Source organism: Oryza brachyantha, chromosome 4 (assembly GCF_000231095.2).
Source record: "Oryza brachyantha chromosome 4, ObraRS2, whole genome shotgun sequence".
NCBI lineage: Eukaryota > Viridiplantae > Streptophyta > Magnoliopsida > Poales > Poaceae > Oryza > Oryza brachyantha.
Window position 1 is genome coordinate 12,544,353 of NC_023166.2, and position 121,896 is coordinate 12,666,248.

The 121,896-nt window shown below is 42.7% G+C and overlaps 14 protein-coding genes, 1 long non-coding RNA gene and 2 pseudogenes across 18 annotated transcripts; 6 read left to right on the forward strand and 11 right to left on the reverse strand.

The window, feature by feature from the left end:
• Nucleotides 1-13,095: 13,095 nt before the first annotated feature.
• On the reverse strand, nucleotides 13,096-18,284 carry LOC102704143 (probable WRKY transcription factor 2). Its single transcript, XM_040523373.1, has 6 exons — nucleotides 17,963-18,284; nucleotides 16,255-16,767; nucleotides 15,744-15,905; nucleotides 14,646-15,520; nucleotides 14,388-14,546; nucleotides 13,096-14,307 (listed from the first exon to the last, which is right to left on the reverse strand). Exons 2-6 carry the CDS (start codon nucleotides 16,744-16,746, stop codon nucleotides 13,704-13,706), a joined length of 2,292 nt encoding a protein of 763 aa, XP_040379307.1. The 5' UTR covers nucleotides 16,747-16,767; nucleotides 17,963-18,284; the 3' UTR covers nucleotides 13,096-13,703.
• Nucleotides 18,285-29,385: 11,101 nt separating this feature from the next.
• Nucleotides 29,386-30,809, reverse strand: LOC102704419 (fasciclin-like arabinogalactan protein 7). Its single transcript, XM_006653451.2, has 2 exons — nucleotides 30,436-30,809; nucleotides 29,386-30,353 (listed from the first exon to the last, which is right to left on the reverse strand). Exons 1-2 carry the CDS (start codon nucleotides 30,739-30,741, stop codon nucleotides 29,835-29,837), a joined length of 825 nt encoding a protein of 274 aa, XP_006653514.1. The 5' UTR covers nucleotides 30,742-30,809; the 3' UTR covers nucleotides 29,386-29,834.
• Nucleotides 30,810-31,877: 1,068 nt separating this feature from the next.
• LOC102704701 lies at nucleotides 31,878-32,802 on the reverse strand (annotated as a pseudogene).
• A 5,880-nt stretch (nucleotides 32,803-38,682) lies between these two features.
• LOC102719199 (glycerophosphodiester phosphodiesterase GDPDL4-like) lies at nucleotides 38,683-43,055 on the forward strand. Its single transcript, XM_006652338.3, has 9 exons — nucleotides 38,683-39,143; nucleotides 39,713-40,006; nucleotides 40,159-40,274; nucleotides 40,360-40,858; nucleotides 40,950-40,988; nucleotides 41,075-41,362; nucleotides 41,471-41,610; nucleotides 41,862-42,345; nucleotides 42,466-43,055. Exons 1-9 carry the CDS (start codon nucleotides 39,041-39,043, stop codon nucleotides 42,738-42,740), a joined length of 2,238 nt encoding a protein of 745 aa, XP_006652401.1. The 5' UTR covers nucleotides 38,683-39,040; the 3' UTR covers nucleotides 42,741-43,055.
• A 1,475-nt stretch (nucleotides 43,056-44,530) lies between these two features.
• LOC107304023 lies at nucleotides 44,531-45,557 on the reverse strand. The gene has a single exon (XM_040523570.1). It carries the CDS (start codon nucleotides 45,264-45,266, stop codon nucleotides 44,988-44,990), a length of 279 nt encoding a protein of 92 aa, XP_040379504.1. The 5' UTR covers nucleotides 45,267-45,557; the 3' UTR covers nucleotides 44,531-44,987.
• A 3,707-nt stretch (nucleotides 45,558-49,264) lies between these two features.
• Nucleotides 49,265-55,519, forward strand: LOC102719483. Its single transcript, XM_006652339.3, has 9 exons — nucleotides 49,265-49,661; nucleotides 50,395-50,495; nucleotides 50,583-50,958; nucleotides 52,270-53,079; nucleotides 53,629-53,680; nucleotides 53,897-53,964; nucleotides 54,049-54,152; nucleotides 54,248-54,335; nucleotides 54,896-55,519. Exons 1-9 carry the CDS (start codon nucleotides 49,539-49,541, stop codon nucleotides 55,223-55,225), a joined length of 2,052 nt encoding a protein of 683 aa, XP_006652402.1. The 5' UTR covers nucleotides 49,265-49,538; the 3' UTR covers nucleotides 55,226-55,519.
• A 2,417-nt stretch (nucleotides 55,520-57,936) lies between these two features.
• Nucleotides 57,937-61,322, forward strand: LOC102704977 (probably inactive leucine-rich repeat receptor-like protein kinase At5g06940). The gene is made up of 2 exons (XM_006653452.3): nucleotides 57,937-60,357; nucleotides 60,762-61,322. Exons 1-2 carry the CDS (start codon nucleotides 58,116-58,118, stop codon nucleotides 61,124-61,126), a joined length of 2,607 nt encoding a protein of 868 aa, XP_006653515.2. The 5' UTR covers nucleotides 57,937-58,115; the 3' UTR covers nucleotides 61,127-61,322.
• An 85-nt stretch (nucleotides 61,323-61,407) lies between these two features.
• LOC107304024 lies at nucleotides 61,408-63,332 on the reverse strand (the record flags this gene model as incomplete). Its single annotated transcript, XM_015836012.2, has 1 exon — nucleotides 61,408-63,332. A coding segment is annotated over one exon (1,596 nt), but the record flags the coding sequence as incomplete, so codon positions are not given.
• A 375-nt stretch (nucleotides 63,333-63,707) lies between these two features.
• Nucleotides 63,708-66,363, forward strand: LOC102719762 (protein POLYCHOME-like). 3 transcript variants are annotated; one of them, XM_015836415.1, is made up of 5 exons: nucleotides 63,708-63,862; nucleotides 63,947-64,023; nucleotides 64,126-64,191; nucleotides 64,276-64,550; nucleotides 65,517-66,363. In XM_015836415.1, exons 4-5 carry the CDS (start codon nucleotides 64,287-64,289, stop codon nucleotides 65,895-65,897), a joined length of 645 nt encoding a protein of 214 aa, XP_015691901.1. In that variant the 5' UTR covers nucleotides 63,708-63,862; nucleotides 63,947-64,023; nucleotides 64,126-64,191; nucleotides 64,276-64,286; the 3' UTR covers nucleotides 65,898-66,363. The 3 variants fall into 3 exon arrangements, with proteins under 3 accessions (XP_015691901.1, XP_015691900.1, XP_015691902.1); XM_015836414.1 differs by having other exon boundaries at nucleotides 63,708-63,837; XM_015836416.1 differs by having other exon boundaries at nucleotides 63,708-63,837; nucleotides 63,947-63,951.
• Nucleotides 66,364-68,904: 2,541 nt separating this feature from the next.
• Nucleotides 68,905-71,635, forward strand: LOC102719946 (FT-interacting protein 1). The gene has a single exon (XM_015836417.2). It carries the CDS (start codon nucleotides 69,034-69,036, stop codon nucleotides 71,488-71,490), a length of 2,457 nt encoding a protein of 818 aa, XP_015691903.2. The 5' UTR covers nucleotides 68,905-69,033; the 3' UTR covers nucleotides 71,491-71,635.
• A 2,254-nt stretch (nucleotides 71,636-73,889) lies between these two features.
• On the reverse strand, nucleotides 73,890-76,057 carry LOC102720227 (60S ribosomal protein L6-3-like). The gene is made up of 4 exons (XM_040523504.1): nucleotides 75,743-76,057; nucleotides 75,545-75,651; nucleotides 74,320-74,501; nucleotides 73,890-74,219 (listed from the first exon to the last, which is right to left on the reverse strand). Exons 1-4 carry the CDS (start codon nucleotides 75,961-75,963, stop codon nucleotides 74,064-74,066), a joined length of 666 nt encoding a protein of 221 aa, XP_040379438.1. The 5' UTR covers nucleotides 75,964-76,057; the 3' UTR covers nucleotides 73,890-74,063.
• Nucleotides 76,058-78,305: 2,248 nt separating this feature from the next.
• LOC107304078 lies at nucleotides 78,306-79,287 on the reverse strand. 2 transcript variants are annotated; one of them, XM_015836427.1, is made up of 3 exons: nucleotides 79,058-79,287; nucleotides 78,887-78,969; nucleotides 78,306-78,777 (listed from the first exon to the last, which is right to left on the reverse strand). In XM_015836427.1, the coding sequence occupies exons 1-3, from the start codon at nucleotides 79,179-79,181 to the stop codon at nucleotides 78,661-78,663; spliced, it is 324 nt and encodes a 107-aa protein (XP_015691913.1). In that variant the 5' UTR covers nucleotides 79,182-79,287; the 3' UTR covers nucleotides 78,306-78,660. The 2 variants fall into 2 exon arrangements, with proteins under 2 accessions (XP_015691913.1, XP_015691912.1); XM_015836426.1 differs by having other exon boundaries at nucleotides 78,887-78,972.
• A 476-nt stretch (nucleotides 79,288-79,763) lies between these two features.
• LOC102705529 lies at nucleotides 79,764-88,328 on the reverse strand. Its single transcript, XM_015836234.2, has 7 exons — nucleotides 88,127-88,328; nucleotides 87,845-88,047; nucleotides 87,295-87,736; nucleotides 86,852-87,211; nucleotides 86,596-86,774; nucleotides 83,241-86,498; nucleotides 79,764-82,741 (listed from the first exon to the last, which is right to left on the reverse strand). The coding sequence occupies exons 1-7, from the start codon at nucleotides 88,326-88,328 to the stop codon at nucleotides 80,147-80,149; spliced, it is 7,239 nt and encodes a 2,412-aa protein (XP_015691720.2). The 3' UTR covers nucleotides 79,764-80,146.
• Nucleotides 88,329-93,976: 5,648 nt separating this feature from the next.
• On the reverse strand, nucleotides 93,977-100,648 carry LOC102720512 (beta-glucosidase 10-like). Its single transcript, XM_006652341.3, has 13 exons — nucleotides 100,461-100,648; nucleotides 98,285-98,354; nucleotides 98,115-98,173; nucleotides 97,804-97,879; nucleotides 97,527-97,604; nucleotides 97,002-97,089; nucleotides 96,204-96,528; nucleotides 95,749-95,864; nucleotides 95,462-95,679; nucleotides 95,006-95,037; nucleotides 94,804-94,906; nucleotides 94,465-94,573; nucleotides 93,977-94,378 (listed from the first exon to the last, which is right to left on the reverse strand). Exons 1-13 carry the CDS (start codon nucleotides 100,602-100,604, stop codon nucleotides 94,210-94,212), a joined length of 1,587 nt encoding a protein of 528 aa, XP_006652404.2. The 5' UTR covers nucleotides 100,605-100,648; the 3' UTR covers nucleotides 93,977-94,209.
• Nucleotides 100,649-103,998: 3,350 nt separating this feature from the next.
• On the forward strand, nucleotides 103,999-110,158 carry LOC121054252. Its single transcript, XR_005811676.1, has 3 exons — nucleotides 103,999-104,150; nucleotides 109,199-109,314; nucleotides 109,807-110,158. It is a non-coding gene; the product is annotated as an uncharacterized LOC121054252 (long non-coding RNA).
• Nucleotides 104,675-110,069, reverse strand: LOC102705814 (annotated as a pseudogene).
• A 2,528-nt stretch (nucleotides 110,159-112,686) lies between the features above and the next one.
• Nucleotides 112,687-119,033, reverse strand: LOC102720788 (beta-glucosidase 12-like). The gene is made up of 13 exons (XM_006652342.3): nucleotides 118,827-119,033; nucleotides 118,331-118,400; nucleotides 117,196-117,254; nucleotides 116,781-116,856; nucleotides 116,474-116,551; nucleotides 116,278-116,365; nucleotides 115,440-115,695; nucleotides 114,463-114,578; nucleotides 114,153-114,370; nucleotides 113,960-113,991; nucleotides 113,583-113,685; nucleotides 113,291-113,399; nucleotides 112,687-113,106 (listed from the first exon to the last, which is right to left on the reverse strand). The coding sequence occupies exons 1-13, from the start codon at nucleotides 118,989-118,991 to the stop codon at nucleotides 112,938-112,940; spliced, it is 1,539 nt and encodes a 512-aa protein (XP_006652405.1). The 5' UTR covers nucleotides 118,992-119,033; the 3' UTR covers nucleotides 112,687-112,937.
• Nucleotides 119,034-121,896: the final 2,863 nt, after the last annotated feature.

Sequence of the window (121,896 nt, forward strand, 5' to 3'; positions counted from 1 at the left end):
TTTATATTATAAGACTTTCTAGATTTATCTAGATTTATATGTGTGTTAAAAATCTAGACACATATACAAAACATATATATTATACATGAATGAATTTAAACAAATCCAGAAATGTAGTAGTTGAGAGTGGAAATGCGGTTGACTTTAGGTAGGATTTTGAAGCGAGTGGTGGTTAGTGAAAGAAATACTCTCTCCATATAACATCGATCTAGGTCTAATAAAAATCAAGACATCTGTATTTTCTCTATATAACCGTGTGGGCATGGATATCGTCGAAGTTGAATTGATGCATCATATATGGGAGAACATGTGTATGCCTAGGAAGTTGTTATGCAAGCATGCACCTCATCTTTTCACTTCTATTTATGTTTCTATGCCAAAATTTAAATTTTAAATTTTAAATTTAGAGTTAATTTTATGATTTTTTTATCAAAGTTTAATTTTCATCTTTGGCTTTTAGATCGCTGAGAATATATATAAAAGTTCTATTAACAAATTATTTTTTATTTATAAATACGTCATTTGTTTTTTCTATAAAAATATCAAACAATCACCCCCACTGTGTCTTTATCAATGCATGCATATAGTGAAAAAACATGTGTGCGGTGCCTTTATATACACAATTTTTATATATTATTGTTATTCATTATTTAAACCTTATACAGATATTAATTCTAGACAGATGAACATACACATATTTATATGCATTCGTAGTATATTAGGGCAATTCTCATATCTGTTGTATTATCACATGATTCTTCTGTAGCAACGCACGGGTATATGATTTTGTTGAACGGATGATCGAGAAAGCACGTAGAAGTAACGCACACCGGAAATGATCAAAGCCGAAGCAAACTAAAGTAGTAGGATCGTACGATATGGCGAGATTAGATTACATTAATTAGAGTAAGACTCGTGACTTGCATCGGCGACTAATATAATTAATCAATCAACTTTATTTTTTCTTTTCCTCCACACGGCCGGTCCGCATAATCATAATGTATTGTTGTCAATAATACATTTAGTCATGTCAAGGGCAAGGGGGGTGAGAGTGTAGGGCCATAGATAAATGGATGCAAGCATATTCTAGTCACGCAGAAGCACCACGCCAACCCACTAACTCTGATCGTTTAATTTAGTTTAAATCCAGGCTTAGCTAGGGGAGCTCGGCGAAAGGGAAAGATGGATGGATGGGGCCCGATATATTGAAAAACTTGATGGATATTGCACCTTCCCTAGAGAAACTAGCTAGACATGCAGCTCCTGCTACTTCCGTCTCGAAATAAGATTATTTTTTAGTTTTTTATATAATATTTTAACTCTTCGTCTTATTTAAATTTTTTTTGCGGTTAATATTTTTATTCTTATTAGATGATAAAACATGAATAGTATTTTATGTGTGACTAATTTTTCTATGTATTTTTACAATTTTTTCAAATAAGACAAGTGGTTAAACGTTGGACATAAAAAAACGAAAAATAAAGTTATTATGGGATAGAGGTTGTAATTAATGGAATTAACTAGCAATTAATTGCTCGTTATTTGTGTCTATTAGGGTGCAGAAGTACTGTTAAGAGCAAGTTTAATAGTAAAGCCAACTTACTAGCTATAAGCTATAAGCCAACTTACAGTCAACACATATAATAGATTGGCTACAAGGTTGGTTATAATTTTTATCTCTTATCTCTTTCTCTTACCATTGCATTTAATTTATTTTTCTTGGAGTTGGTGTATAGCTGGCTCTTGCATGAGAGCTGACTCCACTTTTTTTCTATTACCTCTTTCTTCCACATCAGCTTATAGCCAACTTATAGTCTACTATTATACTTGCTCTAAACTAATTATTAATTAGCCTGCTTTTTTAAATATATATATATATAAACTAATTAGCCATGGTTTTAGAAGAGGTCTTCTTTGGCTGCGTTCGGCGGGTTGGTATTTAACCGGCGCGGAAAACAGAGTAATAGATTAGTACATAATTGATTAATTATTAACTATAAAAAATTAGAAAAATAGGTTAATCTGAATTTTTTTAGAAATTTTTTGTAAAGAAAACACACCGTTTAGCCGTTCGGGATACGTGCGCGCGAAAAATGAGAAAATTTGGGATTAGGAATAGGGTTGTAAACGGCACAGGGCAGGGGCGGGGATGGCTGCAATGCCCGGCCTCGATTTTAATCCCCGCCCCCAGTGCTGAATTGAAATTCAGGAGAAATTCGGTCCCCGCCCCGAACGGGCCCCGAACTCCCTGAAATGGCATCGGGACTCGAGACGAGTGCGGCATGTCAGGCAGAGGTTGAGGCCGACAACTTCGAGTAGATGCGACGGGCGACAGGCGTACGGAGGAGCTGCGGAGGCGTCGGGATGATGACATCGGACGGAGGCAGGCTGCCAGTGGCGTTAGTCGGCGAGCTGAGGTGGCGGTGTCGAGACTCAAGTGTCGGGTGGAGGCGGGCTGGCAATGGCATGGGGTGATGATCTGAGCGGCGAAGGCGGGCTGAGGCTCGGCACAGAGCCACAGAGAGAGTGCATCAGCGGTGGCCGGTGTTAAGGGCAGGGGACGGTGGCGGGAAGCGGGCGACAGAGGGCGGCGGGGTTCAATGAGTGGACCGGATGTGAAGAAGGTGACGGTGTGGTGCAGTGAGCTCAGTGAAGTGGCAGTGGAGACCCGTGAGGCTGAGGCAGTGATGCAAATATGTGGGCCTAGGGTTTTCTCATTATCAATTTTGGGTTTGGCCCAACTATTCCTATTTTTTAAAAAAATCGAGGACCCATGGGGAACCCTGGGGAGATTTTTTTTGCCACCATCCCCGGCCCCCGACCCCGATTCCCCATGGGGCCAAAATGGTCCCCAGACCTGGCCAGCCTCGATGGAGCGGGTCCCCGCCCCCGATGGGGGAATTTGCCAAGCCTAGTTAGGAAGAGGGGACCGAACAAGGCCTTTATTTGTATACTTCATTATTTTAGAAATACACCTTCACATATTAGAGCATGCCCAACAAGTCATCCATCTCATATTACATCTATAAAATAGAAGATGAAGGGTAAAAATATGTTCTATAGTTCATCCAACACCTTCTCTATTTTGGGTCATCATTCATATTAGGAGTTTCTTTTTCCTTACTCTAAATGTGAATGCAAAACTATTTTTTATTGCTATATGCTTAAGGAAAAAATAATATTAGTTAATTTATGGTGGACCAAATAACATTAGTTAATATTGTGGTATTCTAAACTCTAGAACCATAGTACATATGGTTATGTGCACCATATCAAAAACTATATGGTTTTATAAAACAATCTATATTACCTATGGATTATCAAAAACTATATCCTTATATTTATATGACAAAATTTGAATTTTTAACCTTAAATCTGGAGTTGATTTTGAAGGGGTTTTTATCATAGTTCGTTTTTCAATTTTTTATATCGCTAAGAATACAAGTATAATTTTTTATTCATAAATTATTTTTCATTTGCAAATATGTTATTTGTATTTTTCCCTAAAAAGTGTACCTACAGTATTCCTGCCTGTAGGGAGAAATGAAGGCGGCCTAGATCACAATCTCAACAAATAGGCAGTACAGTGCATTTCTTTGGGGAGAAGAAAAAAAGCTCTCATGTTTGTAGCGAGAGGAACAATGCATTACGCAAAAGCATAATAGTAGTATTTGTCCTGAACAAGCCATTTTCCTTGTGCTGAAAATTATTGATCCGTGGAATTAACCACTCGACTGTTCGATCGTTGTCATATCCTGAACACATCACATGTCTTTCCATAATGCTGGAAAAAAAAAATCATGTCCTCGTTTACTGTACAGCAGACCTGACAAAAGTTGCTCTGAAGAAACGCACGGCAAATGATACACGATGGATTGTCTCCAAGCTGTGCTGCTGTGCTAGCAACACACTAGCGTAAGCGTTTCACATCTCCGGTATTGACGTATGGTCAGTACACCAGCGCCATTCCATGCTACTGCTCCCCTCGTTAGGAAAATGCAGTATATTGTTGACTAATACAAGAGGGGCATACAGCACTCAGAGGTGACATCCTAGGCAAACTTTCTTATTTTTTTCGCATGTTTACCGAACTATTAAACGTATTTTTATTAAAAAAATTATATAAAAGTTATTTTAAAAAACAGATTAATTTGTTTTCAAGTTTATAAAAAACTAATACTTAATTAATTATATGTTAATGACTTTTTTCGTTTTTACGTACACTAGATTCGTTAGCACAAGCGGCCGTGAACTACTCCACAAACCGCTTCTCCTTTCTATTTTAGCCACACATATTCTCTCACCCCATACATTTTCTATTTATCGAGGGACATTAGAGTCCTTTTCTTTTAACCGTAGTCCTTACTAAATAATAAAAAAATACTTATATTTTAGAACTAAGTTATTAATTAATTATTTCCCCATACTATATCCCTATTATTTTATATCACTTGTATGCATTTGCTTCATAGCATCAGACAATAAATAATCACGTCACAAAAAATAAGAATTGTATTTTGACTAGGAGAATGATCTAACTTGGTTGAGTTAGAGTTGATAAGCCACTAAAAAAATGAAAAATGAAGCAACAGAAATAATGTATTTTAAAAATATATTTATTATTAAGTAATTTAGTAAAGTGCAAGGTTCCTAAATCTGTTTGTCAGTCTCATCTGGATCCATGTATTATGTAGATTTAGGTTTCGGAAGTGATCAAAGTGTGTCATTCTAGCCTTGAGTTACCATCCCCTAGAATCTCACGTGACGCTGACGTGGAATGTCACCTCACAAAATTTCTTTTGTCGTTATTATTTATATTTCCTTTTGTTTTCATTCTCACTTTTCTTCTTTTTATTTTCTTTTTTCCCTTCCTTTTTTCCTTGTCCTGCTTCTCATCGCTACTTTCCACAAGAAGATCAAGGCAACCCCACTAGCGATGCAACATCCTCCTCCCAAACCCTCCTCTGGCAGTGATGATGCTTGAGAGGAAGAGGAGCACGAGTCCTTTGCAAGCACTACGATGTCGTCGTAGCCTCCCTGATCAGAATAGACCCTGAAGGTAGGGTGAGCCTCGCGGTGAGCTTTATGATCAAGGGAGAGCTCAAGTTTGTCATTATCCCAGCGAGACCTTCAGATAGTACTTCGATAGAGATTTGACATCTATCAACTTGATTTTTGCTGAGCTCATTGCCACCTCCATTCTCTGTGGCTCGGGATCTAGAGACACACTGACTCATAACTATCGTGGTGGCATGGGCCCCTCTTCTCTGCTCCCGGCCTTGACCTTTCTTCTCTATTGTCGAGGTTGATGGAAACCAGGCATGTCGCCTCTTGATCTACCGGACAAGGGGTCATCGAGCTTTCCAAGTTTGGCGCTATTGAGCTCGCCCTACCGTCACCACCGAGCTATCCCCAGCCATCATCGTGTTCACCCTGCTCTTGCCCTCGAGCTCTCGCAGTTCGTTGTTGTCGAGTTCGCATGATCACTACCACCGAGTTCGCTTGATTGTGCAATCCAGCTCTCCTAGTTCATTGTTATCGAGCTCACTTGATCACCGCCACCAAGCTCTCTCAGTCACCGCTGAGCTCACCATGCCTTTCCCTTTAACATCCAACTTGCCCTCCGTTTGCGATCATGACCAAGGAGCGTGTGAAGGAAGAATAAAAGAGAAGGACTCATTAGCATCATATAGGTTCCTAGAGGGGTTTTGGCCAATTGGGTTTGGAATGACATTGTAAAAAAGTTCTATAAACTAAAATTGTATTTTGAGAGCATTAAAGGGATCTTTGAGTTGTCTAGAGGAGGTGAATAGATGTTCCTGGAAAACGCAAGAACGAAATTAAATTACGAGAAATTCCAACCAGGAAGACCGGGACTTCCAATGAGTCTTCTCTATATCCATAGAAGGTTACTCCATGTATCAACCTCGAGATTGAGCTTAGTTTCCACGAAAGTTGCCTCTTTTCGTAGTGAAGTTGAGGGAAAATCTTACAAACTCTCTCGAGCTTTCCACAATGACCAAATGGTCACGAGTGACATAGCCAGCTAGGAAGACAACCTTCAAGAGTAGTAAGCTCTAAGACGTTAGCCTCGAAATCAATCTCCAAGTGCTCAATCAACCATAATCTCATGAGGTCTGCAAATCCACAAATCTCCTACTCATCTACACAAATAAGACCTAGATCCAAGAGGAAGATGTATGGAAATCCAAGAAATCGACCTATGGGAGTAGGTCTAAAAGTTGTGGCAGCCAACCTCTCAAAATGGGGGAGCGGGAGTTAAAAATTTACACCCCTCGAAAACTAGTAATTACTCACATATTCAAACACCGAAACTTCCGTTGGTGCCAATCGAAACTTCCAATAAGGCTTAGGAAACTCTTAGAAGATTGGTTCGAAACTTCCGATCAGAATTATCAATCAACCCTCTCTACCTAGAGGAGAGCTTTGATCAGATCATATAAAGTTCCGATCAAGCCTCTCGGTCAAAAGAGGAGGTTGATCAAAACTTCCGATCACCTCGACCAGAACTTTCTATCGCCACTTGACAACAGTGACCATTTTCCCTTATGAGTATGGTGTTTTGTGTTTGCCATTCTAAAGATCAAGGAATTAGATAACACAAACAAATAAGCTTAGAGATCAGTTATGCCCTTTACTCAAAAAATTTATGTTAAACTTTTACATTTATTATTAATGATTTAAAAGCCTAGATTGAAATTTTAACTATGATGAAAAAACTCTAAAATTAACTTTAAAGCTAAGCTTAGAAATTCCAAGTTTAGCTGCCGCTGATAAGCCACAAGTAGACGATAAAAATGTATTGAAACCATAGTTCAACCGAAATATTCCACAACAATACTCAGGAGTACGTGGTACTATTTGTTGAAGACTGCAACAATTGATTGGGGCCAATGCGGCCAAACGTTCCATTAGCACCCCACATGTTAGGAGGCTCTTTTTCTCCTAAGCTGTAGCACCCCACATCTTTTCTTTTTTTTCATAGAAGAGAAAAGATGTGTAAATGTGAAGGGAAATGGTCCAGCTGCAATGAATTGGAACTCTGAAAGGTCGTCCTCACCCAACCCAAATCTTGCCTCCTCTTTCATGGCTTGGATAGCAATGGAGGAGGCCACTTTTTTTCCTCTCTCTCTCTCCTCTTTTTTCTTCCATTTTCTCTTCTATGAAAAAAAAAGAGAATTCATGGCTTCTTCTTGCTGCCCATTCATGGCGATTCTGGCCTAGGAATAAACCCCCACCCATTCGGGCATTAAATCCATCCCCATTGCGGCCATGGATGGCGGATGTGGATGCGTAACCGCATCCACCTTCTCTCGATTTTTATTTCTCTTCTTCTTCTTCGACTATAGGAATCATGGGCTCAAATGTCATCAGCAGACGGCTCCAAAGCTTGTGCCTTGTCTCGTCAACTGTACACCGCTGGTCCATGGCCAACTCGATCGAGATGTTTGCCTGTAGGCTGTAGCAATGCCTGATTAATTATGATTTTTAGTAGAGCAGTTATCATTCGAAATTGTTGGTGAACTGTTGTGCGTAGCCATTCAACATGAGCAGCGTTCTTTCCTAGGTAAAGAGACTAAAGGTGAAAAATTATCTTTTTTTATAGTTATTTAATGGTGTAAATAATAAAATTAGTCAATACAAAAGTTAAATCTATTTTTAAAAGCTGTATAGAATTTTTTAGAAAAATATATATCATTTTATTTCAGAAAACATACACATAAAAGTCAAGAAAAAAATATGAATAATAAGGAGAAAAAAACGCAGCTATGGTCCTGTATATATGTGTGTAACATCCTACTGTAGCTGTCAATACTTTATCTTTATTGGTGATGAGGGCAATTATCAAGCACATTCCTCATGATTCAGAATTGAACTGCCACTTTAATTTGACACGCCCCGAGGATTAGCTTAGCACCCTAATTGAATGGTGGTGAGCTCCATTAATTATTAGTGACAATCACTGCTAGGGTATGCTGAGATGTTCGTGTATAACGTGTATATATATATATTTTTTTCCCATGGAAGTCCAGTCTGGCCTCTACAGGGAACCAAAACCGGCAGGTTCAGAGAATTCAGACTTGAGAGGTGAAGCATGGCGCTGTTCACAGTACATGCACCGTTGGCTGATCAGAGTATCAGACCATGCATGCACCAACGTATTGGGGACTTTGCCGACTAATCGTACAGAGAAACCCTACTACGGAAATGTCTCGAGAGGTTAGCTGATCAAACGGCTCAAATACTTTTAACCATAAACAAACAAGAGACCCTTTCCGGTGCTCTAGTATTATATTACCAGTAAAATTAATCTGAACCATTGATTAAAATAGTATTTTAATACTTTATTAATTAATTAATTAGTAGTAGTATTTTGTAATTTAATGTTTTTGGCAAACAAAAAGATAATAGGTAAGTGAGTTTTGGTAGCCTAAAGAAGAGAAGATCGTGTTCTTCATGTGCGCATCCGCGACGGTTAGGTTGCGATTTATGTAGCCCGGCAGAAGAGAAGATAATATGTACATGATTTTCAGGCTCACAATTAAAAAGATAATAATAGCCTCCAATTTTTTACAGCACAAGCACAATTTAATCACGGACATTTTTATAATGGTATAGATTAAATTCTACTACTAGTAAAGTACACCAGAAAGGGGATCAACAAATAAACCAAACAACTAAAAACAATTTATCAACAAAATTGTTATATCTGAATTATTTGTTGATTGAAAGACAAAAAAATAGACTAAAATAAAAACCTTGAAACCTAACATTAAATCTTAAAATTTAAATTTAACTGTAGCTCATAATCTAACAAGCGCTCTCTCTGTTCAAAAATACTATAGTATTAGTATTCTGCTCGGTCTCCATTCTTATTGTTTGATTATTTATATTTGAACAATATATTACCGACAACTACAAAAAATATATGAAAATATTTTTAAATATTGATCAAATGGTATTAGCAATTATTTTTAAACGCTGACTTGGAGTAAAACAAGCACACCTTGTATCCTATAATGGACAAAATACTAACTCCATTAAAAAAAACCTATTTTTACCACACGTACATACTAATACAAAGTTATTTTTAATAATATAGATAGAGCGTAGGACAAAGTTATTTTCGTATTATAAAGGGCGCAACGAAAGCTACTGTTTGGTGGCGAACATAATCGTCGCCCTCCCTACGTCATAGAGGTTTGAAAAGAGAGGCCCCTGGCCTGTCTGTCATTTCTTTTTCTTTTTCTCTCAACAAGGCGAGGCGTGTTACGTGTAGGAGTATATGCGTATGTATACAAATAACTTTTTCCTCCCTTTTCTGAAAGGCGAGGAACGAAACGGACACGCAGAGGACAGGGACACACACACAGCCACAGCCACACCCGGCCCAGCTAAGCTAAGCTACAGCAGAGTTGCGGCACTGTTAGTAATTTAGATCTATCTATACTTATTTTTATAAGTATATTAGATATTTTATTTACAACTTCATAAGATGTATTTATCAATTTATCTATTTTAGCGTGATACATAATACATAAATTTATCGTAAAGTTATATACTTTTATTCTGGTAGAATTTACTCTACGCATACCGCTGATTTAGTATAATAAAAATATATTTATCAGATTCAAAATAATATACGACTCATAATCATTCGATGGTACTGGGTTCCCTCCTCCCAAAGTCCAAGCTATTCCCATTTTCCTCCGAATGGCAACGCCTTCTCCGGCGTAGCGTTAGCCTTAGATCAGATTAGATTAGGCGGATAGCTGCTCTGCTCGTACGTGTTATGGATAGCTAAACGATATATTTGTAAACCAAAAATAATTTATAAATAATTTTTTTATATACATATTTTTATTGATATAAAAGCCAAAATAAACTTTGGAAAATCAAAAATCAGCCTTAAATTTAGGGCTAAAAAATTTAAATTTAGCTTATACACGAAAATAACCATAGATGGGGGTGTAGTGTGGTTTCGCGTCGAATCGAATCATGGATTCGTGGTACGATACGCGACCAGATTGGTCCACTGCTGTCGCTTCCTCACTGTTGGTACGCAGGAGATGAGAGGAGGGGAGAGGAGACCCAGCAATCAATCACCCACCCAGCCATTAGATCTTCTGTATGACGGCCCTACCCGCTGATCAACTGAAGCCACATGAATATTACAAACAATTTGCACATCAATCATTTTACTGTATCCATAGTATTAGTGTTTTAAAACTAACGGGTGAAAAGAAAAAAGGCTCCCTCTGTCCGTCCAAAATATAAGTGTTCGTATGAATCAAAATTTGTGACATGGTATAATCATATGCTTTCAGGCATTAGATCTTCGAAAGTAGTAGAAAGTGAACAATTTAGAATTTAACTATTGAAATGACTAAAAGAGAATGTTATCCGCGTACCTAAGTTGTCTATTTAAATAATATAAAAATTGAAGTATTCTATAATAGAAGTAAGACGTTACGATTGACGAGCCAACAGGGGCATACAAAGACAATAATAAACATAATGACAATAAGAAACATAATGCCGTGGTGTGTGCCCATGTGTGTCACGGGATTAGTGTGAGCACCTGAAAGATTTTTTTCCCTTTTCTTTTGTTAAGAGAGGGTGAATTATTTCAACGTCTTGAATATCTGGACGACCTGGAGAGACGTTTAGTAAAAGAGTACTGGACTTTTAAACTTTTAGGCGTCATCGTTTTTACTTTTAAAAAGCATTAGCTAAATACACGTGTGTAGCAAAAATAAGTATTGTTAAAAAATATTTTTTTAATCGGTCGAAACAAGATCACATATGTATATATAAAGTAAAAAAAATGACTAAAAAACAAAAGGAAAATATCGTGCTTAAAAATTAGGAGTGTTAGAGCTCCACGAACATAAGTAAAAGATAATTAGAGTATTCCATATACTTTCTTGATTAATGAATCGTATAACAGTGATAGTGGTGGTGGTGCCGTTGACAGACTTAAAAAATAATTAGTGAGTAAAACTTTCATATATGCCTAGTTAAATATCCAGTCCCTCCATCAAAAAAACAACTTTTCAGTTTTGGGTTGAGCGTTTGACCATCCGTTTTATTTAAAAAATTTTCAAGAAATTTTTTAAAAAGTAGTCACACATAGAGTACTATTTATGTTTTATCATCTAATAAAAATAAAATCATTAATCATAATTCTTTTAAATAAGATAAAGAATCAAACGTTATATCTAAAATCTAAAAAGTTATTTGTTTTGGGACGAAGGGAGTAAAGGCGAGTACGGAAAAAAAATGCCATGATAAAAGAAAACCTCATAAACAATGTATAAGGTGGTGTTTAGTTGCCAAATTTTTTTGCAAAAACATCACATCGAACATTTGACCGGATGTTGGAAGGGGTTTTCGGACATGAATGAAAAAAAACGAATTTCACGGCTAGCATAGAAACCGCGAGACGAATCTTTTGAGCCTAATTAATCCGTCATTAGTACATGTTGGTTACTGTAGCACTTATGGCTAATCATGGCATAATTAGGCTCAAAAGATTCGTCTCAAGATTTCTTTCATAACTATGCAATTAGTTTTTTGGTTCATCTATGTTTAATGCTTTATTTAGGTGTCTAAAAATTCAATGTGATGTTTTTAGAAATTTTTTTAGAACTAAACAAGGCCTAATTTTAATTTTAGTTTGTCTTAAATTTTTTTATAAAAATACACCTAAATTTCTGTTTATACCTAAAAGCCAAATATGTATCTTTTAAACTTTAAATTTAAATTTAATTTGGACATTTTTCATCGCAGTTTATTTTCTAACTTATATTTTTTAAAAAAATATACATAAAAAAGTTTTATTTATAAATTATTTTTTATTTATAAATATAAACGTTTGTTTTTTTTCACCAACAACCAAAGAGGTGATCCTGGTAAGTATAAATATAACCATAACCACAAATAGCCGTCGTCTTTGTCTGCCTGTGAAAGAATTTACTGCCCGTCAGCGATCCGGTGCGGCTTGCACGCGGCCGGCCGGCCGCAGTTGCCGTCGCGCGACGTGTGGCATGCGCTCGCCACGAGAGGCAGGGAGACCGGACAGGGGCGCACGAGATTTTTTGCCGTGCAGCCTGTCTCTGCTTTGACTAGTCAAACCTCAGCTTGGAGCCGACGAGATTTTTGTTTCTCTCTCTCTCTCTCTGTCTTCCCTTCCTTTTCCTTGTGAGGTGAACAGCCCAGCCCAGCCCAAGTTTGCAGCTGGCCCAACGTGTAGTTCAGTTTTGCAAGCCCGTCAAGCTGATTGGGCCTAGACGACGGCCTGGACCTACCGTGGACACTCTTTTGGGCCATTTTCGGTTTGAAGGCAAAATTGGCCTTGCTAAAGCTTAGCCACTACTATGGTAGTGTTTTTCGAATATGGTTTGATGACATTTTTTTGGTGAGGCCTTCTTCTAGAAGACAAATATGACCCTATCAAACCATAGTTTGACACATTTTGGACTCAAAAAAATAACTTTATCTTACCTAATATTGACAATAACGAAATTTTATCTTGACACGTTATGGTAAGTTCAATTTTGGCCTCAAAACAAACCAACCCTTTATTACAGAATTCATGTTACTTGACTTTGACACAATGGTTTTAGATGGTGCATCAAGGTACTATATTTTCTACCATAAATTTATTGTACATTCCGATACAGGTATCTCAATGAGTTGATACACTAAAAGTTCGATCCATACAGGGGATCATCTTTTTGCTTCTTGGAAAACCAAATGACATATTTGCAAATAGAAAATAATTTTTTATATAAGTGTTCTTAGTGACCTAAGAGTAAATGGTGAAAAATAAACTATAATAAAACTCTAAAATCGACCTCAAATTCATGATTAATTATTTAAATTTTGTCTATAATTATAAAAAAACAAAAAGATAAGGGTACTGGTTACTTGCACAAGTGTCGTAAAATTTCTCTTCGAACAAAGGTACATATGGGTAAGATGTTTTTGGAGTTAATATTTTACAGAACGTTTGGATTTTTTTTTAACCAATTTACATAGGCAACAAACCAAATGCATCCCTCATTTATCTGATCGTCGGAAAGATTGACCACGAGATATATTACATGGTTTACTACCACTTCCAACTTTATTTAGCTTTGCCAACATTTGGTACAATAACAACCTAAACAAACTCTTACAATTGCTATCATACAAAAAAAATCAGTAGTTCCAAACATTCTCTCACAAAAACACTACCAAAATTTGGTAAGGCTACACACCACACAAAAAAAAGATGATGATGCTAATGAACTTACTTCTGGTGACAAAGCCGAAAAGGAAACTGGGTGGATAGTACCAGTTGCCATCAATGGGCATGAAACAATGATCATCAGTCTATCCTGAAGCAAAATGGTGAAGAAACCATCCGACGCTAGCTGATTAGCATTGCATAAACTCAACTACTCACCTGATGCACAGATGTCCAGATGTGAAAGTAAGAGAGAAAACCGGAGGGCTGAAGCTAACTTAAGCATAAACTAAGAGCAGCACTAATTGCAAAAAAGACTTACAAGAGCAAGAACTGAAGTGAAGACATTGGTTATACTTATCATGATGATGCTAAACATTGATGAATTAACCCTAAGCATATTAATATGTGAGTAGCTCCTAAATTGCTCTCCTTTTTATTACTATATCTACAGCTGATTCCTCAGCGACACCCTGCTCATCGCCTGCTGATACACAGCCGGCGCCGCCGCCGTCGCCGGCATCGTCTTCTGCTTGATCTCCCCCTTGGGGATCACCGTCTCCATGCCGCCCTGGCGGTGCCTCAGCAGCGGGTGGTGCGCCGACGGCGGCGCCAGCATCGGGTACTTGAGCCCCTCCACTACCACGCCGCCGAGCCCCGGCGGCGGCGGTGGCAGGCTCGGCAGCGCCGGCGACGGCGCGTGGCCGAGCGCGTACGGGAAGTTGCTCATCGTCGCGAGCGGGTCACGGGGAGGAGGCAGGTGCAGGCCGAAGTGGGGCGCGAACGGCGACGCGCCGCAGCCGCCGAGCCTCATCAGGCTGTCCTGCATCGACGGCACCTCCGGCCTGCGCGCGCCGGCGTGGGGCTGCGATGACCCCGCGCCGCCGCCTGGTGGCGCCGAGCCGCCCGCGGGGTGGCCGCTGTTCCTCGCCGCCGGGACCTCGTGGTTGTGCTTCCCCTCGTAGGTGGTGATCACCGATTTGAGGTCGTGCGACGCGCGCTCCACGTGCTTCCGCACCAAGCACCCCTGGTGCGTGCACTTGTAGTAGCTCCTGATCACGACGACGACGACACGTCAGCATCAACGGAGGAGCTCTTGAGAAACGGAGAAGCCTGAGACGACGAAACGAACCTTGGGTTCGGGTTGCCCTTGACGACCTTCTGCCCGTACTTGCGCCAGCGGTAGCCGTCGTCGAGGATGTCGACCTCGCTCGTCGTCTGGATCACGACTCGCGGCTCCCGAACCGCCCGCGACGCGGTGTTCATCTCAATGGCGCAAGACTCTAGCTTCCTGGAGGATTCAGATGATTCAGAGCTGCGTGTGTGTGCATTTCCATGGAAGGAACAGAGGATGTAGAGATGCGCGAGACAGTGATGGGTGTGGTGTGACCTTCTCTTTCGCTCCAGCTCGTCGCTCTCGCCGTCGGCGGCGGCGGGAAGTACGTGTGTCACCTTCTCGTCCCTCTCCACCTCGTCGGACACCGCAGACGTGACGTCGACGCCGTCCGGGGACTCGAACTGCGTTGCCGCGCCCGCGCCGTCCTGCACCTGCATCGACGCCGTCGAGTCGCAGAGCTCGCCGGGGACAGAGGGGGACGACGTCACCTCCAGTCCCTCGCCGCCCACGCCGCTGTGCCACAGCTGCCTCGCCTCCGCGCTCGCCTGTCCGCCAGCGTTGGCGGCGGCGCCGGCGACTGCCGCCGGGGCGTTACCGCCGCCGTCGGGCGCGTGGTCCACCTGCGCGTCGCCGGGCGAAGGATGCGCCGGCGGCCGCCGGCTCGCCGCGGGCTTCGCGTGGTTGTGCGTGCCCTTGTAGATGATCTCCGTGACGTGGCCCTCGTGCGAGCGCTCCACCTTCTTCTTCACCACGCAGTCGGCGTGCGTGCACTTGTAGTAGCTCCTCGGGTACTCGCTGTGCTTCACCTGCTTCTGCCCGTACTTCCTCCAGCTGTACCCGTCCTCGGTCAGCGCCGCGGCGGCGGCCGACGCGACCGCCGCGGAGTCCCCCTTCCCGTCGCCTTCCGCCGCCTGGCCGTGATCCGGAGGCGACGCGCCGCCGCCGGCAGCGTTGTCAGGTGCAGCGCGGCTGATCTTGCAGCCGCTCTTCACAACAGCAACCTGGCCGTTGAACTGCTGCTGCTGCTGCATCAGCTGGCTCTGGCTCGTCTGGTTCGCTGCCTCTTGTGCCGTTTGAGTGTTAGCTTCAGTCTTGACAGAAACCTGCGTTCTTGGCAGCGACTGATACTGATTGTTGGGTAGAGATTCCTGCAGCCAGACAACATGACATTCTGGTTACAAAATCTCTGCATAAAGTATGTTATTACTACCAGAAAACTTCAGGAAATAAGTTGCTGGTTCAGTTAATAATATTTGTCCGTTCAAGTCCTTTCGATAGAGATGTACAGTGACAAGAAGCTCCCAGAATCAGTGAAGCAGCAGTAATAAGAACAGGTGCAAAGACTATGAACAATTTTCAGTTACTGCTCACCGACTTTTCTGCAGCTGTGTAGTGTGAGGATGTTAGATTCAGAGGCTTGAAAGAAAATGCGCCAGATACTTCTTCAGTTGGAGGGGCTCCAAATCTGATAGGATCATTGTCGTTGACACCACCAAGCATATGCAACTTCCCCGTGGTCGGCGAGGCCTGACCCTTCAAGACATTGCATATTCATGAGCTTAAAAATGAAGCTCATCCATATATGAACATGAACAGAAGAAGTAACGACACTAATAACAGCTCCTTTATGATTAACCATTTGCATTCACAGCGCAACAGTAGCAGTTCATTTGTGAAAATTAAAAAACAATGCAGTACGTTTGATGGAGAAGTCTGAACTTTCACGAACCCCCGGAGAAGTCAAAAGTTCAGTAAAGCGACCATTCCTGGCCAGCTTGCTAAGCATTTCATACGCACGGAAGCAATCGTAGCTACATGTGTTTATCAAGCTAGAAATCGTAATCACGAGCCAAAGAACAAAAGATTATGGATAGTTGGATACCATGGCATTGGAGAGGAAGATCGGCGATTCGAGCAGGGTCGTCGGGCTGAGGCCAGGCGGGATCGTCACGTAAGGCGACGGAGCCCCAGCAGACGACACATCCGCCGGCGCGGCGGCCGCAGCCGGCGGCGGGTTGCACGGCACGCTGATCCTGGCGATGTGGCTGAACCCGCCTCTCGCCCTCCTGTCGGCGAGGCGTCTGCCTCCGCCGCCGCCGCCGGAGCCGGAACCGGAGCCGAACCTCTGGCCAAACTGCGGCGTCGGGGGCAGCGACGAGCGCCTTTCCTCCGGGGGCGGCGGCGAGCCGACGGCCACCGACAGGCCATGCCTCTCGAACCCGCCGGCGGCGACAACATTGGAGCCACCGCCTTCTCTCCCCAGCGCTTCCGCCGGCGGGAACGCGTCGGCGAGGAAATTCGTCGGCGGCATAAGGTAATCCGCGCCTCGATGGTTCGGATCCTTCCACTCCTCCATCGCGATGTCTCCGTCCATCCCAGCCTAAACTCGCTCAACCTGAAGCGTCTCAAAAATGATCACACACCATCAGTAAATGCAGGCTTAACAACACTGAGATCATGACAAAACACATAAAAAGAATTCAGTTTCAGAATTGATCCTTGTTCTTCACAAGAATCACACACGCACAAAAAAAATGTTCTTGAACAAAAACAGAGCCACCTTTTTCCAAACAGAAGGAGGCCAGGTTCCAAAACTCCAAAAAAAAAATTCTGTTCACCTCTCAACTCGATTCCAAACCGAAACCGTGTCGACGAAGGTAAACGACAGCTCGCAACATTCGAAAGGTTAGGCCGGCCGGCAGGCAGGCACGGTCCTCCACAAAAGGGAACATGAAACCGAAAAAGAGGGCCCAAGAACAAAAACGAGATCGTTCGATCCTTCTGCTTGCTCGCTCCAAGAACAGGAAAAGCGAAGGCCAATGGACCCCCAGCGGTGTGCTCGAGCTCGGAGACGACCCCTACCGGCTCGGACCTCAAGGTGCACAACATGAACAGCAGGTAACAACTTTTCTTAGAACCGGTTTAAATTTCTCGTGTAAATCGGTGAGATTCCGTGTCCCGGATATGGGGATGGAGGAGCCTCACTGAAGCAACATTACGATTTAGAAATTTCAAAAAAAAGATGAAAACTTGAGTTGGAAGAGATGCATGAACGGAAGAAAATCGGAAGGCGAGGATACCGAATCAGGGATGACAGAGGAGGAACTGCCGGCACCTGAGGCCGTTCAAATCATGTTCGTTTTGACAGGACGATCAGCTCAAAATCTATTTCCCTTCTCGGCAATTTCTTTTTTTTTCCTTTTAAGGGTATATGAACAGGCAGTCTGGTTCAGGAACAATGCATGCCAATGCCTGGATCGAAGATTCAAGAACAAACTCGCATCGCGGAGAGAAACAAAAAAAATGCAACGAAACCGCATTCTGATACAGTCCAGAGACCATCTCCACAACCGCAAATTGGCATTTTGCCCCTATGAAACGAATCAAACCATAGCCCAAGAACAACCTCCAGATAAACGGATCAAGAATGCCATAGAACAGAAACCCAATCTCCCCCACAAAGGGGAGAGGCCTTGCATCCATGCATTGCCCCATGGAAATGGCAGTGCATCCATAGAAAAACATCCGAGAGAAACGACAGCGCTGACCTACCGACGCATCGATCGATCCAAGAAGAACGCAGCACTGACCTCCCCCAAGAAAATGGCAATGGCGGCGACGGGAAGGCGAGATCGCGAGAGGAGCCCCAATGGCGGCGGGGGGCCAGTCTCTCTCCCACCTCCACGATGGCGACTCAGTCAACCGTCCACCACCACCCCAAATCCAAATGGCCCAAGAGAGACCAACCGCAGCCGGAACGGAGCACAAGGATCAGGGACAAATGATGAGCTGCAGCCGCAGGGGAGTCAGGAAAAGAAGGTTCCCTTCCCTCCTGCCATTATTACTCGGCTCTCCTCCACCATTTCTCTCTCCTCCCTTCGGTGCAATTCTTTTATGTAGAGAGAGAGAGGAACAAGAAACAGAAAGAGATGAGAGAGAGGGGGAGAGGAGGGGGGGGGGGGGGGGCGGTTTGACCGAGAGGATGGGGGAATGTGCAGGGAGAGGATTCGTTGGAACTCGAGTGGGTTACGGGAGAGCACATCCATGGCATGCATGCAAGGCAATGCTGCGCGTCGCGTTCCCCCTCCCTCTGGCCAACCCATCAACTTGAGCATTTTTCCCATCTACATGAGATATACGAAGTATCACTATTTTTTAATATAAAATTTAATATCTTTTATTATCTAAGATATTAATAGATATTTTTATATTAGAAACAGTGGTATCTACCTTCTAAAATTGCTCTATCAACTTTATCTTTTGAACTCTGTTTTAGAACTGTTTTCAGCAGCACAACAATCATATTCTCCATTCTAAAAATAAAGAATAAAAGGTAAAATTTGAGTTTCAGCACAACACCCATCTAATTCTCTATTTTGAATGCCATTCGTATTAGAAGAAGAAAATCTATATTTAGATGTTTTCTCTCCATCCTTAAAAAAATATAGAGGATATCATATATGATAAAATTGTTTTAGATGATCATCCAAATGAAGATATGGATGACTAAATTTAGATAAGCTGTTAGATTTAAAATTTAAATGTTTTTGTGAAGTTTATTTTTTACTTTGACTGATCGTCAAGAACACATATAAAAAGTTACATTTATTAATTTATTTTTGTTTATAAATTTTCCAGTCACCCTCTGCACATGCCCATTGTTGCGGCATTGCCTTCTGTCTCTGCCGTTTCGTTTTTGTTTTCTTGGTTTTGGTTTCTTTCGTTCTGGAATGTTTTGCCTTTTCGGAGTTCTGGTTTGTCATGGAGCTGTTGGTGCTTTCGAATTTATTTACGGTGTTTTAATTGAGGTACGGGGCTGTACTCTGGGTCTTACGGCAGAGGACGGAGAAAAGGTTTTCTAGGCTGGGTTAATGACTGGATTCTCCTGTGAATGTCGGTGTTAATGACTGGGTTTATCCAATTTATGTGGTATGTTTATTTTCCGCGGTGTGTGAATATATACATATGTGCGTGGAAGTGTTGTTTTTTATTATGTTTATGTGGATAACCTAGACCGATAGACGTTCTATAGATTCTGCATTAAACGGGTAAGACTTTAATATGGTGTTTTTTAATTGTCACAATGGTATAAACAGAAGTGTTATGTTTTAAGTGTTTATATGAGGGCTTCACTTTATCGTCTTATATATTGAAACCGCGCGCCAGCGATACGATGATTATCCGTGATAATTACGATAATCACAGGAAAACCGAACGAATTTGAATTTAATTTTTTTTAAATAAAATCGCCGAGGTCTTAGGGTCGAAACGCGTGCTAGTTACTGATTTCCCTGCGGTTTTAGTGTAAACAATAATCATGGTATCAGGGACGGTGATTACAACGGTTTTTGCAATATTGATGATTTGTTTTTTGAAACCGTGGGATATGTTGTGATTATCACAATATATCATCATATTTTTTTAATTTTTCTTCTATTTTTAAAATCTTTGAATTCTCATGATGTTTATCACCATGATTTTTTTTATTTTTCTTCTATTTTTAAAATCTTTGAATTCTCATGATGTTTATCAAACCAAACCGTCGTTTAGCGACTTAGTGTTATGACTTATCGTGGCCTGGAATTATGACCAATTATCATGACGATAATAGTAATATTGCCAACCCTGGCTTATGTTGAGAACGGCTGATGTAGTACAAAGTTATTCTAGAAACAGTATTATGTTCCCTTACTAACTTTGTACTACGTCCAAAAAAAAACTTTGTATCTGTCCGATCAATTGATCAGGCAGACCGTATTATTATTCCCCTATACTATACTATATTGGGTTTTGTGTTAAACAAAAAAAATGTGATTAGAAATATCCTGAACTCATTAATTTTAGTATTTATAAATTTAATAATTCTAAAATTAAAAATTAATATGTAGTTTAGTTGTAACAAATATAAATTCTCGTTTTATCTTAAACCGTTGTAATTTTAAAAAACATAGTCAACATATTCATGGTATGATTATTTTAACATGTTGGTAATAACTAGTCCTTGAAATGCACACATTATATTTTTTAAGTTGGATCTTAAAGTGTATATATGCACTTAATAATAATCAACGATGAGTGGGGAAACACCAAAGCATACTCTTTAGATGTTTATGAGACGCCCCCCCCCCCCCCCCCCCAACTTTCTTTTACAAACAGAAATAAACTACTTCTGCGTTACTAAAAGAGGCCGAAAATGAAAAGAATCACTGTGTGCACTATTTTTACATTATATAGCGTCTCCTCTTATAGTCTGTTATAGTCTGTGTGGTTTGGCTGTTAAAAAATATACTCCCTCCTGGCGCCGTTGAACACATATTTAACCATTCGTTTTATTTAAATTTGGTATAAAAATAATTAATAATTATGTAATTTTTTTGAATAAGGTGAATAGTTACACGTGTATAAAAAAATCAATGGCGTCAAACATTTAAGGATGTTGGGAGTATATAATATCTAAAGAAGTGAAAAGATTAAACTTTCTGGCCATCTGGATACGCCATGTCATAGAAAAACATGGACATTTGATTTCTCCCTCAAGACTAACAACCCATTGAATCCAAACATCTTTGTGCAACAATGTCTATCTCTCCACGTCCCTAGAGTACGTGCATTCGTATAAGTGAACTGTTATGCTTATGAGCAGTTTTCTTAGCAGGTACCAATTTTATATAGAAAATTGTGATACCTCGTGTATTTCCTCAAGAATAAGAAAATTGCGCTATGCTTATACTATGTTTTACAAAGGAAAAATGCATGAAAAACTCCATAGTCAAGTGAGACCGTTTTGCTAAGTTTATGTGAAATTCATCACCATAGATCCCAACATGGCCAAATCCACGAATTAACAAGAACATGTGCTGGGACGGCTCCTGTTTCGTTGAGACTAGCCGTTTTATCCACCAATAAATTCTGCTTTGATTCGTAAAGGATGTACCCGCTGCTACAAGCTGGCATGTGTGAAGAAATCAGATATGTACTCCTGCGTTGCAGGCTGCAAAACCCTTCTGACTCAAGCACCAGCAGCAGCATCGATCCCAGGCTTTCAAACCAACGATTCAGAGCGGCCGTACGTCGTACTCAGCACTAGTAGTACTAGCTAGGAGTATACTAGCACGATTAGGATTCAAATTTTGTAACGCAATAATCATTCCTGCATTCTCATATTTTCAATTATTCTAATGACCTCGGAGCCAATCAGATATTTACAAAGAAAATCTAATCTAATTAATATAAAATTCAAAAGTTGGTTACTAGATGAGAATCTTTTCAAATCTCCTTAATTCATGTTAAATAATCTATAAATACTTATATTTTGAAACGGTGGTAAACCTCGTCTCATTTTCACTCATTCTAGATTATCTCGAAATAAGTTTGTTTCTAAGTAATCTTTGAATTGGATTTTGTGAAATCAACAAATAAATGTATTGAGAATAGATAAATAGAGAATAATTGGACTAATAATAAAGGATATATTAGTCTTTTTTTTCTTCTATATTGATATGTATGATGAGCGAAAAATATAATCATTTTGAGACTAATGGAGTATGTGTGAGACGACACCGGGTTAATTTGGGTGTCGGTCGCAGCATTAAAAAAAATCAAGACGTATTTGGCGTTTGAAACCCTGAACTCCGTACACGGTACACTTGTATTGTATCAGGACCTTTACACGGTAAAAGATGGGAGAGGGTAAAAGAGGCTGGGTATTTTGACGATTTGACCCCAGGGACATGGATTGATAGAGCTGTCGCCGACGAGTAAATTGAAGCAAACACAATCTAGTAATGCATTGTACTGCAACGTGGCCATCACGAACATCTCATAAATATTCAAGCCTCGCGTACGTGCTTGCTTCCATTTATGTGCAAACGTGCAGTCGTCACAGGGCGAAGGTTTGGGTCGGTCCGTTGGATTAAATTTTGTGTGCACATAAATAAACCAACAAACATTTGCGATCCTGCATTATTATATTTTTATTATGATGTATATACAGGATACTTAAAAGTATATATAGGACCTTATGAAAATATTTCTTGTAACAACCTTCAATAGGTCTACCCACCACAATTTAAATCCTAACGTGTAACTACTCTGTTCGGATGCTACCTATGTTTGTGGTACAACATGTGAGGTTTGCAATTTTGCATAATATTCATGCATTTCATATCCAGTATGTGTTCGCAGTATTTTAAAATATAATAACTTTTAGCATATAAATTTTAAAAATGAATTTAAGAACAGAAAACATCCCCACTGTATGTCAATCTGACAATCTTGCAGTCCTACAATCACCAGGCTATCTTCCATAAAAGAATCGCTGCGTACTTCGCTGCTAAACAGCGACACCACACGCTCGAGGGCAGCAATAACGGCCGGGATTTAATGGCGCCATTGGATGCGAGATTCCACGCTCCCGACGTGATGTACGGTTTCACGTATTTAAAACCACGCCTAAGTCACTGTTCAGAGGTATTTGAAATGATGGCAAATGTTAAAAGTTTTGGTGGTAAAAGTTTTAGCATTATATTTTTTAAGTTGGCTTAGAGACATACAAAGTTGTCATTTTTTTTTACAAAAGTGAGAGGTGGTCGACGTGACCACGTCCCTATGCACTTTTTAACGAAATTTACTAGTCTAGACTACCAAAATGTCAAATACAAAATTATCATTTTTTTACCCTAGTGTTTAGATCCATTCTGCCAAAAAGTGCTTTAAAATTAAAAGACTTTTACCATTTTGAAGGATAAACATGGCTCAAGTACACCATCAATCTTCCCGGCTACTGCTACTCTCCTACTCTACGGCTACTGCTACTCTCCTACTCTACTCATCCGTAGATACCGGAGTAATAAGTAGTATTCCATATAAACGTAGATTACAATAAAAGGTACAATGGTTTAAGCAATTATTATATATATATATGGGACATGTTGCATGGGCACGTGACCAAGTAGTAGATGAATGAAAAGAAAGCGACCAAGTTTTTTTATTTAATGATGTCACTAGAATGATTTTCATATTGTACATGTTTTAAGTTAACTATAAAATGACGTGGAGAAGGAAGAGAATGAAAAAGAAGTTCCCAACAGCTCGTCCAAACTAAATCATTCATATTTAATCTAAAATAGATTTTTTTCTTCACCTCAGTTATAACTCTCACAGAACATTCAGATTATATCCTACATGTATATTTTAATCATATTTTATAACCATCTACCATCGCATTATTCTTAATCTCTCCTCTTGAGATTGGATGTTGATGTATGGAATGAGGAGAAAGATTGGAGTTTCTCATTATAGTATGAAGGATGCTCTATTATTTTAAGGATGAGATGAAGTATCCGCCGAAGCAATTTTTGTCATCCAAATATTCTATTTTTAAGATGAAGAGCATTCCTAGCAGCTTATCTAAATTTGATCATCTATATTATCATTTAGATGGTCATCTAAAATAGATTATCTCTTAATGTCGGCAATGACTTCGACAAAACATCCATATATATTACATACTCTATATATTTTAATTTTCCAATCATCTACTCTTGTGTTATTCTTGCTCTCTCCTCTTGAGTTTGGATGTTGAGATATATAGTGAGTGATGAGAGTGAAATTCTAATATAAATGATGCTTTATTTCTTGGGGATGAGATAACTATTTGCTGGAGCAATTTTTTCCTTCATATACTCTATTTTTAGGATGACGATGGATGTGGTATCTACTGGGATTGTTCATATGCAAGAGCTAGCTATACTTATATTTAAAAATGCATTGAATACATAAGTGAGAAAAAATGTAAAGAGATAAAAATTAGAGTCAATCTATCATATATATTGACTCCAATATAAGTTTATACCTAGTAAGTTAGCTCTACTATTAAACTTGCTTAATACTAGAAAGACTTTATTTCTATGGTATCATCTTTTAGCTTATGATTATGCTTATAAGCTAAAATTTAAATTTTCAAACTTAAGTTTGAAGTTGATTTTGTTTTTTATTGTGGTTTATTTTTCAACCTTATTTTTATATTGCTGATAATACATATATAAAAATTTTATTCATAAATATTTTTTATTTGCAAATATGTCATTTGACTTTTTTATGAAAAAACAAAGCAATCATCCCCTTAGAGTAACCGTTGTATTGGAGTTTGAGAAAGTATGAAACAAATTTGTTCGGGTTGGAGAAAGTGAAGGACAAATGCATTATGAACTTATGAACTGAAAACGTGAATAATATTTTAGTTTTTTTGGTTGTACAGACGAAGAGACTTATCATTCTGTTCTGCTTATGCTATTAACCTAAATTTAAATTTTAAAATTTAAATTTGTAGCTGATTTTAGGGTTCATCATAGCTTATTTGTAGCTTTTACTTTTATATCACTAAAGCACAGATATAAAATTTTTATTTACAAATTATATTTTATTTACAAATATATTGTTTGGGTGTCTCAAAGAGCCGAAGGCCCAGAAGGTAAGGCTAGAAGTCCTTTTGGACGGAACTACTATATAAATATCAGCAAACCTTGGTTCAAAAAATTAATCCATATATACTCATGGTGCAGTGGGAACGTGCAACAAGCCCATCAAGTATGAGCAGTAAGTTCGGTACAATTCCAGGTAGTAATAATGCAGTAGTAATATGCGCAGGAAATATACTCCATTCCAGTAGCTAGCCTGTACCTTCTACGTACCTGCCGCGTGGTAGTAGTACGTACTACTACGTACACAGTACATATTGCAACGCAAGTAGGAGTATGCAACCACGCAGCGTAACTCTGCCATGCCCAGCCCACAGTCCCTGGCTCCCTGCCAGTAAAGGGAAAAAAAGGTGACCGAGCTTGCTGTCTTGTGGTGTTGTACACTTGTACTCCGTAGTTGGACTATTTGGTGTAGATGGAGCGAAGGAGGCCGAGTTCTTTTCTATTAGACCTGTGATACCTCCTTTCGTACCATAAGATTTTCTAGTCTTATCTAAATTTATTAATTAATAAATGTATATAATTTATATATATATGTCTAGATTTATTAAAATCGATATAAATTTAGATAATGCTAAAAAGTCTTGCACTGTGAATAGCTATTTAGGGTAGATGATAGAATTAAATACTGCAAATTAAAAAAAATCTATTTTAGATAAAAGAAATAAAGTATTCTTTTTAAATCATATTATTTAACAGTTCCGCAATGTGCATTAAAAATTTAAGAAAAAACTGAAAGTGATACACCGAGGCTTGCTCTGCATTCTAACTACTACTGATGTACTGTACGGATGTACACCGTCATGTGTACGGCTCTATGCCTATCTGGCCCTCTCTCTCGCTCTCGCGGCAGCAGCAGCCGAGTACGGTGTACGCGTCCAGTCGTCTCAGAATCTCACATGCCGAGGCAGGCGAGGGAGGGAGAGGAACCAAACCAATGCTGCTGGCCTGCTGCTGCTCTCTGATGAAAGTCTGAATTTTGAACGAGGCTGGACTGGACCATCTCCTCGCTCCTGTCGGACGGCCGGTTTCGCTGCAATCCTGGGCACACCACGCGATCTCCTGCTGGTCCCGCGGCGAATCGCGAGCGCGCCGCACCACTAGCTAGCCGGCCGTGCCGAAACGGCCACAAAAGGAGATGCTCCTGTCCTCCTTCACGCATGCCACACACACTGCGGTTTCGCAAATATCACACCAAACTGCGTGCAGCCTATCTATCGACCGGCCGGCACCTCTGAGTTTAATCACAAGATTCCTCAGCAAGGAAGGATTGCTTTTTCGTTATGTCTAGTGTTCAACTCAGATTAATTTTGCAAAACCGCAATAGCTACCGCTACAAAAGAAAAACTCATAATTATCACGGTAATTGTGATTATCATTGTGAAAAACCGTTTGTGCGACGATTTTAAACATGTCCACAAAAACATAAACCCTGCTACTACCAGGGTTTCATTAATTTATCGTGAAAGAGGCTGAAACCGGTCCTAGGTGAAGCGATAATAATCGCGGTTGTCGTTAAAAAACCATGCAAATTTAGAACACAAATATTTTTTTAAAAAAATCATCATGGTTTGGATGTCAAACCGTACGGTTTAACGTGATTATCGCGCAGTTTGGTGTGATATTTGAGAAACCGTATCCCTAAAAAGCTACCGTACCTCGACGATACTTACAATTATCACGATAATCACGGTTTTGTGAACCGAATGTACTACTACCACAACTACGTACTTGATCTGAAGTCTGCCCTGGCTGGCTCCAGCTTTTGCTTCAAGGGCTTGCATGGAGGTGGTGCTCCCGCTGTGGTAGATTAAACAATGACGCAGTGTCGGGTAAAGGAGAACCAGGGGGCTTGCTTTGTGAACCGGGAAAGACAGCGTTTGGACATCTTTTTCTCTTGCCCTAGCCTCTTGGTTGTTGTTTGGGAAGATTTTGCTCCTTCTTGTGTTGCAATGATTAAAGGTGATCAAAGTTCATGCTTCGAAATGTGGTCACCAGATCGATGCCGTCGGATTAATAATCCATGTGATTCATCTACTGCTACAGATTATTCTTCCGGCCGGCACCATATCCCGGTCGATGATTGTATGCGTTGTGACTTGTGCGAAGACCCATGATTAGATGCTCACCCAACTAAAACTACTAAAGCAGTCTTTATCAAATTATCGGCGAGCTGGTTTTGCGGAAACCCATCTCAACATGCCGGCAACGTCGTGATTTTTTTTATTAGATTGATGAAACGGCAAGGGATTTGCTAAATTACATTTGAATGAAAAATGAAACTAAAAACCTGCAAATTTCTGGCCTCAGTGATCTCTTTCATGATTCAAGCTAGCCTTTCTTCTTCTTGTTCGATCGGCTTCAATGAACCCTTACAAGCTCTAGCGGTCCTGACGAACTCGAATAAACGATAATATAGTTAGGGTTTAGATTTTCGGGTTGGGGTGGAAAGAGGAGGGGACGGGGAAGAGGGGAGTTTGTGGGCTTTAAGCGATGGAGATGAAAGATCGTGGCTTGGTTGTGGGCTATGAGGCAGCCAAATCGATAGGGTCATGAGGTGATAATGATGACAAGTTAGGAGATAGGGTGTCTCTGGAGATGACAAAGCCACCTGAGATAGTGAAGATGACAGGGTGGGCACACACTGTTGCTGATTTGGGAGAGGAGGGGTGCAGGAGGCGACTAGGATGGGAAAGTTTCGCGCTAGGTGAGATCTAGAGAACCCTCATCGGGGGAAAACGTGGAAAGATGATAAGGTGTAAAACCATAGCAAACATGAATCTTGAACCAACCTGAACCGTCTAAAAGTGATTGAAATGATGAAGGCTTTTCTTGCAAATGTGCAATAGGTACTCTCAATTCTCAATCTCCACTGATAAAACGCGTGTTATAGTACATGGTAACATGTGGAAGTTGCGGTAGCCGCCAACCAATTTTGCATCTGTATCCATTGTTTGCAGCTTATGCGTGAACAAGTAAAGCATCCTACATGAGGTTGTAAATGAAAATGTATCTATCCTAGCTACCGCGCGTGTCTCAAAACATAGGATTACAAGAAGCCACGGTGGTTTGCATTAGACAGCCATGAAGGAGATTATCGGATGATGTGCAGCGATGAAGCCCTTTATATCATGCTTGCGGTACGCAAAAAAACAACCTTAATCTATTTGTCGTTTAACCGAGGGGGTGTACTAACACTATGGCACGATGATGACGAGCAGCAAATAAGCGAACTCACACCACATGATTGCATAAGACGTGCTCACACAGAGCGATGGGTCAAACAACCCATCCCACCATTTATATATTTTTAGAAAAAAAATTGCTACAGAACAGTTGAAATGACTGAAATTTGCTGGTGGAAATTGTAAAGTTTTGGATTTGATGGAAGATAGAAAAAAATTGTGGTATGTCGTTCATGGACAATTAGACCAATAAAATATTATTTTATGGTGAGCAGAGGAAAGAAAGGCCTATTTTGCCCTCCGTCCATATATGGTTGAGTCTGATTTGCTTTCTCATGTCTCTTGTAGGTCGTTCTCATCGACAAAAAATCCTTGATTCATAGTCTTTACTAGGCGCATAACAAATCTCTAGCAATCCAATGCCAAGCCCCTAAGGCCTCCAAATACGTCGCGAAAAACTTCCTGGTCATAAGGAACAGACAAGGCAATGTGGAGCCATGGATGAAGTCCTTGCTTGTTCTTATATTTAGGAGCTCACTGTGTTTGCAGGGGATACTGACAATGCACTATCATGAAAGGACACATCGAGGACTAAAGCATGCATATGATGATGCAACGACCATCCTATTTAGGTCCAACAAGATGCTCATATGGACATCGGGGCATTCATGTTGCTTCTAGGTGACAAGTGGTCTTGCCTCCCCTTATGTAGGGGCGAATGAGCCTATGGCATCTCCATATAGAGACCTAGCTCCTGTAGTAATTTTATGAGGCTTGACTGTATTCGATGTAAGGCATCAAGAAGAGACATGTTGTAGTGTCTTGTGGGTTACTTGGGCTTAGGTGGCATGCCGGGGCACTCAAGATTGTGCCTTGCACTGTAAATGTGCTCGTAGACATAGACGAGGACTTCACCAGCCATTTCCCTAGCATCGATGATGGAAGAAGATTCATAGGAAGACAGTGGCATGGTCATGGACCGTTGGACAGGAACAACAACGAGAAGACTATTTTCTCCATAAGATCTGGTGGTGCTCAGAGCTACCAATTCAAATTTTAGTAATTTCGAAGTGAAATTGTGAAAATCCCTGGTTATGTCTACCTAGCTACTACGGATCGAGAGGGGAAACTAATGGTGGCTCCCAGTTGCATCCGATCAAAGGAGGCCAGACGACAACTAAGGTTGCATTCAGCAGAGAGGGGAGGTAAGTTAATTTATCTGGTATGAAAAACGTAGTAATAGATTAGTACATGATTAATTAATTACTAAGAAATATAAAATAGATTAATATGATTTTTTTAAAACAACTTTTCTATAATTTTTTTCAAAAAATATACTATTTAGCAGTTCGGAAAACATGTGTGTAAAAAAGAAAAAGAGAGAGGCTTAGTTAACTTATTCCATGGCCGAACACGGCCAAAGGACACTTCATCCTTTTAGAAAACTTCTCTCTCCAAAATAGCTAAAAATAATAAAATAACATAGCCAAAGTTGCCAACGCCCAATGGGCTTTCCGCTGCAGCTCGTGGGCCACAAGGAGAGGCCTGTGCCATGATTGCCGTAATGCATGGCTGCTCACCGATTCGTCCGAGTGCGTCTCAAGTTCACCGCAGCAGCAACCGTACGCACGGCATCCACGCTGATCTCGTGAGTTTTACACGTAGATACATAGTTACATACTACTACGAGCACTAAGTACCAAAAAAAAACACTGACTACTAAAGCGATCTACGTATCGCGACGTGCGGCTGCATGTACGGTGCATGCAACCGCAGTAGTGCCATCAGCAGCCACAGCTTCAGTGCAACACCGTTAGGGCGGCGACGGCGATCGCGCCGAGAGCCGCGGCGGCTGCGTAGCTCGACGGCGCCGACGACTTGTCGGCATCGGTCGTCCCCGCCGGCTCCGGTGGCGGCGGCGGCGCGACGTGGTCGTACGACGGGACGTAGTCGTCGTCGGGCGGCGGGTCGCCGCCCACGGCCGCAGGGGGAGACGGCAGCGCCGGCACGGGCGGGGTCTCCGCGACGGGCGGGTGGGCGCGGAACAGCACGTCGGGGAGCAGCACCCGGTCCAGCTCGTACACCACCATGGCCGCCGTCTCGTACACGGCCCCGACCACCTTGGCGTTCGCCCACCTCGACCTCACGTGGACCACCCCGCCGTCGTACGTCACGTTCACCGCGTACCGCGCGCCGGCGAGCGTCGTCACCGGGTTGCTCTGGCTCAGCCCCTCGAACTCCGCCGGCGTGTAGTGCTTCGCCAGCGAGTGGTACATCAGCAGGTGCTTCAGCTGGTTCTTCGTCAGCCCCGTCAGCACCTGTGTGCATTCCATGATTTCCATCACACCATCCCACGTAATAATACACCAAACCAAACAATTCCTACGTTCTTGGCGTTACCGATGGCTCGACGGCGGCGAAGGCCATGTCGACGGGGACGAAGATGGTGATGCCCTGATCGGTCCGGTACGCCTGGTGCGCGAACACCTCCACGAGGTTGGTCTGCCGGAGGTACATGAGGAAGGTGCTGAAGGGGCCGACGAGGGTGAGCACGTCGGTGAGGTTGCCGCCCTTGTCCCGGGGAGCCGGCGCGGCACCGCCCCCGGCATCTGGCTTCACCGGCGCCGGGGGCGGCCTGGCGAGCGCGCCGGCGAGCAGGATGGAGAGAGTCAGCGCGGTGGTGAGGAACGCGACGGTGAGCTTCATTGCGACAAACTGACAGTGCACCTGCCTGCAGTGTAGGCTGCTAGATCAAGAGGGTGAAGTTGTCTTGAGCGTCTTGTGCGCTATTTTTAACTTCGTGGAGAAAGAAATGGAGATGCGATTTTTATGCGAAGCAAAGATCTCTGGCTCCCTATTTTTTCCAGTGGTTCAGAGGATGCAGGAAGGTGTCAAACGATGATTGTTTTTTGAGCCGTGGCACATGAAACTCAGGCTCCGCCTAGTAATCAAACGTTTGAAAATTTTAATTTCATCAATCAAATTTGATAACTGATGTTTGATGATAATATGAAAGCATACACATAAGTCAAAATTTCCATATACGCTCTTCCTCTATAGTCTCCCATGCATTATGCACATGTTTGACAGAAGAACAAAAAATCAAACGTTTGATCAATAGCAAAAGTGAAACTTCTAGTTCTCTCAAGAGGAAAAACAGAAAGATTCGACTAAGTCATTCGCATAATTTAACTTCATTTTAGTTAGAGCAATTTTATACTCCTTGAAGCAGTACCAAGTATCAAGAGATATCAAATCATAGCCATTAATTATGTTTACTCGGAGGTCTATGATTAATGGATACCTCTTGTTGCCTTGAGAAATATGGTAATTTCGATTGGGAGGGCAGAAAAGGAATTTCGTGTATTTTGGATTGGAATGCAGTGACCACCTAGCGCCAGAGCTCCTCCATGCCGTCGGCGGCCTCGGGGAGCTCGCGGGCTGCGGCGTCGGCGACGTCGGGGTCGGCGGCGGCCATCGGTGGGAGCTCGCGGGCTGCGGCGGCGGTGGCGTCGGGGTCGGTGGTCCGCGGCAGCGCGCAGGGAGCTCGTGGGCTGCGACGGCTGCGGCGTCGGAGTTGGGGTCCACGGTGCCGAGCTCGTGGGCGGCGCGCTGTCGTCGTCGTCGTCGTCGCGAGGTCGCCATCGCGCCGCATCAGTCGTCGGCCGTCGGCGGCGCCGGCAAGAAAGAGATGAGTTTTTCTTATTCCATTCGTTATTCCTTCCAATCCTACCCCTAACGAATTAACGGTTAGATTTATTTAAGTACCTCCTAGTACTTATACCTCATAATATCTCTTAAGTAATATCAAATTACTCTTTTAGTTAATCTCGCGGAAAATGTTATCGTAAATACGTTCATGCAAAAAAATGTATATTACAGTACATACACAGAAGTGTGCACCATTTAGGTGACAAACGAATTGACGAACTCTTCACACCAACATAAACATTGCTGTACGTGCCCACGCGATCCGAAAAAATCGACAACTATATCATCAGAACACTGGTTGCCATCATCGTAGCCAAGATGGCGAGAAGACGGCCAGCGCCAACCCGGCACGACACACTCTTGGCGTCCGTGGAGCCATGCGCGGCTGCGCCGTCATTCGCCTTGTCCGGGTGCACCGGCTCCGGCGCCGGCGCCGGTGCGGGCACTGGTGCCACTTTCGGAGCGGTCGGGAAGATCTGCTCCGGCAGCAGCACCCTGTTCAGCGCGTACACCGCCACCGGCGGCGTCGAGTACACGCTGCTGACGAGCTTCGCGGTGGCCCAGCCGGACTCGACGCGGATCGTCCCGGCGGCGTCGGTGACGTTGACGCCGTACTGCTGCGGCCCGCCGGCGAACGTGGCCACCGGGCTCGACGCGGCCAGCGCCGAGAACGACGAGAGCGGGTAGTACCGGGGCATCCCGTGGCACAGCATCAGCGTGCGGAGCTGGTCGGCGGTGAGGTTGGACAGCGCGGCCCCGTCGATGGCCGCGAACGCCGAGTCCTCGGGCGCGAACACGGTGACGCCCTGCCCGTCGGTGCTGTTGGCCTGGCTCTGCAGCGTCGCGATCACGCCGGTCTTGGTGAGGTAGCCCAGGAACGCGCCGTAGGGTCCGGCGAGGGACAGCAGCTCGGCGAGGTCGACGTGCCGGGGCGCCGGCGCCGGCGCCGGGGCAGGGCCACCGGCCAGGGCCTTCTTCTGGGACAACGCGACGCGCGGGAGCGCGAGGCACAGCACAGCGACGGCGAGCACGGCGGGTTTCAGCTCCATCGCTGCAGTGCTACGTAGCCGAGGCCTTGACGACGCCATGAGCAGCGAGGAGAGCTTTATATAGTGGATTTTGCAGCTGATCGATCGATCAGCGATCGCACAGGAAAATGGTGGAAGTACAAGGGGGTGGCGATTGGCTGGCGTTGGGTAGGCTGGCTGTCACCGTCGAGTGGTCAACCTTCAGACCCTGAACACGATCGTACGATTCGGGAATGTTTTGCTGCCGACAGTTTTAGATAATTAGGGCTTGTTCAGTTTACAATTTTTTATTTTTTTTACAAAAACATCGTATCAGATATAGACGTTTAAAGTATTAAACATAGTCTAATTACAAAATAAATTATAGATTTCGCCAAAAAACTACGAGACGAATCTTTTGAGCCTAATTAATTCGTTATTAGCACATGTAGTTACTATAGTACTTATGGCTAATCATATATTAATTAGGCTCAAAAGATTCGTCTCACGATTTGCTTCATTTCTGTGTAATTAGTTTTAATATTTATATATATTTAATACTCTATTTAAGTGTCAAAAATTCGATGGGATGCTTTTGAAAAAGCATTTTGGAAACTAATTAGGACCTTAGTAGTAGATTTGTAGCAGAGACGCAGAATAATGTCCTAAAGAAATACGACTTTCATGCACCGACAGGGCGACAAGAAGCGCCGAACAGACGTGGGGGCTGAATGGCTGGTGTCAATCGATTAAGGCCTTGTTTAGTTTTTAAATTTTTTTTTTCAAAAATATCACATCGAATTTTTAGACATCTAAATAAAGTATTAAACATAGATGAATAAAAATTGCACAATTATGTAAGAAATCTTGAGACGAATCTTTTTTAAGCCTAATTAGTCCATAATTAACCATAAGGGCTACCGTAACCAATATGTGCTAATAACGGATTAATTAGGCTCAAAAGATACGTCTCGCAGTTTCTAGGCTAGCCATGAAATTCGTTTTTTCATTCGTGTCCGAAAACCCCTTCCAACATCCGGTCAAACATTTAACGTGATATTTCTCTAAAAAATTTTCTCAATTTAAACACCACCCAAGCAAAGCGCAAGATGAATGGCAGAAATTTAGAGAGGCTATAACAGATCGATTAACAGTCCGGTTAAAGTATCCGACTCCACATGAATGATTACCAACTTGTTAAGCTGCCACTACTGCACGTGGGCAACGGGGCAACGTGCAGCCAACAACAAGAAATAATCTCTGTTGCCGCTGATGACGAGAAAAACACAGGGACAGAAGCAGCACCTCGCCATAGCCGACTCGTGCAGGAGGAGAATGTCGCGAGGGGCAGGGGAGGCCCGACGGGCCTCACCTCAACGGCACCGTCATGGACGACCTCCGACGACAACAAGGCTGAGGGAGGTGAGGGGCGCTTGGAATCAGACGAGGGGCAGTGGAATCGGGAGGTGGCGAGGCACCACGGTGAGGACGGAGGAAGGATGGATAGCTAGACTCGAACAGGCTATTCAGCCAACGTTCGCGTGAAAGATTTCCCCGTGAACACTCGTTATTTTCGTTTTTTTTCTCCATATAACTCATTTCCTTTTTGAAAAGTTTTAATATAAAGTTTACATATTTGACTCTATTTCAAACTAGGATTTGATTTTTTTTATTTTAAATCCATATATAAAATATATCTATATTAAATAGTATATATATACGAAGTTTATATATTTAAAATTTATACATGTAAAATGTATATGCTTAAAAATTATACGGTAAAGTTTATAAATGTTATTTAAATAAAGTGTTCGCTAAGAAATTGTCCACACAAAAGTTAGCCGGATAGACTTTACTAGCCCTTGGATAGTGTATGAATCCAACGCTCTAAATTTCTACACCTCCATCCTTTTGTTCCTGCTTATGTTTATAAGCCAAATTTTAAATTTTTAACATAAAATTTAAAATCAGTTTTTGAGGTCTTTTTACCGTAGTTTTATTTTTTAGTATTGATTTTTAGATCAAGAATGACACGTATATAAAATTTTTATTCAGTATGTGATTGTCAAACGATATATTTATGAATGAAAAAATATATAAAAGTAACTTTTATATACATATTCTTAGTGATCTAAAAGCAATTATTGAAAAATAAGTTACGGTGAAAAAACTTCAAAATCAACTTTAAATTTAAGATTGAAAATTTAAATGTTAACCTATGCGTACCGGTGCCGGCCGCAAGTGTTTCGTTGGTTCTGGGTGTTACTGGTCCGCCACTTTTCCGGCGTACCCTGCCATGCCTAAACGTCTAAAACGACCTCTGTTTAGAGCACGGCTGACATGGCAGTTTTCATCTGTCGGCACATGAGTTTTTTTTTTTTAAAAAAAAAAGCGTACCTGAGTACACAGTCAACCTGAAGTTCATAGAAAACCTGAGCCCAACCCAACCCGGCCAGATGAAACCGGGCCGATTTTCCAAACCGGCGCAGCCCGGTGTCACATCACAGAACGGCCCAAGGCAGCACAGCACACATCCAAAAAAACGGGGTCCCCAGCGGTCAGAGCGAGAGGATGGTGATATCCGCTTCCGGAGCCGCGCCCGCGCGCGCCCCACTCGTCCCTGAATTCCAGCATCGCGTCGCGGCGTGGGGGGCGCCATGTGAGCTAAACAACATTTTCAGCGAGTACACGCTGCATCGCATATTTGCATGATTGCACCCCTCCTATCGTCAGAATGTTCGCTTCCCCCATGTGTGCAATGATCGGGACGATTCTGCGCCAAATGCCTAACCCCATTCTCAGGCTTCAGCACCTCCGTCTCTCCTTCATTTTCAGTGGGGGCGGAGCTGCTTCTATCGAGGGATCCCAGAAAACCCCTCATGAAAAAAAATAGCTGGAGTTTATCAATTTTTTATCATACATATATATTCTATTAATTTAAATTCAGACACTCATAGCAGTTTAAACCTAGTACAAAACACTTAAAAAAATAAATAGCACCCTTGTCTATCTCGCGCTCTCTCAGTTTTCACGGGTGCGTCCTTCGAACGTGAAGGGCATCTCAGCAGCACTCGACACGCAGCAGCGAACGCGCCGGAAAAGGGAGGAACCGTATGATGGATCGATGGTGGTGAAACCACAAAAGCTGGAAAGCTTCGATCGAGTTTGTTGGTGGTTTAACACGAGAGATCGAGAAGGGGAGCGATACCACAAGAATCATACAAGTAGACGGCCAAAATAAAAAAAAATTTTAAAAAAAGCGAGGGGTCATTGATCCAGCTGTCGACGCATCCATGGGCCCTGAGATCCATGTGCTTGGGATTTCTGTAGCTTGGGGATGGCAAGCAAATGCCTGAAACCTGCAAACAAAACCTTGATCAAATCCCTCGCTACTCCTCTGCCGATGAGAAGATTCCAAGATTATAAAATGGCCGTGCTTTTTCTCGCAGCAAAGATCTTCGCGAACCGAACTGGCCGGCGGCGCGGTCCACACAGCTTACCTAGCTGCACATGCCGCCGAATCTTTTCTTCTCCCCTGCAAAGCTGGATAGTGTTAGGTTCAGGTTTAGTCCAGCAGTTTAGCCCCCCAACATTGCAACATTGCATTGGCCAGTTTGGAGATCATCGTGGGCAAGCCAGTTAAAACCCAGTGCCAAGAAAATTTGCTGTTTTTCGTGTACCATAGCCATGCGATTATGTGAGGAGGTTTTCTTCAGTTACTGGCGGCTCCTAGGATCCGTAAAGATTGCTCGAGATGTCAGGTGAGGGAGACAGCCTCCCAACATGTCATGTGGCATCCACTTGAATGGAAAAGGACGCCAGGCGCTTGATCAGATCATCAGGCCCGCTAATCTCCCGCCATTCTCGGTCGCACACCGAGAGGGAGACACAGGCAGAACCCAATGATCTCGTTAGCTGATGCACAGAAACAGCTGTGCAATTTTTATTTTATTTTTTCCATTTCGTTCGACGATGATTGTACGCTGCGTACTTACTCCATGTTGATCTCAATATGTCAGTGCAATTCAGTTCGTCAGAGAGACCAGCACACTTCTTTCACTCGATCGTATTGCCCCTTTTCGTATGAATGTCTTTCTCTGAAAATTCAGATCAAAACCTTGTGGGGGGTTTACTGAAGAAGATGTTGGCCTAATTAGCCGTACTGAAGTGATAGATCTTAACGAGGCAGATCACCGACTGACATTGAAGGAGATCACTTTGGCAACTGGAGAGGGTGGTCGTAGGATCGGAGAGCTCACGAGCGGTTCGTCCTCGCACCGAGTATTGATGAGCGGTAATTGTTCTCCGGTACATATTACAGGCAGCGTAGGCCGGCAGGTCGCAGCTTTTTTTAATCTCCCGTAGTCCCGTGTAACGTTGCTCCCATCGCTTTATCGATAGCTGGCTGCAATTAACGGCACTTAAGTCAAACAAGGCGCGGTCGTAATACGCAAGTCCTTTTTTTATATATATATAGTTAAATATAAATTTTACTATACTGCTGTCACCGTAAGAACCATAATATTATCTTTTTTTTTACATTAACGATGTTCTTCTCCCGTCGTCACACGGTAGGAGTGTTGAGAGGATAAAAAGGAGAAGGAAGGAGCTGAATCTAATGGTGATGGTGGTGGGCTCTCCATCTACTGTCTTGGAAGAAAAATGAGTACCCAATAATTTGATGCTAGTATTTTTGGTTTCTTCTCGGTAATAGTCAAAATTCAGCAATAGTTTTATATATAGAAATTTGTAAAATTAAAATGAAAAAATCATATGCACATCCGAGTAAATATTCTTATTGGGTTACATGGCTAGAAGGAATAGGATTAAATTAAAGCTTAATCCTATTTGAATTTAGCGGATCGTAGGTCATATTTTGTTTTTATTAATTCAGTCTTTTGAATTAACCATAGAGACTAATTAATTAGATAACTAAATTCCTTGATCTTGTTCGTGGCTTGGTCTTTTAGTGCCCGCTCTTACCTGGGAAACCATGATACCTGTTGTCCATGCCATGGTGAGTTGGTGACACCTGCATTGGACGCACCGATTCTTTTTTTCGTTCTTATTTTTAGAGTCAGCTTTGGGTCTAAGTTATAACCTAAATTTTAATTTTTTTAACTTTGAATTTAAAATTAATTTTAAGGCTTTTTTATTAAACATTTAGATCAATATCAATATATATTTAAAAATTTTATTTATAAATATATCATTTATTTTTTTCTTTGTGACAACCTGTTTTCACGGAGAGAGATGATGCCAACATGGCAACACTGCAATTATTGCCGTGCCTCGTAAACGTGCCGGCGACGAATCCCGTCGTCGCCCGTTTCCACGCCACGAGGGCGAGGGCGAGGGCGAGGCCATCCGCTCCACCCGCGCGGAACAGGCGAGATTTTTACGGCGGAACACGCCGCGGAGGATCATCCGACTCCGAGGGACGTGCGCGCCAGTCAGCTCTCAATCCAGCCAGCCAGCCAGCCAGCCGCGCGCGCGGTGATCGACCGACCGCCGGTGCGCCATGCCGGCATCCATCGCCATCGTGACCGATCGATCCGCCCATCGCATCGCGCACCGCACGTCGCCATTATTCCGCGGGGACCCCCCCCCCTCCCGTCTCCACGTCAGGGTGTCAGCAGCAGCAGCGCGCAGGCCCTGAGGCCCCGGCACGCCACGCCACGCCACGCCACGACGCGACGCGACATTGTAGTAGGAGTATCTCAGTTCTCCGGCTCCGGACCGGCGTGGCGTCACGGTGAAAATCGTCGCAGCCGCTGGTAGGTGTAGCACTCAGCCACTCACTGTAGCGGGATCAAATGTTACAGTGCTCAGTTACCGGGCCTTACTATATGCCCGTACTAATTGGCGCCAATTAAATGACAAGGAAAAGAGATTAAAGAACAGTCAGTCAGTCCTGGGAGGGCATCAATGGAGGCTGGACTCCGGTGTACGGAGGCAGATACATCTCATTATTTGACCACCACCACCACTACTCCTTCTCCCTGCACAGCTCGGTGACACCCCGGCGCCAGAAAAGCCCTCCATTTCGTTGTCTCCAGCTCTAGGCCCCTCTCTCTCTCTCTCTCTCGGTCTCTCCCGGACGAGGGAGGCATACAGAAGAGTTCCAGGACGGCCATTGCGCCGCCCCGGCTGCTCCCGGCTCCCAGGGATTTTTTTTTGTTTGTTTGTTTGGTTCGTGCTGTGCTGCTGCCTCCGGTGAGGCGAGCGTTCTTGGAGCCCTGTCTCCGGCTGGTGCTCTGTGGTGAGGGTGGTGTCCTGCGGCGGCGATGAGGGGCAGCCATGCCTGCTCCGTGGTCTCGTCCCTCGTTTTGCTGTGGCTGGGGGTTGCTGCTGCAGCACAGAAGGGCTCTTCTTGGAAGACACTGAACGGTACTACTACTACCACACTTTTGGTTTCCATGTTTTCGTATGCTGCGACCTAATGATCGGTAGCACTTACATTGGTCGATAGAGGAAATTTTTCCTTGTTTTTTTTTTTGACATGCCCGGCCATGTCGTTTGGCTGGATGATATTTAGGACGGCTTGCGTAATTTTGCTTAAATTTCTGTTCTTTTTAATCTTTTGCGCCACATTGTTTTCGTTCTTGCCACGACAACCTAGTTCGTGAATGTCCATTTAGCGACATTGGTTTTTTAGATTTTGAATTGAAAAGATTGGGACCAAAGGACCAAAAATGTGTCTTTCTCCCTCTTTTGGGTAGCCTGGATATTCTCATCTTACAGACACAGTTTGTGGAGATTAATCGCCGCATGCATTTCTTTCTTTTCCTTTTCTTTTATGATGGATCGTTCATGAATTTCTTTGAAAAAACTTTGTTTTTTTTTCGCCGACAAATACTGTGACTTCGTGGCCACACTGTTCAAAAGTTAGGACCTAAGCGTTGCACTTGGGAGATACTCCGGTCCACAAGAGGCTAACAATCAATTCACCATTTCAGGCAATGCTCCGGCAATCATAGCCAAGGGAGGATTTTCAGGCATATTCCCTGATTCAAGCGAATTCGCATATCAGTTTGCGCTCATTGCTAGCTCGTCTGATACAATCCTATACTGTGATGTTCGGTTGACCAAGGATGGTCTTGGCATCTGTCTTCCGGACATAAAGATGGACAACTGTACCAACATTCCAGATTTCTACCAACAGGGTAGTAAGAGCTACCTTGTCAATGGCGTGTCAACAGCGGGATGGTTTTCTGTGGACTACAATGGCACCGAGCTCGGCCAAGTGTCTTGTAAGTGCTAACATACTGATCTAAGCTCCCAAAGGTTGGAGCTTTTGGTGCCTTTCGTAATGTCAAAATTGGATGAGGAAATGGGAAATGCCTTTTCGTGTTTGGGTTTACATGTCTAACTCGTCATCGTTGTATTTATTATATATTTGCAGTGAAGCAATCAATCTTTTCTCGCACACCCAGGTTTGATCGAAGCTTCTTTCCTATTCTTGCTGTCGAAGACATAGCGTCCAAATTTAAGCCTCCTGGACTTTGGCTCAATGTCCAGGTACTGTTAGAAATCTCGATGTGATGCAGTAGGTTAAGCTGCATGTGTTTCTGTTGTCACTAAAACCAACTCGTGTCATTTGCAGCATGACAGTTTCTACAGTCAGTTCAATCTGAGCATGACAAATTACATCCTTTCTGTGTCAAAACGTGTTATTGTTGGCTACATCTCATCCCCTGAAGTGAGCTTCCTCACTAAAGTATCTGGAAAGGTTAGGAACAACACAAAGCTTGTGTTCCGCTTTCTCGATGAGAGCACAATCGAACCATCTACCAAACAGACATATGGTTCCATGTTGAAAAATCTTACATTCGTCAAGACATTCGCATCTGGGATAATTGTCCCAAAGAATTATATCTGGCCTGTTTCACCAGATAATTATCTGGAACCCTACACTTCGGTTGTTGATGATGCTCATAAAGCAGGATTGGAAATTTATGCTGCTGACTTTGCCAATGACTTTATGTTCAGTTATAACCATAGCTACGATCCATTAGCAGAATATCTCTCATTCATTGACAATGGTGATTTCTCTGTTGATGGAGTATTGACTGATTTCCCAGTTACGCCTTCAGAGGCCATAGGTGAGTTATTCTATATTATTGCAAACATGCATTTTTGTTCTTAAAATTTTGAAACGCTAGTGATCATGTTATTTGTCCTGTTGTTGTGCAGGCTGCTTTACTAATCTAAATAAAAGCAAAAAAGATCATGGTATGTCCTATTTCATCCTTTTGTCTCATTCCATGATTCATAGTTAGTTTTGTAACTTACCACCATTTTTCACATTTTGTACACAGGAAAACCTCTAATTATTTCCCACAATGGTGCTAGTGGAGATTACCCAGCCTGCACTGATCTAGCTTATCAAAAGGCAGTTGACGATGGTGCTGATGTTGTTGATTGCCCTGTCCAATTGACCAAAGATGGCATACCAATATGCATAAGTTCCGTTAACTTGATGGATGATACTACAGTTGCAAAATCACAGTTTGCCTCTCAGACAGCAGTAATCAAAGATATTGAGAGTGTTCTAGGAGTATTTACCTTCAACCTCACCTGGGATGACATCGTAAAAAATCTGAGACGTAAGTTGAATTGAACCATTTCTACTTGTTAAAGAAACAAGAATAAAATGTATATTTTATCCCAGGAAAATAGAGAGAAACTAAGACTATTCATGTCAATTATTACAGCCAAAATTTCTACCCCATTTAGCTCCTTCAAACTGGACAGAAATCCAAGATATAGGAACGCGGGAAATTTCATGAGATTATCAGACTTTCTGGACTTCACAAAGGATAAGGAATTATCAGGAATCATGATCAACGTCGAGGTGAAAAATTTATGCTATGATTGCTGGTTTCAGTTTATGACAGGCCTACATTTATCTGTTTATGTCATTACTTTATTACGATGATGTTGCTTTCATTTTACTTCTGTTGAATCATTAGTCCATTCTATCAAGCATTTTTTTTTTCACATTTTAGCGCTTAACCAACCAAATATGCAATGTGTACTTTTCTGTTTTGCTCAATTCCAGCAAAATCATTACTCTCAATTAACTACGTACCCATATGTTTGCAGCACGCTGCTTTTGCGGCTGAGAAGCTCGGGTTTGACATGGTAGACGCAGTTATCAAGACCCTCGACGCTGCTGGTTACAGCAATCAAACTGCCCAGAAAGTTATGATTCAGTCAGCGAACAGCTCAGTCTTGGTGAAGTTCAAGCAGCAAACGAAGTACGACCTTGTGTACATGGTCAATGAAGAGGTCAAGGACGCCGAACCTTCTTCCCTCGCTGCCATCAAGAAGTTTGCCGACGCCGTCTCCGTTGAAGGCAGCTCAATATTCCCCGAGAACCACCATTTCACGACCTACCGGACCAATCTTGTCGAGTCCCTGCACAAAGCCGGCCTCCCGGTCTATGTCTACACTCTCATGAATGAGTTCGCTTCTCAGCCATACGACTTCTTCTCTGACGCGACCGCGCAGATCAACGCATATGTTCAGGGCGCTGGAGTGGATGGTGTGATCACCGATTTCCCAGCAACAGCACGGAGATACAAATGTATGTTCGGTTACCTTGTTTCTGCACCATTGACAGCGTCCAAAACCAATGCATTTTCAGTTTTTCACAACCCTGTTCTTTTGACACCATTCATCCTGAATTTTTCTTCTTTTTTTGCAGTGAACACCTGTATGAACATGGGGAACAACACGCCGAGCTTCATGGCCCCGGCTCACCCGGGCGACCTGATGCAGATCATCAGCAAGCCGGCGCAGCCGCCGGAGATGGCGCCGATGCCTCTCCTGACGGGCTCGGACGTGGCGGAGCCGCCGCTGCCTCCTGCCAGAACAGCTCATCAGGCGCCATCGCCCGCGAGCAGGGCGCAGGCTCACGTCGCGATCCTCGTCACCTTGGCGATGCTTTTGGCCTCATGCCATCCCTTGCTACTGGTATGACATGATCCAGCGAGCGAGCAAGCGACGCGGGAAGATACTAATCCCAATTTGTCCGATTTGATTCTGTTCTCTCGTTTCTTTCTCCTGTAGCGATTCGTTCGTCATTGTGCAATTTTTTTTCTTTCGTTCTGGGCTCTCCCCGATCTGCCTATGACACACTTCTCCGTGGGTTGACTCACCAGTGATCTCGGTATATATGTGTGATAATATATTGCTCCGCTTTTATCCCGGCTGCTCTGCAAGTATCTGAAAATTTGGGTATTGCATTACTCTTCCATGATCTAGATCGATTCGTTGTTAACCTGTCACGCTGTTTCTGAAGTTTGAACTGACATAATCTGATACATATGTTTCATATGCCTATGCTATGGGAAGGCGTGGAGAAGCGCACAGGCGTAAACCAAACCAGCTCACTCTGTGCTACTCCCTTTATCATAGAAAGGCAGGGGCGATCGTTCTTGGTACGCATGTCTTTCATCTTTTGGGTTTCTCCGTCGTCGAGGTGAGAGATCGGTGTTAGGTAAAAAAAGAGGCAAGGATGATCGTTGTTTTTTTTTTCCTGCGCAAATCTTCTTTCTTTATGGTTTGAGGTTTGTCCATCGTGGAGGAGGAAGATCAAATGACACTTTGGATGGCCTGGCATGCCTCCTACAATATAGTATTAACATGCATTCAAACTATTTGTCATCAATTTGCATCCAAACTATTTTTTCTCACATTGAGTTACTGTAAACATGCAAAACACCGCGTAAATCATGTCATACTTGAAAAGAGAATTTAAACTAGAGAAAATCAAGTAAAGCATATTGGTACTACACAAATCAGGCTGATACCTTTTATTTCACTTGAACCGTACCGACGCGGTACCATTTTCAAATATTTTATTTTTTGCACTTCTATAAAATGATTATTTTACTTAAGTACTCCGTACTTTTCATATAGTAACTTTCGCTACGATGCATTGGATTTTTTATTCTTTTTAGAAGGCAAATGCTGACATAGATCGAGGAACAGTCAAGTGCTACTTCCGTATGATAACCTCATTTTTCGTTTTCCATTTTGAACGTTTGAACATTTGTCTTATTTAAATTTTTTACGATTAATATTTTTATTATTACTAGGTGATAAAATATGAATATTACTTTATATGTGACTAACTTTTTAAAGTTTTTTTACAAATTTTTCAAATAAAACGAATGGTCAATTGGACATGAAAAAATAAAAAATGAGATTATTATGGGACGAAGGTAGTACTGATTTGGTTCCGGAATGACCAAAAATGGCAAGTACCACCTGTGTGGTACTGGAAAAAATATTTGGGTGGGCACCGGGCTCACCCACGCCCCTGTGCATCCCTGCTGCGATAACGACCTCGTGCGCGGGTTTCAGATCAGATGGCGACATACACGATAGCTGTTTTCTAACGCGTCGCGGCTTTGAAACGATGGGCAAGCCGAGCACGATGAGCATCGCCATCTGATCCGAAGCCTACCCACGTGGCGGCCATCGTGACGGATGCTGCTGCTGCCCTCGTCTTCCCACGCACCGGCGTCGGTCTCCTCCTCCTCATCGGTGAATCGAACCGTCTCGGTGAGTGAGTGCGTTTTGGGTTTCCTGATAAAACCCGGCAAGGCAAGGCAATCAGCTGCGGCAAAGGGGTTACATCGGCGAGTCGTGTCCTGTTTCATCGGAAGAAAACCGAAGCGCGTGGCGTCGATTGGCTATGCTTTGGTTCTTCTTCTTCTTCTTTTTTTTTTTTTTTTTTTGCGTAGGAACCGCGCGCGTCTTCTCGCGAAGATATCGGGATGATACGGAAAAGTACACGTCTTAAAAGTTGAGTGCTCTGTTCTCTCCTTCTCCTCATCGCGTCGCCCACTCCTCATATGGTCGTATCTCCTCGAAGAACCTCTCTCCTCTCCACTGATCATATTATAAGACCATTATAACGCATGACCATATTACTAGGGTTTGAAAATGGTACCGGTTAGAATTCAGAAGAGAAGCACATGCAATGCATGTACAGGTACAAATCACAAGTTCATAACCACGTTAAATTAGTATTAGAGACTGCATCGGTGCATCCTATGTGTGCACTAGAGCCACTCTATACACTCTCTCTTATATACTCCTTGCATAGCAACCATGTATTTTTCTTAAGGAGAAGGCATACCAATCATGCTGAATTGTCCATCAAGGTACAAATCGCAAACTTCATAACACACACACATGATTCGTATTTGCGTCGGCCTACGCGTAGATGGCGTAGCGCATGCTCTCGCGCACCACCATGAGGTGGCTCACCTCGTCGCCGCCCGGCGGCCGCCACCCGCTCGTCGCCCACGCCTCCTCGCCGCCGCCGCCGTCGAGGCGCGCCACGCACGACACCGCCAGCAGCGCCCTCGCCACCAGAGCGCCTGCCCCGCCGCGCCCGTCGTCCGCGCCGACGCGGCGCCCGGCCGCGCTCTCGTCCACCACCCGCGCCGTCCTCCGCCGCCGCCGTCGGAACACAGACAGCACGCGCCACATGCTGCTCTCCCACCACTACCAGCCGTCCGTGGCCTCGACAGCACGGTGGCTTCTTATATACACACACGCACGCACGCACGGAGGGAGAGACACAGGAACACGATCGATCGATCGATCGATCGATCTTGCTTGTAACCTGCAACGGAGCGGCGCACGCGAAAGGAAGCAAGAAATCGACGGAAAGGCGAAAGTTTCGTGTGGCTAAGATGTGTGGTGGTGTGGGGGGAGGGAGGAGCACTCACGCAAAGCTGAAAACGCCCGCGACCGGGAAGCTAGCTAGTGGGGGGATCCATCCATCGATGGCTAGCTACACGCACGAGCCGAAAAGATGGAACAGCCACCCGGCTCGCCATCTCCAGCTGATCAGCGATCGCCATCCCCTGTAGACATGGATTGGATAAAGAGGACAGGAGATTTCTGTGCTCTGTCCAAAGGTCTACTGGCCAATTGTAGCCTTATTTTTACGTTTTTTTTATGCTTATATATCAATATTTAAGTTTTTAGTCTTATAAAGTAGATTTTAGAGTTTTTTTATTCTATCATAATTTTTATTTTTGACTTTTAGATAGTTAAAAATATCTATATAAAAGTTTTATTTATATTTTTTATTTATAAATATGCTACCACAAGGTTGTGAGATGCTCGAATGGTTGTCGTCACTTTTGCAAAGCTACTGCCGCCGCCGCCGCCCCCGCCCCCGAGTGCTTATCGGCATATGCTACAGTCCCTGGATAGGTGCAGATGCAGCACGGCACTGAGTCTACTGACCGGATCTAGCATTGGGCATAAAACCCGAAGATCCTGAAAAGGTCGACCCTAATTCCGAAAGAACCGAAACCTGACATTCGAATTGTATTTTTTTACTAAAAACCTGAATTTATTTTGGATTAAGGGTCTATATCTCTGGTATCCGAAATATCCTATTACCCAAAATAAGAGAAACAATTCCTTGCTTTCTTTAGTTTATGCCTAGCCCATAAATGAAATCACTGGCCCACGCACGCAGATGCAACCCACAAGAAGGTGATAAATCACGTGCAGACTAAATAAAATAACTAGTCATCGCCCGTTGCTGGTGCCATATGCCCTTCTTCTAATATATAGTTGTAAACACGCCTCGCCGTCTCGTCACAGTTTGCACTCATCGGCGACAGTGCTGTAGTGCAGCACACAAGCCTTGACACCGAATCACTACTATTTTTTCTTTCAAAAAGTCCTACATAATATTTTTTAAAAGTATGTTGAACACTATTCGGGTTATAACGGGTAACCCGAAACCCGAATCCGATTTTACGGGTACCCGAAATTTTGGGTTTTAGAATTTTTTTCACTAAGTTTGGATATTGATTTTGAAAACCCAAACTTTAAAATACCCGAAAACCCAACCTAAAATTTTTAGGTAGCCCGAACGGACAGTGCTAACCGGATCGCAAGTTTGGCGTGCTGCCCAATCCGAACGGTGAACTAGCCCTGAATCCGATACGGCGCGGCGCACCAAAAACCCAGCTGCCGCTGACCGCTCGAGAGTATCTGGACGTACGTTGTTATGCTGCACGCTGGTAATTAAGCATGTTTGAATTTTTGATTCCATCATTTCCATGAGCCCCGAGCCCCGTCGAATAAGAATTTTTAATTTTATTTATTAAATAATTTACAAATTTAATTTTTTTAAAAATCACAAAACTAACCGCTGCCACAAGAAGAGCGGAAAAGTGACGTGGCATACGGCCACTCAGTCGCGAGCAACGACAAAAAAACGACGACACGTCCTCTGTAATTGTTTAATCACAAGGACTATCTTAGCTCAGTGGTCATCATCCACTTTAAATAATTTCATATATTATACATATATGTATCAAACTATAGTTAAATCGTAAAATTTTTGGACGCCACGACAAATTTTGCACTAAGGTACTTGCTGCCCTTACAAAGGGCGGAAAGAGCCTAAATACAAAATTCGTTGTGTCGCCGTTTTCGGCCGTTGCTCGTGACCGAGTGGCCGTTTGACATGTTACTGTTCCGCCTTCCTAGACAGCGACAGTAGGATGTTAGTTTTGTGATTTTTGAAGCAAATTAAATTTAAAAATTATTTAATAAATAAAATTAAAAATTCAGAAAATTCGTCGAATGATGCGTACCGCGTGCGTGGCGGCGGCGGCTGTGTCCCTGTGCTGGGCCAAACGGCAAGCCCGAATCCGTGCATGTCACGTCTGCGCCCACGGGGTGCACGTGTCGTTGTCACCGATGATTGCAATGCTAAGAGCAAGTATAATGGCTAGCGATAATCCAGCTAAATGCTGACGTGGAATAGAGAAGCTGGTTATAAGTTTATAACCAGCTCAGGCACAAGAACCAAGACACCAGCTCAGGCACAAGAACCAAGACACCATGTGAGAGAAATATGTGGCTCCTGTATTAAAGATAAAGAGCTAACTATTATATGAGTGGGCTATAGAAAGACTATAAGGAGTCTTATAGTCAGCTTGTTGTCTATATTATTAGCCTTGCTCTAAGCGACTTTAGATTAAGGATCTGGTTGATTATTGTAATCTAGGTTAGCAAGATAGATTAACACCGGTGAAAATTATTATAAATAAAGTAGGTAATGGGTGATAATACGAGTAACTAAATCCTCACAGTGGGTTTTCATCCCCCTAATGATTAGCAAAGAAGAAATTTGTGTATTTTTGGAGAAGCTTATCAAGCTGTCACAGCGATTTTTAGGGCCTGTTTGGGGAGCTTTAGATACTAAGAAACAACTGCTTGGTAACCAGCTTCTGAGAATATGTAAAATCTTTTCCAGCTTCTGGATTTTTAGTTCATTGTCTAGAATCTGTAAGTACAGATTCTCAAAAGCTATGGACCGTTTGAGACAGCTTTTAGTAGAAGCAGTTTTTGAGAAAAGCTGTAGCTGAGAGAAGCTTCTCCAAACAAGCCATAAGTGCAACCCTAGGGAACCGTCGTCTCGTGAGGCGACAACATGAGTTTGTGCTTCCGATATCCTAGCACCTGTTGTATACACGTTGCGTTGTATACATATTGCGTTGATGTGGCATAAGTATCGGACAGTTCGATCTTGTGTGATATGTAGCTATCTGTATGTATTAATTAACTTATAGACAATTCATGATACAAGCTGTGTTCGTGTTCATTTTCAAAAACTTACGGATAAGCAATTGTCTATGTGTTGAACATACCCTAATCATTTGTGTTAAATTATTTTCAGATTACCATAATACTCCTTCCGTTTTACAGTGTAAGACTTTCTACGTTAACTAGATTTATATGAATACTAATAAATAATAAATCTAGACATATATATAAATTATATATACTTAGCAATTAATGAATTTAGACAAGGTTAGATAATCTTACAATATAAAACGGAGACAGTAAAAACAAATGAAATCTAACAGTATGGTTGCGTTTTTTTTATTATTTATTTTTATGTGCACGATTTAACATGATGCTAAACGGTGTAACTCTTAACCATGTTTCTATCTAAAAGTTGATAATATCAATTTTCTAAAGAAGATTTAAACTTTTAGCAGTTAATTTTATTGACTATCTTTACTATTATAAAAGTCCGTAGTAGTGGTCACGTACTCCAATTGCATTTTTACTATTTACCCCCTTAACTTCGTAATATTAAAAATCAATCAAATTTAGATGAATATCCAGATAAAATCAAATTGATATAAATATTTACTATATAAAAAAGATAATCACATATTTTATAAAAAATATATTTTATTTATTTTAAAAATAACATAATATATTTTTATTATTCGCAAAGGACAGGTATATAAAATAACTCTAAATTTCAGATGGCTATAGTTCCAACCGAACCGATCCAGATCCGGCGCGCGAGCCGCCGTTGCCGCACCGCGAAGCCGCTTCTGCTGCGGCGGCATCAGTAAGTATCACGGATTCACCGTCGCCGCGCTAGGAGGAGTACCCAAAAAAAAAAAAAACTCGTAAAATACCAAACAGAGGAAAAAAAACAAAAAGAAAAAAAACCACACCGCCTCTCTCTCTCCCCTCCCCTCCCCTCGACGCCGCGCCGCGCGGCCGCAACGAACCCACCACCGCCCTCTCTACCGTCGCCGTCCCACGCGGGCAGCACTCGCGGCGGTGCGCGGGGGTTTGTGGAGGCGGGCGACCCCCCGACCGCCTGGACCGGCGCGGGGCGGGGGACGGGGGCGGGGGCGGCGGGGGGGAGAGGGCGGCGGAATCTAGGGTTATCGAAGGGGGGCGGTCCCCGCGCTCGGCATGGACGGCGGGGAGAGGACGTTCAAGGCGAACTTCACCGGCGAAGGGGTGGCGCTGCTGCGGCAGCGCGTGAAGGAGAAGCTCAGGGAGCTCATGGGCGACTACCCCGACGACACCCTCGTGGTGAGGTTCCCGGTCTCCGCCCCCAGCTCGCCCGTCCCATCCGCGCTCTGTTTATCTCCCCCCTCCCCGCCCCCCCCGGTCGCACCGTGGCGCGATCTCCGATCCATTGCTAAAACCCTGCCGGTGATGACGATGGGATTGGGTTCCGTAGTGGCGGGGGCCACTCGTGGATTTGGATTTCGCGGATTCGCGTGAGATTTTAGGATTGGTTTTCGTCTTAGATTCATGCGTGCCGCCGTCCTATCCGCATTTATCTTTAGTGTGGTTCATGCGCTTTAAGGATTGGAGTAAGAAGTTTATTTAACCTTTATTTGGACTCTAGACTGGACAATAAATAACTGGGGCTCAGCACCTGAGCAGCACATGGGGATCGAGTTATGCATTTTGAATAAAGCATTAGTTACCACCCAAAATTATAGCCTGATATGATATGATGATTTCTTACTAGATCAGTATTTCTGAGCTGAAGCATCAGTTCACTGGACTCACACTTCTGTGTGCTCCAATTGGCAGAATTGTGCTTTGATATTTACTGTGTTTCGAATTTTGCGATGCTGTCAACTTACCATGAGATCTCTGGAGGTTATATTGCATTTGTTGGCTGATGTCGTGAACCTCTGTTGCTGCACACTATGCATGAACAATCTAAAGGGGTTTATATTACACCTGTTTGCAATGTAGAAACCTACGATCCCTCTAGGTTGTTGATCTAACTATTCGATTTTGTTGGCAGGAGTATGTCGTGGTATTGCTCCGAAATGGAAAAAGGAAGCATGAGGCTGCAAAAGAGCTGGAGGTTTTTTTGAGCGACAACAACGATGCATTTGTGTCCTGGTTATTTTCTTGCCACCCAATTTTTTCTTAACTTTTTTTACCATGCATACTTTCTCCTAAGAGCTGCAATAAACTATGGCCATGCAGGTTATGGGATCACCTCTCCTCAAGTTTGCACCTTTATGTGCAACCCAAAGCTATCTCTACTATTGATGAAGCTAAAAGTACCCGGAGTAACACTAGAGGAATGCCTGTACAAAATATGACCAGCAGCACACAAGAAATTTGTGAACCTGCTGGCACTCAGAAGACAACGGGAGTTCAGCAGAGGAGGGAGTGGGGAGGAATTGTTCGAGAACAATCAGAAACAGTTCCCCTTCGAAGTGTTGTGAGTCTTGTGACTACTGTTTCTCATGCAGAGGAAAAGGATGTTCATAAATCACATGCTAGAAGACGAACCCAATCACCTGACTTGCATCACAATAGAAAGAGAAGCAGAGAAGACGATGAACGTCTAATCAAGGTCTCTAAGCTCCTCCTAGTCAGAATTTATTTTACAAATCTTGGCCATGTGCAAGTCACACATTTTTCTAGTGTGTATATTAGTAATTATCGAGTTGTCATGGAACACATAGAATCTCCTATCGATAGACAAACCATGGTAGCAAGTCAATTAAACAAATCTACTTGTAGCGTTTAATACTGTGGTATTAATGCTCAGAGGATTAACTGGTGCACTTTTTAAGTTTAAAGCATCTATATTGATAAGATTCTTATTATTTTGGAATACTATGGTTTTCTTTGCCTATGGTGAAAAAAATGGAGTAATGGTGCAAACCTAATAGATATATAATTTATGCCTGTTTATTGTGGTTACTAATATCCATGCCCTGTTTTGTCTGTGCCATCACCTAATTCCTGTATGTTTGCTGATTTGAAGTTCAAAGATCCTTGTCTTCTATGAAATTGATTTTGATTTGGACGTGTTGCTCTACACTGCTACTTGTCCTTAATTATCATTATGTATTTAACCATTTCGTTTCTAACCTTCAAACCCCATTCAGCATGTCAAATCCTGTTTTTAAGATTTGCATTAATTTTCTGCTAGTTTGTTTGTTCGTTATGCGGGGAAATTTTCTGCTAGTTATTTTTGTTGCTCAGTGGAAAAGCCCTCTTATATACAATCCCTAGTTCCATTTTATTATGCTTATTTTGGATCCCCTTTCACGTATAATTGTAGCCTCAATTGAAACCTATATCCAAGGCCCTAAACTTTCAGACTTGGACCAACTTCAGCCATGATAGTAGGATCGTGCCTTTTCCACTAGCCTGGTTTTGTGCTAAACTGCTGTGGCACTAGTCAGCAGCAGATGTGTTGGATTTGAAATGAACAAAATAACACTTGGCTACCGCTCATATTTCTCAAGTTGTATGGTATGCATTCAGGGTGTTGTTTGCACCAGTTCTTGGACTTTAGGGGCTTCTTGATTCTTACAAGAAATCCTTTTCCAGGTTATTGGTGAAGATTGGACTCTGATAATTAAGGAACTACGAATTTCCTATCCTTGCCAGTTACGAAGACCAATAAAATAAAAATATAGTTTTGAGAAATCCGTTGAAGAGGATACCTATAATGCCCTTCTTTTAATTGCTCTGGAACATCCTAGATACAAAATTGGTGAATGAACTACTGTGTTTTTTTCTTGTGTTGCTGCTGTTTGTTTAGATCATTACCATATATGATCTGGTACTACTAATATCATTCAACGTGTAGGAGATTCTGTATTCATTGTCCTCGTTCTTCTTGGTATCTGATATTTTTATGTCTTTTCAGAGAACATCACACCAAGATATTGATGCACCACGCCGGCTTCTTCAGTTTGCAGTTCGAGATGCTGTTAAACCTGTACAGTCAATAACCCCTAGGTCAGAATCAGCTTCCAAGCGACTTCGTTCTGTGGTGTCTACCATAACATCAGATTCACCACTTGATGCCAGACCACAGAGAATGAGTTCATATGCGAGAGTACCTGGTGCCATGGCAGCGGCAGCAGTAAGAGCTGCAGCTGAGGCTGCTGAAGATGTTCGGAAGGAGAGGTACTCTGGAAGTGTGTTCAGGAGATTTGGTAGAAAGGGCGTGGTGAATGCTACTGAAGAATCCTCTGGTTTGAGAGAAGTAGGTCAAGAAAGAGAATATGGTGATATAGATAATGCCCAAGCAGAAAATCAATTAAATTTTCATGGAAGAAATCATTGTGTGGGCGATGCTTATATGTATGACCAGGAGGCAGCCAAAGCTGCTGATTCTGCATCAGATATCGATGGGTATGATGATACTGGTGGAGCTGGGTATAATGGTTTGGTTTCTAACCGAAGTACATTGCCTTCTAGTATAGGCAAAGAATCATTAGTAGCAGAGTTTGATACTGTCGAAGGAGCTGCTACCATTAGAAGCAGAATGTCTATAATGCAGGACCCACATTCTAGTTCAGGGCGAAGGCCATCTGAAAGTGTCTTAGGCGTTTCAGTTAATATTCCCAAGGTAGAACCTCATGTGCCCACAGAGATGGAAGGTACCGAGTCAAGAAAGTCAAATGCGACGCTTGCACATGTTAACGATACACCTGTGATTGACAAGTCTAAAGTAAGTTTCTATATCTTTCAAGGGGTAGCCATTTACTTCTTTTGAAACTTTAAACTGGTTTGGCTCATGATACACCATACAAATTGTTTAATGTAGAATTACCAGCTTGATTTATTGCCTCAAATAAAGTTCAGTCCCCACATGCCCAGTATTCTTGGAGTTGTAATGCTAGGTTCTCGCATTCTGCTTTTAGTTTGCTAAGTATATACTTCAAACTTTTACTTGCTAGTTGATTAGAAAAAATCATCATACTGAGAGGAAGGACTGAACCTCCAAATTCATACTTCTGTTCACATGAGATTAATAGTCTCTAAAACATGTGTTGGACAACATGTTCCATGAACATACAGCGCACACCATTTTTTAATTTTTTCTATGTGCAAACAATAGCATGCCTGCATTGTTGGCATCTCCATTTGCATCTCTCTAAGCATTCTTTTACGTGTCTTCTGTCTAATCCTTTTACCTGAGGTTCTTCTGTGTTGACTTGTATCATGAATCTGTATTTTTTTATGCTTCATGCTTTAAGTGATCTTTTTAATTTTACAGGTTTTGATGTGTTCAAGTTCTATGGTGGAGGCACAGAAGGTTCCATCACTTGGTATGTAGCACTTGTGCAGATCATGACAGTAGAGATTGGAGAGATCTGCATGATGCATAATATCAATATGCAATACCATGTTTGATTATGAAATACACTTTTATTATTTAATTAAAAATCAGCATTCTTTACCTGCATCTGTAATTTACATGTTGATTCTGTGCCTTTTCAACACACTCAATGACTCGGGAATTTTCCTTTTCTTGCTCCCCTCAGCCGTTGGATCATGCACTACAGGTCAGCCAGAAGGTGGCTCTGATTCTAGAACAGTTTTTGTTACCAATGTAAGTGTCTCATATACCATTTCATCCTTGAAGCCGAGAATCTGCTTTTTCAAAGTACTAACTATTATTCTCTTGACTTTATAGGTACATTTTGCTGCTACAAAAGATGCTCTTTTCCGTCATTTTAATAAGTTTGGAGCTGTGCTTAAAACTATTATTGTGACTGATGCCACTGGTCAGCCAACAGGGTATGAATTCCAAGTCATACTTATATTCTGAAGTCTGAACATCAGTTTTCGTTTAGACACTATCCTCATTTTTTTTTCTTTTATCATCCATTCAGTATGGCGTACATTGAATTCTTGCATAAAGAATCAGCAGAACAAGCTCTAACTCTGAACGGCGCATCTTTTATGTCGCGCATTCTCAAGGTAAAATCCGCCTTTGACCTATCTACCGTGCATTAAGGCTCTATAACTCTATTTAATATGTGGATTGCTATGCAAGATCTAGCTGCTCAAGTAAGCTTAGGGGGGTGATTGTTTGGTTTTTCAAGGTAAAAGCCAAACGACATATTTGTAAATAAAAAATAATTTGTGAATAAATTTATATATATATATATGTTCATAGTGATATAAAAGCTAAGATTGAAAAGTAAACTACGATGAAAAAAAACTCAAAATCAATTTTAAATTTAATGTTAAAAATTTAAAATTTGGCTTATAAGCATAAGCAGAAGCGAAAAGATGAGGGTGTTAATGTTAAGTATTGCAATCTCAACACTATATGCTTGTTTTATTTCTATAGGAGAATTTGTTAGTTGACCTGGTCGCAATTTATGACAATAAAAAATTACCTGGCTATTACAGTCAGTGATGGCATTTGTCAAGTGTTGTGATTCCTGGCATATATATCCTACTTTTTTTTTTGGTTCATGGCTTGCCAAGTTGCTGTGCATTCATAACCCCAGCAATTAACATGTGTACTACAGGTTGTTAGAAGGAACTCTCCTGAAGTGCCTCAACTACCTGGCTGGCCCCGTGCTTCTCGTGGATCACCAATCACTTCAACTTCTACTTCAAGGCTCATTAGAACCTTGTATCCAAGGCCAGCATTTCCTGGTGCCATCCGTGGGCATATACCACCCAGAGGTGGAGCTCGGAGCTTACAATGGAAGCGACCTGGCGCTGACACTGCTGATGCTGGAAAACCTATTCACAGCACACTTGTACCTGCCGGCAATCAGTTGGTAAGCCCAGCTGCGCGGAGCTTCACCTACACACGGGCCGAGCCAGACCAGGACGTTGGTGCGACTATTTGATTTCCCCTGATGAAACTCGCAGCAGGTGCACAAGATTGGTGCCGTTTCATAGTTAGTGCCTCCTTTCGTAAATACTATTTAGTGGCTGGTTTTTTTGGAACTGAAAATTTGAGCCATGTTCTCTGACCAGTTCTGTGTGCTTTTTCCGGCCAGCGCTCGTGCTGTGCTGGCTGCGCGAGGTTTGTGGAGTGGATAAACACCGGAAAGGAAAGGAAAAAAAAATGGAAGGTCGTAGAATGTGATGGCATCACCTTAACATCCCCTTAATATTATTAATAGATTATTCACTTATCACGTTTTCTTTGTTGATTGATGCGATCATGTGAAAAAAAATTCTGTAGTTCCACTGATGTGCCACTCTTTCTTTTGGTCGCACTGTTTCTGAAGTTACTATAAGCAAGACCGATTATTAATGATTAAAACAATAATATGGATAAGATCTTTAGAGTTGTCCTAGCGATTTGCTAGCATCTAAAAGCAAAAAAATGAAAACTAAACTACGACAAAAGAAATCCTAAAATTAATCATTACAAGTTTTAAAATGTATCTTTTAGTATATAACCACAAGCATAATTTAGAAAGAATCAATGATAAATTTACGAAAGCCTCTAATAAAAAAGACGAACAGTATCTTCAATTTTATCTTGGAATCAACGAAAACTCACGGGTAGCTCGAATCCAAGGACCGAGCATTGACTCAACTCATGGATGGCAGATTTGAGGACAAGGACAATAACCTGTGTCTTAGCGCTCGTCTCATTGTCTCCCCGTTGCTCTATATCTCCAATCTCGTAATTTATGATACTTATTTTGTTTGGACTTGCTGCAGAACAATTTCAGTGATATTATCAGGTTAGGGCTTAAAATATTTAGAGTGGTTGTTTTACTGTTATGAGTACTGGCATGTCTGCCCAATGATTGAAGGTAGCTTTCCCTTAGGGCCTGATCGCAGCCATGGGTGAACAATATATTTGGAAACGAAAAATAATTTGTAAATAAAACTTTTATATACGTATATTTAGTGATCGAAAAAGCAAAAGATGAAAAATAAACTTAGATGAAAAACCCTTAAAATCAGCTTTATATTTAAGTTTAAGTAATAAATTTTGACTTACAAGTATAAACAAAAGTGGAATTGGAATGATATGGTTGATGATTTGTTTGACAATTCCTTTGAACAAAGTAAACCAATGATTGGAGTCAACTTTCCCTTATGCCCTGACTCTAGGTATTATCCCTCCTGGTTTTTAATGTTCGACCTACTTAACTTTTAAAGTAAGTTATCTTTTCAGTTTAAATTAAACTTAAAAATAAAATTATTTTAGGATGAACAAGGTAGCACAGCGAGACAATAGTAGTAAGCATTAGAATATATTTATTTTCTACTTTAGTAAATCCTAACATATATTTTCTTGCTTTAATAAACTTTAATGTATTGATTGTCTCAGATAAAGTCATTAGTGGACAAATTAAGATGCCCATTAAAAACATTAAAAAACAAAGGGAGCACGATCCTCCGTAGTCCGTAGATCCTGAATACATATTTTACATGATTTTTTACAAGAATCAGCTCGTTTCTTTTGAAATTTCTAGGAAATTCCTTTGTTTCAAATGTGTCTGAAATGATTTTTGTGAGCTCCAATGTGTGAGACCCAAAAGGGCTGGGCAAACATGATTACTCCCTTCATCTCACAAGGATTTTATTTCTTTCGGCAACTTTAGTTATCCGATAAAGGCTTTAACTTCGAGACAATCAGTTTGTTAAAGCGAGAAACGTACTGCATATCACAATTTACTAAATACAGAAGACAAATACATTTTAGCATTCTTATTTTTTCACTTATGCTTATGATCAAACTTATCTTTTAGACAGCCAAGAACACATATATAAATATTTTATTCATAAATTATTTTTTATTTATAAATATATTGTTTCCCTCATGGCACATATCGATTTCCATACATTTATTTTTCCAGTAACCTTCAAACTGAAAAAAAGGGTTGTCACCAATGGTTCTTGCTGTGACGCCATTTCTACGGTGTCTTTTGCTGCGGACGGCAGCTGATCTCCCGGGCGGTGCACCGAGAGCGTCACATCTCCCATCGTCCTCTTACCTCCTCCGATGCACAACACGACAAGGGCGCCCCTCCAAGCTCCAAAAGCGAAGCCTGACGCTACCAAGTCCAAACCAACACAATGCAAAATGTCAGTGCATCCCGACATCACGCAGCCTGCCAACATTTGTACTATGGGCGCGTTCGCAAGGGTCACCGCGGGGAAAACTTTTATCTCTGCATACGCTTAGCAAACTAGTAAACGAAGTATTTTTGGCAAAAAAAATATATGGAAGTTGGTAAAAAAAGTCATATTAATCTATTTTTATTTAGAAAAGTTAATATTTAATTAATCTTATGTTAATGATTTTTTATTTTATGTGTGTCGATTCTTTTATATAAAAAACTCGAACCATATTCTTGTAAATAAAAAATAATTTATAAATAAAATTTTATATATAAGTTTTATTAATCTAAAAGTAAAAAGTAAGTGCTAAAAGATAAAATCTTAAAATTAACCGTAAATATAGATGGTTAAAAACTTTAAAGTTTAGAAAAAAGCCCGTACCCACGCTCGCTATAGCCGCCTGACGTTACCAATATTTTAGGTCTGCAATCCTGTCGTGGTCGGTCCACTCGCTCGTCCCCTTCTCTGACGACGACGACGGCGAGCCGGTGAATCGCCCGCCGCCGTTGATCTGTCCATCAACGACGGGATCCGCGCCACCCTTACGGCGGTCAAGCCCTTCGTGTGACTCTGTTGCACCCGAGTCAACACTCCCCGCAGCTGCACGGGTTGCGCGCGCACTCGCTTGCACTTCCGCTCCGTCCATCCATGGCGACCACCGCCGCCGCCGCCGTCCTCTTCTTCTCGGTCGTGTTGATCCTCGCCTCGCCGTTGGTCGCCGCCTCGGCGTCAGCAGCGGGGCAGGCACAGGAGCTCTTGCTCAGCTTCAGGGCCTCCCTCAAGGACACCTCCGGTGCGCTGTCCACGTGGTCGCCGTCCACGCCATACTGCAACTGGTCGCACATCACCTGCACCGGCGGCGGCGCCGTCTCGGTGGCGCTCTCCCTCCAGGGCCTCGGGCTCTCCGGCGACATCGCCGCCGAGCCGCTGTGCCGCGTGCCGGGACTGGTGGCGCTCAGCCTCGCGTCGAACAGCTTCAACCAGACCGTCCCGCTGCAGCTGTCGCGGTGCGCCTCGCTCGTCTCGCTCAACCTCAGCTCCGCCGCGTTCTGGGGCCCGCTCCCCGACCAGCTCGCCATGCTCGCCTCTCTCACGTCGCTCGACCTCAGCGGCAACGACATCGAAGGGCAGGTGCCCCCCGGCCTCGCCGCGCTGCGGGGGCTCGAGGTGCTCGACCTCGGCGGCAACCGCCTCTCCGGCGTGCTCCACCCGGCGCTGTTCCGCAACCTCACCAGGCTCCACTTCCTGGACCTGTCCAACAACCAGTTTTTGGAGTCCGAGCTGCCGCCGGAGCTCGGCGAGATGGGTGGCCTCAGGTGGCTGTTCTTGCAGGGGTCAGGGTTCACCAGCGCGATCCCTGAAACTCTTCTTCAGCTGGAGCAGCTCGAGTTTCTTGACCTGTCCATGAACGGCCTCACCGGAGCTCTGCCACCCGCGTTCGGCCACAATTTTCGGAAGCTTTTGTCTCTCGATCTGTCGCAGAATGGCTTCTCCGGGCCGTTCCCGAAGGAGATCGACAAGTGCGTGATGCTGCAGAGGTTTCAGGTGCAGGGCAACGGGTTCACCGGTGAGCTCCCCGCCGGCCTCTGGTCGCTGCCGGACTTGCGGGTGATCCGCGCAGAGAACAACCGCTTCTCCGGCCGGCTACCCGAGCTGCCCACCGGGGTGTCCCGGCTCGAGCAGGTGCAGGTCGACAACAACAGCTTCTCCGGCGGGATACCGCAGAGCATCGGCCTCGTCCGCACCATGTACCGGTTCTCCGCCTCCCTGAACCAGCTCAACGGCAGCTTGCCGGACAGCCTCTGCGACTCGCCGGCGATGAGCATCATAAACGTCTCCCGCAACTCGCTCTCCGGCGCGATCCCGGAGTTCAGGAACTGCAAGAGGCTGGTGTCGCTGTCCCTGTCCGGCAACGCCCTCACCGGCTCGATACCGGCGTCCCTCGGCGGCCTGCCGGTGCTGACGTACATCGACGTGTCCAGCAACGGCCTCACCGGCGCCATCCCGGCCGAGCTCCAGAGCCTGAAGCTCGCGCTGCTCAACGTCTCCTACAACCACCTCACCGGCCGCGTGCCGCCGTCCCTCGTCTCCGGCGCTCTCCCCGCCGTATTTCTTGAGGGCAACCCGGGGCTGTGCGGCGCCGGATTGCGCAACGACGGCTGCGACGCGCCACCGTTGAGGAATCACCAGGGGCTCGCGTTAGCCGCGACCGTGGCGGCTCTCGCCACCGGCGTGACGCTGCTGGCCGTCGGAGCACTCGCCGTCTGCAGGAGGCTGCACGGCGACACCTCCTCCTCCTCCTCCTCCTCAAACTCCAAGCTGGTGCTCTTCCACCCGATCAAGATCACCGGAGACGAGCTCCTCGCCGCGCTCCGCCGCGACAAGAACGTCATCGGCAGGGGACCATTCGGCGAAACCTACCTGATCGAGCTGCAGGACGGGCAACGCGTCGCGGTGAAGCGGCTGATCAGCTCAGGCAAGCAGACATTCCGAGCAGTCAAGAACGAAATGAAAATCCTGGCCAAAATCCGGCACAGGAACATCGCCAAGATGCTGGGCTTCTGCTACCGCCACGCCGACGGCGAGGTCAGCGTCATCCACGAGCACCTGCGGATGGGGAGCTTGCACGACCTGATCCGCGCGCCGAAATTCACGCTGGGCTGGAACGACAGGCTGAGGATTGCGATCGGAGTAGCGCAGGGGTTGGTGTATCTCCACCATGATTATGCTCCTCGCTTGCTGCACCGAGATCTCAAGTCGAGCAACGTGCTGCTGGGCGATGAGCTTGAGCCCAAGGTGACCGGATTCGGGGTCGATCGTGTCGTCGGCGAAGAGGCGTACAGAGCTTCGTTGCGTTCTGATCTGAATTACGGATGCTACATCGCTCCAGGTAAGCATTTTCATACAAGTTCAGTAGATGCAATCGTGCGATTCGTTTGGAACATTCTGAATGTTCTGATCTTGGCAAGTATTTTACATTCTAGGTATCATTTGTTCGTTTGTGTTTTTGAGAAACGATGCACGATCATATACACATATGCATACTTAGCCCATACGGACGCAAACCCAAACAGGGAGTGGATTTTAAATCCTCGAGGGGATAACCCCTTGTTTATTACATGCTATCTAAACAGTCATTAAAAAGTTAAAAATAATTGTGAAGATAGATTAATATAAGATATATCAGTATACAACACATGCAAGTTCCTAATACTTATTCCACGGCAGAATTGCACCCCACATACCATTGAACTCTGCCTAATTCAAGTCGTTTGTTCTTCTTGCTGAAACCAGAGGTAAGCTGCACCAAGAAACCAACGCACCTCATGGACGTCTACAGCTTCGGGGTCATCCTGCTGGAGCTGATCACCGGGAGGCCCGCGGAGCAGCCGGCGTCGGACGGCTCGGTGGACATCGTCCGGTGGGTGTGGCGGCGGGCCAACGTGGCCGACGGCGCGGCGCAGATACTCGACGCCGGCATCTCCCGCACGGCGCAGCAGGGGATGCGGGCAGCGCTGGAGCTCGCGCTGCGCTGCACCTCGGTGATGCCTGACCAGAGACCGGCCATGGATGAGGTCGTCCGGTCGCTGCAGCTGCTGTACCCGCCACACCCCTCGCCGTCACCGGCGCCCTTCACCGGAGTTGCTCTAGGACCTTGAATGAAACAGTTCGCCGGCGCCGGGGCCGGTTACTTCTGCATCTGGGAAGGCCCAGGTCGTGCTTTACCAGAGACCAGGATGGCAACTGTGAATTTCAGAGTTCAGAGTTCGGACTTGCATGCCTTGTAATTATGCAGGTCTTGCTTGCTTTTCTGTACATAGCGCGAGATTCTGATGTCATTAGGAGGAGGAATCCACTTAGTATAATAAAGAGAAATAAGGTATTGAGTTCATCCTGTAGCCGGAATACAGAAAGACCGGAGAAACTGATTCTGTTACAATTCAGAACATCTACACTTCCGAATCCATTTTCTTATTCCATCATAATATGATGAATACAAGCTCGACAAGATGATGATGATGACAACGGTTATTCCATTACTTGACACAAACATATAAGGATGATATGAGTGACATACATAAGCACAACTATGCGGAGAAAATTGATTTCGAAAACAAACAAATCGCAATAATCAATAGGCTACATCAAAGCAGGCACCAGCTCTGCCATTTGTTATGCACCTTCAGATCACAGTTCTGCTCAAGTAGCTCAACTTCCATCATTGTGATCAGTCAAGCTTGCTATGTCGCCAAACTGTTTGGCGACACATTACTCTTCCATATCCTGTGCACGTTCCGCCCGGGACCTTGACCGGGTCTGATAAACTCTTCTTCCTCCACTATTGTTGCTGCTGTTGCTGCTCACCATGTCGCTCAAGAAGAACCAACAGAGCGTGCTTCGCAGAGGCCCTGGTATGCCGCCAACCGTAGGAAGGCAAGGCGTAGACCTCCCAGTTTCCATGTCGAACACCATTCCTTGATCCCTACCACGCCCACCAATCCAGTACACACAGTTGCCCTTCAGACCAGGCACACCCTCAGCATACATTGACACAGCATTGTTCCGCCCGACAAACACCGAGTAACCCCCCAGGTCTGTCACGGCGTCCCAGCACGGCTGTCGACGGGGGTAGTACCTTAGAACCAAGATCTCATTCTCGGATACACGACGGTGACCACCTCCAGGCAGCTGCAAGGTAACAGTACAGCTTGCATTCCTCCAGATTTGGTACAGGTTACCCTCACACAGCACTATGTTCTTGGCATTGGTGAAAGCAGACACAGTGTTGTAGGGCGGAGCGAAGCTGGTGGCGGGGTCGAACGGGAGGTTGCCTTCCATCAACAATCGCTCGACCGTGGCGGGCGGATTTAGATCCGGTTCAAGAGGTCCAATTGAGAACCGCCTAAAATTGAAAGGGACAAGTGTCTCTGAGCAGACAGTGAGCTTCATTGGCGCCATTGGATCCCTCGGTCTGAGATGTTCATAGCAGATCATGCGAAGGTTGCGCTGGTGGGGTTGGTTGCGCCTAGGTCGAATACCAAGTGCACATTCAGAAAGCGGTACTGGTTCCTCTGGTGGTTCTGAGGGCCCTGGCTCATCGGCGGGTTTCCGGCGACGGCGCTCGGGGAGTCGGAGCAGGTGCACGTCTCCGCACCTCGTGAGGCAGTAGACCTTACCTTTGTCGTGGTAGACGACGTCGGTGAGCTGGTCCCCGGTGACGAGGCGCACGGGGGGGAGGACGGCCCACCTCCTGGCGCCCGCGGTGACGTAGGCGATCCTGTCGATGTCGCAGATGGCGGCGGCGGCGAAATCGTCCTTGGCGGGGCTGGGCGCGAAGACGACCTTGGAGACCCACCTGCTCTCGTAGATCAGGGGCGGCAGGACGATCTCCGCGGTGGTGATCGGGTTGAAGAGGACGAAGAGGCTGTGCCCGCCGTAGAGCACGATGGACAGGGCGAGCCACCCGTTGCTGGAGCCGACGCAGCGCGCCCCCGTGAGCATCGCCGCGAGGTCGAACGACCTGCGCGTGGGGAGGGACGCCGCCGAGGGGCACATCCTCGCGTCGGAGAGCACCACGAGCGCCGGCGACGGCGGCGCGAGCGCCGACCGCCACGCCGTGCACGCCCCTCTCGCGCTCGCGTAGCACTTGAGGTCGAGCCGGTCCCCGACGCGGCAGAGCAGGTCCGGCGGCAGGTCCCCCCATCGCCTGAACGACCCCATGGCGGCGGCGCCGGCGCCGCCGCCCGATCCGGTCCCGGCTACCCTAGTAGGAGGAGGAGGGGGAGGAGGAGGCGGCCATCTAGGGTTCGAAGGCTCGTGGCGATTTCTCGGTTGGGGAATTTTATGCCCCCCTCCTCCGCCATGCCCGTCACCCCCCCCCCCCCCCCCCAAATTGGCAAAAAAGATGGCCCAAGCGGCCGCCGCCGCCGCCGCCACGCGCCGCGAGGCCCTCCTCTCTTTCTCACTCCCGATGAGCTCGCGCGGGCCGGGCCGGGCCGAGCCGCACCTCCGGCCCACTCAGCTCTCTCCCGGCCGGCTTGGTCCGTGGGCCGCCGGTTTGAACCGGGCGGCCCATGGCGGAGGAGGAAAGCGAGGCCGCCGTCCGCGAACGAGGAGTCATCGTAGCCGTCCACGTCAGACGAACGGACGGACGGATGGAGGGATTTCGGTGTGATTTTTTTTTTGGCTCTTCACGCTTTCGCCGACGCGAAAATTTGAGTTTTGGGAGAAGCCCGCGCGCGTTCGTCGCTCGCCGCCGCAATTCCCCATTTCCTCCTCCTCCGTTTCCCCTATTTGAGCGCGTGGCTGCGGAGATTTGCGGCGGAGTAGATGTCGAAGCGGCAAGGTTAGAGGAGGAGCGGGGCAAATGGTGGGCAGTTCTTGAGATTTTGCGGGTGTCGTTTTGTCCCTTTTTTTTTTTTTTGCTCTGTGCTGTTTGTTGGTAGCTCTGATGCGTTTGTTTGGCTCTGTTGTTGCAGATCTGGTAGGTTCGAATCCGAGCTGGGGGTGTAGGAGCGAAGTGAGAACGGTGACAGATTTTTTTCGGGGGGTTTTGGTGTGTTACGTTGCATTACATTGCATTGGATTTTTTTTTTTTTTTTTTTGCTGCATCCATTCCTTGGGGTTTCGATGGTTACTGTGGAGCTTGCTCTTGCAGAATTTTGGGGAAAGCATCGTAGGTTCAGATAAGTGAGAACAAGGATCAGAGAGAGGAGAGCAAGATGTGAGGATAATATGCGACCATTTCCTGATCCTTTTTGATGCGTTTGATTTGGTTCTTACCCATCAGCGTCACCTCTACTTGCAGATTGCAACAGTATGTCCGAGATGAGGGATGGCAAGAGGACCGCCCTCGGCGACCTCTCTGGGGGTGGGTTCTTCATCAGGAGGGTGGCCTCGCCTGGTGCTGCTCTGGCGGTGAGGGGCGCCGGGAAGCCGCTGCCCCGGCGGTTCATGGCGCCCTCCAACAAGGAGAACGTGCCACCGGTCTGGGCTGTGAAGGCCAAGCCTGCAAAGAGGAGGAGCCCACTTCCTGATTGGTACCCGAGGACACCGCTGCGTGACATCACGGCTATTGCAAAGGTGATTTGAGAGCTTCTTTCCGCTTATGAGATAATCATGCAATAGTTGTGATTTTGGCATTGTGAATGACAGAATGAGTAATTTTAATTGAGTGAAGGTATATTTAATCCCCTCGAGGACTTGATAGTAGCTGTAGAATATAATAGTAATGAGTGACAGTGTTTGTTTTGGTTAACATTGAATCTGAGATTTTTTTTAAATTTTTTTTCTATTTAAATTTTAGTACCGCTTGGCTATATATGGTGAAATTTTTATCTTACCAATGGCTGGTGATTTGAAGCAGTTTGCAGTAGTAACTTACTCATATAGTAACCAAGATATTTTAGTTAAAAAATTGCTAGTTGGAATTGTAAGAGATCTTCTTGTGATGTTTCCTGGATTGATCGTCCGACAGCATTATTTTGATGTGTTATATGTGCTTTGAGCTGGCCATGTGGGAAGCAAGTTATACAGAGCACTATTCTGCAATGCGTTTTCCTGTTTTTCAGCACCTTATAAGTGTTTATGTTCATGTGGTAGCATAGTTTGTGAGCTTGAATCGCTTTACTAGTTTCTTAATCTTGTATTATTATGGGCCCTGTTCTCGTTAAATGAATTCCAATGCATCTGTTATACCCGTCCTTATGGAATTTGTTGTTCTGAGCTCTTTTGGTCTTGTACTCATGCTTTAGGTTAATAATTCCTTAATACTGCTATTTAATGGTTGTGCTCAAAGACATCTAGCTAAATGTACTGATGTACATATGTTGACACTACCATTTTAGGTTATAACTGCTGCATCTTACTATACTGCAATGTGATACATGAGTGGAAAGCATTAACTTGTTTCTTTAGTATTTCTCAAATCAAGTTATATGACATACGTACCAATATTTTTCAACTATACTTGCCTTAGTTATCTGGATGGTCTATTGTACCGTATGATTTTGCCTTCCTAGTGCAGCTAATCTGACTTAAGATTTGCAGGCTATTGAGAGAAGCCGCTTAAGGATTGCTGCTGCTCAGCAGCAGAGCCAGAAACCTGAGGAAGATATTCCTCGTTGCACTGAAGGTCAGGACTCCCTTGATGTTGCCCCTGGTAGCAGCTCAACTCAAATCGTTGCGACCCCAGCATCTTGCTTGGCCAAGGACAGTCTGAAGATTTTTTCCTCGCCATCTGAAACATCACTTGTTACCCCATCCAGGCCAATGGATCCAGCTCTTCTGGATGATATGGAGAAGAAACTGTCCAGCTCAATAGAGCAGATAGAGAAGATGGTGAGGAGAAACCTGAAGCGAACTCCAAAGGCGACTGCTCAGCCTTCCAAGAGGGTCATCCAGAGACGCACACTCATGTCGATGCGTTAAGGGTGTATATTCTGCTTCATAGTGGGGGAGAGGAAAAAGTCCATCTCAGACTTGTCCTGCTTCTCTCTTGTACGCTTCTTCCTTGGCCGCTAACTTAACTGCCCAATGTGTTGCTGCTATTCACCTTCCAGCCCTCCCTTGAACCCAAGCCTTAAAAATTGCCTGGTGCTCTGCTCGAGGACCTAGTTCTAGGATAAGCAGCTGGAACTGGAAGTGCCAAATGTGCTCTCAATGGCAGTTTCTCATTCTTCTGCAGTAGAACAGCTGGACTGTTGACAGTGGTTTATGCTAAATATTGCAGTAGAACCATGTGGTCTAGATTAAGTGGAACAAGGAACAACTGAACTCTGTAGAAACATTTCATTTTTGTGTTGTAGTATGACATGAACCACTACTGTATGCGTGTTTTAGACCTTTTTTGGAATTCAGGTGTTCCTTTGAAATACAAGATTAAATAGCACAGAAGGCACCGTTTTGTCTTGAGTAATCCTTCCGTTTTAAAATATAATCATTTTTGGCATTTGAATCTTATTCTAAAATATAATCATTTTTGGTATTATCCACGTATTGCTTGTTTTATTGATCACTTTTTATTTAAAATTATTTCTATTTTATCTCCACTTGCTCTTCCACCCTTATCCATTTCTCATTTATTAAAGAGCATCATGGTTATTTTTTTCAACCTTAATTTATGCTAAACACCTTTAAAATGTTTACATTTTAGGACGGAAGCAGAACAAAGATGAAATGGTAGTGGTAGGGAAGGCTGTACTGTCATGTTTTTCTACACTCTTGTTTTGTACCCATAAAATCTGGAACTGGAGTATGAGCTTCTTGCATAATATTTTGAAGTATAGCAAGAATGCAAGCTTTCTGTCTCTGGTGCTTTGACATTTTTAAGAAAAATACGAGTAATTGCCGCCTCATATTCTGCATTATACCTGCTGTCATTCACTTGACGAGATGAGCAATGGTACCTATCATTCTCATGTGACATAGTACTCCAGTTGGCTATAGTTGCTTACCGAGCAAAACCTGCCTGACTTCCTGCCTGCATCTATCTCAGTTGTTTTCTGACTTCAGAAAACATGGCAGGCAGAAGATAATTAGTTCAAAAAACAACTCATCTAATATCCCATGCAATGACCACAAAGCAACTTAAAAACAAGTAAAGAACAGAATAGAAGCAGCGAAACTTGGCAAAGAAAATTTGTTTGAATCTGAAGACCGAGGTTATTAGATTTTAGTTCAGATTCACATGGTAGACCCTATCTGGTTGGCCATTTTCTGCTAAAGTGATTATAGTGCTGCCTTATGATGTGCTCCATAAGCCAATCTGCCAATGAGATGCACTGGCTATTTCTCTACTACTGGGAACATGACCTTTGGTAAAGCAAGTATACTTAAATCAGAGCAATGAGTAAAAGGTGGGAACAAAAACTCAAATAAAACATTATGTGAAATTATCGAGGAGGATTAAAAAATCAGCAGGAAAAAGGAACTTGATTTCATGATAGTCCAAAGTAAATTTAGTTCTTGAAGTTAAAAAAGGGCAAATGGCATAATGCCACATTAGACGGACCTGGTCAATATACTTAAATGGTAACTCGAGAGAATAAAGATGAAACGAGATTAAAAAAAAAGGGAGCTTCTTTGGTTAAAGCAAAAAACCAGGCGCCAAAAGCCTCTGAATCACTTTCGCTTTTTTCAAACAAGTACGCAGTGTGCACCTTCGTCTTACTTTACCGCATAATTAACACTGCTGATAGAAACGTTTCTGGCTTCAGAGATGAGTTTTTCTTTACATTTGTCTACGAATATCAGAGAGCAAGAACTGTGCAAACATTGCTTAATATATTGACGAACTGGGGGCATAACAACCGTGAAAACATTTATTGCAAACAGGTGTACATTACTGAATATTGACATATTGCAGGGCATAAGAATTGTGAGAACATTTATTAGAAAAGCACAAGAACAGTGAGGTTTGTCTGACAAAAATGATCGTCTTATATTTGCTGTGCATGTTGAAACTTCATGACTCAAAATTGCAGCTTAATCAATTGACCGAGCACATCACTTCCAAACTAAAACAGCTCACAGCAGTGAGCCACTCAGCCCCGTTTTCGGAATTACAAAATATTTATCCTGAATGATCCTGCAACATCCGACCAAATTTGTTTTTATCATGGTATACTGTTGGCAGAAAATCACCTCAAAAGAGCATACACATCACAAAGATCTCAACTAGTAGGTACAATGGGTCATTGGGTTCTCTACTTATATATTCAAAAGTGAAAAAAAACAAGAAGAACAAATCCATTTTCCATATAAAAAGAACAACATAACATAAGAGTTCAGAATCTTGGTAAACCTTCCATTTGCTCTGGAACACTCTAAGAACGAAGACATGAATCCAAATGCAGATCACCTTCAAAACTAAATAATTCGACAGGCTACAAGGAAAAAGCAGAGCATACACATGAAATTTCCTGAGAAAAAACCCAGGAATCTTCACCAAGACTGCTGTTCTCATTGAAATCAAAAAACGAAAATTGTAACCCCACCTAGACACCGTGGCTCGCAATGCATGGGATGGGGTGATTGTTTGGCTTTTTAAGTAAAAAAAAAAGATAACGATATATTTGTAAATAAAAAATAATTTATAATAAACTTTTATATAATTTTTTTAGCGATCTAAAAGCATGGCTGAAAAATAAATATAACGAAAACCCTTAAAATCAACTTCAAATTTAGAGCTAAAAAGTTAAATATTAGCTTATAAGAAAAAAATAAACGGAAAGACGAAGAGGATGATCTCATCTTTATTCCCCACAATTGCGTATCCATCGAAACTGGCGCGGTCACACGATCTCACATTCTCACCAACCTTTTCTATTTTACAACTCGACCCTATCACTCGATCAGTCTTGTGTGTTCAAAGATATTGTGCTTCAAGCTTCTTGAAAAGAATTTGCTTGGCAACAGCAACAAATGCTCAAGGAGGGCCATTGCGTGGTGCCTCGTGGTGCGAGCTGATGGGGATAGCCGGCCGGTGAACCACAAGGCGTCGGCCGCGCGCCGGAGAAGACGGGTGCGACCGTGCGAGTGGATACGGTGGCCGTGGTCGCCAGGCATGGCGTATCCGTACGTGTTCCGTGCGCAGGCGCCGCCGGCTACGGCGAAGGAAGCAATGGCGCCACAGCCACAGGTCAGGGAGCCGTGGCCGGCGGGTGGCGGCGGCGGCGGTTGGATGGGAGTTGGCTCCGGCGAGAGGCTGGCGAGCGCGTACGACCTCGTGGAGCAGATGCACTACCTGTACGTGCGCGTCGTCAAGGCGCACGGGCTGCCGGCGAGCGCGGTCGCCGGCGGGTGCAACCCTTACGTGGAAGTGCAGCTCGGCAACTACCGGGGCACGACGCGGCACTACGAGAGGAACGGCGCCCCGGAGTGGAACCAGGTGTTCGCCTTCTCGAGGGAGCGCGTCCAGGCCACGGTGCTCGAGGTGTTCGTCAGGGACAAGGACGGCTCGACGGTGGCGCGAGACGGCTACGTCGGGAAGGTCACCTTCGACGTCGGCGATGTGCCCGCGCGCGTGCCGCCGGACAGCCCGCTCGCGCCGCAGTGGTACCGCCTCGAGGACCCCCGCGACGGCGGCGGCGGCAGGAAGGTGCACGGGGAGGTCATGCTCGCGGTGTGGGTCGGCACGCAGGCCGACGAGGCCTTCGCGGACGCGTGGCACGCCGACGCGGCGTCTTTGCGCGGCGGAGGCGGCGTGGCGGCCGTGCAGAGCACGCGGTCGAAGGTGTACGTGACGCCGAAGCTGTGGTACCTCCGGGTAAGCGTGCTCGAAGCGCAGGACGTCGTCCCGGGCGCCGCCGGCGCTGGCGGCGAGAAGGGGCGGCATGGCGAGGCCTTCGTCGTCAAGGTTCAAGTCGGCGGCATGATGCTCCGAACTAAGCCGTGCTGCGCGAGGGGTCCGACGAGCCTGGCGTGGCACGAGGAGCTGGTGTTCGTCGTGGCGGAGCCGTTCGACGAGCCGGCGGTGCTCATCGTCGAGGCACGGTCGCACCCCGGCAAGGACGAGATCGTCGGCCGGGCCGTGCTGCCGCTCGCCCTCTTCGAGAAGCGGCTCGACCGCGGCGGCGCGGCCGCGCAGTCGCAGTGGTTCAGCCTGGAGCCATTCGGGCACTGGCTGCGCACGCCGACGCCAGCGGCCACCTTCGCCGGCCGCGTGCACCTCCGAGCGTGTCTCGAGGGCGCCTACCATGTCATGGACGAGCCCACCATGTACGCCAGCGACACGCGCCCGACGGCGAGGCAGCTGTGGCGGCCGCCCATCGGCGTGCTCGAGGTCGGCGTCCTCGGCGCGCAGGGGCTCGCCCCGATGAAGACCGTCGACGGCCGGGGCACCACCGACGCGTACTGCGTCGCCAAGTACGGGCAGAAGTGGGTGCGCACGCGCACCGTCGTCGACTCGTGCAGCCCCCGGTGGAACGAGCAGTACACCTGGGAGGTCTACGACCCGTGCACGGTGCTCACGCTCGCCGTGTTCGACAACTGCCACCTCGGCAACGCCGGCGGCGGCGGCGGCAACGGCGGGGCCGTCAAGGACCAGAGGATCGGCAAGGTGAGGATACGCCTCTCGACGCTGGAGATGGACAGGGTGTACACCAACGCGCACCAGCTCGCCGTGCTGCACCCGTCCGGCGTGCGCAAGAACGGCGACATCTGCCTCGCCGTGCGCCTCACCTGCCTCTCCCTCTCCAGCGTCGTGCGCCTCTACGGCCGGCCGCTCCTCCCCAAGATGCACTACATCCAGCCGTTCACCGTCGTGCAGCTCGACGGCCTCCGGCGGCAGGCGATGAGCATCGTGGCGGCGCGGCTCAACCGCGCCGAGCCGCCGCTGCGCCGGGAGGTGGTCGAGTACATGCTGGACGCCGACTCGCACCTGTGGAGCATCCGGCGGAGCAAGGCCAACTTCTTCCGGGTCACGGCGCTGCTCTCCGGCGCGGCCAGCACGGTGCGGTGGTTCGTCGACGTGTGCCACTGGAGGAACCCGGCGACGACGATCCTCGTGCACCTCCTGTTCGTCACCTTCACGTGCTTCCCGGAGCTCATCCTGCCGACCATGTTCCTGTACATGCCCATGGTCGGCGTCTGGAACTACCGGCGCCGGCCGCGCCGCCCGCCGCAGGTGGACGTGAGGCTCTCCTGCGCGGAGGCGACCAACGCCGACGAGCTCGACGAGGAGCTGGATACGTTCCCGACGTCGAGGGCGAACGACGTGGTGCGCGTGCGGTACGACCGGCTGCGGACCGTCGCCGGGCGGATCCAGACGGTGGTCGGCGACGTGGCGACGCAGGGCGAGCGGGTGCGGTCGCTGCTCGCGTGGAGGGACCCCAGGGCCACGGCGCTGTTCACGGCGCTCTGCCTCGTCGCCGCCGTCGTGGCCTACGTCACGCCGTTCCGGGTGGTGGCGCTCGTCGCCGGGCTGTACCTGCTCCGCCACCCGCGGTTCCGGAGCCGGATGCCGTCGGCCGCCGGCAACTTCTTCAAGAGGCTGCCGTCCCGCGCCGACACCATGCTATAGCCTTTGAATGTACATCACGTTTTGTCGTTGCCTTATGAAGTAAAAACAAAATCACCAGTTTATGAAGTTATGATGTGAAATTTTGTTTTTGGAATTGACCGGTTACGATCCAAGCTACAAGCTCTGTTGTGTGTTCCACCACCATCTATCTGCTACATATAAAATCAAAATTTAATTTTTCGGTCTTAAATAAGAGTTGATTTTAGGTTTTTTTAACCAAAGTTTATTTTTTACAACCTTGTCTTTTAGATCACTAAAAATATATATATCAAACTATTCATAAATTACTTTTTATTTGCAAATGTTATTTGTTTTTTCATTAAAAAGCCAAACAATTACCACAATCATATAACATATCATCCGTCTTCAAAATTGCAAACAATACAAACGGTACATTAGCTAGGGCTCAAAATCCTACTTGAGTCGTGACAGGTTTTCAAGCTTTCATCGAGAGATGGTTCAAGAGTCGCCCCAGTGCAAGTGAACAAGACCCTCGAGTACATAAAAGACTCATAACCAGGGTTTCCGACCTCATGGTTACCGCGACGGGAACCGCGGGGACACGGCTTCGGTAACCGGTGGTAACCGAGTTTAAATTTGAGAAGAATTTAAAAATTTTGAGGAAATTTAATGAAAAAAATACATGTTGTATAGGTTGATATATAATGTAGTTTTGTTAAAGAAATTCATGAAAAAGTGTATTTTTGGCGTAATTAAAAATCATAAATAAGAATTTCGAGAAACAAAATGAAAAAATAGCCTATTGCAAATAATATTTCATAGTAAGATGGTTAAGAATATTTTGTTGTTGAGTCATTATTAATTTGCGCTAGATACTAGGGTAAATAATGTTGAAATACAAATATACGACGATGAATATATGGGAAATATGTATGGAGAAAAATTATATAAGCACGTTAGTAATAATGGGTATTAGTTATAGTTGTCACGTAACAATCAAAAGGAAGTTGTTGTTATTTGTTATTGGTGTGAATTATTTGGTGAAGTGTGATATGACGATATACGTTTATGTTGCAATATCATTTAGAAAATGTCATGTGAAAATTTTCTTGTTTTCCCTAAAACATGCTCTATTTTTCTATTTTTCCTATGTCACAACTCACAAATATAGTCACAAAATATTTTTCTATTTTTTATGTATTTTTAAAGATTTTGTAATGTTATTTTGCATTTCACAACACACCCGCGGTCTCCTCGCGGTAACCGCGCGGTTTTTGCAGCCGCGGGAAACCAAGGTTTTCATGCGTTGTTTGCGATAAACGTGCAAAACCGTGTGGTAAACGCGGTTACCTTGCGATTTTGAATTCAAATTTTTTGTTTTCAAATTCGTTATGATTTTTGTGGTTTTGACGGTTACCTTGCAGAATCCGCGGGAGCGCAGCGCCGTGGTTTTCGCGGGAAGAATGGTAAGGGGAACCCTGCTCATAACCAAGTACTAGTATCTTGAGGACACTTTAGATTGGATAGCACGAAAGAATATAGAAACACCAGCACAAGACTTCATGAATGGCTTAAGTGTATAGTATGAAACAGGGTTCTTTGTTACCGCGGTAACCAGCCGTCCCGCGGAGGCTCAGTACAGTATGTACCGTAGTTTTGAGTTTGAATTTAAAGAGAATTTAAAATTTTTGAGAATATTTAATGGAAAAAATATATGTTGTATAGGTTGATATATAATATAGTTTTGTCAAAGAAATTCATGAAAAATGTGTATTTTCAGCGCAATTAAAAATCATAACAAAAAATTTCGGAGGAAAAAAAATAAAGAATAGTCTATTGCAAATAATATTTCGTAAGAAGATGGTTAATAATATCTTGTTGTTAAGTAATTATTAATTTACACTAGACACACGTTATATATAATGAATACAAATATACAATAATGGATATAGGGAAAACATACATAATATAGTTTTGTTCGTAATAATTAGTAGTAGGTATATTTGTGACACAACAATTAAAATAAAGTTGTTAATTTAGAAAATATCATGTTAAAATCTTGTTTTCCTATAACATATCCTAAATGTAACAAATATAATCACAAAATATTTTTCTTATTTTTCTGTATTTTTTCAGATTTTTAAAGTCTTTTTTGCATTTGACATCTCACAAATTTTCAAATTTTCTTAGTTTTAAATATTCTTCTCTCCGCGAGTAACAGCCGAAACCACACGGTTTTGCATGGTTTTCACCGTTCTCATGAATTATTTTCGACTACAGAAACTGTGGATTCCACGAGAAACCGCGCAGTTACAGAATTTACCGGCAAGTTTTGAATTCAAATTTTTGATTTTCAAATTCATCGCGATTTTTGCGATATCTAACCGTGCTCCACGGTTACCACGGCACGGGAGGGATTTTCGGTAAGGTGAACCCTGGTATGAATGTATGACGCAGAACATCACTAAATTGAACCAGTGAAGTGTATGTAAGATTTGGCAGACAGATACTAATTGGAAACGAATGGTTCACCAGTCAGATATAAAATTCAAGAGCGCACTCAGATTGAACAGGCAATGTGGCTGCAGAACTAGAGCCTAGCGCCAACTAATCTAGAAAACCATCTCATGGGGCTTGTCCCCGTCCCTGAGAGAGAACCGCGCACCAAGGTAAGTTTTCAGATCTGGGACAGCCTCAATAGCTTTGATCAACTCCGCATCCACAACTTTCTGGTCCTCCTTTTTGAAATCTGGCAGGTTCTTGGTTGCCTAAAAGAACACATGAATCACATAATGACAATGGACTGCAATGCTACAACAATAGAGTGGTAAACATATACGAGAACTTTAGATTATATAAAACATTTACCTCCTTCTCAGTCTCAAAAAGTTCACCCTCAGTCTTCTTTGCCTTCGTCTTCTTGTCCCTAGCAAAGTATTTGTCATCAAACTTCTCCACATTAACACCTGAGATATCAACCTTTGTGGAGGTAGCAATGACGTAGGCCTGGTTCACACGGCGGATAGGAACTCCATTGATCTTAAAAGGTCCTGAAAGGGATGGAAGTTCAGGTATTATGATGATGGTACCCAAGAGGGATAATACAAATTAAAGAAGCAAACCAATAAATCCTTGACAATATGATTCTTATTAAGTCAGCTTTATTTGTGCGCTATCGGTAGTATACAACAAAACATTGGGCAAACTTGTCGCATATACAAATCTAATTCAGCATATACAACAGAATGAGCAGTAGAGCAGATAAATAAAACTACCAAGCTGTCGTAAACATATGAAAATCAGACTGTCAACAGGCATGCATGAATGTTTATGCAAAACAACACTTTCTGACAGGTTATTTCTATTTCAACATCATTGCAATTCTATTGCAACACTTTCTGACTGATCACACTAGTCACAAGTGTTGTGTGTGCCCAAAAATGGAACATGCTGTTGATAGGAACATGGGAAGTAACAGTAACCAGTGTGAAGGACATTTTTATGAAATTAAAACAAAATAGTATTATTTTGATGCTTGCAACAGATAGCCAGGCATTCTTAATGCCATAATGAAATGGCATTCTTAACCTCATAATGAAATGGTAGTATTATAATGCTTGCAACTGATAACTGGGTAGTAAAAGAGAATAAATTTCGGACCAATTAAATGTTTCCTCAGATATTGAACCATCATACGATGAATTGTCAAATTGATAATAACAGAAGAAAAAATAGACTTGAATAAAGTTCTATGGTGTTAGATAGAAACACATTATTTCAACCAACCATTTGAAGTCCTTCAACTAACTTACAAGGTCATGTGTGACACTTGCCTAAAATTGATTTTACCTAACAATGCTATAGCAATGGCTATAATCCCAATTTCTTTAGTTAACAAGCATATCCAAACCTTCAGCAAACATTTACCCAAAACCACCAGACTAATCGAATGGCACAATCTACACTACTACGTAACCATGTAACTGCTACCACCGAAACTAGTCAAATGAGATCAGCTATTTTTACCATCACAGATTCAATGCACAGGAAACAAGCAATCTAACAGAGTTTCGAATTATCAACGTTGGCTCACCAGTGACGAGAAGCAGGCCGGATTTGAGCTGCTTGAGGAACACGACGCGCTTCCCCATGTACCTCCCGGCGAGGAAGATCAGCACGGTCCCGGGCGTGATGGACGACCTGCACGCACCGCGAAGGAAGGTCAGCACGCGGAACCACTCCGCGCGAAATGAACCGAACCAAGAGACCCCCTGCCGGTCGCCGCTCGGACCTGAGCTTGGTAGGGTGGGGCTTGCGGGTGCTGGGCTGGCGGGGTTTGACGTCGTCGGCGGGGTAGAACTTGGGCGCGGCGGCCGCGGCGGCGTCGGGCTTCCCGGCCTTGGGGAAGGCTCCGCCGTTCTTGGCCTTGATGGCCCACAGCCCGCGGCGGTGGTACGTGTGCGACCGCGACGCCTTCTTGATGCCCTGCGACAGCTTCGACGTCGGCGCCATCGGAGCGGCTGGCGGCGGCGGCTGATTCGGCGGCGGGGAGCTGATGCGGAGAGCGGGCGAGAGCAGCGGCCGGCGGGTCGGGGTTCGCCTTTATATCTCGTGGCGGCGGAGGGGGATTTGGGACTGGGAGGTGGTAAACCCTAGCTTTCGTGTGCTCCGTAATGGGCTTCTGTTCGGGCCGCTTGGGCCATTTTGACCCATACTACGTAATAGTTCTTTTTTCTCTTTTCTTTTTTTTTTTGATTAAGGTTTCACCATATTTCGATCTGCGTGTACCAGCGTACTCTCCATAGTGTAAGTGAACAGTGCCATCAGTATATTAACGGTGAGCTAAAATAGGTCAATCAAGAAATGTTACAATGGGAGTGGCTATATATCACTTGTTTTTTTATAAATACACGTACATAAATATATTATAATTATAGTGTACCAATATAACTAGCAGGGGCGAAGCTAGGCCACTTTATCGGGATCAACCGATACCGACAAAATATATAATTTCTTAACAAAATATTGTTCATCTCTTAGCATGATTATATCATTTAATGGAGTTGACCCCGGTGATAATTTTTAGCTAGCTTCGGCCTCTGATAACTACAACCCTGTCCCATATTAAATTTATTTTTCAATTTTTAGATACGATGTTTTGACTCCTCGTCTTATTTGAATTCTTTTGCAAATAATATTTTTTGTTACTAGATAGTAAAACATTTATGCGTGACTATTTTTTAAAAAAAATTATACAAAATTTTCAAATAAGACGAATGGTCAAAACGTTGGATATAGAAATAAAAAAAATAAAGTTATTATGAGATAGAGGCAGTAGTATATAACTGACGAGTAAGTCTCATGCAAATAAAAACATATGCATAGTTTAGTGCTAGTTACGTTAGAATTGCATACCGATTACATTGTGATTATATAGTAGTTGTGGTGTAATTATACTGTAATAATTATATTATAGTTACATGGGTTTTTATTTCCATGACTATATAGTATAAACATATAAATTCAAGCTTAAGCTATGTATAAATACTAAGCTGTCTCTTCTTTAGCCACGTACTCAAATTAGGGTTATGCTTAAGTAATTGATGGGCCTTTAAACTATGAGGCGAATAGAGATATTAACCATTGACATTGAAGCATTTAAAAATTATTGTAATTACTGCATTATTAAAACGGTAATGTCAATGAAAATACGGTAAAATAAAGAAACAGTCGGCAAAATAACAAAATTATTTTGCACCTCTTTGCTATTTTCAATTTTTTTGGTTAGCTACCATTTTCAAATGGCTTAGTTGTTAGAGCATCAACCAGCGTCGTCAATCGCGGTTTATGTTATGGTAGGATATCCGAAATTGTCGCCTATCGGAGCTCGATTATCGCTATTTTTTCGTGGTTTTTCACGGTTTCCTGCCTTAATAATCGGGGTTTTCACGATGATCAAACCGACGGCTTTGCAAACCCTGGTATCAATTAGGCAGGAATTTCCACGAGCGTTTTCACTCGTACCACTCTGTGGTAACTCAGGAAAATATGAACTTTTCGATCCATCGCTCGATTTCAACAATCTCTCGTACGGGAAGTCAACAAGGCAGATCAGATGAAATAGCAAGAGCATGCAACAAGATGCAGTTTATGCTGTCATTGTGCCAACTGTAATTTCGCACGCATCAACGTCAGGTTTTCTCCCGTAATAATACTTGCACAGTTCACAGTTGCATGCACTCGCCCTTGCAAATTGCAAATTTGCAATACACCAGAGGCAACCGATTGCATAGTTTACTTGTTGTTACGTGTTGGCTGTAGGGAAACTGAAATATAGATCAAACAGCATCACATACTCTCACTGTCAGTGGTACTCCCATGTCCCTACAATTCACTGATAGCTAGCATAAAATGTACCTTTTCTGGTTTATAGAGATAAGCATTCTCTTGTGCTGTTGTGCGGTTCAAACATCCTAGTAAGAATGCAATTTAGTTGCAGTAAATTACAGCTAAAAGTTTGAACAAGGTTGCCATATATAAACTCACAAAATTAAAAGTACAGTGGGCAAACATGGGGCAACATGCTAACAGCCAACAGCAAGGTATAATTTCGAACCAAAAACTAGTCTTGTGCACTTCTGAACTAGGAGTACTTCTGAGCCGAGATGCACAGCTGCTCCAGATCTAAAAAAAAGGCCAGCAAATCCCAGACGACTACAAGCAGTAGTAGTCAAGTAGACATGTACAGTTCTTTCCTTGCCCTAGCACACAACAGAACAGAGTTGCTCCCATCCATCCAGCAACAGAGAAGGAACAAAAGTTGTTTGGTTCTTTCCCCCAATCTCAACCTGAACAATCATGCATCAACATAAAAAAGAATACTTGAAACTGGAGCAACTGTCCACTCAAAACTCAAATCCACACAAAGAAACATGCAAATTATCAGAGAAAGAACTACTCAGGCCCATCCATCATGAATCGTATTCCTTTCCCCCCGTAATTTGGTATTTGCAAAAACAAAAGATAATGGTGGTAGCTAAGCTCTCACACTAGTGTGTTCCCTACAGCAAAGAAATGAATCTGAATAAATCCCGAGTGCATCACAGATTTCACACAAAACCTAACAGCGCAATCCACGGACCAACGTCGTCGTCGTGGATCTGGTTCAACGGCCGGGCCGATTCGCTAACCCGGAGAAGTGATCCTCGATCACGGTGACTGCCGCCTGGGCCCGCGGCCGTGGTGGTGGATCGGGTCCGGCCCCGTGGGCACCTCCCTCTCCGACTCCGCGCCGAACCCCGTCGTGGCCACGTCCTCCTCCGCGCCCTGCAAAGCCAATCAAGAACGCCTATGGACCATGAGATCGATCGAACTGGCCAGGAAGCCCACCAAAGGAGCCGCCTTTGCGATCTCTTCCGGATGGGAAAGCGCATACCTTGGTCACGTCCTGCTTCTCCCGCAACTGATCCTTCGCGGTGTACATGGTGGTCGCCGTCTCGGCCCGTTGCAATGTCGCCGCTGCTGCGCGCCCCAGCGAGGAGGTCAAGAACGCACGCGAGAAACGGCGAGAGAGAGACACACAAAGAAGACGCCCTTTTGAAGGTACCTGGTCGGTTCGATGACGCGGAGGCGGCCGGCGGCACGGCGAGGAGGACGGCGACGGCGAGCAGGGCGACGACGCAGCAGCAGCAGCAGCAGCAGCACGGCTTGACGGCGCCATGAGCCATCATCCAGTCCAGCCGGAGCTGTGGCCTGGCCGCCTCCTCCTTTGTTACAGCAGTGCCAACCAAGGACGGCGCGCGCACACAAAAAAAAGGCGGAGCCTTTTTCCCTTCCTGCTCCAGCCTCGGGTGCGTCGTGTGTGTGTGATCGGTTCAAACGGAGGAGGTGGTACCGCGAAGGGACACGTGGCGCGCATCGGCGCCGTTCGGATCGCGCGATTCACGCCGCGGGGGCCGGGTTTCCCCGGGCGGCAGCGATGCCTATCGCCGTTCCGCTCCGCCACGGTGCGGCGAGCGGCTGCCGCGGTGGGGCCCACGTGCAGTGGGGAGTGGCTTCGCTGGGCATGCCCATGGGCCATGGCCATGGGATTCTCCCATTCTTTGGCGGCGGCGTGCCGTTGCTGACGTGAGGGACAGCTGGTGGAGGCTGTGGATGCATGGTCAGACTGTCAGGGTCGTTGCACGACAGCACTCCGAAATTTACAGCTTTGCCATTGCCTGCCTCCCTTTCGTTTCTCTTTTCCTCGATTGGCTTTGGACGGTAGCAGGAGATAGAGTGCAAGCTCTGTTTGGTTTGGAAATGATCACCGATTAACCATCATGGACTCAAAGACATATTTTGAAGTTTGAACAAGAACATAAAGTACATATACCATCACCGATCGCTTTGTCGTAAGCGCCTGATGCACGATGCGGCAGCTGCTACTGGTACTGTCGCCTGTATGTACGCTGACCACGATCATGGTCGATGCATTGCTTCCATTACAAAACACACAGGTGATTTACTACGGATGATTGTTTATTTCTTCCTTCAATGGCCAATTATTGATCGCGTTATTGCCGTATTACGATCACCGAGACCTAACTCGTATACGTATATAAAGCAGCACAGCAGCGTAACATGTCCCAAAAAAAAAAAAGAGAGAAGTAAAAAGAAGAACAGTATAAGTGTATGCCTCGTCGTCGTCCAGCTACTACATGCTGTGCTTCACCGTCTCCCCCTTCATGGCCAGCCCGAGGGCGCCGAGGCAGCCGCCGTCGTCCACCCTGACGCCGGGCATGGCCACCGCGCGGCTGCCGACGAACCCGTCCTCCCCGACGCGCACGGCGCCGAACTTCACCTTCCCGGCCTCGCCCTCGTACACGTGCCCGAACAGCAGCGCGTCGCGCCCGACGCTCGCGCCGCGCTCCAGGTGCACCATCTCCGGGTTCAGCAGCGCGCCCATGGAGTCCACGTAGGGGGCGTCGACGGGGTGCACGGAGGAGCCCATCAGCCACATCCACGCCGCGAACAGCACCGACCCGGACGTCAGCTCGGCGAAGTACTCCGCCGTGGCGGTGCGCACGGCCTGCCAGACCGTGTCCAGGAATACGGCCGGCGACCAGATGTGCACCGTGTCGCCGTCGCCCCTGCCGCCGACCAGCGCCCATTTCGACGCCGCGCACGTGGCCATGGCGGCGATGCCCGATGCGGCCCAGAACACCGGCAGGAGCCAGTAGAGTGGCGCGTCGGTGGCTGCGGCGACGGCGAGGAGGCCCTGGAGGGGGAGGAAGATGACGAGTCCCAGGGCAGAGTAAGGTACCAGCGTCTGCAGCAGCGGCTGGCACAGCGTGGCCCAGAGCGCCTGGTACCACGTCCTGGCCAGCGTCACCTTGGTGGCGTCGCCGGCGCTGGATCGTGTGGGTGTCGCCGCGGCGGCGACCGGGCATCCCGACAAGTCGATCTTGGTGTCCGACTGCTCCAGGAAAGCTCGCCACGACGCGGGCAGTGGCTCGCCGTTCCGCAGGCGCTGGCATATCTCGTAGACGAGCGATCGGCCATGGTCGATGGACGCGCTCTGCGTGCACGACGTCGCCGGGATGACGTCCACCTCTGGGCACCGGAGGAACGGGTTGAACTCGAGCTTCTCCGTCTCCTCCGTCGGGACGTTGCGGTCGATGCTGACCTCGCCGACGTCGATGTAAGGGAACTCGGCCTCGTCCCACGGCTGGGTGCAGTCGAGGGCGACGTCGCGGGCGGCGCCGTCGGGGGGCACCTCCCTGAGCTGCAGCTGGAGCACGTAGCGCACCCCGTCCGGCGAGTCCACTCTCCGGCGGAAGTCGTCGGCGAGGAAGAGCAGAGGGCGCGTGTCACCCTCGTCCCTGGGGATCGCACCGGTCTCCGGAGGCAGGATGCCCCTTGGCACCACCTTGCCGGAATCCTCGGAGACGTCTGGGTCAGCAGGACGGAGCTTGAACTTGGCGTACATCTCCTCGCCGTCGTCGAACCGCAGCAGCCGGCATATGTTGGAGTAGTAGTGGAGCACGGCGTACGAGTCGGTGCTCCGGAGGGAGCCCCAGACGGCGTCGCGGATGTGCGGCGAGCGCTTGACCTGCTCCTCCCTCGCCGGCAGGCCGCAGACAAGCCAGGTGGCGAAGTCAGCGATGGTGCGGGCGTAGAACGCCTTGCCGCTCTTGAGTGTGAGGTCGAGGAGAGGCACCTGCTCCCCGTCGTCGGAGAGGATCCGCACCGCCGCGCCACGGGCGTCGAGCCTCGCGTCGTCGTCGGCGCTCAGGCTGTTGCTGTGCCGCACGATCACCGGGAAGGACTTGCCGGCGCCGAAGATCTTGTGCCTGGGCAACGATGGTATCTCCCCGTACATCCTCAGGACGCCGCGGCCGCTCACGCCGATGCGGTGGAAGTACCTCGACTTGACGTTCATGGTGGTGATGGCCAGGTTGGCCGCGAGGTTGCCGACGATCTTCTTGTACGCGCGGTCCATCTCTTCGATCCGCTCGTCTTCTTCAAGCAAGGTGTTCTTCACCATGGTCAGAGACCGTGACCCGACGTAGACGCCGCCTCGCTGGAGAACAGCGTTCTCCGGCGCGACGGAGAGCGCGCCGAGGATGACATTCACCTGGAGGACACAGCCAGGGAGGAGCAAGCTGCCACTGCCAACCACGGCGTTCTCCTGGACCTTTATCTCTGCGCCGGTGAATCCTCCCTTGGAGTAGAACCCCGGAACAATGTTGCAGAAGTCACCCAGATGGACTCCATCGCCGACGCTGACCAGCTCAGGATTCGCCACCGGATTAATGGCTCGGATGGAACAGTGCCTGCCAATCTTTGCCCCAAGAAGCCTCAGGTACACGCAGAATGCTTCTGTTCCAGACAGCATCTTCGCGAACCTGACATGAGCAGCGACAGCAATGCGCCGGTGGATCAAACTCGCAAGACTATCATCCAGCTGCTTGGTTCCATGGATTGCAGCAAGAGCCTTGATGGCTACGCTGGTGAGAAGACTGAGGATGACGCCATAGCTCAGGTAGGCGAAGGCGGTGAGGAGAGCAAATGTCGATGCACTTGTGGGTGTCTCCTGGACAATCACGGCATAGGCAGTGATGGCAGCTGGTAACCAGTGGAACGCACCGGCAATGCATGCGAAGGAGAAGTGCCGAGGCGAAGCCGCGGTGCCGGAGAAGTGGGCGTACAGCGTGTAGACGATTGCGCTCGACAGAGCACCCAGGATGCCAACTGCGTAGATGCTAGCGAGGTGTTCGAGCATCATGTTTCCTTTGGTTGTTTTTTCCTGCACAGAAAGTGGATGGTCACATGATAGCAATATCATTACATAAATGTGGCAACCAACAAACATGGCCTGCAGATGCAAACAAGAGCTTTCAAAGCAGTTAGAGATATATACACATTGTCAAATGAAAGATGCGACGCCCCTGAAATTGAGCACACGGACACTAACATGCTCCTTTACATGATTTTTGTACTCAACCCCTCGTACATAATAAAAATGATTTGCTTATGGTTCTCCTCATTAAATATGTCCCTTCCTGAACCTCAAAATCGTCACTAAATTTAATAACAAAAGTTAGGCAAGATCTTTGGTGGCAACTGCATCCATGATGAAAGAGGCAAAGAAAATTCAAATGACCTATGGTGTAATTGTAAGTCTGTAGCTTACTATTCAATGTCTAAAAATAATCAACTAAGCATTCCTGCTCAAGAAGGAACAAGCTATCATGGTATACGATAACTAATCAGAGTAGAATGTGAAGTATACATGATTTAGTTACCTTTAAGCTTACAGAAGTTCTAATAGTTCGATGTGTTGATTTCCCAGACTCGGTCTTCTGCAATGGTGGAACAACAAGCCCATCTTCCACAATAGTGCCTTTCTGAAGCACCGCATAAGGACCAATTGAAGCCTCACGACCAATCTTGATATGCCTGAAACTCAACACTTCACTACAGACTTCATGGCCCTGAACAAGAACGCCTTCTGCAAGAACTGCACCATCTGCAACCGTTAACAAGGATGGATCGGTTATGTCTACTGTGTCAATGACAACAGATGAGCCAATCCGAGCTCCTTGCATCTTGAACCAATAATTTAAGAAAATTGTGCCCTTTAGATGCACAGCTAGCACCTTTGCCGCTAATGCTTGCGCCTTGTTTAGTGCCCACCATTTCACAAAGTCAACCGACCATATTGAAACATCAGGGATCAAAACATAATTTGGCTGAAGAAAGGACTTCCCCAATATAGACAATGATAAAGAAGTGAGCGAGATGTAAAAAATCCACGCAATAGGTGCCATGACCAAAGAACTCAGATAGCTCAGCAATGGTGATTTGACTGTAGAGAAAATGCTAATATATGCCGAGCTAGCAAGATATGCTGGGAGTAGTAGCATAAAACAAACATAAGTAAGAGCCAGCAGCTGCAGGACACCAGTAGCCAAAATACTGAATTCTGGACTGATGGCATCCATGGGAACCACTTGAGTCTCATCCTCAATAAAGCAAGAGGCGTCGGGTGCCAACTGCGTATGTGATTGTGACTTATGCGCCAAATTCTCCAAGAAGGCAGCTAGCTCAGAAATGCAACTGGCCGTAAATATGTCAATGGCTCCAACAGGTACATCGAGAAAATCAGAAAGTTTCTGTGCTGCTTGGACCACCGCAATTGAATCAAAACCATATGAAGGTAGGCTATCCGTCGGAGAAATTTTATCTTTTGGAATCCCTGTATGATCTGACACTATATATGTTAGAAACTCGATAATCTCCCTAGAGTTTTTCACATTGCTTTTGGGCCAAGGTGCTAACTGTGGTTGTGACTTGTGCACCAAATTTTCCAAGAAGTTTGAAAGATCAGAAATGCAGCTTGCTGTAAAGATGTCAATGGCCCCAACAGGAACACCAAGAAAATCTGAGAGCTTCTGGGCTGCTCGTACCACTGCAATTGAATCAAAACCATATGAAGGTAGACTGTCAGTTGGAGAAATTTTATCCTTTGGAATACCTGTTTGCTCCGACACTATTAGTGTCAGAAACTCAGTTATTTCACTGGATTTTTTAACTTGGGTTTTGGGCCGAGGGCTAATGGTGAGGTCAGCAGTTTGCCTTAAGGAAGGCCTCCTTACCTCCATGCCAGTTCCTGTTGTGAGTGAACGAAAAAGACCTTTTCTCTTTGATATATTATTGACATTAGCCAAACTAAGAGTGTTGTCAACAAACTGCCTCATGCATTCAAATCTCCGTATCTTCCCAGATGTTGTCTTGCATATGGTTCTAGGCTTAATAAGCTTCACAGATGCAACAGCTACACCATGCTCCTCCACCACACGTGCTTTGATGTTGTTAACAACCTCTTCAGAGGCTGCCTTACCCTCCCTAACCTCTGCAATCACGACAAGTCCAACCTGATCAGAAGAATCAGGAATTGAGATGCCTTTTTGAGCTAGAACTTCCTCTGGGATACCAACCACAGCACAACAACCTGGTCGGAGTGCCTCGGAAGAACTTTCCACAGTCTTCTCTACATCTGCAGAATAAATATTTCTACCAGCAACGATGATAAGATCTTTGATCCTTCCTGTAATAAAAAGCTTACCGTCGATGATCCGCCCCAAATCACCTGTTCTTGTAAATTTCTTGTTGGGGTGATTCTTAAGTTGATTGCAAAATGTCTTCTGGCTCATTTCTGAATTGCCCCAATAACCTACTCCAGAACTAGGACTGCTAATCCATATCTCACCTTCAACACCATCTTGGTGTACAGTTAGAGAGTCAGGATCAACAATTCTGATAAGAGTATCTGCATCATTTTGCTCAACATACCCACAACAAACTCTTCCTTGCCAGTCTATGTAAACTGGCTTGCATTCACCGAAGGCACAAGTAACATAGACACAGTTCTCAGCCAAACCATATCCAGGTGCGAGTACACCTTCAGAAAGGCCAAAAGGTTGAGTTAACTCTATGAACCTTCTGATAGTTTTTTGCCTTACTGGCTCTGCCGCAATCATGAGGAAGACCATTGAAGAGAGGTCATAGACTTTGTTCTTCTCAACCTCAAGCCTTCTTATCACGAGTTCAAATGAAAAATTTGGACCTGCGCTATGGGTTCCATGGTAGTCATTGATTGTTTGCAACCACAGAAGGGGGTTTCTGATAAATGTCATTGGTGAAAATAGAATGGAAGTTCCTCCACTTACAAGAGCAGTGAAAAGACCTCCTATAAGACCCATGTCATGGTACTGTGGAAGCCAACTAACAAGGACAGTTTTTGAAGTACTTCTATAACGCTTCTTCATCATCTTCACGTTGTGGATAAGTCCTCCATGAGTTATCATCACACCCTTGGCATCGCCAGTGGAGCCTGAAGTGAACTGTAGAAAGCACAGGTCACTTGGCTGGGGTTTAGTAAATACAATGTTGTCGGAGTTGAAGCTGTCTAGGCTTCGCTGGTAGTTCTTTATCCATGAGTCAGTATGAATCCATGGGATGTCAGGCCATTGTGCTGAGCATTTCTGAGTTCTCTTTGCTAGAGTGACAAGGCTCTTGATATAACCTGCTCGTACAGCAGCATGGTACGAAGTGGTGGATAGAATAGCCACAGCATTACACATCTTAGAGATGTTCTCAACTTTGAGAAGAGCCTGTCCACCACTTTGCATTGGATCGGGGGGCAAAACGGGGACTGGTATAACTCCTGCTCTAATACATCCAAAGAATGCATCAATAAACTCCAAACCAGGAAGGTGAATGAGCAGAACTCTATCACCAGGCTTGATAACCGGTTTTGTGCTTGTTAAAAGATTTTGTGCAATGTGAGATGCATTCCCATGAAGCTCCTTGTATGTTCTTCTATTCATGATCTTCCCTTCTTCATTGATCCAAGTGTAAATAACATTCTTCTCAGTGACTTTATGAGTTCCCCAGTATTGCAAATATCCATCAAGGGAGGGAAGGTCAGGAAATTCAACACCTTCAAGCTCACCAAGATCTCTAGGAGAAGATGGATTGCTAGACAGAGGGAATAATCTCTGCAAGCATTGAAAAATATATGCACAATTTCACAAAAACATATGATAAAAGTGGAATCAATAATTGAGATATATGACACAATTATATCTTACTTACCTTAACATAAGGACTCATTTTTTGTTCACCATCAATTGCAAAGTGCTTACAAACAGTCGTGATGGAATATGAAGCATTTCTTTCAGTAAGCTCAAATGCTAGCAGACCTCCCACATAATAAGTGTTCTGACAACCTTGTAACTCAGACTCCAACCTCTCATAGAATCCATCTTTCATGTCTACAATGAAGGAAATCTCAGCGTTTAGCATAAAGAAAATGAATTAGCAACATGAGGAATATTATTAATATATATACCTTTACTGCTGACATGAGGGAAATACTTGAACCGCCGCTGCAAAATTACATTTTGAACACTGCCTCCCATAGAACTCACGACATTAGTCACACATTTAGCCACAAATGAACCCTTGATGTCTGCTGAATTTCCATAAGACCAAAACAAGAAAATGTTTGTGTCAGCGTAGAATCTTTGCATCGCCACTGGGTGTCCTATTGTTGTTGGATCCTCCATAAATTCTCCAAAGTAATAAAATCCCTTTGGTATGTTCTCGAATCCATTGATTTTAACAACAGTAGTATAGTAATCGATAGTCTGTACTTTACTAAATAGTTCTCTTTCGAGATTGTGTAGCTCCACCACTTCACTTTCTCCATCTGAGCAAAAGATCATGCATACTAATAAGGCAGCTGATACTATAGCTTCAATGCCAGCCAAACTGAATTTAAATTATGCTCACCAGTGAGACTAGAGGATCGATATGTTTTGCCGTTCTTGAAAGGAAGAGCACCTGATAGTATAATTTTGTCGAACTCCATAACTTGCTTTTCACCATCGTTGTTCTTTACAGTTACATTTGCACCACAACTGTTGCGCTTGACATTTAGAACTTCTGTGTCACAAAAAACTTCAAATGGCAATGACTGACTTAGTTTCTCCCACATGCTCATGTAACCATGCTTGAAACGTCGGATTTTACCAGCCATTGAGGTTCTAGTAAACTCCTGAATGAAAGCATAGGGCATGTCTTGAACAAAACCATAGCCAGAAGCGGTGTAACCATATGCTACAGATTTTGGCATTGAATTTATTCCATTTTGCTTCAGAAACTCAAGAGTTGGTTCAGATGCCAATCCACTGAGAGCATGAAGTCCAGCTCGGCCTGACTTATTTGCCTCCTCCTGTAAGAAGTATTGAATTACATGCATGGAAGCAATGGAGAGAATGTTATAAATGATTAGGTACTTTTATGCAGTTACTTCAAATTTGAATTTTATACAACAACTCACTTGTAGTTTTAGCGTCAGAGATACCATGGACACATAGTCCTCGGCTACTTCAAGATCTCGAATATTTCCTGTTTGGCTGTCAATCAGGGCAAGTTTGTGTGTATCCATCTCTTCGAAATCAGACCCTAGTTCCTTTGCTAGGTGAGTTATAACAGGGGCACTGTTTGCCGCTATAACTTGTCCTCCTAAATCATATGTTCGTCCTACGTACAAAAGTTGATGATAACTAAAACTATACACAAAATGATGACTGAACATAAGTTCTCTGATTAATTCTCTCACCTTCGATGTCAATGGACTCGCACATCCCTGAAACAGTATGACATTTCTCAAACAAAGTTACATTGAGGTACCCTAGCTTAGCTAGTGCATAGGCTGCTGATAAGCCACTTGGTCCTGCTCCCACGATGCCAATTCTAGTATCTACTGGAAAACTTGGATGCAACTTAGAAAATTTATCATCTATTGTTCTCTTTGGGTCCATTTTGACAAATTGTTCTCCTTGATAAATCAACCTGTCAAATTTATATACAAAGCTGTCGTTAGTACTCCCACCACCTAACTTTCTACTTTCTATGCTATTCATCAAAAAGAAAAGGAGTAGGCATGCATCTTGACTTGCATTCCTCATAATAAATTATGACTTCAAAGTCAAGAACCATAACCTCGGGATGTCAACCGCATTATTGTAGTTAACATAGCAACTAGCCCATAGAAGATTGCAAAATTTATTCCTCACATGAAATGTGACAAATGTCTATCCTATAGCAAGAAAAATTGAATATCGATATTTTGAAATAATAGCTTATTGACCAACAAGGAATGACCAAGTAACTATCATGGATTGGCCACAAGTTGCAAGTTCATTACATGGACACCAATAACCAAAGTACCATCAAAACAAAATCAAGGTCTATAATGTACTAGCTCATCAAAATTAAGCAATTATGCAGCCATGTATAAAAAGTCTAGCAAGCTCGGAAAAATAATTTCCCTAAACATAGCTGTCTAAAAACAAGTTTGGCAGGCAGATTTACAGGATATGAACAGAGGACAACATTAAGGAACAAAATGTCGTACTTGCTCACCACGACGAAGAAATTATGCTATGTTGAGTGCCATTCATGGTAAACAAACAATGATCAAAATTTCCATTTATTTCACATGCATGACAATATCGAACGAACCCAAGCATAAGCATGATAGAGTCCTGATCGACAAACCCAAGCGACAGTCTTGCAATTTCAGCGAATTATAAGACAAAACGAAGTTCAGGGCTAACACAACTGGATCCCAGGCACAATCATCAAAGAAGCAGCTGTACATTGATCAAATCATCTAGGATAAGATAGATAGCCAAGAAAGAGCTTGAGTAAGCAGAGGGGCCATACATCATGCTACCGAAGATTCACAAATGACAGGTTCAGTCATATAATGCTTGGCATACTGACATTGCATTTTGCACGGTTGCACCCATGAAGAACGCTCCATGGCCCATAGGAAGGAGGAGAAGGAGGAGGAAGAAGAACTCATATTTTCAGGCAGCACTCGCCTCGGACCAAACGATCGCATCTCCGGCTCGGTTAAACGACACCACCAAACTCAATACAGCGCAGCGCAATGCCGAAGCAATCGGCCGGGCATGCGGGGGAAACTCGTACCTTCTCCTCCTCCTCCGACTCCGACGCCGAGATCGATGGGGCGTCCGCGCTCCGGGCAGCAGCAGAGCAGGCGACGCGTTGGCGCGCCGAGTGGCAGCTCCCACCGTAGCCTGCCTGCCTCCACTCCCCCGGGTCGGGTCGGGCGCCGGCCGCGGTGACCCTCATGGCGGCAGGTATTTATGCTGGCCAGATTCCCCCGCCCGCGTCCGGGGGCGTCGCGACAACGCTGGCCGCCGCGGCTCGGCTCGGGGCGCGGCGCGGCCGCTGCTCCATCATTGTTACCGCCGAGGCGACGGCCGCGTATATTCTTCGTGCTCCACGGGAATTACCGGCCGGTCGGTCGGGAGGTTGTGGTCTCCGCTGGTACTCTTTTTTTTTTTTTCCGTGTTAGAAGAAGTAGTCGTCGTCTGCTAGATACGTACACGTACGTACGTCCCACCAGACGCTACCGAATACGGACGTGGCGACAAAATTGATGCGTTGGCATAAACAAAGAACAAAAGACACAGGATCTTAGCTCTCGTAGACTCTCTCTAGCTAGCTACGTACAGAGACGCGAACATAAAAATGAGTTAATTTATTAGATGATAATCTCGATGTTCTCCATGAAGCATCTAATGATTAGTACAACCACCATGCTACCGTACTTTCCGTGTAACCATTCGGCATTAACATATTTTGCACTCTAGAAGTCTGGATTGCTTTGACACACATGCACACATTCTTAATTGTCCTGCTTCCTCCCATGAGCAATTGCCCTACCATTAGCTGACACCGAGATATATAGAAATGAACCTTAATTTGCAAGGGCCAAACAGACAAGAAACGGGTGTCAAACGATATATTTATTAATAAAAAATAATTTCTTAATAAAACTTTTATATACATATTCCTGACGGTTTAAAAATCAAGTTAAAAAATAAACTTGGATGAAAAACTCTAAAATTAACTTTAAATTTAATGTTGAAAATTTAAACTTAGCTTATAAACATGAGAAGAAGCGAAAAAAAAATCTCACGAAGCATTTGCCACTGTCGTCCAAACCAAAGGGACGCCTTCTCCGAATGAAACACCACGAAATTAATTAGCACCCCAATCACGGCATATTACAAGCATCGAGTTCGCATCTTAGACCAGGCAAAAAAAAAACCGTCAAGAGTATGAACTGCTCGAAATCGATGATCGATATGGACATGGACGCAGCCAAGCCAAGCCACGCAACGCGTATGCAGGTGCGTCGTGCACACCGAGACTCGTTGGCGCGTGCTTTTGGACGCGATGCAGGGGACGCGGCGGAGCGCGCGGGACGAAGCCGCCGCGTACGTAGCTGTCGATCGGGACGGCGCGCGGCGGGCGGCGGCGGCGGCGAGAGAGATCAGCAGGAGATATGCCGCCGGGATGCTGGTCGGATGCTCGTTTCATTTTTTGGGCGCGTCGCCCGTGTGTATCCTAGGTGATGTTTGGTTTGGGAATATATCGGAATCATGCTTTCCGTGTTATGGTTTATCCAATGCCTTTGTATTCCGGGGGCCTTGCTTAAGCTTAAGTTCGAGTCACTTGATTTGTTAAGGGAAATCTCTCTGGGCGGATCGAAAGGGTGGTTATGGATTCACCATTGAAAAACGTACATCAGCTTAGCTTGAGCCTTATATGTCTATAGCTCTTTAAAAGAAGACGGTGACGTTGGTGGTGAATGTTTTTTTTTACCAACTAGTTTATTTTAATTTTAAGAAGTCGTTTTACATGTTATCAATATATTATTTTAGCTATAGAATACAGATTTACTATGCAAAACTATCTATAAGGATAAAATTATTTGAAAAATCTCACCATTTACATATTAACACATGCATAATTCATTTTCATCCACAGCAAAGCAAGTTAGGGTAAGAAAAAAAATAAAAATCAGAAAAACATTATTTATTAACATATGCAACATATATTTTTTATTAATTTTATATTTATATGTATGTCATATTTCTTTTGTATATATTGTATGTAATATTTATGATAATTTAAAAAATATGTAAGTTGGACCATCCATAATAAAAATCTTGGATACACCAACATCTCTCTTACGTTATTTGTTTATTTCAACAAACATCCTATGTTGAGCTTTCTGACTAATCTATATATCATCAAGATGTCAAAGACATCAAACTACTAGGACTCCTGTAAACTACCAGAGAAGCACTGATTCACTGTCCCATACAAGTATACAATCGTTTTGATGAAGCACTATAATTACGATAATGCCAACATCCAATTCTAAATGAAAAATCGGATGCCCGTATCACCTCCCCATTTCTCTCTCCTTCACTCCTCTGCATGCATGGCACAGTATGCCACTACTTCATAACTTCTGCATGCAAAGGCTGCAGCTTCTCAACAACCTGCACGATATTGATAAATATTTAAATATATTTTCCTTGTAAACTATTAGTCTGATCAACGATTTGATTATATCACTGTGTTTGTTACAATTAATTCTTTTAAGAAATATCAAATATGGTTATATTTATATGAAAATATTATTTTTTAGTGTCTCATGCTTTGTCTTTAATTTTATACAAATATATTGATGTTTCATCGGTCGATGATGAATGATGTTTCATATGTAAATGTTTTAATTCATAATTTAATTATGTTTAAATGTTTTAATGCATTGAAATACTTTTTGACGTAGTGGTGAAACATTTTTCTAATAGGAGTGAAACATCAAAGATCAATATCATATCAAAAAACTAAATGTTTCATACCCTCAAGAAAAAAAATTTACAAGTGTGATTTAATAGTGTTTCATCCTTTCATAGTTGAAATATTTTAAGTGAGAAATAAAACATCTATTTTATATGTGATAAAATAACACTCGATTTTCTGCAAACAATCACCTGGTTTTATAGCTGGATCCCTATAATTGGCCTATTTGGTAGCCTGCTAACGGGCCTAAACCCAGTGCAAATTTATGGGCCCATAAATTATCTATGTTGGGCCAAGGACCTGTTCGTTTGTATTTACGATTACTAAAGTCTAAACTATTTGTTTCTTTGAATTATTAGAGGCTCGTATTTGTAAGGCTAAAGTTTAAAATGTCCTCGAATATTTTAGGAGTAATAGACGCTGAGCTGGGTAGTTGTTTTGGAGTACATAAGAGCAGCGGATCGTTATTCATCCAATACTATATAAAAACATCGGTGCAAGAGCTTATCCAATTATAGAAAATTATAATAATGTAGGTTTTACATTATACTATCATCGTCCTAAAGTATAATTATACTATAATTCTTTATATATTATTTAGCATAGACTAAAGATATATCAAAATATTATCTTTTAAATATTTTAGTAGTTAATTTTTAAATTTTGAATTTATTATTTCCTAACATTTGATTGGCTCTACAATACATAAATTATAAAATTTTAAATCTGTTAAGACGATTATATTTTAAAAGAGAGGAATGAATAGACTGTTAGTTAATCTTTTCGTTTATGTTTATTCTTATAAACCAAAGTTTAGATCTGATTTTGGAGGGGTTTTTTTACGGGAGTTTATTTTACATGATTAACTTCTAGTAGATCACTTAGAGTAGTATATAAAAGTTTTATTTATAAATTATTTTTATTTATAAATATGCGTTTTAGCCATTTTGCAATACACACTGCTGAGGTGGGCCAGTTTTCATACTGAAATTCGTACGATTGAGCCCATTACGTTACGCCTGTGGAGACGACGAAAGCCGGCCTCTCCTCCTCCTCTCCCCTCCGCGATCCGGCCGCCGCCGCGCGGCGCCATTGCTACTCCTACCGCCCCTCATTTCCGGCCGCTCCTGTCCCCCCCCCACACACACACTCCCCGCTCCTCTCCCAGCTATGGTCTGTTGTACGACCCGCCACCACATCGGAGAAGCGCGGCGCCACCAGCTACCACATGGGGCGACCTCTCAATCCCCTTCTTGTGCTTCCAGGTGAGTCTCCAACCTCCGGTACCCAATGCGCATGGAGATGCCAACCATTTATTTTTGATGCTTGAGCTAGCAGTAGCAGACATGCGAACCTGAATCTCCTGTCATTTGTTGCTTTTAGTATTTATTTAGTTACTTGAATTCTTTTAACAAGACAATTTCGTGTGCTCGGTAGCCTTTAGCCTGTAGGCTGTAGGCATTGTGGACACACTTTTCTCCTTGTATCACAACACTGCATGATTTTTGGCTGTACATTGTCTAATCCTTAAATGCTACCCCTCTCTATTTCAATAGAGGATGCGTTAACTTTTCATCACACATTCTCTTATTTTAAAAATATGCAAATATACGAAACCTAAGCTGCAATTTAAATATATTTAGTAATGAATCTAATCAATACAAAATAAATGAAAATTACACAAATTTTCCGAATAAGACAAACGGTCAAACATATAACAAAAAGTCCACAGCGTCATCGATTAAAATACGGGGGAAGTGTTGGACGCAATTTCTCATGTCTAGCTTTCATTAGATCATTCCCTTTTGGATACAAACATACGTACCCATTTGTATTTTTATTCATTTCCAAGTTATGTACATATAGTTAAGAGATAAATTCAGACAAACATTAAGAGCGAAATTTGTTTACTAGACTAAATCTATGAATTTAACTCATGTAACATATATACTATTCCGATGCTCAACAAGAAAGGCACTGTGTGCAACTGTTTTCATCCTCATTTCATTTCTGGAGGAACTTCTTGAACCAATGGGCCGAGTTCTTGGGGTATCTCTTCATCCCATCATTGTAATCCACAAAGTTTATCCCAAACCGAACTGTGTAGCCGCTTGTAAACTCAAAATTGTCAAGCAGCGACCATGCAAAGTACCCCTTCACATTTGCTCCATCCCTATGGAGGCATAATAGAATAATGCATTGTTAAATAGCATCTTAAGTTGTCCACTGATAACTGAGTGTCTGAATGGATGTTCTGACCTCATAGCACTTAGCAGGGCGAGAAGGTGCTTGTGATAGTATTCTATCCTGGTATCATCCTTCAGGGCTTCCTTAAGTGGCATGGACTTATTATTGACTTCATCAACACCTTTGTGATGTAAAAGAATAAGTAAGATTCATTTGCTTATAGAAGAGGAGAATACCTTTTTTTTTTTTTGTAAAGCTAGGGAAAGAAAAATTTTCAAGCCCTATATGCACCACTGGTTATATTGGAAAAATATAACCAATAGGTGTTATAGACTTATAGTAGCACTGGTTTGTCCGTTTGAACAAATATATGCTGAGAAATTGCAGGGCTATATGTTTATTGCAACCTACCATTCTCAGTAATGTAGATGGTAGGATTCCCATAGTTCTCCTTAATATAAAGCAACAGTTCACGGAGCCCTTGAGGGTAGATATAAAGCCAAGGCGAAGCAGCCTACAGACAAATTATTTATAGAGTTTAATCTTGTCAACTGATCAATTTATTTTACTAATAGTTTTTTCTGTCAATAACAAAGTTCTAGATCTAGATCACCTGAGGACCAATGAGAGTTCCATTTCGCTTACCTAGCACAATTGGGCAAGGTTAACACAGGTAGCATTAAAAGATATTAGATACATATATCTAAACATGTTGTCAAATATTCATGATGATATAATGTGGAATACCCTCATGTTTGAAAATGTCGGCTGTATTTTCTGTCTTCACACACATTAAACGTATATTGAAAATGGCCAGAGTAATCATAGCCATTATATTCGATTGAAGCACTCCACATTCATTTCACTGTGCAAAGAAAGCAGGGATACTCATGGAGCATGAATTCCACTTTTCCGAATAAAATGGCAATTGACAATGCTGCAGAGGTTATGCTATGAACTACCCAAATTTTATACTTCTTTTGATATGCTGTGTTGGGCACTTGCCATATTGTATTCATGGTTCAAATGTACAGAAGAAGTAGACTGATCCATGAATATGTTGACTCACCTGTAATCTTAGCTTGGATATCAGTATTGTAGCTGTTGCTAAGGCCATACGATGGAGGAACATTATAGACATAGCTTGAAGAGTAGTAGTTAAGTCCAATGAAATCAAATGCACCCTTGATCATTACAGATTGTTCTTTTGTAAACTTTGGCAAGCGATTTTTAACCAATTCTCTCATGATTAGGGGGTAGTCTCCTCTAACGAGAGGATCCATAATCCTAGAAGAGATTGCATAGTTAGAATCTTCACTCCTAATGATGAGATTATTTGGGGCACAAAGAATTTACCATCCAAGCACGAAGTCTAGAACACGTCTAGCTGCATCCTTGTTGGATTTGGATTGGGACAAGGGAACATACCACTGTGAATCCACAACTATTCCAATCTTCCCCCTTTGTAAGGCCTGCATTTGACAAGCATTGTATCGTTCATTGATCAGGGTGTAACGGTTCGAGTGCTGAACCCAAATCCTTTCAAACATAATTAATACTACTAAGCATTCAACGTGCATGCATGGTCAGGGTTTTTGTTGTTCCTTATAACAATACTAACAACAAATGCATATCTATAATAACAATCAGGTTCGTATTATAATTTGAACATTATGTAGTAAATGGCAGAAGCCTTGGATATATCATGATATTCAGGATATGGGCAATGTTTTGTACTGACAAACTATACCACCAGGACACAGCTAAAACTGAATGTCAAGCTATAAATAATCGTGAATAATGAATCTTACCTTTGTCGATCTTCGATTTAAATCATTACCAGGGATGAACTGTGACTGCCTGACAGCTTCATCAGTGAACTGATATTTCTCTTTGTACAACCGAACAGTTTCCGCATGGGCAAGTAATTGATGATGGCATGCAGTGTAGGGCTCCCTTCCTGAATCTCCAACACTGCATTTCCCCATCTCCCAGGGTGAACACCGGCCTGGTGCCGAGATGCCAGATGCATAGCCATAAGAGCAGAAGATCCAGGGCTCATTGAAGGTGATCCAATGTTTCACACGGTCACCAAACTCTTTGAAGCAGATTTCAGCATAGTCCTTATAGTCATTTCTGCAGCAGTTCTTCAGAGTCGGTAACTTTAACAACTTTTCTTAAGTAGCATTAAGATTTTTTAGCTGAAAAGACTATAGGAAGGGAGCATTAATGTGGGTAGTGCCAGTGTAAACTGGGCTTATGTTCTGCCAAGCAAAACCTGTCCCTAACTTCCCCTTCCTTATATTGCAGTAAACACTATTCACAAAGAAAAAGGGGAAGTGAACTCCAAAAGCTACTGATATTGAAATACTGGGTATTTTAATTGATATGCACGACGATGTTGACAATAATTTTAATTGAAGTATGTAGCACGGTCCCTAGTATTTGTGGAAACAGTTATTCACCTGTAGGCTTACCATTACACTATCCTATCTTACTGAGTTGTGTTTATTAACATGGTTAGTTGACTTAATTCCCAATTTAACCTTTCCAGATTAAACTTCTGATATATTTAAGCAGCAAAGTGATCTGAAGAATTGTTGACTTACATGATATTAGGGCTAAGAAATCCTTTATATTTATCTTCCAGTGCCTGAGGTGTATCATAATGGAAAATGGTAACAAATGGTTGAACCCCTGCAAATGTATAAGACTAGCTAAATTTCCTTGCTTTGCTACGGATAAAAGGAAAAAAAAACATCATAATATTTCCTAAAATAAATAAAAGCATATTTATCATGAAATATGTCGCCCAACTTTTTTGCCATAGAGAATACTCGCCTTAATCTAATTTTATATGTGACTATCTATTTGGATTTAGTTATTATGTGATATTAAAAAGTTCAGGGTAATATGTAAAAACTATAACGGTACTTGGTGGGGTAGCATATTCATTGCTACTACCGTTATGGTGTTTTTATAGGAGTATAGATTTTTTTTGACCGATATATATAAGATTATTTTTCATCTTGAAAAAGGAAATCTGGCGTAGCAAGGGATGAGGCTAATGGTTGTTACAAGTTGCATCTAGCCACTGAACTTGAAAGTAAACATTGAGGACTAGATATGCATACCTTTCAATAATAATTCATTGATCAAATTATTGTAGTAGTTGACGCCTTCTGTGTTGACTCCACCGCTCAGACTTCCATCTGCCATGACAGTGATATTTTAACTCCTTGTGAGTCACCTTGAATGTTGAAAAAGATAAGCAACAGATTGTACTTGGAAAAAAAAGAGAGTATCTTCAGAAATGGTCAGTTTTTATCAGGTGTATGACAGTATGCAACTGTGCATTAAGCATTATATATATATATATATGTATCAGTTCTGATAGATATGATCACGCACTTGGAAGAATTCTTGACCATGAGATGGAGAACCTGTATGCATCCATTCCCAGCTCCTTCATCATGCGCACATCTTCCTGCAATATTTCAGGATGTGAGTACTGAGTACTAAATTAGTCCTTCTGAAGGAACCTTATAATTGATCTCTGAAGCGACTGTGGCAGAGGCAAACTGCCATGCAAAATGTTTTTATATCCGATAGAAACAAAGAAACTAACCGAAACATGGAGTGCATGTTTAATTAAAATCCATACTAAAAGTCCACCAAAAATGGTCAGCGCAGCTACTTGAAAATGCTATTGCTGCTAATACCTTGTAGAGATGGTAGGTGTTGTCAGCCACATCCCCGTTGCTTTTATCAGCGATTTTTTCTGCCAAATTGGAGAATCGTCAATTCAAATTTTTTTTCGAGGGAACATGATTGTCAATTCAAAAACAATATCTCAATGCCTTTTCTTTCTTGTCAATTACAGTTAACATGCCTGGATGCTGATGCGTGAAGGTGTCCCAGATGCTTGGTCCTCTGCCCCCCTCCGCGGCGCCACCCTCGTACTGCATCAACGGCCAATTCTTCAGGTTTCAGATCCGAAACACGTCGTGATTAGAAGCAGCTAATGTACTGAAAATGCTTGTTATAGGATTAATCTGAGAATTTCTAGTTATTCCAACCGTTCCGCATTATAAGACTTTCGAGGTTTGCTTAGATTCATTTATGTGCTGATGAATCTAGACACACGTATAAAACATATACATTGATATATTAATGAATCTAGATAAGCTCAGTAAGTGTGGAATGGAGGGAGTACATACTAATTCGAGAATTTTTTTTGAGTAATTTGAGCATTATTAGTATCAATCGTTTGCTGGTTACTTACATCCATCCATGAAGTTGATCGATCAAACATGGAAGAATATCCCTTTCGGGAGAATATAAAGTTATTAACATGATAAGGAGGAAGATGACAAATATAGAAAAGAGATATAGCAACATACGTGTATCATCTTTGATGTCGGTAAAACATTAAAAATATGATTATAGAGAAGTTATTGATATTTACATGGTAGAATGTCAGGGTCATCCACTGAGAGATTTTTCTATATATACCAATAAATAACAACAAAAATGAGACAGTATGATTAGTGAGATAGTTACTTTAATAAGCCGCTATAAAGAGAATGAACGTCAACTATGTAAAAAGAGGACCTTAATTTTTTATATGGTTGTGATAGAAAATTGACTGTTTCATGAGTCTATTGAGAATGTGCTGACGTTGGGATCTTGAGTAGGAAACAAATGTTTTTTTCCTGGTTTTCTCTGGGAGGGAGCGTGCTGCATATTGGAAGGGAGATGGAGTAGACAACTACGCTTTCAAATAGTTAAATAGTATTAATGTTTTTAGGTAGCATCGTTACCGTACAGGACCTTAATCTCTCCCCTGGTTTTAGATCTACATTTAACGGTTCGTCTTATTTAATTTTATTTTGCAAATATATAAAATTCTCCCCCTGCTTTTAGATCTACATCTAACAGTTCGTCTTATTTAATTTTATTTTGCAAATATACAAAATTATAAGTTATTCTTAAAATTACTTTAATAATAAATTAAATTATAACAAAATAATTAATAATTATATAATTTTTAATTAGACAAATGGTTAAATGTGGATCTAAAAATCAATAGCATCAAATAAAAAATAGAGGGAGTAATATTGTTGAGGAGATTTCGAAACTAATGTTGCACTAGAATTGGCAATGAGTGAGACATTTTCAGTAAGGTATGTTGAAATTTTAGGTTGATTTAGCATCAAAATATACAAAACAAACACATCAACCATTTCGTGTGAGAAGAATATTAATTATGTTAAGTGTTTGTCCACATTCATCCCTACATCCTTTATATTTAAGGATGGATGCGATATTATATTTCATCTACTTACGTATAAATATAAACTTTAGCTTTCAAATCATTACATTAATAAAACATGCATATTCTAACTATTGAAGAATATTTGTTGAACCTGCTATACAATCTTAAATCTAGTTGCGCAATATGTACGGGTCACCGTGCCACTTTATCTAGATTCCCTCATATATGTTTTTCATGTGAGCATGTGTATGCACCCGCCGTCGTTTCAACTTGTGACCATGTCCTTGAGAGAATTTAGTAGTTACTATAGGCGGCCGCTTTCATCAAAGTGTTTCTTAATATCTCCTAGGAAGCATTGGCGGAGATAGAGGGTGGTCTCAGGACCATCTAAAAAATTCAGTTTAAGTGCATGTATGTATATATATATATATACATATATATATATATATACATATATATATATATATATATGTGGTCATACTCAACAGAAAGTATAAGTATAGACGCTGTTAAATCTCATGTGAATGATATGTATATAGTTTGTATTTTCTGTTAAAAGAGAGCAGAAGATGAACCCCTTGGGGAAGAGTAAAATATATTTTATTAATATATATAAGAGTGAAATATATTTTATTAATATATGTAAAATAAAATTTTAATTAGTTTTATATCTTAATTATATATATTATATTAATGATAATTAAATAAACTAGGTAAGTTGCACCGCTCGAATAAAAATCCGGGTTACACCGCTGCAAGGAAGGGCGCCGTGGATCGGTGGAAGCTTGACCTGATAGGACGACGAGGACGTCCCGAAGATGAACCCCTTGGGGAAGCTTCTCCGGCTGATCGCCGGCGGCAGCTCGCCGGCGCCATCGCAGGCGACGGCCAGGAGGACGACGACGACAAGACCACTGGACATCACCATCGCCATGTGTCGACGATGTCAAGTGAAGAAGTGTGCTCCACAACACAAAATAGCAGCTATGGATTTGGTGACGGCTCAACGGCTCCTCCCGTTTTTATAGTGACGGAGCTGCAGAATGCCATCGTATCTGGACCTGGCTGTGAACAGCGGAATGATGGTGGCAAGAGTGACCTGACATGACAGAGACCCATCCTCAGGAGGACTAGTCAGACCAAATTCGGAAATAATTCAGTGAATCGTCGACTTCGATGTGCACCATCGTGTTAACCAAACGTTAGACGACAGTATATATGTCTCTGCATTACCGTGTGTTTTTAAAAGCTAAACAACACATTTAAAAAAAAGTTATATAAATATATATCTAGTAATCTAAGAACGAAGACTGAAAAAAAAAGCAGGTTATGCGCTCAATTGCCGGATCTTTCTTGTTTAACGTGAGTGGCATCCCAGAGCAAGTAAAATAAGTGAGATCTAAATGAGCTATAGAAATTAATATCATGTCTTATTTATACTTACGTGAAAAAGGAGAGGAAAGAAGAAAAAAAAGATGGGGTGTCAATTGGTTATGATTTGGCTATCTCCGCACAACCCAGAGAGCAACTAGCTGAATTTGTCATGCAATTTTTCGGATCGATATGAAAAGGAAACGTTATCCACAGGAGGAACAAGACCATGAGATATGCTCAAATTTAGTTTTTAAGCCGTGGCATTTAATTTGATGAAAGCTGAGTGCAGGAACAATAATACAATACGCAAGTACGTCATCGGATCGTATCCTTGTGTTTTGCAGGCCAGGATGTGCACACGCAGCGGAGTGGAACTCTTTGCTCAACCATGGCGCAGATTAATTATATTTCTAAGTTTGTAATAACTAATACTCGATTAACTACGCTAATGACTTTTTCTTGTCTGGTGTGTGCGCTAATTAGTCCAATGCAACCTGCACTTGTGAACGCGCCCAATATCTTTACAAGCCCATCGTTAATTTAAACCATGGTCGTCGGTGTCAGCGCAAAAGGAAACAGTTTATTGCGATTTTGACAAATATACGCTTTTATCTTTTACTTATGTTGTACTTACGAGCCAAAATTTAAATATATAGCCTTAAATTTAAAGTTTATTTTGTGGTTTTTTCTAAAGTTTATTTTCTAGTCATAACTTTTAAATCGCTAATAATATATACATAAAAAATTATTCATAATCTATTTTTTTTATAAATATGTGATGAAAAAACTAAACAATCACCTATGGACGTGCCAACGACCCAGTCTTGTCGTGGAGTTACTGCAAACATTATTTGGATGAACACAAATCACTGCCGTACCTATCATCGATGAAAAATATCAGGGTTCATAATGCACTGTTGTCACCGGAAGAAGGTGGTTCAGATTCTCTTAAAAAAGACAAAAATCTCCAAAGGAAACTTCTACTAAACGTCTACACGCTGTTTGTCTTACATTTTTACTATATACACAATATTCTTTGCGATATAAAAACCAAAGATAAAAAAAACTTTACTGAAAAAATTTAAAAATTAACTGTAAATTTAAAGATAAAAATTTAAAATTTTTGTTATAAGGGTAAGCAGAAATAAAAAGACGAGGGTGTTTAGTTCTATCTGCATCCATTATATTTAGAGCTTTTTTAACATCTTTGAAAAAGTACCTCAAGGTACCATATTTTTAGTGTAAAAAGTGTGGTACCTTGAGGTATCAAATTTTTTTACTAAGATTCTTTGTACTTTGAGGTATTTTTCAAGAATGATAAAAAAACCCTTATCTTTAACAAATTTGGATGGTGGGTTCAAATATTGTACTCCAGTACTTTCGAGGATCTTAAAATCCCTCACCAAATAATCTTTTTTTTTCTCATGCACGAGTGACGAGTCCTTTTTAGCTGTTCCACTTATCATTTATTAGTTATATTTAACTTGTTTTATCCAGCATTTTTATAAGGGGTCAGGTCTAAGTACCCTTACATGTTGTTGGTTATATATATTCGGCTTCAATATAGAGGCTAGGTTTCAATCCATTTTCTAATTTTTTTTCAACTGCAGAAGCACAATTCACACCAATGTCATCTCACCAAGTCTACATAATTCAACATCTCAAATGAATCATTAGGTGTTAATTTATTTTGTGTGGGAGTACAAACGAAGGGAGTTACATGTGGAACTACGACGCGATGATAATTTTGCAGCCTACGATGTTTTTTATCTACAAATAAAATAAACGTTTGGGTGTTAGAATACAATCGATCTGCTAACTATAAACCATCCTTTTGCAGGTGCCCTTGCCAGCTGAAAATGCTCTTTAGAGCATCTCAAAAGCAGTTCAATAAGAGTTCCAAAAAGTAAATATGACATCCTAGATTAAAAATATCTCTCTAACAGTTGCCCAAAGCAGCTCCTAATTTTTTAGCATTCCCAAATATCCATGTTCCATGAACCAAATTTAGGTATCCTGACGGCATCCCCAATCTGAAAAATCCCATATTTTCTTCTTGTGCCAACTCCAACCACGTTGGTCTGCATTTCCGAGCCATGGGGATCTGATGATGTGTGTGGGGGATGCATGTGTGCGCCTGTGATTTGAGTTTGGGTTCAGCAATAATCATCTGCAATCTAGTTTCTCCTTCTTAGATTGACTAAACGATTAGCTAATTAATTAATTAGCTCCAGGTGGCGCAAATTGTTGTGTCATCCATGGCTCAAGCACTCAGGAACATGTGTCCAATTATGTCCACGTGGCTAACCAACAAATTGTAAGATTCAATTTTAGGGCTTCTCTCGGAGGAAAGGGTAATTTTTGGACCCAAAATCTTTTTAGATGATCCCAATACTGAGTTTTTGAGAGTTAGATATTAGCATTCTCCTAGAGATACTCAAGGGTGGCATGGCCCGCTTGCAAAATGACAATTACGTCGTTCTAACTCTATCATCCTATCCTAATGACCGTATGTCATGTCACATAAAATGTTTTCTAGGCAGGTGTTTTCATAACAACTCCCAGTGGATGTTAGGGTTAGGGCATAGAACTGTAATACATGAAATGAAAATATACTTTTTTGTAAATATTTTTTTTAAAATAAATACATAAACAACAAAATCCATGTTTGGGAAGCCTAGTTGTAGGCCATAAATTGGTGGAAATTATGGGCCAAGAAATTGAGTGCTGGGCTACAAATGGGCCCGTTTGAAACTAGCAGTATACAATTGAGCATTTACTCCATACCGTAGTAGTGACGTCCCGCTGAGCTGGCGGCCGCCGCGCTCTGCTCCGGCGGCGAGCGGCGGCGCCATTGCTCGTCGCCCTCCTCCGTCCAGCTCCCCCCCCCCACAGCTTACTTTTGCTCGACCAGCTTCGTGATCCCGGGCGCAGATGATCCGCGCGGCCGGCCGCTGCAACCCCCATCGGATAAGAAGGCCGGCCGCGTCGACGACCCAACCGGAGACGACGGAATGGCGCCATCTGATACAGCGGCTGCTTCCCAGGCGAGCGAGCTCCGAATCTGGCCATTTCAGCCTCATCAGTCCCTCCCTCATCCTTCTAGGTGAGCCTTCAGTACCCTCTCGTGTGCATTGAGTAAATTTCACAATGGCAGAGTGTTTGGGGGGCATTGGTTTCACAGAATCCCCGATTTTGGCGTAATTATTTTGTTTTTTTCTTAGAGAAAACATGAATTACTTGTCATATTTTACTTTTAATGTTTAGTTGAATAGGGCTGATAAGCCAATTTCGAGTTCGTGGTAGGCATTGTGGAGCATAAACATGGGCGTACATGCCTCCTTAACACCACAACTAGGTACATGTTTTTTCCCCATATACGTTGCGTAATCCTTCAAATACAATAATATAGTTATAAGAGCTTCTCATGTCTAGCTTTTGTTAGATTATCCCTTTTGGATTAAAAAAAATGCATGGCCATTTTCTGTAGTTAAAGGGATAGATCCAGATATGCAATAAGAGCCAGATTCGTTCAGTCCAACTAATTTCATTTAACATATATATAGTGTTTCCATGTTCAATGAGAATGGTGTTGCGTGTAACTCTTTTCTGTTTCTATCCCTGTTTCATTTATTTCCTGAGGAACTTCTTGAACCAATGGGCCGATTTCTTGGGGAACTCTTCAACCCATCATTGTAATCCACGTAGTTTATCCCGAACTGAAGCGTGTAGCCGTCTGCCCACTCGAAGTTGTCAAGCAGAGACCACGCAAAGTACCCCCTCACGTTGGCTCCATCTCTGTAGGGGCATATGGAATAGTGCACTGTTAAACTAGCATCCTAAGTTGTCTACTGACAAGCTGAGTGTATGAATAGATGTTCAGACCTCATAGCACGTAGCAGTGACTGGAGATGCTTGTGATGGTATTCTACCCTGGTGTCATCGTTCAGGGATTCCTTGAGTGGCATGGTCTTATTATTGACTTCATCGACGCCTTGAGATGCACAAAGAATCAGTAAGGTCATTCACTCTTAGAAGAGGAGAATTCCTTTTTCTTACATAACTAGGAGGAAGGAGAATATTCAAGCCCTATGTGCACTGTTGGCTAGAATGGTAGATTGAAAAATAGAAAGAATCAATAGATGTGAAGTAGAATGGTTTGAACAGATGCTGAGAAATTGCATGACCTAGATGTATTTGAACATACCATTTTCAGTAATGTAGATGGTAGGATTTCCATAGTTCTCCTTAATATAAAGCAACAGTTCACGGAACCCTTGAGGGTAGATATGAAGCCAAGATGAAGCAGCCTACAAATATAGCGTTTAATCATGTCACCTGATCAATTGTTTTACTAATACTTTGTTCTGTGGATAACAAACATGTAGATCACCTGAGGACCGATGGGAGTTCCGTTTCGACTACCTGGCATAATTGGGCAAAGTTAGCATATAGTAGCATAAAAGCCCGCAAAATGCATTTATCCAAACGAAAAATCAAATATTCATGATGAGATGATGTGGAGCACCCCATGTTTGAACATGTAGGTATATATATATTTTGTCTTCACGCACAATAAAAGAGAGATTGAAAATGACTGGACTAATCATAGCCATTATATTCTCTTTAAGCACTCAGGCATGCAACTAAAGCAGGGGCACTCATGGAACTTAATCCACACTTTTTGAGCATAGGGAATTGACAATGCTGCAAAGGCGATGCTATGAGCTGACCAAATTCTGTCCTTTTTAGGATATATATGTTGTGTCGGGTACTTGCCATATATTTGTTTTTCATGGTTCAAATGTACAAAGTACACTGATCCATGTATATGTTGACTCACCAGTAATCCTAGCTTGGAAATCAGTATTGTAGCTGCTGTTAAGGCCATATGATGGAGGAACATCTTCGGCATAACTTGAAGAGTAGTAGTTAAGTCCAATGAAATCGAATGCACCCTTGACCATTTCAGATTGTTCCTTGGTGAACTCTGGCAAGCGATTTCCAACCAAATTTCTCATGTTTAGGGGGTAATCTCCTCTAATGAGGGGATCCATAAGCCTAGAAGGGATTTCATAGTTAGAATCCAGTCTCCTAATGATGAAATTTATGTGTAACAAAGAATTTACCATCCAAGCACAAAGTCTAGAACACGTTTTGCTGCGCTCTTGCTGGATTTGGATTGGGACAATGGAACATACCACTGAGAGTTCACAATTATTCCAATCTTCCCCTTTTGTAAGGCCTGCATTTAACAAGGATCTTTATTGTTCATTGTGTGATGTGTGATGGTATTAGTGCTGAACCAAATCCTTTTGACTGCTACTAAGCATTCAATGTGCATGCATGCTCAGGGCTTTTGTTGTTCCCTAAAACAATACCAACAACAAATGCATATGTATAACAATCATGTTCAAATTATAAGGCCTTGAACATACATTATGTAGTACACTGCAGAAGCTCTGAATATATCAATAGACTAGAATATTCATATCATCATATGTCTGTATATCGAATAGGAATCCATTTCATGATATGCAGGATATAAAATAGCGCTGCAGTTAATAACATAATTAGTTTGCCAAGTTACCTGCACAGGTAGCTATCATAATGCTTACTTGCAAATTTTATTTTATATCTTGGTTGATCTCAACTTCCTTGGACATTTGTGTTCATGTGTTGTTGGATACCTATATGTGTTTGCATTTGAAAATAACTTAATTGGCAATTTTCACTTTTTTTAGAATTTTAGTTTTCTTATCGACTCTAAGGGTTTTTCATTAAATTTTAGTATGTAAATAACAAAATAATATATCTCTAACCTAACCAACAGATCCAGACCGTATTAGGGCGCGCCAAGATTAAGGCATAATATTTCGTTTTTATACGAGAATTTCCAGGATTTCTTTTTTTTTTCCTCAACTTTTTAGGGCTTTGCATAATAAATAAGTTATTTCTGACCTATTTTAACCTCTGTTACTAGGGCACATTGAGATCAAGGGCCTTTTTTTGGCTTTAGTTGTTAGAATTCTAAGATTTCTCTGTTTCCTTTGAATCTTGTCCAAAAATATAAGCATTTCTAGCACTATTCATAGTACTACTTGTCCCATTAATCACTTCATATTCAAGATTCTTTCTATTTTATCCCCCACCTACTCTCTTACCCTTATTCATTCCTCATTATTAAGGATACTCTAGTCTTTTTTTCTCAACCTTAATCTCTGCTAAATAATCTAGAAATGACTATATTTGGGATGGAGGTAGTACAAGCTAATGTCTGTACAAACAAACTGTACCATCAGGGGCCAGCTGAAACAAAATGCCAAGCAATAAATAATTTTGGATTATTAAACTTAACTTCGTGGATCTTCGTTTTAAATTGTTATCACGGATGAACTGCGACTGCCTGATAGCTTCATCAGTGAACTGATATTTCTCTTTGTACAAACGAACAGTTTCTGCATGGGCAAGTAGTTGATGATGACATGCAATATAAGGCTCCCTTCTTGAATCTCCAACACTGCATTTTCCCATCTCCCAGGGGGAACACCGTCCTGGTGCATAGGTGCCAGATGCATAGCCCTTAGAGCAGAACATCCAAGGTTCATTGAAGGTGATCCAATATTTCACCCGGTCACCAAACTCTCTGAAGCAGATTTCAGCATACTCCTTATAATCATTTCTGCAATAGTTCTTCCCTGTCAATAACATTAGCACTTTTTCATGGAAAATAACATTAAGATGTTCTAGCTGAAAAGGCTATAGGAAGGTAGCACTAATATGGGTGGTGTCAATGTAAACTGATGTTAAATCCTGTCCAAAGCAAAACCTGACCCAACATCCCCTTTCACAGATCACAATAAACAATATTGACAAAGAAAATGGGAAGGGGCCCCCAAAATCTTTTGACGTTTAATTATTGGGTCTTTTGATTAATACTAGTAAACGTGCACGTGCAATGCACGTTTTTTCCATATATATTTAAATAATGGTAAAAACAGAAGGAAATACTACTTGCAAAATACACAAGATGCGTAAACAATGAATCCAGAAACATTGGAGAAGCATGTTTACCCACTGAATTGATGACGTTGACACTATTTTTTAAATGAGGTATGTAGCATAGTCCCTAGTATTTATGGAAAAAATATCATGCTGTTACCATTACACACATGTATCTTACTGACTTGTGAGTTCCCAATTTAACATTTTCAGATTTAACTAGCGATATATTTAAGCAGCAAAAGGTACTGATAAATTATTGACTTACATGATATTCAGGCTAAGAAATCCTTTATACTTATCTTCAAGTGCCTGAGGTGCATCATAATGGAAAAGGGTAACAAATGGTTGAACCCCTGCAAATGTATAAGATTATTTTGCATTTTGAAAAAGGAAATCTGGCGTAGCAAGGGATGGAGCTAATGGTTGTCACAAGTGGCATTAAGCCACTGAACTTGAATCTAAATAGTGAAGACTAGACATGCATACCTTTCAATAATAGCTCATTGATCAATTTGTTGTAGTAGTTGATGCCTTCTCTGTTGACTCCACCGCTCAGACTTCCATCTGCCATGACAATTAGATTTAACGCCTGGTGGGATCACCTTGTAGATTGAAAAAGATATGCAAAATGTTGCACTTAGAACAGAAAATAGAATATCTTCAGATAAGTTCTTTTTTATTAGGTGTATGACATTGCATTATATATATTGGTTTTGAAAGATAAGGATACACACTTGGAAGAATTCTTGACCATGAGATGGAGAACCTGTATGCATCCATTCCCATCTCTTTCATCATGCACACATCTTCCTGCAGTTTTTTGGTGGTCAGGCCCTCAGAATGCAAGTACTAATTTAGCCCATTTAGAAAAGCTTATAATTGAACTCTGAAGAGATTGTGGCAAACACTGGCAGGCAGTATGTTTAATAGAGAAACTAACACAAACATGCAGTTTATATTTAAGCTCCTTACAAAAAGTCCTCTAAAAACGGCATGGACAACTACCCGGAAATGCTAATTGCTTATACAGAGATGGTAGGTGTCATCAGCCACATCCCCGTTGCTTTTGTCAGCAATTTTATCTGCCAAATTAGGAAATTGTCAATCCAAAATTATGCCTCATTGCCTATTCTTTCTTGTCATTTGCAGTTAAACAGTGCCTGGATACTGATGCGTGAAGGTGTCCCAGATGCTCGGTCCTCTGCCCCCTTCCGCTGCGCCACCCTCATACTGCATCATGCGTGAAGCAACGACCAATTCTTCAGGTTACAGGCCCGAAACAGATCACTTAGTGACGAGAAACGGTTAATTCACTACTGAATGCTTATTGGATTTGGATTAGGCCTACAATTCCTAGCTACACCGAAATCCGAGAACCATTTTAAGAGTAATTTGAACATTACTCAGTACCATCATTTGCCGGCTACCTACATCTTTGAAGTACAGAAGCTGCACGGTTTATCTTTTAAACAATTTTACGGTCTTAAGAAGGTATCAGGAGTTACCAAATTTTCAGTGTAAAATTTTGATATCTGTTGGTACCTAGATATCAGGAGGTATTAAATTTTACACTAAAAACCTCTCAGTACCTACTCAAGTACTGTAAAATTGCTCTTATCTTTTTCATGTGTTACATGCATAGTCTGCTCCAACTTGTCTTTTGAAAATAGCAGCCTGTTCCAACTGATGTTCTTGCAAGAATCTAGCTTAGGCGGCACTTCTATGACTCTCATCAAAGCGTTCTTGATTTCTTGTAGGAAAAATAAGGTGGAAGCCTGACCTGATAGGACGAAGAGGATGTCCCGAAGATGAAGTCCTTGGGGAAGCTTCTCCGGCTGATCGGCGGCAGCTCGCCGGCGTCGACGCTGGCGACAGCCAGGAGGAGGAGGAGAAGACGACCACCGGACACCACCACCGCCCCAGGAAACGCCATCTGAAGTGTGACCCTGCAACAGAGAGAGTGATGGATATCTGAAGACAAGCGGCTCAACATAGCGTCCCCATAAATAGCGACTTGCATTGGCATCTTGTTGGATTTGTGTGGACTACCATACCATGAGGACTACTCACCAAGCAATGCAATATTGCTGATAGCGATGGATTTTTGTATATCTGTATCTCGCTTGGCACGAAAATATCATTTGTATGTTGCATCATCTGGTCGGTTGCGTGTACAGTTAGCAGTCCCTTACATCCTCCTCCATGAACCTATGGCACTACCTGAACACCTGCCCCACGGCTTATCTTGTAGATAGCTAGTCCCCATGTTTTCACTTATATTCATGTATATAAACAAAAATTTAATTTTTAATACAGTTGATTTTGTTATGTTTTCATCATAGTTTATTTTTCATCATTTACTTTTAGACTGCTTTGAACACATGTATAAAAATTTACCCATAAATTATTTTCTAATTATTAATAAACCTTTTCGTTTGTGTTTAATTTTAGCGAAACAGTAAGGTTGGCTGTGGTCCTTTTCTACCGGCAACTTGTTCATATTCAGTTACAGCAGTTGTGCATCTCCACCAGATACTCCCACGGGCTTGGATATTCCCTCAGGCTTTTTTTAAAAAAATTTGGTATGGATAACTTTTGACTCTTTATTTAACCATTTATCTTATTTATTATGCAAATATGTCTATAGAAATTGCCAACATCTACGTGCTCTAACCATCATCCGATTCTCTAAACACATATATAAGTCGGTTATCTTATCACCTGCTGTAAAAAATAGCTTTCGTACCACTGACATATACCTAAAATGACATTCCAGTAAAAATAATTTTGAAATAGTGAATTGCACTTTAGACTGGTTGAAGTTTTACTCTGGATCGCCTTTATGTCTTTTCTCTTAGGACTAGATAATAACATATTTTTGCATTTTGGACCAACCGGTTTATCATTTCTAGTCATGTTTAGCCCCTTCCATAACAAAGATATAGTTTGTGTACGGATAAGTGAGTTCAGCGGCATGCCGGAGCCCATATGCTCGAGATCATTAATATGTTCAAAAAAGATTCTAGGTGGTCCAAATTACAATAAAAGTTCTAAAAAACCCACCTAGTCCAAGTAAAGAGAAAAAAATAAGCAAAGGATGGCCCAACGTATAATCAACAGAAATTGGTCCAAACTACCGTTCACTCGTTTTGAAATTAAGTTATCCTCAAGATAGCGCCCGTATGTAATGGCGGCAGCTGCCGTGATTTAGAATTAGCTTAATCCGCATAGGAAAATGAAGTCTCCGGTTTGGTGATTTGGCATGTGGGCGGTACAACTTTTGGGCTTTGTTGGGCCAGATTGCCCGGCCCGCAAGGATGAGATGGGAATTCCGACAGGAATAAATTCATATGAGATCCCTTAACTTGTCAACGAATCTGATTTTCGTCCTCTAGCAAAAAAAACAAATACAACGGGTCTCTCAACTATCAAAACCGATGCAAAATAAGTCCCAAGACGGTTTGGTCAACGGTTTTCAGCTGATACGGTGCCTACGTGGCTAATTTGACTCGGTCTTAATTTGACATGGCAGATGAAGCAAAATTTAACAATTAAAAAATTAAAAAATGTGGGGCAATGATGGCTAGGAGGAAGAGATGAGGCGACGCCGACTCACCCTGGAGATAGAGAGAAGTGTGGGGTTCCACTATTTTGTCTAACTGATATGTGGCGCCCAAATTTTTACAGTTTGCTTTCAGTGCCACATCATTGCCATGTAGAATGAGAACCAAATCAAATCAACCAGGTAGACGACACATCAGCAAAAACCGCCATCTAAACACATAGGGATCTCGTGCCCACTGGTTTTAACAGTTGAGGCACATGTTATATCTGCTATTACGGTTCATGAATGAAAATCAAACTTGTTGTCAAGTTAAGTGGCCTCAAATGAATTTATTCCTTACGGTAATACTTGATAATGTAGATTAAATAATTAAATGAATATTTACGTTTTGGACAAGAAGATTGTTTCTCTTTTTGCACAATTAAATAAAATATATTGTTTCTAGCCACTCCGCTTTGCCACATTAATATTTGGTTCTTGTTTGTTTTTAATTTTCCTATCAGTGTAATGAAAAAAACTGAGCACCAACTGTTACCGGCGGGATATACGGCCAGCACAAAACACAGCTGGCAAGAAAAAACTCAAAACAATACATCAACGTCAAGATTAATTGACGCCGGCCAGTATGCTATCTTGGGTGATTATTCCTGTATTCCAGATGGAGACATATGGAATAATGCACTGTTAACTGCAAAATGCATTATTCCTTCACGTTTGGTCCATCCCTGTGAAGGCATATGAAATAATGTACATCTTTTCTTAGAAAAAAAAAAGGGAAGAAACATCGCCGCATTGGGGGGCAAAATTATTCTTAAAAAAATCAATTAGTAAAACAATGTTTTTTATTTTTGAGAAATACTACCTTCATTCCAAAATATAATGTTGTTTAGTATATAGAGTAAGAAAATATCAAAAAATTTATTTTAGTCACTTTAGTGATCAATTATTGAATTTTGAATTAATTAAAATCTCTTTCTAATTAAGCATCTGATTGATTGATCCTAGAATAATTAAAATGATTGAAATCATGAGAATCAATGCATGAATGATTATATTGTGGTACATAACTTGATTACTTGAATCCTATAAATACTTATATTTTAGAATGAGTGGAGTAGCTGACAGAAGGTGCACATATACCCTTTGTTAAGCTATGGGTAGAAATTCAAAATATAGATAGATGTACAAACATGAAATTTAATAAGAGATAGAATTATTATTTCAGCTGAATCACTTTTCCATCTCTTGTACCAAACTCATGCACCATATTATTCATATACACTCTTAGCTATTCAATGAGAAATACACATGCTTTGCTTTTCATCACTTCTGGAGGAACTTCTTGAACCAATGGGCAGACTTTTTGGGGTATCTCTTCGCTCCGTCCTTGTAATCCACATAGTTTATCCCAAACCGAACTGTGTAGCCGTTCGCCCACTCGAAGTTATCAAGCAGCGACCATGCAAAGTATGCCTTCACGTTTGCTCCAGCCCTGTGAAAAAATTCATATGGATAATGCATATTGTCAAATTAACAATCAATTCGATCACGTGTTCTCAGGATAATTGTATCACCGTAATTTAATCTAATGAGCTCTGTAAAGCTTCCACAATCTTAAAAAAGATTGAAGAACTCTGCTGAAAAAAAAATGAGTGTATGGTGGAAGATGTCCAGACCTTATAGCAGTTAGCAGAGAAAGAAGGTGCCTGTTGTAGTAATCTATCCTGGCGTCATCCTGCAAGGCTTCCTGCAGTGTCAAGGTCTTATTGTCGAATTCATCAACACCTGAAGAGGCACACACACAGAGAAAAAGCAGTAAGATTCATTAACTTTTACAAAGGAGAATATCTATTTCATTCTTCAAGTATTTAGGGGAGGAAAAAAAATACTTGAGAGCCATATGTGCATTATTGACTTGATTGCAAAATTAAAAGGTGTTGAGTAGTAAACCTATCGGCTAGAGCTTACCATTTTCAGTGATGTAGACGGTAGGATTGCCATAATTCTCCTTAACATAAAGTAGCAAATCATGGAACCCTTTAGGGTAGACGTAAAGCCAAGGTGAAGCAGCCTACATATATGTCATTTACAAAACATAAGAAATTTTGGAGTTTTTTATACGAATTAAAGAGAAGGTGAAATTAAATATGAGATAGTTGTGATTGGTTTAGATGAGCATACGTAGAGAAATTTAACTAGAGATAGTTGTGATTGGTTGATAAAAAAGTACATAGAAAAATAGCCATATTTATATTTGTTTTAGAAAAAATGAATGTTAGAAATAACCTATATTTTAGGACAGATAAAGTAATTTATTTTATGTGGAGGAGATAGCTTGGAGTTACCTGCTGCCCTATGGGAACGCCATTCCGTACACCTGCCACAATCAGGATAGGTTAGAATAAATCGACCCATCTGAAATTAATAGTTGTATGCGAAAGGTATGAAATGATAGCTGGCCAAATGTTTGTCAGAAAAGGATATTAGTAGTGTGAATTTGAAACATAATTATAAAATCCATTGCCGCTGTTGACTCACCGGTAAGATTAGCTCCAGAATCAGTAGTGTAGCTTTTGTTAAGGCCATTTGATGCAGGAAGGTTATCAGCGTAGTTTGCAGTGTAGTAGTTAAGCCCAATAAAATCAAATGAACCCTTGACCAACTCAGACTCTTCTTTGGTGAACTGTGGCAAGCGATCCCCAACCAATCCTCTCATGTTTAGTGGGTAATCGCCATTAATGAGGGGATCCATAAACCTACAAGGCAAAATTCATTGTTAGATTTCTTCCATGTTTTAACAAATTCAACGATGAAAATTGCTTTCGTGTATGAAAAGAGGATTATTTACCATCCAAGCATGAAATCTATGGCACGCTTTGCAGCAGCGTCGTTGGATTTGGAGCGGGAGTAGGGAACAAACCAGTGTGAGACCAGAGTTATTCCAATCTTACCCTTTTGTGAGGCCTGCATTTGGGCAATTGAATTACGTTCAAGCTCGATGCTGTGTGAAATCTGAACTCTACTCCTTTTGATTTGGCAAGCAGAATGGTATTCTAGATGTTATGCTTTCTTTTCCTTCTTGCAACCAGATGTTTTCTTATTCCCTAGGGCTGTAATTAACTAGTAAGACGTATCCACATTAACTAGTAAGACGTATCCACAACAGAAACTTTTATATCGTTGAGGAGATATCAAAAGATATATTTTTAGTGTAGGAGGTTACAAGAGGTACTAAAAATTTACACTGAAAATTATGATTCCCCCTAGTACATCTTAAGGACCACAACTTAACTCTTTCTACAAAAATCATATTCAAATTCAGGTACTCAATTTATAAGGTTTAAAATTTGAGCAATTTTATATTCCTTGAGAAAATATCATGAGGTACAACTTTTTTCTATGTAAATTTTGGTACCTCTTGATACTTTAGGTGCTATAAGGTACCAAATTTTACACTAAAATTTTAGTACCTCTTAATACCTACTCAAGAACTGTAAAATTGCTCTTAAAATTTATTACTAAATTTATAAGTACCGTAAAATCACCCTTTCTGAAAGTAACAGCACATTAGTCCATTAACATGTCTATTGATCTGATAGGAATCCTCCAGTTCATGATATGCTGTATTTAAAACAGCTAGCTGAAGCTTCTAAAGTAATTTGCTAATGGCTGTACTAACAAATTCTACCGCCAGGACCAAACTGGAACTAAATATCAGGCAGAAACAAAAAACATTTTGGATTACCAGAATCAAATTTGCATATCTTCCGATTTAAATCGCTGTCATGGATGAACTGCAAGTGACAAAGGGATTCATTCAGTGACCTGATATTTCTCTTTGTACAGCCGAACGCTTTCTGCATGAGCGAGGAGTTGGTGGTGGCATGCGGTGTAGGGCTCCGTTCCTGAATCTCCAACGCTGCATTTTCCCATCTCCCAGGGCGAACACCTGCCTGGCGCAAACACGCCAGCTGCATAGCCATTGGAGCAGAATGTCCAGGGCTCGTTGAAGGTGATCCAGTGTTTCACTCTGTCACCAAACTCCTTGAAGCAGACTTCAGCGTAGTCCCTGTAGTCATTTCTGCAACAGTTTTGTTTTTTTTCACGATCAGTAAATTTTCTTTAAAAAAAAAAGATATGTTGGTTGGAGCCAGTACAAATGTGTTGGTCAATGGTGATGTACTCCTATAATTGAGAGCCAGGGTCTTTTATTTCACCTTGAATGGTGTAACACCTATAGGATAACACTATAGAATCCCAGCAAAAAAAAACACTATAGAATATGTGTGAAATTTTGTATTTTTTCAACTAGCAATAAATTAAAGGAGTTTGAGGGTTTGTCCTCACACCTTTTTATTTTTCATATTAGAACTTATCGTCCTTGTGCTTAACAGCAGATGCCGGAGATGTAAACCATTTTCATTGTCTTGAAAAATTAAATAATATTCGCCAGAAAACAGCAACAGGAACTTGAAAAACTATCGCAATTGAAATAGGAGTAATGGGTAGTTTAATTGGTATGCGTAATCATGATGTTGACAGCATTGTCAACTGAAGGATTAATTTCACCCTCCTATCTTACTGAATTTCCATTTCAAACATTCAAGGTTTCTATAAGTGAATATTCAAACAGAAAAGTTTAATGAAGAATTGCTGAACCTACATAATATTAGGGCTAAGAAATCCGTTATATCTGTCTTCCAACGCCTGAGGTGAATCCCAGTGGAAAAGGGTAACATATGGTTGCACCCCTGCAAATGTACAAGGTCATTTGCATCTTGAACAAAATAAAAAAAATTGTTCAGAGTGGCACTAGTTCTGAACTTGGAACTAAACACTAAAGACCCCAACATGCATGCCTTTCAATAATAGCTCATTGATCAAATTGTTGTAGTAGTTGATGCCTTCTCTGTTGACTCCACCGCTCAGGCTTCCATCTGACATGACAGCGAGTTTTTGATGCTAAGTGTTAGGTGCCATACTTCCATCAACTTGGGGTGTGAAAGTGAAAGAGATGCAGAATCTTGTACGACTTTCAGAACGAAAAACAGAGCAGCTTCAGACAAAAGTCAGGGCTGTCTGTTGATAGCTCTGTGACAGTGCATATCAGATCTGAAATATACGACCGTGTCTTCAATAAATGGTCTGAAAGATATGGGCACTCACTTGGAAGGATTCTTGTCCATGAGATGGAGAACCTGTATGCGTCCATTCCCATGTCCTTCATGAGACGCACATCTTCCTGCATTATTTTTTATTTTTTGCAAGTCCCTCTGGATAAGTGTGCTACTAAATTGTTTTCCTAAAAAAGTTTAGAATAAAATTTGAAGAGATTGTGATAGGGGATATCTCCTAGCTGTTAAAAAACAATTTTATCATTCCTGAGAAGGTATTAGGAGGTATTATTGTTTTATGTATAATTTGGTAACTCATGGTACATGTTTAAGGATGGAAAAAATGCTTGCGGTAAAATTAACAGATCAACCAAACACGGCTTGGGGTATACCTTTTAATTACCGTCCTTACGAAAAAAATCAATTTAAAGAGTGTTTTTACTAGCTGAAAATGTTACTGCCAATACCTTGTACAGATGGTAGGAATCATCAGCCACATCCCCGTTACTTCCGTCAGCGATCTTATCTGGCAAGTTAGAGAATTGTCAATCCAAAATGATGCTGTTCTTGTCTGTGTTTTTTTCTTGTCATTCACATCAATCATGTGTTTTCTCCACTGCCCTTTTACACCGTTCTATACATTACATTATCCCAGGAACGACAAGATTATCAGCAGGTCGTTTCGTAAAACTGCGTGCAGGAAATAGTGTGCGGACGGAAAGCAAAGCAATTGGAGAAGATGGTGACTGCTTGAAACTAACCGTATTGGATTACTTGGTCAAGCTACTCACTGAAATATAATAGGAAGAACCAAATCTTGCTCATAACAAAGATTGGACTATTAGCAAAACAATAGTATAGTTGTATAAAGAATCCACCATATCTAGAGAATAATTTAGTAATGCAAACACATTTTTATATTCATAGCAATGATACCACCTCCATACTAAAATATAATTGTTTTAGAATAATATGAAGTCAAACATTTCAAATTTTAACTATTAATAAAAAGATAAAAAAATCAATCATGTAAGAATGATATTACCATATTATCATTAAGCAAATTATCATCATATACAATTTATTTTTGTTTGAAATAATTTATTTTATAAATATTATTAATCAAAGCAGTACCTCGAAACCAAGTTAAGACTTAAAAATAATTATATTTTAAAATGAAGGGAGTAACCCGTTTTCTTGTATGCACCTTCTAAACTTTTCTCCTGCATCGTTGAAGCGGGTGGGGTTGCTAAACAGGGTCGATTTTATTCTTGTCGAGTTGTCGTGACATATATATACATTATCACCCTCCTATTTCTGCTTATATTTATGTTTATAAACCAAAATTTAAATTTTCAATAGAGTTGATTTTAGAGTTTTCTATTATAAAAAATTTTAGCTTTGGCTTTTAAACCACTAAGAACATATATATATATATAAAAGTTTTATTAATAAATTATTTTTTATTTGTAAATATGTTGTTTCGTTTACTCCTTTTAAAAGCCAATTTATGAGCCCCTACACCCACTTGAACTTGATAATGTGATAAACACAAATCTGCACTGATGTTTATCATGACAAACAGAGACGTAATTAACATGCCTGGGTGCTGATGTGTGAACGTGTCCCAGATGCTTGGTCCTCTGCCACCCTCCGTTGCGCCACCCTCATACTGCATGTCAAGAACGCCTCAGCTCTTCAGATTACAGACCAACACAAAACACATGTCGCAGTGTGGCAGGTGAAATTGCCAAAACGGTTCATTCCTTGATGCCAATTTGAGCATCAATCGGACCGTAAAAATCAGAATAGCTATGAATCGACTCACGAGTAATTTAGATTCAGTTCTAATTTAACCAAACAAATTTAAGTTTTATTATAAGCTAGTCCTAAATTATCTATGGATCAATCGCTACTCATCCTTAGTACAAACATTTTTTTCTGTGGAGAATTTGAACGGCCTACTCTTAATTTGCTCTTTTTCTTTCATGTATTAACAATGCTCTTGGAGAAGTGAGTTTTGCCGTTTTTGTAGCAGGTAATAAGCTTTTTCTTTGGTGTTACTCCGTTTGGGATGAAAGGGGAGTGGAAGCTTAACCTGATACGCCGCCGACGCCGTCCCGAAGATGAACCCCTCGGGGAAGCTTCTCCGGCTGATCGCCGGCTCGCCGGAGCCATTGCCGGCGCCGGAGGCGACGACGGTTAGGAGGAGGAGCGTGAGGAGGAGGCCACTGAGCACCACCCCTGCCCGTGCAGTCGCCATGGCCGGGAAGTGTGACCCGGATACGGACACACAGCAAAGAGAGAGAGAAATGGATGCTTGTAGCTCAACGTAGCACCCCACATATATATAGGCTCGTGCTCGGTAAAAATGAGCATTACTTCATTCGGTAATACGGAGTATTTAATTAGTTACATGTTTATTTTTTCGCTTTTACTTACCTTCGTAGATCACAATTTATTTTTTTATCTTAGATTTAGACTTGATTTGGGCTTTTTTAAATGCAGATTCTTAATTTTTAGTCGTTGCTTTTAGATCGCCAAAAGCACATATATAATTTTTTTATTTATAAATTATTTTTTTATAAACATGTTATTTCATTTTTTTCTGTTGAGAAGTCAAATGGTGACCACCTTGGTGGAGGGAGTAGTATTGCTTTTCCGTTGTTACAGTGAGGCTCGCGCAGCCAACGGCGACAATTAGACGCAGCGTCCATCATGATTTTGCGTATCATTTGAAAAGAATGGAATGTGCGAATTTTCAATGGAAGCGTCACCGGAGGCTGAACTAGCCCTTGCAATAATGGAGGAAATCGTCATGGGAGTTTTCATTAAGTTCGTAAAAGTATTAAGAAGGTGTATCACATTACTGTAATTTGGTACAATAACTTTGTTATCAGATCTATAAGGGGTGAATGTTTAGTCATATTTGCACACAAAAAGTAATTTGTGAATACAAATTTTATATATGTTTTTTTAATGGTCTAAACGCAAAGACCGAAAAATAAACCATGATATAAAAATCCTAAACTCAAGTATAAATAGAAGTGAAAAAATAATGATATCTTTTTACGTACTTTTAATTTTTTAATTTAACATGTAGCTTCATGAAAAAATTAGTTCTAAACTTGGAGGTTTTTATGGTGCACGATGCACTATGTTTAGGTTTACAGTTTTGAGGTTACTTGTTTAAAGTATCTTTTATGAGATCTACTTTTAACAAATTCCGCGGGCGTACTTCTCCAGTGAAGCCAAAACAAGGATTGTGTGGCAGGAGTGGAGGTGACCACCGTGACACAGGCCATGTACAGAAACATGTGATGATCTCGTGCTTCACGCCCTTGAAGCTAACACCATCAATCTTGCGTTGCGTGATTTGGTATTTTGGTTGGTTGCGTGTCAAACTTACTGGTTAAATACAATACTCCTCGATGGATTATTATGCCCCCTAGATCTTTTTCTTGTAATAATAAACAAAGCCTGAATTAAATAAACGGTAATGGAAAGCATGGGATTATAGTTAGAAAGAACGCTATTAGAGAGGGCACATGTCAGGATTCAGGCCAGCGCAGCGCCGGAGGGCGCCGGAGCGGACGGCGCTGCCGGCAGTCAGGAGGCGAAAGAAGGCGGCGTGGCTGGCCGCGGGGCGGGGAGGCGGCGGGTCGCCGCAGCGGCGCCGACGCTGGCGCGCAGCGACGGCTTGCTCTCTGACCTCGATGGATAGATGGCTTGGTAGGGTCGCATAATGCTGACCTCGATGGACAGCAGCTGCCGCATAATGCTGCTGTCGTCGGCGGGGTTGGAAACCTGACCCCGGCACAATTGGCGATGGATTATTTAAATCAAATTGTTCTTACATTTTGTTTTTAAAAGTATCATTCTTCATCTCGAAGAGACGATGCTTGTAACATAACTCGTACCAATACAAAACTACGTAGACTAAAAATGATTTTTTTATCTTTTTAAGCTTTAATGCAATTGTTCTTTACTTTTTTTAAATCCTAAGATATTATTACCAAATAATACAATAGTTACTTAAAAATAAATTTTTTAAGACAAATAAGGGGCTAGAGATGAAGTCTTTATAAGAATGAGGAGATACCTTTAGCAATTTAAAAAACATGCGTACAAAGAACGAGTGAGTCGAGGTTGGAAAGAGGAGAAAATGAATTCAGCTTAAGAATGTCTGATTTTATACTCCCAGTGTATAGGGCATCATATGTTTTGCTTATGACAAATACTAAAACTTAAATTTAAAGTTGATTTTAGGATTTTTTTTATCATAGTTTATTTTCCAATATTTGGTTTTAGATAGCTAAAACACATATATAAAAATTTTATTTATAAACTATTTTTTATAAATAAGTCATTTCGCTTTTTATTTGAAAAAGCCAAACTATCCCGGCATAACTTGGCAGCTTCAGTCAGACGTGCACAGATAACATTGGTCGATTGAGGGATTGGCATATATACGATTTTAACAAGCATTGATCAATATGTACAATTGAGTGAGGAACGGAGCTAGAAAAAGATTCGCCGATTAATTTCGGGAGTGTTTCATATCTCAATTATTTGGTGGTGTTTAGTTGGGAAATTAACAATTTTTTAACGTTAAATCAGACTTTTGACGAGATGTTGGAAGAGATTTTGATGAGAGTGCATGCCTGGGCCGGGGACGGCGACGGGCCGGAGCCAATCCAGGATCCATTAAATACACAGGGGCCGACCGGCGGCCATTGTAAAGGCGGTGGGGCACACACTAATCCTTAACACATCGAGAGGCTGCGAAGGAGATATTTCCCCTTTTTTTCTTAAAAAAAAGAGGGGACCGATATTATACCATTTCAAAACAGCATGCGTATCAGATTTGATATAAAGATATTAGCCTATATCATTTCAAGATAAATCATGTTATTTTATTTAAAAAATAGAGAGAAGGGGATATTTATCTGTTAATCGCTCTTGCAAATGGCCCCTTAATGCCACCCTTTTATTGTTCCAATATTTTTCGTCACGGGTGAGAGATGCTGTCAAATTCTTTCTGTGGCTTTCACCAATTTAACATGACATGTTAGATTGCAGCGTGGAAAAGTAAGGCCTTGATTAGTTCCTAAATTTTTTTTTAAAAATATCACATCGAATCTTTGGACACCCAAATAAAGCATTAA

Excerpts from the sequence above, each read along its gene's own strand:
- LOC107304023 (XM_040523570.1), bottom strand. The coding sequence starts at position 45,266 with ATGTGGCGCGTGCTGTCTGTGTTCCGACGGCGGCGGCGGAGGACGGCG.
- LOC102719483 (XM_006652339.3), top strand. The coding sequence starts at position 49,539 with ATGGACGGCGGGGAGAGGACGTTCAAGGCGAACTTCACCGGCGAAGGG. Across the intron at positions 53,681-53,896 it reads ACAGAAGGTTCCATCACTTG|CCGTTGGATCATGCACTACA; the intron begins GTATGTAGCACT and ends TGCTCCCCTCAG. Across the intron at positions 54,153-54,247 it reads GCCACTGGTCAGCCAACAGG|TATGGCGTACATTGAATTCT; the intron begins GTATGAATTCCA and ends TCATCCATTCAG.
- LOC102720788 (XM_006652342.3), bottom strand. The coding sequence starts at position 118,991 with ATGGCGACTGCACGGGCAGGGGTGGTGCTCAGTGGCCTCCTCCTCACG. Across the intron at positions 115,696-116,277 it reads TTTCTTAGCCCTAATATTAT|AAATGACTACAGGGACTACG; the intron begins GTAGGTTCAGCA and ends AAACTGTTGCAG. Across the intron at positions 113,686-113,959 it reads GCGTTCCCATAGGGCAGCAG|GCTGCTTCACCTTGGCTTTA; the intron begins GTAACTCCAAGC and ends ACATATATGTAG.
- LOC102704419 (XM_006653451.2), bottom strand. The coding sequence starts at position 30,741 with ATGAAGCTCACCGTCGCGTTCCTCACCACCGCGCTGACTCTCTCCATC. Across the intron at positions 30,354-30,435 it reads TCGCCGCCGTCGAGCCATCG|GTGCTGACGGGGCTGACGAA; the intron begins GTAACGCCAAGA and ends GAATGCACACAG.
- LOC102704143 (XM_040523373.1), bottom strand. The coding sequence starts at position 16,746 with ATGGACGGAGACATCGCGATGGAGGAGTGGAAGGATCCGAACCATCGA. Across the intron at positions 14,547-14,645 it reads GAGCTGGAGCGAAAGAGAAG|GAAGCTAGAGTCTTGCGCCA; the intron begins GTCACACCACAC and ends TGAATCCTCCAG. Across the intron at positions 14,308-14,387 it reads AAGGGCAACCCGAACCCAAG|GAGCTACTACAAGTGCACGC; the intron begins GTTCGTTTCGTC and ends CGTCGTGATCAG.
- LOC102705529 (XM_015836234.2), bottom strand. The coding sequence starts at position 88,328 with ATGGACCCAAAGAGAACAATAGATGATAAATTTTCTAAGTTGCATCCA. Across the intron at positions 87,737-87,844 it reads CTCTGACGCTAAAACTACAA|GAGGAGGCAAATAAGTCAGG; the intron begins GTGAGTTGTTGT and ends TACTTCTTACAG. Across the intron at positions 82,742-83,240 it reads GAACTTCTGTAAGCTTAAAG|GAAAAAACAACCAAAGGAAA; the intron begins GTAACTAAATCA and ends CTTTCTGTGCAG.
- LOC102720227 (XM_040523504.1), bottom strand. The coding sequence starts at position 75,963 with ATGGCGCCGACGTCGAAGCTGTCGCAGGGCATCAAGAAGGCGTCGCGG. Across the intron at positions 75,652-75,742 it reads CCCCACCCTACCAAGCTCAG|GTCGTCCATCACGCCCGGGA; the intron begins GTCCGAGCGGCG and ends CGGTGCGTGCAG. Across the intron at positions 74,220-74,319 it reads TTTTTGAGACTGAGAAGGAG|GCAACCAAGAACCTGCCAGA; the intron begins GTAAATGTTTTA and ends GTGTTCTTTTAG.
- LOC102720512 (XM_006652341.3), bottom strand. The coding sequence starts at position 100,604 with ATGGCGATGGTGATGTCCAGTGGTCTTGTCGTCGTCGTCCTCCTGGCC. Across the intron at positions 96,529-97,001 it reads TTTCTTAGCCCTAATATCAT|AAATGACTATAAGGACTATG; the intron begins GTAAGTCAACAA and ends GAACTGCTGCAG. Across the intron at positions 94,574-94,803 it reads CATCTACATTACTGAGAATG|GTGTTGATGAAGTCAATAAT; the intron begins GTAGGTTGCAAT and ends TACATCACAAAG.
- LOC107304078 (XM_015836426.1), bottom strand. The coding sequence starts at position 79,181 with ATGATGGCTCATGGCGCCGTCAAGCCGTGCTGCTGCTGCTGCTGCTGC. Across the intron at positions 78,973-79,057 it reads CGCGTCATCGAACCGACCAG|CAGCGGCGACATTGCAACGG; the intron begins GTACCTTCAAAA and ends TGGGGCGCGCAG. Across the intron at positions 78,778-78,886 it reads AGAAGCAGGACGTGACCAAG|GGCGCGGAGGAGGACGTGGC; the intron begins GTATGCGCTTTC and ends TTGGCTTTGCAG.
- LOC102719762 (XM_015836415.1), top strand. The coding sequence starts at position 64,287 with ATGTCCGAGATGAGGGATGGCAAGAGGACCGCCCTCGGCGACCTCTCT. Across the intron at positions 64,551-65,516 it reads ACATCACGGCTATTGCAAAG|GCTATTGAGAGAAGCCGCTT; the intron begins GTGATTTGAGAG and ends TAAGATTTGCAG.
- LOC102719946 (XM_015836417.2), top strand. The coding sequence starts at position 69,034 with ATGGCGTATCCGTACGTGTTCCGTGCGCAGGCGCCGCCGGCTACGGCG.
- LOC102704977 (XM_006653452.3), top strand. The coding sequence starts at position 58,116 with ATGGCGACCACCGCCGCCGCCGCCGTCCTCTTCTTCTCGGTCGTGTTG. Across the intron at positions 60,358-60,761 it reads CGGATGCTACATCGCTCCAG|AGGTAAGCTGCACCAAGAAA; the intron begins GTAAGCATTTTC and ends TGCTGAAACCAG.
- LOC102719199 (XM_006652338.3), top strand. The coding sequence starts at position 39,041 with ATGAGGGGCAGCCATGCCTGCTCCGTGGTCTCGTCCCTCGTTTTGCTG. Across the intron at positions 40,989-41,074 it reads TAAAAGCAAAAAAGATCATG|GAAAACCTCTAATTATTTCC; the intron begins GTATGTCCTATT and ends TTTTGTACACAG. Across the intron at positions 42,346-42,465 it reads AACAGCACGGAGATACAAAT|TGAACACCTGTATGAACATG; the intron begins GTATGTTCGGTT and ends CTTTTTTTGCAG.